The 115,201-nt window shown below is 33.5% G+C and overlaps 12 protein-coding genes, 2 long non-coding RNA genes and 1 pseudogene across 14 annotated transcripts; 10 read left to right on the top strand and 5 right to left on the bottom strand.

The window, feature by feature from the left end:
• Positions 1–3,255: 3,255 nt before the first annotated feature.
• LOC106450921 (PRA1 family protein B2) lies at positions 3,256–4,172 on the top strand. Its single transcript, XM_013892734.3, has one exon. The coding sequence runs from the start codon at positions 3,366–3,368 to the stop codon at positions 3,993–3,995; it is 630 nt and encodes a 209-aa protein (XP_013748188.2). The 5' UTR covers positions 3,256–3,365; the 3' UTR covers positions 3,996–4,172.
• Positions 4,173–14,202: 10,030 nt separating this feature from the next.
• LOC106454622 (laccase-5) lies at positions 14,203–17,019 on the top strand. Its single transcript, XM_013896734.3, has 6 exons — positions 14,203–14,546; positions 14,632–14,783; positions 14,866–15,110; positions 15,224–15,352; positions 15,633–16,604; positions 16,711–17,019. Exons 1-6 carry the CDS (start codon positions 14,451–14,453, stop codon positions 16,839–16,841), a joined length of 1,725 nt encoding a protein of 574 aa, XP_013752188.2. The 5' UTR covers positions 14,203–14,450; the 3' UTR covers positions 16,842–17,019.
• A 5,378-nt stretch (positions 17,020–22,397) lies between these two features.
• LOC106453402 lies at positions 22,398–23,351 on the top strand. Its single transcript, XM_013895652.1, has one exon. It carries the CDS (start codon positions 22,398–22,400, stop codon positions 23,349–23,351), a length of 954 nt encoding a protein of 317 aa, XP_013751106.1.
• A 982-nt stretch (positions 23,352–24,333) lies between these two features.
• LOC106453401 lies at positions 24,334–25,029 on the top strand. Its single transcript, XM_013895651.1, has one exon. It carries the CDS (start codon positions 24,334–24,336, stop codon positions 25,027–25,029), a length of 696 nt encoding a protein of 231 aa, XP_013751105.1.
• A 5,399-nt stretch (positions 25,030–30,428) lies between these two features.
• On the top strand, positions 30,429–31,645 carry LOC106450920 (abscisic acid receptor PYL6). The gene has a single exon (XM_013892733.3). It carries the CDS (start codon positions 30,710–30,712, stop codon positions 31,346–31,348), a length of 639 nt encoding a protein of 212 aa, XP_013748187.2. The 5' UTR covers positions 30,429–30,709; the 3' UTR covers positions 31,349–31,645.
• Positions 31,646–41,824: 10,179 nt separating this feature from the next.
• On the bottom strand, positions 41,825–44,003 carry LOC125585058 (protein trichome birefringence-like 33). Its single transcript, XM_048753410.1, has 5 exons — positions 43,328–44,003; positions 43,091–43,262; positions 42,809–43,008; positions 42,555–42,713; positions 41,825–42,341 (listed from the first exon to the last, which is right to left on the bottom strand). The coding sequence occupies exons 1-5, from the start codon at positions 43,741–43,743 to the stop codon at positions 42,002–42,004; spliced, it is 1,287 nt and encodes a 428-aa protein (XP_048609367.1). The 5' UTR covers positions 43,744–44,003; the 3' UTR covers positions 41,825–42,001.
• Positions 44,004–44,916: 913 nt separating this feature from the next.
• LOC106450845 lies at positions 44,917–47,626 on the bottom strand (annotated as a pseudogene).
• A 205-nt stretch (positions 47,627–47,831) lies between these two features.
• LOC106434551 lies at positions 47,832–50,265 on the bottom strand. Its single transcript, XM_013875420.3, has 11 exons — positions 49,938–50,265; positions 49,808–49,850; positions 49,565–49,618; positions 49,419–49,482; positions 49,277–49,333; positions 49,010–49,116; positions 48,873–48,911; positions 48,515–48,603; positions 48,338–48,416; positions 48,192–48,239; positions 47,832–48,101 (listed from the first exon to the last, which is right to left on the bottom strand). Exons 1-11 carry the CDS (start codon positions 50,105–50,107, stop codon positions 48,024–48,026), a joined length of 828 nt encoding a protein of 275 aa, XP_013730874.2. The 5' UTR covers positions 50,108–50,265; the 3' UTR covers positions 47,832–48,023.
• A 1,571-nt stretch (positions 50,266–51,836) lies between these two features.
• On the top strand, positions 51,837–54,229 carry LOC106450841 (eukaryotic translation initiation factor 2 subunit alpha homolog). Its single transcript, XM_013892612.2, has 7 exons — positions 51,837–52,339; positions 52,849–52,905; positions 52,983–53,069; positions 53,152–53,298; positions 53,378–53,482; positions 53,695–53,793; positions 53,903–54,229. Exons 1-7 carry the CDS (start codon positions 51,962–51,964, stop codon positions 54,056–54,058), a joined length of 1,029 nt encoding a protein of 342 aa, XP_013748066.2. The 5' UTR covers positions 51,837–51,961; the 3' UTR covers positions 54,059–54,229.
• A 10,630-nt stretch (positions 54,230–64,859) lies between these two features.
• BNAC04G04890D (uncharacterized protein At5g39865) lies at positions 64,860–66,818 on the top strand. The gene has a single exon (XM_013803454.2). The coding sequence runs from the start codon at positions 65,268–65,270 to the stop codon at positions 66,006–66,008; it is 741 nt and encodes a 246-aa protein (XP_013658908.1). The 5' UTR covers positions 64,860–65,267; the 3' UTR covers positions 66,009–66,818.
• Positions 66,819–69,709: 2,891 nt separating this feature from the next.
• LOC106452406 lies at positions 69,710–77,541 on the top strand. The gene is made up of 6 exons (XM_022703008.2): positions 69,710–71,265; positions 71,392–71,468; positions 71,548–71,584; positions 71,704–71,806; positions 71,894–72,168; positions 76,839–77,541. Exons 1-6 carry the CDS (start codon positions 70,956–70,958, stop codon positions 77,258–77,260), a joined length of 1,224 nt encoding a protein of 407 aa, XP_022558729.2. The 5' UTR covers positions 69,710–70,955; the 3' UTR covers positions 77,261–77,541.
• Positions 77,542–83,558: 6,017 nt separating this feature from the next.
• On the bottom strand, positions 83,559–84,950 carry LOC125585059. The gene is made up of 2 exons (XR_007321913.1): positions 83,938–84,950; positions 83,559–83,847 (listed from the first exon to the last, which is right to left on the bottom strand). It is a non-coding gene; the product is annotated as an uncharacterized LOC125585059 (long non-coding RNA).
• A 2,982-nt stretch (positions 84,951–87,932) lies between these two features.
• LOC106378178 lies at positions 87,933–91,733 on the top strand. Its single transcript, XM_013818351.2, has 3 exons — positions 87,933–87,992; positions 88,112–88,214; positions 88,302–91,733. The coding sequence occupies exons 1-3, from the start codon at positions 87,956–87,958 to the stop codon at positions 88,996–88,998; spliced, it is 837 nt and encodes a 278-aa protein (XP_013673805.2). The 5' UTR covers positions 87,933–87,955; the 3' UTR covers positions 88,999–91,733.
• Positions 91,734–91,890: 157 nt separating this feature from the next.
• Positions 91,891–98,364, bottom strand: LOC106363751 (GDSL esterase/lipase At2g40250). Its single transcript, XM_048753411.1, has 3 exons — positions 97,077–98,364; positions 92,270–92,543; positions 91,891–92,179 (listed from the first exon to the last, which is right to left on the bottom strand). Exons 1-3 carry the CDS (start codon positions 97,689–97,691, stop codon positions 91,992–91,994), a joined length of 1,077 nt encoding a protein of 358 aa, XP_048609368.1. The 5' UTR covers positions 97,692–98,364; the 3' UTR covers positions 91,891–91,991.
• A 13,185-nt stretch (positions 98,365–111,549) lies between these two features.
• LOC125585060 lies at positions 111,550–112,511 on the top strand. The gene is made up of 2 exons (XR_007321914.1): positions 111,550–112,383; positions 112,466–112,511. It is a non-coding gene; the product is annotated as an uncharacterized LOC125585060 (long non-coding RNA).
• Positions 112,512–115,201: the final 2,690 nt, after the last annotated feature.

Genomic DNA, 115,201 nt, shown 5'->3' on the forward strand with positions numbered 1-115,201 from the left:
ACTCTCTTTGAGGATGTGGCGCAAGGAGGAGAGAGACAAGACAACTTTATTGTATAAGATTCCAAAAAAATGAAAGGATTTTTTGTCCAAAAAGTCAGTAATAAAACAAAATTGTGGAGAATTTATATCTAATTTGTTAATTAAATATTTATCTAATTCACTATATACGTTTATTTATTGTTTTTAGTGTGTACCTATCCAAAACTAAATATATAACAACCTCCGTTTTTGCTATGGATTTTGAAGATATATGCACTGCATTATGTATATTTGACCTATAACATATACTTATAGGTCTAGGAGAAAATTGGTATTTTAAATTTAAATAAACTAAACCAAAGATGTAGCCCACAATGTTGTTAGCGGCTAAACGTACCAGGTCACTATAAGTTTGAACCCTAAATTTCTTTAGAATGTATTTCTGGTATATTTTCCTTAATTGGGAATATTTCTATCATTCAATTGATCTGAATGATATAAGGATGAGGTGTTAGTCGGTATTTCTTGAGCAAATGGATTTTCGGAGCAAATTTAGTTACATTGGTTAACAATAAAAGACATTGTTTTTTTTTTCCTTTTGTCTCTTTAATACATACACGTGAGCATGTTCTCTGTTTTGCTTTTGTCTCTTTGCTTACCCGATTTTTTTCTCTTTATGTGATCTTTGTAGTGAATAGGATCTGGAATCTCATCATTGTTTGTTAGTTAGAAGTGTAACATATCAGTAAGTCACGAGATGAATCTTGTTTACCCTAACACAGTACAGTATTTGATATAAAGTTCTTTTGGTGATAGAGATTGTATTAGAAAGAACAAAAAATTACTTCAACTACACTCTACAAACAAAAGACATACCAATCAAAAATTTGAGAGACTCGTAAAGTTTCTGAACAGTTAAACCAAGATGAAGGATCTCATTCTTGATCTCGATATGTAATTGAACTTGTGCATATCCAAATCAATCTCTAAGTAGTTTGGTCCTGTCCAAATGATCAACACACACACAACAACATTAGCACAGAGCTCTGAAAATTAAATGTGCAATTATCTATTGAAAACTAAACATAAGATTTGTAATCCAGCCCGAATTAAATATCAAAATAGCTATCGTTGTGAGTTGTGAAAAAATTATTTTTAGTAGAACTTAGCTGAAGACCCTCAATATTCACCAAGCCAGCCATGAATTTTGACTCCTCATCCACGAAGGTTGAAATTTCAAGACGGTCTCAGCTCTAAACGTTTTAAGCTCGTCATAACATCAACAACACTTGAAATTTCGTTGGAACTGTAGATTCTCTTGTGAATCATTTTACTTTCTCCATTTCATCATCCATAAATCTCTGCTAAAAAAGAATATGGCAAAAAGAATCATCTTATTCGAGTAAACGTTATGGCTCTGAAGTTCTCTTGAACTCTATTCCTCTCAACACACATCAACAAACATCCTAAGCTTGTCTCGGCCAGGTATCCGACAGCTGTGTTGTCATCAGTGGTAAGCTTGGAACTCAAATATTTACGCAGTCTCAAAATATGAAAACGCCCACACACAAAACAAATATATTAATCTCTTACGTACCAAAGCTGATGTTGCCGGGGCAAATGGGTAGTCCGCCTTGCTGTTGATCTCCTCCTATAAGAGACCCTCCAATGAATACCCCCTAACTATATAACCATCAGTAATCAAAATAGTTACTTTTAGACATTTGGTGGAAAAAATAATTTATATGTACATACTATACGAAAAGACAGGCAGACTTTTTACTTGGGATCTGGCTCGTTGAATCTCTTGTTTTAGTTGGGTTAGCGTGATACTACATGACTCAAGTTGCTGAACATAAGCACGTAATAAATTTACCAGAGTAAATCAAGTCATTTACTGAACGTTTATAGGCTAAAATCATCGAAATGCTTTGTCCTGTCAAATAGAAACAAAAAGTACATGAGGGTAGATTCGTAGATGATCCAGTATACTGTTTCTATACGGTGAAAATATCTTACCATATCCAATATGTGTATTGCAACTTGTATATCGTGCCTGTAAAGTTTTTGTTATCTCTGTATATACCTTAACACTAAAACAGATAGATAGTTTAACAACTACAAATGGATCACAAAGTAGTAACAAATACTTACAAGGGATGTGGCGGTTGGTGTTGGCATCACGATATCGTTTGGCAAGTCCCAAGTCAATTACATAAACCTGGTAACAGAGACTTATCAATGATATCATCGCCTTTTTCAAAGTTCATAAAAATAAGAGAAATGACAGAACCATACTTTGTTCGATATCCGGCCTACGCCCATGGGAAATTCATCAGATTGTATATCTCTATGAAGATGTGTACCTTACTGCGTAGTTGGATGCTTTGTTATATTGTTCTCTGCGAAACCAATCCAAGTGATTAGATTAATGACAATTTTCAGCTAGACATTGAGTACACTGCATGTAAAAAAGCACCATTTCAAAAGTTTAAAGCTTGCCTCACTGATTGATTTATAGTTAATTTATAGAACTAAACCGATGAACATGATTAAAGATTTAAAACAGAACTGGCACAAATCAAGTCTTCATAATGGATATAACAGCTACTACGGGGATAGTTTGGTTTGCAATGAATTAACGGAAATAATAGCTCCCATTTGGCTGGTCCGGGTGATACGTCGTTGAAATACACGGCGACGGGAGATTTCCGGTGGTGAGGACAGATGGCCATATAGCTTAGGTTTTTGATATTTGGTGGAACGAAACTGTGGACTCAGCTATTTATATAGGATGACCATCAGGGGGAGGTGGAACGAAACAATCAAGAAGATATTAAATATCACCACTGAATGATCAAGAGTGGCTCAAGGTAACTGAAACTTCGGAGAACGGAGATGTAAGGGAAATGGAAGAGTCGGGAAAGATCGGCTGCGAAAGCTTCGATCGAAAATAGTGTAGGAAAAATGGGCCTTCTTTGTTCTGAATAAAAGTATAAAGTCAGCCCAAATTAAAATCCAGTTCAGATAAAATAATGCTTGACATGGCGATTTAAAGATTTCTTATTGGTTGATTTTATTAATCCTACGTGGATAGCCTAGCTGATGAGTATATCCTGATTTTAGTATTGTTAGATGAGACAAGTGTCCGGTGAGTAATCATCTATTTATAACAGTTATTTATAACAGTTATTCAGATATTATAAAAATAATATATTTTGAATATAGAATAATGGGCCGATCCAACATCAAGGGCCCATAAAGTTAAGGCCTTATATGCTTAAAATATCTAACTTTCTGACGCGGTTTCGCGCAACTTCAGTCTCCACTAAAAATCAAAAACCTCCACACTCTCTCTCTCTCAACCAGATCCGCCGCACACACCAATGTCTTCTCCGGCGATTCTCCCCGTCACCAACCAGCAAGCCACTCAATCCAACACCCCCGCCTTCCGCACATTCCTCTCCCGCCTCTCCTCCTCCCTCCGCGACAGCCTCTCGCAGCGCCGCCCGTGGCTTGAACTCATAGATCGAACCTCATTCGCCAGACCCGACTCTCTAACCGACTCGATCTCCCGGATCCGCAAGAACCTCGCCTACTTCAAGGTCAACTACGCCGCGATCGTCTCCTTAGTCCTCGCCTTCTCCCTCCTCTCGCACCCCTTCTCGCTCCTCGTCCTCCTCTCTCTCCTCGGCGCGTGGATGTTCCTCTACCTCTTCAGGTCTTCGGATCAGCCGCTGGTTATCTTCGGGCGCGGCTTCTCGGATCGCGAGACTTTGCTCGGGCTCGTGGTGGCGACGGTCGTGGTTGTGTTTATGACGAGCGTTGGATCTTTGTTGACTTCTGCGTTGACCGTTGGAGTGGCGGTTGTTTGCTTGCACGGCGCGTTTAGGGTTCCGGATGATTTGTTCTTGGATGAGCAGGAGCCTGCTAATGCGGGGCTGCTCTCGTTTATTGGTAACTCCGCCGCGGCTACTTCGGCTGCTGCTGCTTCCGTTGTCGCGGGACGTGTTTGAGAGCTGAGACGTGGATTCTTCTTCATTCATAGTTGTTGTTATGTTTTTGAGTATAGATTCGATATGAAAGCTATTGTATTCTTAAGTTTGGTTACAGTTCTGAAACTTTGAGCTGATGTAAGATCAGTTTGATACTCTTGTTGTTCTCGTCATTACATGTGTTGTGTTCTTTTTGCATTTAGGAGGGCTTTTAGAGATGGAGTTTGGATTCTAGCGGAACATATATAGTTTTAATGAGAGAATGTGAGCTTGTAGATTCTAAAATTGCTTGCTGCATTGAGTGTGTACTCGTTACTCATTGTTAGGTGATCGATTGTGTGTAGATTGTCCAATACTCTCCGCTTATCAACTCTTATCACCGTCCTTAGAGTGTGGCTGAGACTTTCGGTAGTAGCCAGTCTGCACTGAATCTGATGCCATTCTAATACAGTGTCAGTAGGTATGGTGTTACGACGATCCATTTTGCTGTTAATACATATTTACGTTTAAAAGTATCAAAGGATATCCAAAATACACTCTATAACTTCAAATACAAAGTTTTGAGGAGTAGAATTCTATATTTGAACTTTCACTACTCAAAACAGTTTCATATTTTTATTTTTATTTTAGTTTCTATAATCACATATCACTTTTATGATTTATAAATATTTTTTCGTTTATTATTTTAAACCTTAAAAAAATTATATCTCATAAATATTTTAAATTTTGTTTACATAATTTATTTTTTACACAGAAAATTAAATAAAACTTTAAAATAAGATTTAAAATATTTTAAACTAGATTTAGACAACAATATTATATAAAAAAAACTTAACAAAAAAATATTTTTAAAAATTACATGAATTATAATTATTACACAAATTTAAATATTACAACAATACTAATAGTCATGTAAGTTTGATCCGGAACCTTCAAAATTTTCAAATATTGTCCCATTTTTTTGTGTAACTGAAGATGATTGTTGTTGTTGTTTTTGATGTCTTTTTCGCACAATTCTTTCTTATTCATATCGAATATATTCACGAGTATTAATATCATCGGGAAAAATTATTCTTTTAGCAATATTTTATGTTTCTCTTTTACTTTCTTGTTCTGATCTAATGTATTTACAAATATCAATATTAACAAGTTTTAGCTCGTAATCTACAAAGTAAAAATGAGGAGAGCAATTTTTACTTCAAAATGCATTAATAAATCATATATGCACTACGAAAATCATTTTATGGAATAATATTAATAAGTTATTTTGTTGATATTTAAATATTAATAAGTTATTAGTATAATATTTTGTTTGAAGTTTAATATTAATAAGTTATTTGTATTTAAATTTTATAATTTAATAGAATATTTTATTAATTAATATTGTTGTAACATGTGCTAGTTATTTACAAAAGTTTTATGAATTCAAATTAGTTATGACAAATATAAGGACCATATTATAAAATACAAATAGTTTTGAAGTTGAGTTTAAAGTTTTATTTTTAGAGAAAAACACCTTTAAACTTTAAATATAGAGTTTTGGAGATGGTCTTAGCGAATAGAGTTGCCTTTTTCGTCTGTAAAAAGTAACAATGCAGGAGTGATAGAAAAAAAAAAAGGTAACAATGTGGGAGTACAGTGCTTTTTTATAGTTCCAACTCCAGTTCAAAGATGTTAATAAGTTAAATCGCTTGATCCAGAATCTCATACTAGTGTATGGAACTAGAAATCTCAAACTCATACACCGTAGAATGTCATGCTCTAAATATGTTGAAGGCTCTTGCTCTAATACTCACTAGCATTCGATCAACATCACTATGTTACTTGATTTTGAGCGAATTTCGAAGACAAAATTCAAAACACACTCCTGTGAAAGTATTCAAATATCTATATGAATGACTAGTGACCTGACCGTAGTAAATCTTAATATTTTTACGTCAATGATTTGGGTTTGTATACATTGTAAATTTGTAACGTTATTCTCTCAAGCTAAAATCCACTATTTTATTCGTCCACAAGTTTCCTCTATCTTGACAGGATACAACGACAAATATTTTCTATGGGCTTGATCGTCATGATAGGAGTCATATCATGGTAACATGTTTTGTGAAGTAGGTTGGGTAATGACATGTATGACCGGAACAACTTAGTAGTAAATCTGGTTCATGACAAATCTTGAAATACATAAGCCTCACGTTTAGTTTGGTTCAGTCTAGAAAACTCGGTTACCAACAAACAAATTGAATATCCGAATAGTTTTTGGTCATCTGAACTGTTTTTTTTTTCTTTTTTTGGGGTCAAAGTCACTGAGCTGTTTCTTCTTTAGATATCTTATAGGTGACCTGTTTTTAATCTTTCATTACATGAGATATATTAATCGTGGAATCATTTTTGTCTTTTCAAATCTTTTTCCAAGATTCTAATTATTTGTTACTTGTGAGATATAATTAGGTGTTTACCATTAAACAGAAAATATGTTTTTCTCTTTTCTTTGTAAAGAATATTTCCCCACTTGTAACAAGAAGTTAGACCAAACATTAGAGCATCTTTATCTTTAATATCCTAATAGGTCTCTTAATTTATTTTTAATAGTATTTAAAGAGTTAATTTTGGTAAGAGAGTTGATTAAGAACCTTGAGATTTCCCCCCCTCCATTGCAAGTCTCTTATTTTAGATTTCTTAAAAAAAAATTATTAAACATTTTTTATTAATTTTATTTTTTATTATATAAAACATAATAAAAGATAGCATTTTAAACATATACTTTAAAATAAAAACATGAAAACAAAGATTATTACAATAAACGAGAATTATTTGAAAGAAGCATAGAAGATCAGTTGTCGTCTTCGTCACATCCAAATTTTTCCCAAATATGTTCAACCAAATCATCTTTCAGCTGTTGATGCATTTGTGTATCACGAATTCTTGTTCGAACACCCATCATATTAGCGATATTTGTAGGGATATCCATAGAATACGTGAGATCGACATGTGAACTTCCGTTGTCTTCTGCTTGTTGGAACTCTGAAGGATCAAATTGAGTGTATCCATCTCGTTCGTCTTCTACTATCATATTATGAAGTATGATACATGCTCGCATAATCTTCCCAATTTTGACTTTATCCCAAAAAAGTGCTGGATTTTTAACAATGGCAAAGCGAGCTTGCAAGACTCCAAAAGCACGCTCGACATCCTTTCGGACAGCTTCTTGACGTTGAGCAAATAAAACTGCTTTCGGCCCTTGTGGTATTTGAATAGATTGGATAAAAGTTGCCCATTTCGGATAAATACCATCGGTGAGATAGTAAGTCAAATGATACTTTCTTCCATTGACATAGTAAGTGACTTCTGGAGTATGACCATTTATTAAGTCATCAAAAAATAGGTGAGCGATCAAGAACATTTATATCGTTTAAGGTACCCGGAGGCCCAAAAAACGCGTGCCATATCCAAAGATCGTATGAAGCAACTGCCTCTAAAATGATTGTTGGCTTACCCGAACCATGAGAATATTGCCCTTTCCAAGCGGTGGGACAATTCTTCCACTCCCAATGCATACAATCGATGCTCCCTATCATCCCGGGAAATCCACGGTACTCTCCAACGTCAAGTAGACGTTGAAGATCAACCGGTGTTGGTCTTCTTAGGTACTCACCGCCGAACAAATATATAATTCCTTCCACGAAATTCTCCACGCATAGCCGAGTTGTTGTTTCACCGAGCCTGAGGTATTCGTCGACCGCATCAGCCGCAGAACCATATGCCAATACACGAATGACTGCCGTACACTTTTGAAGGGGAGAGAGACTAATCCTTCCGAGACCATCTTGCCTTTGCTTAAAGTATTGAACTTCGTTGGAGAGGCGATCAACAATGCGCATAAACAATGGCTTGTTCATTCTAAAACGGCGTCGGCATAAACTTTCAGGATACGTTGGAGTATCACTGAAATAATCATTCCATATACGAATATGCCCTTTCTCATGATTTCTTTCGATATACGCTCATTTTTTTCTTTTTTTTTCTTCGTTCTTCTTCATCACGATGAATGGTTAAATTCTCAAAGGCTTGATCAAAATGTTGATCAAAGAGCTCATCAAATGCATCATCAAAAGATTCATCTAAAAGATTTTGAGAAGAAGAAGCCATATATGGTGATTAAAGGATTTTTTTTTAAAAGATGGTTTTGGTGTTTGTTTTTTTTTTAAAAAAAAAGATGGTAAAGGTGTTTGGGTTTTTAAAGGATAAAAGATGGTCTGGTGTTTAAAGACGGATAATGGCACTACGAAAGAAGATGGCTTTGGTTGTTTGGCGATTAATAAGATAAAAAGAGTAGATGGTTTTGTTGTTTAATAAGATAAAGAGAGAATATGGTTTTGTTGTTTGATGGACACAAGATGAGTTTGTTGTTGTTATGTTTGAAGAGAGAATATGCGTTTGTGTTGCGATGGATATAGAGAGAAGAAGAGCTTGATGTTGTTGTTATAAATAAAGAAGATGGCATCAAGTTGATACTACAAGACACATGCTCCGTGACATACAATGCCAGCAGTCCGTGACATACAAAGCCACTACAAGACACAGACACATACAGACACATACCACTCAACTTGACACATACATACACTCAACTTGAGACTACAAAACATCTCTCTGTCGCTTCAGTCCAATCCTGCACTCTGTCACCCAAGCATCCGTGACTCGCTCCAGTCCAAGGCTGCAATCTGTCACGCAAGCATCCTGTAAAGAGACAAGAACATTAACTTCAAAGATAACTCAACAAGAAGAGGATAACTTAAAACATTTTATAAAATTAAGAAGAGGATAACTTAAGAACATCACGCAAGCATCCGATGCCAGTTTCTTGTTGACTTTGAAGAAGATCAACAAAATTAAAACTCCTATATGGATTGGAATCCATATCTGAACTTGTCTAAGAAGAGAGATGGAATAAGGAGTGTGTTTAATAGAAAGGAAAACGAGTTTGAAAGAGAAAGAGAGAAGAAGGAGTCTGTTTAGTAGAAGAGAGAAAGCGTTTAACGCTTTGATCACACCCACAACCACATGGACTTGACATTTAGCTAACTCATTTATCTAACATTCATTGCTATCTAACTCATTAATCACACTTCAGCTTTGACTTTCGGTTTGACATTCACAATCAATTCACGGTTCACAATCAATTGCTATCTACCTACTTTATATTCAAACCAGATTCACAATCAATTCACGGTTCAAAGGCTACTAACCTGAAATGCTCATTGCCTCTTCATCCGTCCAAACGACAGACATCTTCTTTGAAGAAACTTCTAGTCTCTTTATCCGTCCATCTGAAAAGGAAACGCAAGAAACATAATCAACATTAGAACGATTCCGACACAAGAAAGACTAAGAAACAAATATTGAGACGTCATCTCTTCAATCAGTATACATAAACAAACACAAGAACTGATTGACTTAAACAAAGACAGAGACATAAACTATCCAGCACACCCGATTGATATATTGAGACACAGAGACATCATCTGTTGAATCACGAGACACAAACAAGCACAAGCAACGCATGAGACGCATGAAGAAACAAATACTGATCATATAAACAAAGACATACATTTTTCTATCGCATGAATGATTAACAAACAAAGACAGAGACATAACCGAGTTGAATCAGGAGAGATAAACAAACCCAAGAGACGCATGCAAGACAACAAACGAATCAATTTAACAACGAATGATTCAGACATAAAAGGAAAACAACTTAGATTTTTCTTTCGGTTTGATTTCACTTGAGATAGGTGGAGTGATCAGCTTGAGATACGCGGAGAGCGAGAGATACGCGGAGGCGTCGAGGAGATTGAGAGATACGCGGAGGCGTCGAGGAGATCGAGAGATACGCGGAGGTGTCGAGGAGATCGAGAGGGAGGCGGAATCGTCGAAGAGAGCGCCGGAGACGCGGAATCGTCGACAAGATCGAGAGAGAGAGAGAGGCGGATTCGTCGAGGGAGACGCGGAATCGTCGACCAGAGAGAGAGAGACGACGACGATTCCACCGATAGAGACTCCGGCTGATGCCGTCGACGAGGAGATTTCATTGTCGCTGAGAGATCTCCGTTTCGCCTTCGGTGTCGCCACGAGAGAAAGATAGAAGACGAGACGGTAGTGAGAGAGAGAGATTTTGTATGAATGACACGTGCCCCTTGAAACCCCGTCTCTTCCGCTCTAGATTAAGCGATGTTTTCAACTTAATTACCTAATTTTTGTTTTTTTTAAAGCAAAAAATCTAGAGACCCGGTATAGCATACCTCGATAAAGATGGTCTCACGGTGTTAAAAAAAAAGACCAAACAGTATGAACCTAGTTAGGATCGTACCCACTTTTGACTAATGAATGAAATTATGATTTAAAGGAAACCAGTTCTTACGCCATTAATATAATATAATCAAGAATTTTCAGAGTATATGATATCATCATTTATCAAATATTCTTTAAAAAAAATCATTTATCAAATACGGTTTTCTTTCAAAGAGAAGTCAGAATGATAGTTAAAAGATTTTTTTTAACTTCTCAAATAATATAGTGAAAAAAAATTCTGGAAAGAAGAATATATTTTATATACTGATAAAACATGTTAAGAAAAAGTGATATAATAGGAGAAACACAAAATTCAGACAAGTAAAGTAAACACACTCAGGTTCAACCGACTATCAACTTCAGTAAAGATGAAACATTTCATAAACATTCACATAAAGTATTCCGGTAGCTAGGACTGGGCAAATAAACCGAACCCGAAAATCCGAACCGAACCCGATCCGATAGAAATGAATCCGAACCGATCCGAACCCGACATAAATACCGAATGGATCTTGTTTTATGGTATTTCGGGTTATGGATATTATCCGAACCGAACCCGAAATTAAATGGATATCCGATAGAACCCGAAACATTCAAAATGCCAAAAAAGAACTTGTACCAAACATGATCTTAATTCCTGATACGTAGCCAAAATACACTAAGATATTATTAAACATCTACAATAACTATCTACTACTTGAAGGTTGATGGTTGAAAGTGGCGGTTGAGGCTTGAAATTTTTAGATTTTGGTTTAATTTCATTGAATAATTTTTTTTTATTTCATGAGAACTTAATTTTTCGTTTTATGATTTCATTTATTGGTTTTCTTTCTATAGATAACAACATATACCTTTCGTTTGACTTTGAATGATCATGTTTGATGTTTTTTTCTTATTTCTGAATCGATTTTACTTATGTTTTGGTTACAAAATGGTTACAAAATAGGTACAAATCAAGTACTTAAACCCGAAGAACCGATTTTACTTATGTTTTGGCTACAAAATAGGTATAAATCAAGTACTTTAAAACCGAAGAACGGGTTGGAACCCAAAACCCGAAAGTACACCGGGTTGTACCGGTTCTTTGAAGATTTACTAACCCCGATCCGAACCCGATAAAACCCGAACCGAATTTTTATATAATCCGAATGGGGCTGATTTTGATAAACCCGAAAAACCGAGACCCGATTGGATAAAACCGAAACCCGATTGGGACCACGAATGCCCAGGCCTACCGGTAGCATAAAGTTGTTTTTAAGTATTTGGATACCGACACCAGTTAGTCCTAGATGCAATTATCCAAAGGAAACTATAAATCATATATTTGAATGTCTTTGTTGTCTTGCAGGGTTGAGCTTTATCAAACTATCCATCTTTCCGGATTTTTCCCGAATAAATCGGTTTACCAAAACATAGATATATATTCTGTTTTAGAAAAAAAAGATGTGGTCTATTCGAAACTACTTATCGACACATTCTCTTAGATCTTGTGGTATATTTAGAAAGAAAGAAATGGGAAAGCGTTTAATGGAAATATGTTTAACCTTTAGACACCTTCCATCTAGCCTCGTTCGAGGCGGAATGCTGAAAAAACTAACCTTTCAAAAGACGAAGAGGAAAATGATACACCACCAGTTTCTGCCGCTATTTTGACTCTTCTTGTGGAACTCTAAATCCTGACTTGTTAAATTTGATGTCTTTTGGATCAATTATGGTATGGTCAGTGGACTAGGATGGATCCATAGATTAGATGGGAGTTAAATTTTTTGTACTACAAAGCTTCTGCAAAAGTCTCTCGGCTCTATGGTGAGATGGAAAGAAACTTCTATTGGCAATGTCTTGTTTACGAAATTTACATATCACTACCATACAAATATAGATATATTGCTTAGACTTGGTGTACATGATTCCGAACCCAGTTAATTGACCGACGTTTACTTCTGAAATAGTCTCATTCCGCATGGTACGATTTTTTTATTGTCAAAGATATTTTACGTAAGGATAGACGGCTGTGACTATTCAGATCAATTCTTATTTAACTCTTTTTAACAAAAATGAAAATTTATTGAAAATCTGTTGAATTCCATTTTTTTTCTTTTTCTAACTAGATTTTTCTAATCGAAACCCAGACAAATAACAATTCGTGAAACTATAATGTGTGTATTTCATAAGCCAAAATCATCGAAATAATCAAACAATAATTTCAATCTAACATGACATGATGAAACTACTAAAATTATACCATTTTATTTTTTTCCGCAAGATTGGAATACTTAGCAATGTAAATATTTTAGCTTGATTGCTATTTCATTTGCGTTTGGGTTTATACATTTGATCAAATATCATATTAGTATTGCTAGGAAAGCAAAGATATTATGTTTTGTTATACATATAAATGTTAACAGGAAAAATTGCTTTTGAAAAACAATCATTTTCTAACAAGATCTCAAGTATGTTCTAATAAATCTGTCCAAATATTCATGTAGAAGATAATTCTCAGATGACATTTTATAATATAGAGAAATACGAAAAAACTGTTTAAAGGATTCTCTTTACAGCATATAGGTATCGAGGCTAGCTAGATTTTGTTAAATAAAATGTATTATTGTTACGATATAATATAGAGGTTGAAACAAATGGTGTATTAGGCAGTTAGACTAATCATCATGTTTACCTCCAAACATTTTTACCTTTTTAACATTAACAAACGATTATAATTTTTACTTAAGCTTCAAGATAGTCTGTCTGTTTTAAAATTGACAACAATTTTATTTTTAATTTTTGCTTTATAATGATATTTATACAAGTCTCCATGAAATGATGTTACGGTTTAACTCATAATAAAGGCTTTGTATTTTTATATATAATTGAGTGTATCATGATATAAATGAGAATGGTTATCAACTTTTGCCCAAACGTCAATGGACTTTTTTCCCAAATAATCTTTGAATTTAGATCTAAGATGTAAATATTTACCCTATTTAGATCAAGATGTAAATATTCCCAAATAATCTTCGAATGGTTTAATCAGCTCGAAGTTGTTTTAGTGTATTGATTTTTTTAAGTACTTAAAAAACTCGTTGATAAAAGAAATTTGAAATGATAAACAAAAAGTAAAATACAGAAGGCTTGGGCATGCGCTTAATTCGTCTCTGTTTAGGTATTATACTGATGAATGTAGGAGACCACATAACGATAAAGTAATGATATTTCTAAAATCTGTCTGAACACATGTTCCTTCTTTGATTTAACATACATATATATTTGTTTACATATGCAAGTTATATGTGAACATGAAACTGATTTTCAAATAGAGTTCATAATCTATATAATATGTACCCAATAATGTTATACGGTTTTCTTATCCCATCCCAAGACCTAACAGTCCAAACTGGATAACCAATTTATATCAAGATCCAATGATAACAATAACTGCCGTAAATATTAATTAGCCAAAATGATCCATAAGGTATCCAGTTTTGGAAAGACCACATGCAAACCCTTACTTGGTAGGAGCTAAGGATAAGGCCAATTGAAATTGTCCAGTTCTGCTGAATATATACAAATTAATTCAATGACAATAGTACTATATATTGGTGCATGCAAGTTAATTACATTAGCCAAATGAGTTTCGATCTTTAGATAGAGTTCACAACATTGCGTACTTAAATTTTGTTGGCAACCCATTGTCGACATCTCCAAATATTTTGATCCATTTAATAAGTCTCCAAACACTATGGTATGTTACATCCAAAGTCAATAAAAAAGCGTGTTAACCAAGAATTCAAGAGACGTAATCACCTTTTTCATATTTTTGTTTAACTCGGTCATTATTTTGTTCTTCTATGCCCCAGTGGGTGCGACTACTCTTTCTAGTGTTGAACCAAGTTCTGGTCTTCAATATCAAAACCTAATTTTCCAACCGCATAACAACATTTACTTTTGTTACAATTCAACTGATCTATCCAAGAAAACAATAAACTAGCTAGAGAAACTATCCACCAAGTTTAAAAACGTATTGTCTGTCTCCCTATATAACTAATTCCCACAACACATTCTCTTTTCTTCCATACTTTTCATCTCTAAAGTCTCTCGCTGTAACAGAATTTTGTAAGAATCTCAACAATGAAGATCATTAAGAGCTTCTTCTGTTTCATCTCTTTCGCTGTCCTCTTCAATCCCATGGCAGAAGCCAGTAAAGCACACCACCACGAGTTCATCGTAGGAGGATTGCAGTTCAATTATTGAAACGTTTTAATAAATGTTAATGAGATGTATGCTTACATACATAGTCATATATATGCAGATACAAGCAACGAAAGTGAAGAGACTATGTGAAACACACAACAGCATTACGGTCAACGGAATTTTCCCCGGTCCGCAACTTGTAATCAATAACGGTGACACTCTTGTTGTCAAAGTCATTAACCGGGCTCGGTACAACGTAACAATCCACTGGTATAAAAATACGAATAAATCAAACTCACGTACCGTTATGATTGCATCGTTGGTTTACTGATACTGAAACGTGTGGATACAGGCACGGTGTGAGACAAATGCGAACCGGTTGGGCTGACGGACCGGAATTTGTTACTCAATGTCCAATCAGACCGGGATCCAGCTATATATACCGGTTTACAATTCAAGGACAAGAAGGTACACTTTGGTGGCATGCTCATAGTTCGTGGCTCAGAGCTACAGTCTACGGTTCACTCCTCGTCCTTCCTTCGGCTGGTTCGTCTCACCCATTCCCAACCCCTCACCGCAACGTCCCACTCCTCCTCGGTAAATTTCAATTCATCATCATGCATAATCAATTTAATGGAGTTTGTTAATATTATTATCTGATTTTGATTCCATATAAAATGATTTTAATTTTTGTATTATGATTATTAAAGGTGAATGGTGGGACGCAAACCCGGTTGATGTGTTGGGAGAATCGATACGAACCGGAGCTGCTCCGAATATCTCCGACGCTTACACCATCGATGGTCAACCCGGCGATCTCTATAAGTGCTCTTCTCAAGGTTTTACTCTTCTTTGTTTAGCTATTTCAAATTTGATTTTACCTTTTGCACCAAATTAATTTTAGTAATGCGGATGATTAAAGAAAGGAAAAAAAAATAGTCCAAACAAATTCATACACTATTTTTTTTTAATTCTTTCCCATTTTCCCAACAGTCATAACTGAATTTTGGTGTGTACATTTTTCAAATAAATATTTTGTAGAGAAAAAACAAAAGCAACACCCCAAAAGACCCAAATAAGTAAATAATAAATCAACTTTTTATGATATTTTTCATGCAGATACGACAATAGTACCCATAAATGTTGGTGAGACCATACTACTACGTGTAATAAACTCCGCACTGAACCAACCGTTATTTTTCACGGTGGCTAACCATAAGTTCACGGTGGTCGGAGCTGACGCGTCTTACCTAAAACCCTTCACCACCAACGTCATTGTTCTCGGTCCCGGCCAAACCACCGACGCCCTCATAACCGGTGACCAACCACCCAACCGCTATTACATGGCCGCAAGAGCTTACCAAAGCGCACAAAACGTACCGTTTGGCAACACAACCACAACAGCAATCCTTCAATACAAATCCGCCCCTTGCTGCATCGGCGGAGCCAAGAAGGGTATTTCCATCAAACCAATCATGCCTCTGCTCCCTGCTTACAACGACACAAACACGGTCACACGTTTCAGCCAAAGCTTCAAATCACTAAGAAAAGCCGAGGTTCCGACAGAACTCGACGAGAATCTTTTTATAACCATCGGACTCGGTCTCAACAATTGTCCTAAGAATTTTAGGTCAAGAAGATGTCAAGGTCTTAACGGTACACGCTTCACTGCATCGATGAACAATGTTTCGTTTGCTCTTCCTAGTAACTACTCTCTCCTTCAAGCTCACCACCATAGTATTCATGGAGTGTTTACAACAGATTTTCCGGCGAAGCCTCCGGTGAAATTTGATTACACTGGTAGCAACATAAGTCGATCTCTCTACCAACCTGATAGAGGGACCAAGCTGTACAAGCTCAAGTATGGGTCAAGGGTTCAGATTGTTCTTCAAGATACTGGTATAGTAACTCCCGAGAACCATCCTATTCATCTACATGGTTACGATTTCTACATTGTTGCCGAGGGTTTTGGTAACTTCAACCCCAAGAAAGATACCGCGAAATTCAACCTTGAAGATCCGCCTCTTAGAAATACTGTTGGTGTACCTGTTAATGGTTGGGCTGTCATCAGATTTGTCGCAGATAACCCTGGTAAACAAACATTAAATTTACAAAAAAAAATAGTTTAAATTATATGTTGAGTAATTTATCAACATTATTAATGAAACTAATTGTGTGTACTTATGATTGAAAACAGGGGTTTGGATAATGCATTGTCATCTAGATGCACATATATCTTGGGGACTAGCCATGGCTTTCTTGGTTGAGAACGGGAAGGGACTATTAGAGACAATTGAGGAGCCTCCGGCTGATTTGCCCGTGTGTTAGGAGCTCAAAAGAAAAAAAACATAATAGTTTTCCTGTCATATTCAACTGTTTTTCTTTTTGGTAATAGAGGCACTTGGTTTACTCCTGAGTTAGACTTGAATTGAACCACACAGGTTTATTTTTCTCGAATGTTGATGTATTCTTTTGACATTATAGTACCAAATTAATCAGTGCTAAAGAGTATGACGAAATTTTTTTTTTTAATCTTCATGCTCGTTTGTGCCAAATGGTTGTTGAGCTAAACGTATATTAGTTTCTATAGATAAGCCTGGAAATTAAGTGATCGTTAACATAAGACTTTTTTGGCGTAATATAGGCAGAGTCAAATCGAGGTTCAACAACATGATGAATATTGATGCTCTAAACTTAGCTAGCCTAATTCTATTTTCTTTTCATATGGTGTCTTTCGACCGGATATTGAAGATGCAAGTGGAGCTTAAAGATGTCAATAGTCTTCCGTGACTAACTAGGCGACGAAGTCACTGATGCTGGATGCATTAGTCGTTACTACATAAGGCATGCGGAGTGGTGGGTTACCATGTGAATGCAAGATATGCTGAGATGGAGAAGGATAAACTGAGGGTTTATGTCTTGACGTAGTCGTTGAAGTAGTTGCTGAGGCGGTGTGTGTCAGAGAGTGAACCAGGAGGCATGCGGAGTGGTAGAGACCATGTGGACGCAAGATGCTGAGCTGGCGTGGGATAAACTTGAGGAGCAAGTTTATACCGTGGAGAAAAGGCAAGAGATAAACTTGGGGAGCAAGTTTACGCCTTAAGGAATAAGTGCATTTCAAGAAAAGGAAAGTGTACTTATTGATATGGAAGTTGTCCATATTCATGTTCCTTGGAGTCTAGGGTTTCAGGAACGTGAGATCACTATAAAAGAGCTATGGAGTCATCTGTATTCCATAAGACACTGACTATCTTTATAGAGGAAGGGTGAAAATCCCTTAGGGGTGTTATTGGGTCGTGCTGAAGCAGTTACTGAAGTACTGACGACAGAGAGACAAGTTTGGGTAGATTAGGAATCTTTCAGTAGCAGCTGTTAGGGTGTTAACAGGCTGTGTAAAGCTGATAAGCAAGTCTTGTAATAGATTGTTTAGGCGATTTCTAATAAAGCAACAGTTGGTTGCTTGTATCTATTTTGTCTCTTGATTTACCTTCTGTATTACTCATATTGTGGTGTCATCTTGCACTAACAAGTGGTATCAGAGCGGGTCATCTAAGTTACTGGTGTGATCCTGAAGGTGAAGATGGACACGATTGTTCTATGCAGAAGACAATCATGTTGAAGGATGGCCGGTATGGTCAGTGGAAGGTGCGCATGAAGATGTTGGTTCAAGGAATCAGTGATGATGCGTGGATAGCTGTGAAGACTGGGTGGGAGGAGCCTATCATATTTACAGCAGAGGGGAAGAAGCTCAAGCCTAAAGAGCCAAGACAAGGAGTGATTCGAGAGGTAGTTCGAGAAGTAGTTCAGCGGATGCGTCAGAGCCTGATGTAGTATGCATGAAGAAGCAGACGGGTGTGTCTGTGATGTTTGTATTGACATCTAAGCATCTGTGTTTTTTCTTAGTATGCAATCAAGCAGGGGGAGAAGTGATGACGTTCTGGTCCAAGGAGTGCATATCTCGTGGGGGACAAGAGCATGGTGATGGGCGTTCTGAAGTAGATGGTGCTTATCTCGTGGGGGAGAAAAGTATATCTATTATAGAAGATGAAGATAGTGCAACTCTCGTGGGGGAGAATGATATATCAAGTGTGGAAGTTTCCAGGTGAGGAAACGTGGTTGTTGAACCAAAAGGATATTGTGCTTGATCGGCACACAAAGCTAAAAGGGGGAGATTGAAGATGCAAGTGGAGCTTGTAGATGTCAATAGTCTTACGTGACTAACTAGGCGACGAAGTCACTGATGCTGGATGCATTAGTTGTTACTACATAAGGCATGCAGAGTGGTGGGTTACCATGTGGATGCAAGATATGCTGAGATGGAGAAGGATAAACTGAGGGTTTATGTCTTGACGTAGTCGTTGAAGTAGTTGCTGGGGCGGTGTGTGTCAGAGAGTGAACCAGGAGGCATGCGGAGTGGTAGAGACCATGTGGACGCAAGATGCTGAGCTGGCGTGGGATAAACTTGAGGAGCAAGTTTATACCGTGGAGAAAAGGTAAGAGATAAACTTGGGGAGCAAGTTTATGCCTTAAGGAATAAGTGCATTTCAAAAAAAGGAAAGTGTACTTATTGATATGGAAGTTGTCCATATTCATGTTCCTTGGAGGCTAGGGTTTCAGGAACGTGAGATCACTATAAAATAGCTATGAAGTCATCTGTATTCCATAAGACACTGGCTATTATTATAGAGGAAGGGTGAAAATCCCTTAGGGGTGTTCATGGGTCGTGCTGAAGCAGTTGCTGAAGTACTGACGACAGAGAGACAAGTTTGGGTAGATTAGGAATCTTTCAGTAGCAGCTGTTAGGGTGTTAACAGGCTGTGTAAATCTGATAAGCAAGTCTTGTAATAGATTGTTTAGGCAATTTCTAATAAAGCAACAGTTGGTTGCTTGTATCTATTTTGTCTCTTGATTTACCTTCTGTGTTACTCATATTGTGGTGTCATCTTGCACTAACAGATATTACATTGCTTCATTAATAACTACTATTACTCCTTCATGTAACATTGTATATTTGAAACTTGAGATGAGATATAGATTCAGTGTGTTCTATGATCAAGTTGAATCCGCTACCACCTGTCTCTATTAGACCATGAAATTAATTTGGAGAAGTTAACTGAAATAAAACGTAGAAAAAAAGAAAAAAAGCAGCATGAAATTACAAGTTGTTAGGTGAGCAGAAAAGTTAGAGGGTAAAGTGAATTCCGACGGGGATGAATCATAACTTCGACATTACCAGAAGATACAAAAGTTGTCATGACTTTTTTAATTTTTGAGTAATCAGTGGAAAAAGATTATAACACCCTAACAAATATAATCTCACACAAGTTACCACTTATGTATTTATCGGAATATTGAGTAGACATGACATTATTGTATACTCCTTAGTATATCATAAACAACATTTCAGGTTTTTATTGGAATGGCTTTTTTAAACAAACCTATTTTTGGCGCCCTTCTTGAAACCCACATAAAAGAACCACAATTATCTCATGTCATGTCCCAGATCTCTCCTGGTTGGAACTACTGTTCTAATCACCAAAGCGGTCCTGATGGAAGAATATTATTAATTTGGAAGTCACCAGCTAGTGTGCGCCTACTCAATCAATCCCGTCAGTCTCTTACCTGTGAAGTTAAAATTGCAAACAGTCAGAAGTTCTTTTTCACAGCAATATATGCCTCTAATGAGAATGAGGAAAGACAAGATTTGTGTGTGGACCTGCTAAATATCCAAGCCTCGCTGGATCTCGACTCTGGCCCATGGGTGATAGGTGGAAATTTTAATCAAATCATCCACCCTGCTGAGCATTCTTCACCGGCAGTAAACAGCCTCTCTTTGCCAATGGTCTCTCTGAAGAATGTCTTAACTCAGCTTGGACTCTTTGATCTAAGGTTCACGGGTCTGCTCTTCACCTGGTCCAACAAAAGCCCTTCAAACCCGACATCAGAAAAGCTGGACAGACTGCTTGTGAACTATCAATGGATCTCCCATTTCCCTAATAGCCAAGCAGCTTTTCTCCCTCCTAACATATCCGATCACTGCCCCTGTCTCCTAGACCTCTCCATCCCTTTACCCATAGCCGGCACCCGTCCTTTCAAATTCTTCAACTATCTCACCAAACACCACAACTTCCTAAACACCCTTGAGGTTGCTTGGAATCAGGCTGGTGGCTATGCTTGGAATCTCTCTTCTCTTTGCTACAAAATAAGAAAGATAAAAGGAGCTTTAAAACTTCTAAATAGAGAAATTTTTTCAAACATACAAGAGAGAGTGAGAGAAACTAACCTTTTGTTGCAAGCTGTGCAGGTGGAGGCATTGACCAATCCGTCGGAAGAACTGTTCCAGCAGGAGCAGGAACTGCATGATAAATGGTATTTCCTGAGACAAATAGAGGAGTCTTACTTCAAACAGAAATCAAGAGTGAACTGGCTGCGAGAGGGGGACCTAAACACCGTCTATTTTCACCGCTTAGTCCAAGTTAGAGCCTCATTTAACTCTATCAGGGGCTTCAGTCTTCCTTCGGGAGACATCATCTCTGACCCTCACGCAATGGGCCTTCACGCTATATCCCATTTTGAATCTCTCCTCAGCCCATCAATGCTCCCGTTCCAAGCTACGCCTCTGTCATGGGTCCAGAACATACTAACTTATCGCTGTCCAGAGACTGCCTCCCAAGCCATGATTAAACTTCCCCTGCCGATGAGATAACCAGAGTTCCGAGGAAGCTAAACACCAACAAAGCTCCTGGCCCCGATGGCTTTACTTCATGCTTCTTCAAATCAGCTTGGTCTCTTCTAGGTCTTGAAGTACTCAGCTCTGTCAGCCAATTTTTCACCTCAAGTTTCCTACCAGCAGCAATAAACGCCACCATACTAAGTCTGGTCCCAAAAAGACAAGGAGCATCTGCAATAACTGATTTCCGACCAATTTCATGTGGCAATACGCTCTACAAGGTGATCTCCAAGTTGCTTGTTCACCGGCTGAAGCCCATTCTTCCTGAGCTTATTCTCCCCAACCAAAAAGCTTTTGTACAAGGTAGTCTCCTCGTTGAAAACACTGTCCTAGCAGCAGAAGTTGTCAACGGTTATCACAGGAACAGAGGCCCTAAAAGGATTGCGCTGAAGGTTGACATCACCAAAGCTTTCGATACCATCAGCTGGGAATTCATCTTCTCGTGTCTAGCTGCCATCAACACTCCGACTCTCTTCATCAGATGGCTTTAAGCTTGTGTCTGCACTCCATCATTCTGCATTGGCTATAATGGGACAGTACAAGGGTATTTCAAAAGCAAGAAGGGGCTGAGACAAGGAGATCCCCTATCTCCTTATCTCTTTGTTATTGCCATGAATTGTCTCTCGATCCTCCTCAACCAAGCGGCCCAGCGTGGAGACTTCGGATATCATCCAAAATGTAATGCATCAAGGTCAACCCACTTATGCTTCGCAGATGATCTTCTCATATTCACATATGGTTCTGCCCAGTCGTTCAAATGAGTGCTTGAGGTCCTTCGAAATTTTGAAGCTAAGTGAGGTCTGGGAATCAGCCTCTCCAAAACTAGTTTCTTCACTTGTGGCCTGTCGCAGCATGAAATTGACTCCATCAAGCAAGAAACAGGCCTCTCGCACGGCTCTCTTCCCATCAGATACTTGGGAGTTCCTCTATGCACAAGGAAGCTTTCAATGGCTAATTGTGATCCGCTGATTCAAAGTGTTAAAGGCAAATTGAACTCCTGGAGCGCCCGTTGCTTGTCCTTTGCAGGGAGGCTGCTTCTGATAAACATAATGATATCTGGAATCACCAACTTTTGGTCAGCAACTTTCACGCTTCCAAAATTCTGTATTAAGTTTATAAATTCTATGTGTGGAGCTTACCTCTGGAAAGGAACAATGGAGGGTCACCACTCGGCAAGGGTATCTTGGGTTGAAATCACACGCTCCGAAGAAGAAGGAGGATTGGGGGTCCGTGATTTGGTCAGTTGGAATAAGGCATCCTCGATCAAAATGATCTGGATGCTTTTCTTCACCTCAGGTTCCATATGGGTGGCTTGGTTCGTCGATAACATTCTCTCGGGCAGTTTATCTAACTTCTGGACAATCAAAGAAAACAACAACCATTCTTGGTTAGTGAAGCGACTGCTCAGGTTACGGCATATATTATATCCTTGGTTGAGAATGGCAATAGGGAATGGACGAACCAGCAGATTCTGGAGTGACAATTGGAGCGATTTTGGATGTATATCAGATTACTTGAACCTCCCTCCTACTTCTCGTCTGGGCATATCTCGAACATCAACACTCTCTAGCCTCAATACCAATGGCAACTGGATCCTCCCACCAGCTAGATCAGAGGAACAATTACTTCTTCAGGTATACATCTCTACACTTACTCTCACTGAGGAGGAGGACAGATATGAGTGGGTAGTTAATGGCTCCAAAAACACCACTTTCTCTACCTCAACAGTATACAACGAACTGAAGCAGCATAACACCATTGTTCCATGGAGTAAGACGGTCTGGTGCTCAAGAAACACTCCTAAGCATGCCTTCCTCGCATGGTTATTTGTACTCAACCGGTGCCTAACTAGAGACAGGCTCCTGTCTTGCGGTTTAAACACGCCGCCAACATGCTTGCTATGCAACTCGGGAACTGAAAGTAGAAGCCACCTCTTCTTCCAATGCCCATTCCCCTGGCAGATTTGGAACCGACTTGGCACTCGGTGTGGCCTCATCCCTTCTCAAAACTGGGACCAAACACTCATCGACCTTCGATCTAATCCGGGACCGCGACATACAAAACTGCTTTGTCTCTTCGTCTGGCAAATCGTGATCTACTCACTGTAGACTGAACGGAATGCTCGACTTCACATAAACAACTTCCGATCGATAGACTCAATCGTCTCCTCCATTGAGTTATACATAAAGACTAAAATCGCTTCTCTCAGACCCTCCTCCCCTCGCCTCTCCGCATCAATCTTCTGTTACTGGCATCGGTGATCTTCTTCGTTACTTCCAACCTCTTCAATTGTTTCCAGCGCTTTGGGCTTCGGGGACAGATTATCAATTGTGGTTCATTTATATGGTAAATGGGCTAGTGTAATATCTTTTTGGGTTTGTATCAATGGGTGTGGCCCGAAACAATGCCTAGCTAGGCTGAATCTTTTGTAATTTTCTTTATGTCTTAAATAGAAAGCCCTTTTTCAAAAAAAAAAAAACATTTTAGGTTTTTACACATATGTTAAAGAAAGAATTTTTTTTTCATTTTTTAAATGTTAAGCCATAAACTCGATATAAACTAAATATCATGCATATAACAAGTTATATATGCATGCATGGAATAAGCAAACTTACACAAATAACAACCATGATCATAAAGAGTTGAGAGTGTCTTTTAACGGTTTAGTTTATGAAAGTGCATGTTAACGTTGTATATATTCATGAAGTGCAGAATATTAAGTTTATTTAGGACCCTCTCGTTTGCCGGAAGAACGCAACTGCTAAAACTGTTATCTTCGGAATCGAAGCATTGATAAACGCGGTATTGCAAAAATAGCTTGGTCAACAGTTTGCTTGCCTAAGCAAGAGGGAGGTTTGGGACTACGGAATTTCACTGTCTGGAACCAGCCTTCTCCCACTGATTCGTAGGCCTGGAAGAGACTTCTCGAGCTCCGCCCGCTAGCGCTTCGGTTCTTCAAAATCTCTCTAGGAAATGGGCAGACTGCTAGGTTTTGGTTCGATGTATGGTCGCCTTTGGGCCAGCTGATCGAATTTATTGGCCCCTCGGGCCCGAGAGCCCTCCGTATTAGAAGAGAAGCTATAGTTGCTGATGCCATTCAAGGTTCCTCTTGGTCTCTGCCACATCCAAGATCGGATCAGGAAGTGGAACTTCACACTCATTACAACTATTTCTCTACCTCTTAACCCTGACATTGATGATATATATGAATGGGTTGCTGGTGATACCCCTTCTCACTCTTTCAGGTCATCAACCACGTGGGAGATGCTCAGGCCAAAGCAGGAGGAAGTAGACTGGTGCGATGTGGTCTGGTTCAAAGGGGCAGTTCCCAAGCATTCCTTTACGATGTGGCTTGCAAACTATGATAGATTACCAACACGAAACAGGCTTGCTTCATGGGGAATGACGGTGACAACGGACTGCCCGTTCTGTTCAAGAGAAGTGGAGACAAGTGATCACCTGTTCCTGAGATGCGAGTACACCCAAGATGTCTGGAGTGTAGTCTTCAGCAGATGCCACCCCCCTTTGGCGAGCTTCTCGGACTGGTCCGAACTACTATCTTGGATCCGAGCAGCTGCGACACCAGAGCTAAAGCTTCTTAGGAAACTAGCTTCTCAAGCTACGATTTTCCATTTATTGAAGCAAAGAAACAACCTGATACATAATCACATCTCACTCTCTCCTGTTTCAATCTTCTACTGCATTGATAAGGAGTTGAGAAACATTATCTCAGCAAGGAAAGGCAGGAAGCACTTTAGATATCTTATGTCCATGTGGTTGAGATAAATAGGTTCTTGTAGGTTTAATTGGTGATTCATCTTGTTTTTATTTCTTTTTGCTAAGATGACTCAAACTTAAGATTGCAAAATCTTTCTTTCATTTATATGATATTTACAATTTAGCAAAAAAAAGTTTATTTAGGACAAATCTATAAGAGAATGTTTACCTAAACCTATAATGTTTTGTAAAATCTAATTAATACTATGGGACCAAAGCCCATAGCTTCCTGTTTTTTTTTAATTGACTTGAGTTTTGATGAGTCCAAAATAGCCCAAACTAAACACAAATGATAATGACTTGATGCCGAAGCAATAAGGAAGGGCTGGATCCAGCCGAAATCAGAGTTGATCGACACGTCAGCACCAAACTGGCTCTCCTTCCACTGTATGTGGCTCGGTTACTACAATGTCAGATGAATTTGAAGTTTGTGCACTTGAGAGTTGAGAATACAAATTTGAGATCTGCTCCTGGTCAGGTAAAACAAGATGATGAATAAGTTTCCCTTGAAAAGCTTCTAGTGTATTAAAGAGTAACTGGAAGTAAAAGAGGAAGTGAGGGACTTAACTAAGCTGATACTTTTGGAATTGGACTGGGCCCGGAAAAGGAGACCTTAGATGAATGGCTAACGGGAAATGGCAGTGAGCATAAGACAATATCATACATATAAGCTATACAGTATAAAGTTTAATATATTTATTTAAGAATAAAGTTTGATATTTGAACTTTGGATATAAGTGGTTGGTTTCTTCTGTAATTATGTTCTCATATCCAGTTTTTATCAAAGGGACTAATGTGACATTGCGTAGAGAATTTATTGACTTTTGCATGATTATTCAAAAAAAAAACTAGATGTCTCCGATCGATTGCTTTGCTTAATTTAATAGTTCTCATATAAATTTATATTGGATAAATCAAGAGTGGTGCATACGGTCTTCAAAATTTCCTCAGACTGTCTTAGATAGCATAAGCAATGAGGTAAGAAAACAAGTATATTAATATATTACATCTATCTGCATTTTCCACAAAAAGCAAATTGGATGTTTGAAAGCGCAAATGGGAGATTATCTCTTATTTCTATATTATTAGAATGGGTTTTATTATTCTCATTTGGTCTTCAAAATCGTTTTTCTTGCCGATTCTTGAAGATCTTAATAGCCTGTTGAATAATAAAGAAAACAAGTTGGCAAACTGTTAAATTAACTATCAAAACAATTGGTGTGTATGGGATTTAGTTATTGCTCCTCCACACTTCGTCTTTGACAATGTGTCCCTCTTCTGCATAAGAATGAGGTGCAACTCTTTTGGACAACTTCTCATTTTAATAAATTTTTCAGCTACATTACATAAATATGTATATTGTTAGCGCGAGAAATATGCTATATTAGATGTTTGATAGCGAATTCGTAAATGCTATGTATACGGCAGCAATCATAGGTATCCCCTCTACGATAACATTTTTTTAACACTATGAAATGTTCAGATATGATAGCAATACTTAGATGATATTATTAACTTAACTATTAGCACTACTTTCGTGCTATTATAAGTCCTTCGATAAACTAAAAATAATTATAATTAAAAATAAACTAATTAAAAATTAAATCAAATTTGCTTTATAATTTAAAATAAAATAAATTTTACTTATAAATTAAATTTAGTTTACAATAAATTTTGGTTTACAACACTAAACCAATAATACATAAGTATATTACTACTCTACTCTTAACTAACCAATTAATTAATGTAAACCTAACTAAATCAATTGATTAACTAAATCAATTGATTAACTAAATCTAAACCTAAATCTAAATCTAGACGCTTCAGCCGCCATCGCCACCTTCATAAAGCTTCAGCCGCCATCGCCAATCCAAACTCGCCACCATATGCTGTCCTCCTCCACCCTCGCAACCATCTGCCGTCCTCGCCACCGTCGTCACTCTCTCTCTCTCTGCCATCGTCAACAGCACTATATGGTTTGTAGGGTTTGAAGTATTGTAGGTGGTTTGAGGATAAGTTTTGGGGTTTAGGGTTTGAAGTATGATATAAGGTTTGTAGAGGAATTATATTCTATTTAAAATTTATGGTTTAAGATTTGTAGTGTATGGGGTTTGAAATGTTGTATGTGGTTTGAGGTTAAGTTTTGGAGTTTAGGGTTTGGAGTATGCTATAAGGTTTGTAGCCATTGCCTATAAGATAGACTTGGAAAGTTTTAAATATCGATTTTATGGTTTATAAAAAAAATATGATTAAGAGTTAAGTTTAGTTTTGTGATTTAAGGAAGGTTTGGATGTTGGAATATTAGATTTAAGATTAAAGTTTAGTATTTTGTATTAAAGTTGGAAAATAACAGAGACTAGATATAAGATTTGTAGTTAAATTTTAATAGTTTGATTTGAAATTTATAGGATATAGATTTTGATTAAAGATTTGTGTTTAGGAAATTATAGTTTAAGATTAAACAGATTAATTTTGAGTTTAATTTTAAGATTTGAAGTTATAATATGAAAAAGATTAAAGTTTTAAGGGTTTTCTTTAGAGTTTAGGGCTTAAAACCATGTTTAGAGTTTAGGGGTTCAAATAGCTTTTTAACGTTAGAAAAATGTTATTATATGGTTTTGATAGCATATTACTGAAGCCGCTTAAATAATGTTTTTGACGCTTAAGTCTACTTTCCAGCAAAGTATTGGTGGAATTAATAATTTTGTCTTCCCCCTCACTTAATTTTCAAAATAGCATTATTTAAGTGCTATTTATGTTATTTTCTATCATAGCGTTTATCTAACGCTATTATATAAATACGGAAATTTCTAAATCATCTACGATAACAGTTCAGTAAAACGTGTTATAACAATCTGCTATCAATGTAGACTTTTTTGTAGTGTTATTTTTGTTATCTTGTATATCCAGGCCCGGCCCGTCATGTCTGGGGGTCTAAAAAAAAAATTTTGGGGGTTTTTTTCTATGTAATTTTTTCCAAAATTTTTGGGGGCCTAAGGCCAATGTTTCGTTAGGCTTTGCCCATGACCGGCCCTGTTTGGTCCATATACACAAAACATATTAATAAAAAGGGACATAAAGGCGTCGAACCCAGGGCGAGACAGAGGTAGAATGTCGCTAACAACCACTAGACCACAGCTTGTTTTTTCAGAAACGACTGCCCCTAAATATCTATATTTTTGGTGGCGCCTAAAGCTGGTGCTTTACCAGCTTTACCCCAGGACCGGTACTGTGTATATCACGTTGTGAGGTGATTGAAATCCTCATCGAAGTTGAGTTTTTCTTTGCATTGTTGTTATCTGAACACTAGTTGAAATTTTCATCAAGTTGGAAATTATAGATGCATTTTTTTTCTAGTGGTAGTATAACTTAACTGGGGAATTATTTTCAACAATTTTTTATTACATATTTTTGACCGGGTCTTTCATTCATCATACGTACTACAATACATCGTACGTCTTTTGTAAAATAATATCAAAATGATTGAAGTATCCTTACCATAATCCTAGAGGATATTTTTTGGTTGAAAGAGGAGGCAGTTCTGTCAAATACATGAACACATATATTTACTTTGTGCTGAATATACATTGCACAAGATGTCTGTTACGTTTCTATCCAACGATGCTTTCAAGATTCGTCTGACGCATTACTTTGAGATTGATTGTCGGTACAACCCCAAACTTCATCATCGTTTATCATTCTCTGCTTTATGCCTTTATTTCTTCACTAGATCATCATTACTCCATCCCACTCTCGGTCTAAACAAAGAAACACTGATTTGTACGGTCATGTAATTTATGAAGAACAGACAAGGAAAGAGGGAAATTTTGAATTTATTTATTTTTCTTATTACCGCTAGTGTGCAAAATTGATTGTCATGGATGTAAATATAGTGGTATTATTCGGCAGAATATTCAGAAAAGGAAATACACATTTTCCACGTCATGTGATCTATGATTTATGAAGGATATGTTTTTAATGTAAGTGTTACCTAACCCGGAAGCTTATAAGATGAGCAATCTTTACATCGAGGACAGAACAAAAAACTGCAATTTGTAAACGTTTTCTTCTTATTTTATGAAATGTTAGATTCAGTTAGTAGTTCAAATTGCTCGCTTATTCGTATTTGATCTAACAACTAGGACTAGTTGGGAATTTGTATAGGTGTACTTATCCAGTTGCTGAAAATCCAGTGCATTGAATAACACTTTATTATTTTCCAAATTGTGTTTTGCTATTATGCCCACCACTCAAACTCAAGAGCAATATTTATTACATTTGATTTGAATATAATTTGTGGAAGGAAACACACCAAAAAGTATTGTCTAATTCGAAATATTTGCTGACTTTAAGTTGGTTACTTTTAACAACTGCTTAGTTGATTTCAATCTAACTCCTCAAATATTCTGTTATTTTCTTTGTTGAAAAGAAAGCTGATTACTACTATCAAATAGCTCAAGTTGATACCAAGATGAGAAAAGATCATTGTGATGGACCCAGGACATGCTACTTTTTTTTTTTTAGGACATGCTACTTTCACCAACTTGGAATATTCAAAGTGCAATAGTTATCTTTGGCCTGCAGGAAAAAAATTGCCGGTACAGTTAGAAGGTTCCATTGATATCCTAGAACCACCAAGATATCATATATTCGTACCAAAAATAAGTAGAGCTAAACCAATTCGACACATAGTGATCATGTTTTAACATCTGGATTATTAAGTTTCATCGGTTCTAATATTTCTAGACTTAGTTTGCAAGCATTACTTTTGGCTACTTGTGAAAAGCAGGCGTACAGGCTTACATGCATGCTTACATGCTTACATGCTTACATGCATTTCCCATTCCTCGTGATGACAAGTACTGTACAGTACTAAGTATTAATGAACCCGGTCAATAATAGTGTTCCAAAAAAAAAACTCGGTCAATAACCAAGTAAAAACAAAATTCAAATAACTAAATAGCACGATTAATTGGAAGTTTTTAGAATGAAATTCTTAGCGGAATATAAAAACACTATTATCGCAGATTATAAGGGAGTTTCTAATGGCGTAGATCCCATAAAAGTGGCAATAATCGGTTCCAAAAGTTACGAATGAAGAAACGATTGTGGTGGTTTTTTTCCCTGTTCGTCCCACCGACACGTGGCGGTCTGCGATTGGTTGACTTTTTAATATTTTTTTGTAATCAGAAAAAAAAAAAAAAATTTTAAGAAATCCTTATGGATTTTAGAGATAATGATGCTCTAAAAAACTATCTTAACTTTTAACTTAAAAAAAACTAAGAACCAGTCTTACCGTAAGAATTCCCTATTAATCATGCCGGTTATACTATCCATAGATTTTCGTGGGGAACTGGGTCGGTTCCGTCTATATAATGAGAGATATTTTCTTTTCTTTTTTCTGAACACCGAGAGATAATTTCTGTCTTTTGTAAAAATACAAACTCCAAACAAATCCCAAGTGGACAACCGACGAACCCACACAAGCTAACCTCTCTCTTTCTTCATCCGGCTATTGTCCACATACACTTGCATTATTTATATTTCTACACCCTCCTCCTTATATTTATATATATAGAAATATCTCATTACAACATCTCATAGAACCTCACGAAGCAAACCATTCCTCTTTCTTCTTTTAAGAGAGAGAGACAGAACCATAGAATAGTAAGAGAAGAAAATACAAAAAATGCCAACGTCGCTACAGTTTCAAAGATCTTCCTCCGCCGCAGAAACATCCAACGCCACCGTCAGCTCCTATCACCACCACCACAAACAGATTCATAAAGTGAGCCTCACGCGTGGGATGGCTGATGTGCCGGAGCACGTGGAGATATTCCACACCCACGTGGTTAGTCCCTCTCAGTGCTTCTCCGTCGTGGTGCAAGACGTGGACGCTTCGGCTTCTGCCGTCTGGTCGATCCTCAGTCGCTTTGAACACCCTCAAGCGTACAAACATTTTGTTAGGAGCTGCCATGTGGCTGTTGGAGACGGCCGAGAGGTTGGATCGGTGAGAGAGGTCCGAGTTGTCTCGGGTATCCCCGCTACGTTCAGCTTAGAGAGACTCGAGATCATGGACGACGATCGCCTTGTCATCAGCTTCAGCGTCGTGGGTGGAGACCACAGGCTTCAGAACTACAAGTCGGTGACGACGGTGCACGAGTGTTCGTCGACGGAGGACGGTAAAAAGAGGGCACGTGTTGTGGAGTCATACGTCGTTGACGTACCGGCAGGTAACGATAAGGAAGAGACTTGCAGCTTCGCAGATACTATTGTACGTTGCAACTTGCAATCGCTGGCTAAACTCGCCGAGAACAAGCGTAAATAATAGTAATCACTTTTGTTTAGTTATTTTGTTTTGTTTTCTATGATATTTAAATTTCTATATTCTCTCTTTCAAAATTTATCATCTTTCTTTTTTCTCTAGGTGGGTTTTGGCTGTAGATTAGTTAATAACTATCGTCCGGGATTTTTAGAAACTACAAAATAGTGGTTTTGGTTTTTCGAAGTTAGGGTTTCAGGGTTTGTTAAATGTTCGTTTACCCTTAAATCCATTTCTTTTTGATGAACGTTTTTGTATAGTCTATTGCAGCTTTATTATAAACGAAACACTGATTTTAGTTTATCTTTTCTTCGTAATATTCTTCATGCACGAAACAATATAATGATTCAGCTAATGAGTATTGTTTGATATTTCCGATTATATCACCAACAATTTGATTAAAGATAGTCACTGGCATAATTACTAATATACATACTGGATCAAGAGATCTGAAATTTGTGTGGGCAATCAGGAAAACCATGTGCTGTTTCATATGATCCGCTTTTCTTTTATCTTATAAGAGAGACATTAAAGTATAACTATGTAATGTAAAGTAAGTTCAAAAAAAAAAACTATGTAATGTAAAGTATGTAACCATACATAGTTTGCACTCTCTTAAAATTAATGTACAAAAATATACATCACTAGTTATCTTCGTCTTTGTAATTGAAGTACTAATCATTAGTTATACAATATCAATCCTTGAGGGGAATGACAACAATTCAGGATATACTCGAACCAATGTGTAATCTATCTTGAATTTTACTGTAGATATTTAACAAATTTTATTTATGCAAATGGCCATATGTAATACTGAAATTTGGCATTTAGCAAAGGAGATTAATTACATCATTATTATTTTCTCCTAATTTCATAACTTAAAATTTCAAATAATTTGTCATTTATCAACCAATTTCCATTAATACATAAATGGTTTTGTTTTTATCCACCAAAATTAAAATTAATCCTACTTTTATTCACTAAAGTAATAAAATTTCCTCGGGTCTTTTTATTTTTATTTTTTGGAATGCGTGAACCGTTACAATACTTCAAATGTCAAAATTATTACTCTCCTGGTGTTTTCCTTGTCCTATATATTATCTCATGAAGAACAGGGTAAGAAACATAAAAAAAAGTAACTTTATAATATAATCTCCTTGTTTGATACAAAGAATCCAATGAACAAGATGAAAAGACTCAGTCAAAAAAAAACAAGATGAAAAGACCATTCTTTCAAAGTTTCCAAAGGCAATATGAGAAGTTACTATGTAATTAACTAGTTACTATTTGTTTTTTTTTGCTTTAAAACTAGTTACGATTTTGAGGCTTGTGAAACCAAATTCAACATTGAGTACCAATATATAAATGTATGATCGCACGTAAAACGCAAGTTGGGTGTAAGAAAATCCAACTTGTTATAGGAAAAAAAAAACAAAGCCATGCAAGTTGCAAGGAAAAAAAAAGTTGTTACTATTCTTTAACACCTTTTAAATATATACCAAAAATAAAGTAATGATAAAATAAGAAACAAATTGAGTATATCTGATGATTAATTATTATAATAATGAGTACAAATATGTAAACATTGTCGTGGAAGGAAAGAATTACAAGTTGAGGCGCAAGTTGGCAAGGAGGCTATTAATGTTTTTCCTCTTTGGGTCGTTTGTAAATGACATTTAAATCCACCCACCTTTCTTATCTTGTCGATGACTTCCGTATATATATATATTTCTATCGTGCTCATATACGGATATAAATATTTCTAAAGTAAATATACTATACTAATTGATTGCTATTTACTTTTAATTTTAAACTAATTTATAATTTATATTAATAATATTATATTACTTTAATTATACATATGATTTTATATATATTATATTTAAGTGATTTTGTTGTTTTCAGTCGATTTAGTTATCATTTGGGTAAATTAGATTGCATCTCTGAATTCAACTGTAATATTTTTTGTTTTATATATTAAAATTCTGATTAATTTCTTATTTTCATTTAGGTTGTTGTTGTCTTAGATATGTAAATATATTTTATGAAGTTTCTGTATAACTTAAGATATATTGTGATTAAAATGAAAAAAAAATTAAAGTGTCTTATTCCAAATTACATAAATTAATATAACGATAATATTCTAAAGTCTCATGCATATATGTTAATTTTACTAAAGAACTAAACTGTAACAGGTGATTAATATTTTATTTCATTTTTAATATGTTCTGAGTTGTCTTATGATTTATATTTATAAAATAAATTACTATTCTTATAAAATTATACATTCTTATCGTAGTTATTTCCATGATTTTAGATATAAGTTGGATTAATCGAGTCACTCATATTATGAGTATATTGAGTTACATATATTCTTTCAAATTCAAAATCAAGTATAATTATTTTATTATAATTAAGTCAAATCAAATCAATTTTATTTATCGTTTAAATGTGCATGTATTTTCATAATATTTATCAAATTACATGTTGATGTTTTTTTTAAAAAATATTAGAAAATAAAGCGATGATCAATAGGAAGTTACATGCATAAGTAGTTGATATATTTTTGAAAGCTCATGAACACATATCAATATTTACAATAATTAAAATATTTTATAAATTCTAAATAACTTTATGCATTTGATTTGTTTAATGGAAACTGAAATTTATTTTAAATAATCTTAAAACTAAGAATTCAGATTTGCTTTGGTATTTTGATTATGGTTCTATTAAGTTCCACAAACACAAAAACATAAAATTTAAAAGTGAATTTAATATTAAGAAAACAAATAACTTTAATAATGATAAAATATAATATATCTAGCTCATTAAAAAAAATTTTGTCATCATCTACCTCATTAAACTATTTTGTAACTATTTGATCAAACAATGTTTATTTTTAAAATTTATTTTTAATTTTTTTAATATCTCTTAAAAATAAGCAGTAAACAAAATTGTGAATGTATTTGAAAATAATATTATATAAGTAAATTAGAATTTATTGATATTTTTTTCTGTAAATAAATAGAGCATTTCAATATTACTAATTATAATTTTTTTTTTGTCAATTAAACATATATCAGTTTTAATTGTTTAATGTAATCATCTACGAAAATAGATAGATCTATAAAAAAAAATTTGTATTGTTTAAAATTATGTCTTAAAAGAAATAATTTTTTTTTTCTAATATCAAATTATCTGTGTAAATTATTTTTAATGAAATCACATTATATACACATTTATATTTTTCATCTAAGAAAATATAGATATAAAGAAAGTATTTTATTAATTCAAAATTATATTTTATATTATTTAAAAATATTTTTTAAATGTAATATTACCATTTTGTGAGCTTTCCTTTTTAATGAAATCGTATTATTTGTACATATATTTTCGTTTTTCAATTTTTTTTTAACTTTATAAAAAAGTTCCTTTTTTATAATATGTGTATATTTTTTGGAAAATTTTTAAAAGGATATAATATTTCTTTTTCTAATATCAAGATTGTCTGTGTAAATTGTTTTTAATAAAATACATTATATACAAATTTATATTTAATTCAAAAGTATATTTTAATTTACTTAAAAATATTTTTTAAATGTAATATTACTATTTTGTGAAATTTCCTTTTTTATGAAATCATATTATATATACATATATTTTCGTTTTTCAATTTTTTTAACTTTATAAAAAGTTTCCTTTTTTTATTATATTTGTATATTTTTGGAAATATTTTAAAAGGAAACTAAATAAAAAAATAAATAATAGTATTTTAAATGTAAATTAATTCAGTAGGGATATCAGTGTAATCAACCGTCGTGAGAGTTAACGTGAGAGCGACACATAGGAAAGTTACTTCTCAAATAATATTATAGAGATTTGTTTGTCGGCTCACATCTTCTAATATCAAGTGGTAGGCAAATATGAGTCGTTCCGAAGAGATGTTCTGTCCGGCTGGGTCTGATCTATATGGAAAAAAGTATCGTTGATCTTTGCCTCTTTAGCGAGAGAATCTGCACACAAATTCCTAGTCTTGGATATGTAGGCGATGCTGCGTCTTTTAGAAGACGGAAAGAGACTAGCTCGGAAGCAAATGTCGGCCAATCAGCAGGGCTATCTATCATGTCCACCAAGTCGGAACAATTTGTTTCGATGTGAACCGTGGTACAATGGAACTCTCGTAGGCAAGAGATCGCCCAAACGAGTCTTTCCATCTCGGCATAGAGGGCTGATAGGTTCTTTCGACATCCTTATCGTCCAAATCTCATGACTCCCATTTGATCCTTGCCATTATCGATCCATGATGAATCGATTTGACAAGTTGGGCGTTGGGAGTCCACATGGAGAATTGAGCTAAACGGCGGGGTATGTATGATCTCTTCTTCCTCTTCGTTCTCAGGTAAGTTTTCTTTTCTCCCGCACTCGGCTTTAACGGCAGCTAGCTGAAGGGTATCCACCAGTGATATCTTATTTCCATTGAACAATTTGTCATTGCGTACCTTCCAAATGTACCATATGATCCATAGAAAGGTCTCGATAAGTTTGTCATTGCATGACTTCCATATTATGTATCATTGTTTTACTTACACTTTTGCATTTTTATAAAGCCATAAGGTTTTCTTATCTTGTTTTTTTTAAAAGATTAATTTAGGGTATTATGGACATATGAAAAGTTCTAGACTAATCTTTTTTTTTAAATATATCTTACGAATATATTTTTTCTCCAAATCAACAAATAAGATGAAAGCAATGGCTCATATCATGTAGATGTCCAAAAATAATGTTTAATTCCGATGAAATGAATCTAAAATGTGTTAGATTTTACAAACCTGTCTCTTTACCATTCGACCACAAGATCTCATACAACTTATTTTGTTAGTTAACTTAATACATTTCCATATGTATATTATAAGAATGTATAATTTACTTTTACTAAAATTAATGCTTAGTTGTATATAATTTTATTTTAAAAAAATGTTTTCGGGCTATATAGCGTTTTAGTAAATTTATTATGTATATATTATATTCTTTGACACATATGAATTTCTAGTCATTTTATTGGTGCACAAAAGAGTCATTTTATTTTAATATTATAAAATCTATATAAGATTTTTTGTAACACAAAATCTATTGCGGACTATATTCCTAACAATTTTTAATCCTAATAGTTATTTGTATATGAAAATTTATTTAATTAGATACAATTTTAAAGTAAATTCTATAAATTATAAATATTCAATATATATATTGGTAATCAAAATATTAAATTATGTTCTTTTGTTTCATAGTTTTATATATGAAATGTATATTTTGGATCAAAATCTTTTCTATAGTAGTAAATAGGAAATTTAGATTTGAAATTAAAAACTTATTGTATTTGTAGACTGAAAAAAAAATCCAGTATCAACAGTGTGACAAAATAATAAATTATATAACATTATTTCTCTATTTTATTATATTAAACTTATTTTTTGTTAAAATTTTAGTGTTATTTAATGTTTTAATCTTAGTTTTCATGCTTATATATATATTTTTTTCAATGTTTATTTAACATAATTATATAATTTATATTTACGACATATTTTCAATGATGCTTTAGCTTTAATATTGTCATAATTTATATTTGGATCAATATTTTCAATAAAAATATTACTCATTAAAATCATAAATTAATATAAGATAAGCATAATTATGAGGAAATTGCCACAAATACCACATTCATAGTACAACTTTCATGTTTACACTAACCACTTTTACCCTCACTTTTAATTAAAGGTAAAATACATTTATACCCATAGGGTTAACTAATCTACACTTAGGGTTTACAGTCGAGGGGTTTTCAGAATTTGAAATTTAGGATTCTAATAAATATATAAATAAATACTTAAAAAATATTAAAAAAAAGTTCAAACATAATTTTCGATTTCAAAAAGAAATTTTGGAAAAAAAATCAAAAAGAAATTTATAAAAAAGTTCGATTTTGAAAATTTGTAATTCGAAAACATAAAAAAATATTTTTTATATTTTTTGATATTTTTTATAATTTTTATTTATTTATATAATTATTTATTATATATATAGAGAACAAAAGTATAAGAGTCCTTTGCCATTTAAAGAAAAATATGTTTTTTAAAATGTTCTTTTTGAGGTGGTAAAGATAAATAATGAAAGTGGTAAACATAAAATTCATCGATAATTATGGTAATATCGGTAGATATTGGTAATATCAATTGTTAATATCTATTTATTAATTAAATGTTTTAAATATCATGATAATTATATATATTAAATATATATTTTTTAAAATAATATTATATGTATATCAGTAGAATATGTTAATGTTTATTAATTATCTTAAATATCATGATAAATATATATATTAAAATAAAATTTAAAATAATAATATTAATTAAACTAATGATTTATCCTAAATTTATGGAGAAGATGACAACTACGCAAATTCACTTCTCAAATAATAGCATATATATATAACTAATATATGTACTTTCTACGGAAATTATTCAAATATATATATAATTTATTTGAAAATTAATTTTCAACTAATTATCGATTAATCTTTAAATTTTTTACAAGTCACTAGGCACCAACCGTGTATAAAATTTGTGATGACGTACATAGATGTGATCTCTAATACAAATTTATTCTTTAAAAAGCTGCAACCATGCATAAAAACTGTGATGACGTACATAGCTGTGATCTCTAATACAAACTCATTCTTTTAAAAAGCAACCGAGAATGTTCATATTTTCTCATATAGTCCTAGCTGGACCACTTTATTATTATTATTATTATTTAAATACACTTTAATAAAAAATGTAACTATTTAATCTATTAAAACAAAAATACAAATATAAAATAATTTTAAAATTTACAAAATATTACAAGGGACTGCTACTGATTTAATTAGTAAACTAGATTTTGATCCGCGCTTTCAAAGCGTGAAATTATTTTTGATGATAAAATTATTAACATGTTTGTTACTTCATAATAGAGATAAAAAAAATATTTGTTCAACCCGTTTCTACTTGATAAATATTTTGTATATTCGATGAAATAAACTGAAAAACAGAAATTATAAAAATGTCAACTTATTAATCATAGGTTTTTTAGATAAATCAACTTTATTAAGTTTTTAAATATTAATTTAAAGATAATTGTAAATTGTTAATTAGGATTTATGTGAAATGCTAGTTTTGTAAGCGCATATATTTAAAAAATTTATGTAACATCAATTTAGAAAAGAATTACATTTAATTTAAAAATACATCAGATAAAACTTATTATATTATAACAACCAACGGTTAGAGTATTAAATGTTTAAATTAAATTAAAAAGTATAGATTGCATAAAAATTAAAATTATTATCATTTACAAAAATATGGAAAGATTAGTTATCATAAATATAGGATATATTCAATTGTCTATTTTGAATAAAAGATATGTATATTAGAATTAAATGCAAAGGCATACTATTGTAAATAAGTTGAAAATTAGTGGCAGAATCCTAGTAGAGATTCTGCTTTAATAGTATAAATCTATCTTTTTTTTTTCCTTTTTGACGTCAAACGGCCATTCTATTACTCAAACTCGAGGTGACCTGAGTAACCAGACCGGAATAGAACAACCAATAAAATGTAACTCCATGTGGAAGGATCTAGCAGTCGTAGCTAAAAAGTCTGAAATTTGATTGCGCGCTCGTGGAACATGATGAAATCCGGGAAGCATATCTGTACTGTCTCTATCCTCTTCAATTCCGTAGCAAAGCTTGGCCAAGCATGAAGTTCCTTTATCATTGCAATCAGCTCCTTACAGTCTGTCCCAAAGTTCTGACATGTTGAGTGTTGAAACATATTCTCCATCGCCCACCGCAGTGCTTCTACTTCCGAATGCAAGACTGATTCGCGCCGAGTAAAATTTCTTGTCTCCATGAACTGAATGTTTCCACCACTGTCCATCTAAACCTATCTACATCCACTAAAATTGGCAGAGACTGTCCAAGATCCATCTAACAAGCAAACATTATCCAAGCTTATGACTTGGGGATTCTCAATATTGTTATTTTGTACCACTGGTTGTACCACTTCGTTCGCATCAAACCGGGTTTGATGTATAGATCTATCTTTAAGTGTGTTTTTTTTATCTTTTTCCTATTTAAGAAAACCAATTTCCTAAAACAACTATAACTAAATAGGATTCGGCTACAATTATCCAATAAAATAACTTATCATTAATCCTTTACAAAATCTAACTTTCATCACGCTCGTAAAACAATTATAATTTGCTAGCTTATATTTTACCAATCTTAATTTACCACATATTTTATTTTGACATCAACATAGCTTATAATATATGTTGACTATTTTTTTTCTTTTTTTTCTTATGTAAACCAAACCATAACTATCCTATGGAGTTAATTTAATCATTTTTATTAGCTAACGCATGGTTAGTTAATTTATCAAAATATTTTGGGGATAAAAGATTGTACTCAAGATTACCTAAAAAAATATATATTTTAACAACTATGTAAATAACATATATTAAATTAGCTCTACGTTTCTAAAGATTCACAATCTTCATTATCTCCACAAAATATTCTTAAATCTATGATATTCCCACTAATTTTGGCTTAATGTTGTATGCCTAATATTTTTAGCTACCACATAAACGAAATAATATTCAAATATTTCAATTCTAATTTGTATTCTTAACTTACCATATAGTATATACATCTAATTTTAAGAAAATCGAGTATTGGAAACAAATATTCTGAACATTCCTTTTCTAATACTACCATATAAACGAAAAATGTAACAATCTTTCAATTAAATTATGTATTCTTTACAAACTATATATATTAAATTATAGGATATCAATAATGGAAATGAAAAATCTGAATATTTCTTTTCGGAAACTGCCTCATATAAATCCGAAATTATATTTTAAATTATAATTATCCTAAAATATGATTAGTTTTGATATAAACGAAAATTAAAATTATGTAAAAAATAATTAAATTCAATGATAATAACAATTTAAATTGATTATCTAAAAAATACATTTACAAAAATATTGTTAGAAAGAAATATTCATTTATCTTTCAAATATAAAATGAAAATATTATAATTAAATAATGAAAATGATAAATAAAAACCATAAATTTATCAAATGACAAATGAGTTATACTATGCTAATTTTTTTGCTTAAAATTATACTACCGACATGAGTAAATAATACCATATACAATTAAAAAAATAGACATTCTTGAATATTTTTTGAACAAATAGTTATTTTTAAATTTAATTCATCAACCGTGCGGGTCAAAATCTAGTAATCTTTTAAATCCAATCACTAAGCTTAACAAACCATATATATGATTTATTTTTAATAATATAAAATTTTATTAAATGCTATTTTCAATTTGAATATCCTGTTCTGGTAAACTACTAAATCTCGCTATTCCAAATATTCAGTTGAGATCTCCTTCTACAGCTACATAATCGCTACACACACATACACACACACCAAAAATATATACACACACATACACACACACCAAAAATATATATACACATACATGTATATATCATCTTATTAGTCTAAGAACATTCACCGAACACATAAATTTTTTGAACAAAATAATATTGACTCTTCTTAAAAATGTAAAACCATTCAAAACCTGATGGTGAATATTTTTTCACTTTTGGAATCAAAAGTACATCAGCTACGAAGAAGAGGCGATTAACTTCAACTTCTTAAATACTAAAATTTAATCACTAATCACTAATCACTAAACACTAAACTCACATATTATATAAAAATATTTTTGATATTTAACAAATGCTACTTTCTTAAAAATTTCCATTTAGTAGATTTAAAAGAAAATAGTTTTTAAACTATTCAAAGATATTTTGATTATTTATTACTCATAACCAAAAATGTAAAAGCCACATGTAAAATAGTTAATTTATATAACATATGAATTAAATATAAAATAATATTTATTTATTTTTTTGTTTTAGGCATATTTTCATATGACAAATAATCCGATGCAAATTCAATAAGATAAACATATTACAAAAAACAAATAATACAATTGATGGGTCGAAAAATAAATAGAATTACTTCATATAAAGTTATAAACTATAAAAAATTTGTGTTTCAAAATGTCATATTAAACAATAATTTAGTATATGTAATGTTAAAAATATTCACTACCAATTATATAAAACAAATACTAATTGATATAAATTAAATTAAACATCCGCGTGGGTACGCGGATCCAGCTCTACTATATTTTTATAGCCGGTATCCATATGACTGTCTGAAAAAAAAAAAAAACCAAATTAAATATGCCTACCCTCCGCTTAACTTGACCGTGGATAAACATTTTTAACGTATGTTTTTAGCTTCAAATGCAATATTGCGACTTAGGTTTTGAAGCATCTCAGTGCGAGACCGATGTAACATGGAAGAAAACAAATTTATCTTCTAATGCAAGAACGTCGAGTCAATACCCTTTTTTGTCAATACAAATTCAATGACTACATTTTACAAGTTCTCGACAAGGCCTCTTTCCACACTAAAAGACAAAAACAAAACGGTATCTTTCTTCAGACGTAGGACATTTTTACTTGCTTCTCAAGGATAGAAAAGTTTAGCAAAGAGAAGCTCATTCCAAGTATCTTGAAGGCCAGGCAAGCACCAGTGAACACAATCCGCATAGCTCCTAGGATTCTCTAGCTGCTCCGGCGTAAGTCGACTCCACTGCTTCTTGTATATCGACGTGTGCGCATCTTTCCTATAGTTCGACATCTGCGTTATGTTCAGTAACGTTATCGGTGTTTTCGATCTCTCAAACACTTCTCCAATCACTTTCATTATGCTTTTCCGACAATCTGATCCCCAGTACTTTGGATCTTCTATCAGTGTTGTCTGATTATAGCAGTTCTGTCCCGGCTCACCTCCCCAATCTATTCCCCTGAAACATCACAAAACCAAAACAAAATCAACAAAACCCTAACCAACTGGTTTCTTGCCAAGAAAGAAACAATCTTTTTTGATACTTTGGTCAGTATAATTAAGCAGATTTGTGGAGTATATGGCTGAACATATTGTAAGAAAGCTGGATAATCACTCTTTGGTATCTATTTATGATCTAAATATCTTTATTAGAACTGTCAAAGTTACTAACTTGGCATGTGTTGGAGACATGCTTGTGAAGAAAACCCTAGTTTTCTTACGATCCATATTGTTCTTCACCCATCTCAACATGCTCTTCATCCCCATCCTGTACGCATCTTCAGTAGAAACCTCTGTGATAACCTTCTCTTTATCTTCAAATGATCCTTGCCTATATATACATACACAGACCAACATCAGAAGCCATTCAAATATGATTTATATCCATATAATTAAATGAGTTATTGTGTTATTAAAAATGGTTACAGTATCTTCATCTTCAAGCCAGTCATCCACCATAGATAAGTGTTGAAGACGATTATATCAACGTTTTTCCAATGACGACCGTGTTTGTTGATTGACCCTTTCCTCACAACCCTATCTGATATTCTATGGACAATAGCATCATCTGAGTTGGATTCTAGAAGAAACGGTGCCCAGTAGAACTCTATCGTCGCGTTATACTCCTGCAGATAGAGAGAATAAACCCTTAAAACTAGGTCAAAAAATATTCCCACACATAGAATAAACCCTAGTTTTAGTATGTACCTTGGCAGTGAAGACAGTGAGGGAACCAGAAGTTTTAATGGATTTTTGATCATCAGGGATGACTCGATGAAGAAGACAGATCATTGATACAAACATTCCACGGTTTAACGAGTCTCCAACGTACATCATCCTCTTCCCTCTCAGTGTTTCCAACATCAACGTGGTGTTGAATCTTATGAAACAGAGCAACACGTCAGAAACAGAGGAAACAGAGTGATATAGAGGGAAAGAGCTTACGAGGGAAGGTCGCAGTGATTGGGTTGCCACCGCCAGAACTGGTAATCTTTGTCGGGACGGCCGCGTTCTTGACATGTAAGCTGAGGTTGAATGTACGGGCACTCCCATTCCTCGTACTGTGGTCGGGAAGCTTCATCTCTCACCCATTTGCCACTAAACACGTCACAGTTTTCCTCTGTTTTGCCAATAGCAAACGCAAGCTTCTCTGCTTTCTTGTTATTAGGTGTTGGAGAAGGTTGGAAGGCAAAAGTGGGTTCAAGCTGGCCGAATATGCACATGAAGTCTTCACCATAGAGAACACATACAAAGAGGATGAAGGCTAAGAGTGTGAAGAGGTAAGGAGAGAGACGAGTTTTGCGTGGAAGTGAAGAAGAAGAAGAAGAAGAAGTGAAGGACATTGGTGATGAAGGTTTCATGTTTTAGGATTGAGAGAGTGAGAATAATCAAGTGTGTTTAAATGTGATTTCAGTACTCAAAATGTGACAATTAGTATTATGACAAGAGAAGATAAAAAAAATTAGGAAATGAACACTTTGGGTTCTTGATGATCTCATTTTACTCAACCAGCAAATAATATGTGGAAGAATCATGCCAAAAAAAAAACTTATTGCTTCAAGAAATACTAAAGATGAGTATTGTTCAAGGATTCGGTCATATCTAATATGGTTGTGATAATATTTGGTGATGAAAATTTGTGAATTAGCAAAATAATAAATCATACTTAAGGGTGATGAGTAGGTAAATGTTGACGCAACAGAGTGGTTGCCTTGCCTCCTAACTAATGATTTGTTCATTTATCTGCTAATGATCAACAAGGTTTTTAATATATATTAATTCATACGTTTTTGTCTTTCAAGTTCATGTTTGTATCCTCAAACAAGCAAAAATGTGTCGGTTTGTTTTTTTAGTATTTGGGTTCCTATAAACAAAACTTAACAATAATATGAGATGATGATTGATAGAGGTGAGAAAAGTGTAACTTCACTTGGCTTCTAAGCTAAGTGTCCTCGAGGTGTTTGTGTAGAGAGATATGATGGACTTGTAAAGATGACATATCATTGTCTTCACTTTAGTCTTATGTTACTTAGAAAACAAACAATATAAAACAAAATTGAGTATTAAATACATATATGTAGTGGTAGAGAGTTCAATATGAAATGAAGAGTGGAGTTAGTTGAGAATTTGTTGGGATTTCAAGCTCAAGTAGCTGGCTCTCAATGTTCTTCTTTGTACACAATCTTCACCGCCAACAAACTACTAAGCCCATGTTTGTCTAAATTCTACAAAGTTTAACTGTGAGGAGACCTTAGATGATGGCAAAGGTGTTATGCCGACTGAACCGGTCCAGGCCTAGCAGAACCGACTCTAGAAAGACTAGTCCAAAACATGGTAATCTTAGCTGACCAATCTGCATCAGCCGTCTAAATCTAAAGACCAAAAATGACATGTTAGACTGGTTCGGCTCAGCTAACCATCCAAGATCCCAAAAAAAAAAACACAGATTCGATTCATTGGAACTTTGATCCATTGCAACTTCTCTACTAGTCAGTGATCGTTTATCATAATGTCAGAAAGAAAAAGAAGGTTCTGTCCCCACACGCTTTATATAGTATGCAAGAATATAATGGTTACAACATACGTTTGAAACATCAACACAACGCTTGGCATAACACTTTAAAATCAACCTCAAGAAACTGTCGCAACAATCTCTAAATGAACAAGATTCTTCTGTTTCTTTTGAGATCTATGACACGACAAAAGATAAAAAAAGAGACTTTTTTTATCTCTTTTTTTATAGCAGTTCAAGCAAGCAAGCAAGAAGAAACTACAGTAGTTCTAGACGGTTTTACAGCTAGTTAATCACAAACTTAAAACTGCAGTAAAAAAACTAGAAGATGGGTTTTGCTTTTCAGCGACACTTCATACGCAAAGAACATCGCCCACCATGAGTTTAACATTGCATCTCGATCTCGATGACTTGTTGTAAAGTTGGAACATCTCCAAGACACGTTTAGAAACTCCATGGTTTTCTTCTAGCTCTGTAGCAGGACTATCATTCTCTTCTTGAACATAGACCCTCATCTCCTCCAAACATGGCAAATAGTCCAAGAAAAGCTTTATCATTGTCATCCCTTTCACCGTTCCTTGAAACCCGTGAATCTTCATCACTTTTACTGGACAACATCCGAGTGAAGGGCCGCACATAGACGTCACATCGTGAATGAGACCCTAAAAGGGCACCAAGGAGAGAACTATAAGAGAGAGACTCAAAAGTATCAAAAGTAGGAACTGATCTATTTTTTGTTAGTTGGTTTTGTTTACCTCAATGACTAGAGTTTCTAAACGTGGACAGTTCCCTAGAAGAGCTGGCATTGCTTGCCATCCGCAACCCTTGTCACTCTTAATAGCTAACGATTTAAGGATTGAGAGGAGCACTCAAAAAGCACCTGGAAAAAACAAGACAGAATCACATGTTTCAAAACCTAATCACCATACATACATTCCAAGAGAGAGACCACTGACCTCGAGAGTAGCAGGAGACAAGACGAGATTCAGAACGTTTCGTATGCCGTGAAAGAGGTTCTGCACATTAGTATACCCAGTAGCAGCAACTTGGTGGTCGTATTCAGACTCTGGTTCCTCGACATGGCAGCGACATAAGTAGAGGAAGATGTGAGCATCAACCAAGTTTTCCATATCAACAACTACTCGAAAGTCCGGTTCAGGACTACCAGTATACTTAAACCGAACGAGACTCGGTGTATCAAATGATACGGTGCTTATAAAATCATAGCGTAACATTTTTATTGTTAGGGTCTTGAGGCTTGCACTTGACACTGTCACATCCCTATCTCTCCACCTTACATTGACCAGAACCAACTCCTCAAGAGAAGGCAGGGCATGAAGCAGAGTCTCAAACTCTTTAGGACAAACCCCAACCGAGTCAAGAGCTAGAGTTTTGAGCAACGGTAAGGAAACAACGCCACCACCAGCAACCAAAGCAATATCAATCCAACGGTTTAGTTTCAGCTTAACCAGTTTGCTGCATTTTGGAGAGAGCTGATAGCTGCCAGTGATTGTTAGGTCGAGGTCCGAGACACCACGAGCTAACGCATTGCTAATCCAACCATCAACACGAGCTGTGTTAGCCACGGTAGGGCACTTGAGGGAGAGTTTCTTTCTTTAGTGGAGAAGAGTTACTACCCTGCTGCAGCGTCAAAACTCTATCCACAAAGTTTGTGAAGCTCTGTATAATTTCTTGCCTGTACTGTTTACCATATTGGGGGTGGAGGAACACAGGGTCGTCGTAGATGGTGAGAGAAGGGACGAATGCAAGAAGGTTGCGCCACCTCTTGGCGAGGTGAGGAAAGAGAGTATGTGACAAAGAACCTCGTCTGGTAGATTGCTAACACGATCCATCTCTTCCCTGCCTTGCACACACACGAAAGAAAGTAGATAAAGCTGAAAGATTTTTAGTCGGAAGATAACAGATTATTCAAGTAAAGCATGAAAAATGTAACAGAGGGAACCAAAGGAGGAAAGTTTGAATCAACTCAATGTATGATCATATAAATGAAAAATGTGTCTTTTATTTATTTTTGTCTTCAATGAATAAGCCAACAGCAAAATCAGTTTACATAATCACAAGTTCAAACAACTAGTCAACAGACCAACTAGTCAGAGACAAGCATAAACATAAGGGCTGAACATAAACATAAGAACTACAAGAACTCAGTGAGACTACAAGCAATCAAGCATCCTCAGCTCTTTAAGTTACATGACATAAGATACAAAACAAAGAAAGGGACTAATACATTCACGAGTCAGTGACACATTCACGAGTAATTCACAAGAAGTCACTGAACAAACCCACAAACAAGCTAAAATTTTACCTGTCTTCCAGCAGCTCTACTTCCAAAAATTCTGCAGTGGTTGCCTTGTTAGATGCTTCTCTAATTTCTCCAACCTACAAAACCCATTTTCCAAATTAAACAAGTGAAGATAACAAAGCTATAAAATAAAGTTTCTAGCATAAAGACTTTACCTTCTTGATATAAGCATCAACGTTTACTCTCTGACTAAATCCGACTGTGAAGGCAATGAGATACCTAAAGAAGAACAAAACCAGTGATCAGACAAAATTCATAAAAGCTTTTTGTCCAAAACAGAGAAGTTACATTAGAATCCTTTCCCTTTTGTAAACAAAAAAAATTGAAGATAACAAAGCTAATAACTTAACAAATTTAACAACCATATTGTCGAGGAAAGAAACATAAGAACAAACCCAGAAAATGAAAGTGCTAGTAGTAGTCTAGTGTGAATAAATAATAATATCGATGGTTTTTCTTAAGTGTCCGTCCTGAGCTGAGACTTTTTATGAAACTAAATTAACGTAGTCAACAGTCGATGGTTGTACGCAAAAACAAATAAAAAAAGGTTTCTTGAATGGTTTAAATTTATTGTCCTCCGCAGTTGGTTTTGGTTTGGACCGGTTTACAACCTATAACGTTGGAAAGGTGATCAGTTACCAAATCCCAGAGACCCAGGAAGAAAATTTTACAATTTGAACAGTTACCAAATCAAAACAAACAAAAAAATTTCATTTGATCATTTGATTCAGTTAACAAATGAACAAGATTCTTCTGTTTCTTAAGAGATCAATGCAACAACTTGGACGATTTGTGTTCAGTGACAGCTAGTTGACCCGCGAATAGGAGGCTTGTTGGCCATGACTTGAACCCCTGAATCTCTGGAATAGTGAACCAAAGCAGCTCTGCAACATGAAGAGAAAGAGTAAACCTATTGAATGTAATTCTTAGATATAAACACAACAAGAAAAATATATAGAAACAGAGAACAATACCTGTATTCTATGAGGTACAGTGACCCAGAAATCAGAATTTGGGATTACCTGTATTAATAAGGTATATGCTCATTTCAGTTGTGGTGATAGAATCAGTAGTATATGAGAAAAATCTAACATATGCAAGGAAGTTAGTGAAAACATACTTCTATGCCACGGATTCCGAGGGAGAAATAACGATACAATGAACCTCCCAGCAGATAAGCTCCAAATAAACATAAGATACTGAAAAAAAGATCAGAACAATTACATTAAATTCCTATAATAGCTAAAGCAAATTCCAATAGCCAAGCCTGTATCAGAAAAAAAAAGTATGTGCTCACATGATTAGTAAGGTACTAAACCAGCCCCATCCACTACCATGGCCTGATATAGCTACTGCACAACCTGAAGGATGTCGCAACTCAGTAGCCTGCCAGTGAAACAAGATCCCCCAATTTAAGTTGTATGAATGAATGAGAGAAACAAGATAATATCTTTAATTAAACAGCTCTAGCGTGAAAAGTTAAGCCAAACAGAAACCAAAGTCTTAACTACTTGTTATGCCATTACTTTCTTAAATAATTTTTTTACTCCTACATACTCTACAGCTCACTGTCTCTGACAATGCAGATTAAGCTTCGGACGGTAATTTTACAGCTACTGGAAAAAGAGCAAATAGATGAGTCATTGGACACTCACATAATCACAGGTACCAGATTTCGTTAAAGTGAGTGGTCCCTGAGAAATAGAAAAAGGTGAATAAGGTATTACTTATAAGCTACTAGAAACTGTTAGAATCAAAGTCAAAGAAAACGTCTGATCATACAATTCCTTACATCAACTTTATTTTTCTGGCAGATAACAGAAACTGAGAGTGAGCAGTTTGGGTTACTACTTCCAGCTAACATCTTAACAATGATGCCTTTGCCAGGATCCTCTTTATCTACAGTTTTCAACATAAAATTCTCTGAGACAGTATTGGGAGAAAAAAAAAACAATAAAAAGCTTCGTCCCAACTTGGAACGCACACAATGCCATTATTCCATCAGTACTAGCGAAGCGACTAGAGAAAAAATAGTCTATAACATATATTAAAACCTTACCAATAACATCAACTTTTGAGCTTGAGGCATGCCCAAGAGAAGTGCATACATCATATCCTACAAACAATAAAGCATAGAAGCAAAAGAATCGCATTGTATGAGCCTAATAAGATTCATTAGAATCACATGCTGTAGTTTTTACCTCTTACATTCTCCGACAAGAGTGCACTACACGATGTTCCACAGTGTGATGGACCGCCGCAATCCTAAGTAAAGAAAAGGAAAGTCACAGAGACTGATAGAAACTCGGACTGATCAAAGACAATGGGAAGCGACCAAAAGTCTTACTTGGCAACCAACACATCGAGGAGGGTCGTGATTGAATATAAGCATGTCACAAAGCTGCTCCACAAGAAGGTTTACAATCATAAATCACACTAGTCTAGTGGTAAAACACAAAGGGCAGTATAACAACAACCTAAAGTCATAGACTATCCTAAAAAGAACCTATCTATTGCTTTCCCTTGTAGGAACCAGCTTACAGCATATAATGATACAGAAACAAAGTGTAAACCTGATGTAGAGGACAACCTGAAACCAAAGGACGGTACTGTTCGCTTCCACTCTATAAAACCTGATCATCCAATTACACTCGCGTTTAGTATAAGCACAAGATCGAAAAGAATGTAAAAACTGAAACTTTATGGAATTTGAAGAGTACCCATCTTCGCTGAGAGCACCGTGAGGGTGATTCTTAACCGAAGAAGCTAAATTGAATTCAAAGACCTTGTTGCGTCGATTGAATCTGAACTCGCACTGAGAGTTAACTCGGAAGGGGATAAGGACGAGAGCGATGAGAAGAAACTTCGGGATCCAGAGCGTCTCCGCCATGTCCGTGGATCTCGACGGAGAAGAAGAAGAGATGATTGCTCGTCACGGTTGCAGTCCCGGTCGCTCTTCTTCGATTTACATTCAATCAACGGAGATTTTCACTTGCACCCCTCAACTATGTACTTCTTACGAATAAGCACCGTAACTTTGGTGTCTTTCAGTTAGAGACTCTCGATTTTATTTTATTATTTGAAAGCCTGGATGGTTATAATATGGGCTTATATTGATGACAACCAGACCCTCGAACGGCCCAGTTAAAACTCAGCCGAAGAATCTGGTCCATTAGGAGTGGGCATCTCACTAAAATTCTCAAAATATTAGTATAAACTAATAAATTAGTACTTAAATATTTATAAGAAACTAATAAACATTTCAATCTCTATATATTTTTATTATATTGATCTAATGATCTTGTACTTTGTTATAAAATGTTCCTAATATCAATATATTGATTTGTCAACAAAATAAATTAGTACTTAATAGTATATGTCAAAATCATCAAATTCTTAGACTAAGTATCTTAAATGAAAATTTTGATATAATATTTTCATAACCTTAAATACCCACAGTTAAATATGAATACTTCCATTAAAATGCTTTTATGGTCTTTTTTCATTAAAACTGAATTCCAATAATATAGCAATGAATATTACATTAGCATAGCAAATCATAACTTCTTATTACACGGTTTATCAACTCCTCTTATCACCATAAAAATTCAGTTAAGAACAAACACAGCCAGAAGTACAAGTACTGTACGAGAGTGGTGAAGAAGAACAACCGCTCCTACCGTCAGCGTAGTATGATCACATAGTGGTCGGCAGCTTCCACGTGTCCAACGGATTCCGTTGAAATGCTTTCATGGTCTAACATCAGATTTGTACTGTCTTAAAAAGATTTAATTTTTTTAAATAATTTAATAGTTATATAAATTTGCGAAAGTTATCCAAACAAAACAAACCAGACTATAACCGAAATAATCTAATTGTTACCAGTTTTCATTGATTTCTTTATTATTAAACCAAACTGAAATCTATTTTAAATTCTTAATTTTTCAAAATTATATCTGAATTATGTTAAAAATAAATAAACAAGAAGAAGATTGAAGTTGCATGATGAACTTTAACTATTTATACTTTGATACAATATATTTGGTATCAAAGTATACTACTGAAATCATGTATTACATCGTGAAAGAGGTGGCAACACAAATCATAAGCCATAATCTCTTTGTTGTATAGCGATATTCTTACAAGCGATGAAAATTAGTATTTCCAATGTTTATTTCTTACGGTAAAATCAACAAATTGAATTCTGAACCAAAATAATATATTTATATTTAAAGTAGAATAAGATCAATGAGAAATCAGTGCTTCTAATGAGACAAAACTTTAATGTTCGCAAGAAGATTAATAGAGTTGATGATACTCTATTAATAAAAAAATTCTCAAAGAAAATCATCAGCTATTTCATGTGCTGTATTATATTCAAAATTATCTTATCCAAGTTATTTGTCTTATTTTCATAATTCTGTACGTATATTTGTATAATTTGATTACGATCTAATTAATAAATTGTTAAAAGAAAGAAAAAAAAAACAGAAAATCTGCACGGCTATGGATAACCAAACAAAAAGTCTGATCCAAACAAAACAACAATATGGGCCGTCAAACTTTTGGCCCAGTTAAAACCTAATTACTTTCCCTAATTCTCCAAACGGCGCCGTCTTCGAAAAATTTCCGTTTTATATTTTTTCTTCGTCGTCTCTCTGTTCCCTGAACTATATCCCAAAGAATCTGCCAGATCACTCCGTCGCTTAAAAACCCTAAAAATCTCTCCGCCGTCTCACCCATCATGGCGACACCGAATCTAGAGTGCCGCATGTACGAAGCCAAGTACCCGGAGGTAGACATGGCGGTGATGATCCAGGTCAAATCCATCGCCGACATGGGAGCCTACGTGTCGCTCCTCGAGTACAACAACACCGAAGGCATGATCCTCTTCTCCGAGCTCTCCCGCCGTCGGATCCGGAGCGTCAGCAGCTTGATCAAGGTCGGGAAAATCGAGCCCGTCATGGTCCTGCGTGTCGACAAGGAGAGGGGGTACATTGATCTGAGCAAACGCAGGGTTAGCGAGGAGGATATTCAGACTTGTGAGGAGAGGTATAATAAGAGCAAGCTCGTTCATTCTATCATGCGCCATGTTGCTGAGACTCTTTCTCTCGATTTGGAGGTACATAAAGATTGAATCTTTAGTGATAATTTGATTGTGCAAATTCTGTATATAGTGTAAAGTAGCTACCTTTGTGTGGTGATGCCTAGACTTGAAACTGTTATATTGTGTAAAGTAGTTACCTTTGTGGGCTTGAGACCGTTATAGTGTTATATAGTGTAAAGTAGCTACCTTTGTGTGGTGATGCTGAGGCTTGGAACTGTTTTATAGTAGCTACCTTTGTGTGGTGATGCCGAAACTTGAAACTGTTATAATTTACTGGAAAGTAGCTACCTTTGTGGGGTGATGCTGAGACTTGAAACTATTATATTGTGTAAAGTAGCTATGTTTGTGTGGTGATGCTGAGGTTTGAAACTGTTGTATTGATGTGTGAAGTGCTACGTTTGTGTTGTGATTCTGAGACTTGAAACTGTTATATATTAAAGTGATTAGAATCACTTCGTATGCAGCTATCATAGTTTGCTGTTGTAATGTTTGATTGTACATTGATTTGAGTTTTGCTATGTCAGGACTTGTATGTGAACATTGGTTGGCCTCTGTACCGAAAGTATGGTCATGCTTTTGAGGTAAGAACTTGTGAATTGAGCTCCATTGTGTTCCTATTGATATTTATGACTAAAGTTTGTTTTTTGTTTTTGTTCAGGCCTTCAAGGTCTTAGTGACTGATCCTGATTCTGTGTTGGGTTCCCTCACCCGTGAGATCAAAGAAGTGGGTCCTGATGGGCAGGAGGTATAGTTTGGTTCTATGGTTTTGTTTTAGCTGTTGGTACAAACTTCCTTGGGTGCTTGTCTTAGGAGACTTCTCTTTGTAGGTTACTAGAGTTGTACCTGCTGTTACGGAAGAAGTGAAAGAAGCACTTGTGAAGAACATTAGGAGGAGAATGACACCACAACCAATGAAAATCCGTGCTGATATTGAGTTGAAATGTTTTCAGTTTGACGGAGTTGTTCACATCAAGGTCGTAAAACCCGTATTGGATCATTTATAACATATCAATGATCTCATTATGGTTTTCTCACATGTACATGCTATTTCAGGAGGCCATGAGAAAGGCTGAAGCTGCTGGAAACGATGACTGTCCTGTTAAGATTAAATTGGTTGCTCCACCTCTGTATGTCCTTACTACTCATACTCTTGACAAGGTTAGTCAATCTTCTGTCTTGAACATGATTGGCCATTTATCCTCTCCTTGTTATTAAGAGGTTATCTGCTTAAGAAAACGCAGTCAGATGCTTATGCTGTCCCAGAACATGTCATTGCAACTCAATAAAGCAATTATGTCTTTGTGTAAATGCTTATGGTTTTGTCCCATTGTTCCTAATCGTTTCAGACTCTCTATAACAATAATTAACAGGACCAAGGGATTAAAATTCTAGACGAGGCCATAGTAGCTTGCACTGAGACAATTGAGGAACACAAAGGCAAACTTGTCGTTAAGGAGGCACCTAGAGCTGTGAGTATCTTCTTCTTTACTGTTGAACTATCCCAAGTTGCATGTTTACAAGAACTAGCTCTTCTTTAATTTTAGAGGTTTAATATTGTTTTAATATATGTTATGACAGGTGAGTGAAAGAGATGATAAGATGCTGACAGAACACATGGCGAAGCTAAGAATGGACAATGAAGAAATTAGCGGCGATGAAGAGAGTGGAGAAGAAGAAGAGGACACAGGGATGGGCGACGTTGATATCGACGGTGGCGCCGGAATCATTGAGTAGAATTTGCCTGGTTTTCCAACTAATTTTCTTTCGATTTGTTCTGTCAGTCTCGAGTATATTTTGCTTTAAAAGTAGAAAAAACATCCGAGAGTTACCCGTTTGAGGGGTTACATATCAATCATTACATTCATGACAATGTTATAAAGATTGATTTATTTTTGCACTAGAACATATGACTTTTGAATTGATATAATTGTGGTAGGGCTGTTCAATATGGCAAAACCGAACCGTACCGAACTGAACCGAAATAGATAATATGGTTTGGATTTGGTATATCATACAAACCGAATGGATATGATTTTAAAAAAACCGTAGGATTTGGATATGGTTCGGTATAAAACCGAATAAACCGAATAAAACTGATCAAAAAATAGAAACATGTAAATATGTATATATTTTATAACAACGTATGAAATTCATAAGTTAATTTTTTTGCTAATAACTATTACCATATTTTTTACAGTAATAAAATAGTCATGATTTGTAAAACACTTGAACTATAATTAAATAACAATTCATCGCAAACATGGTTCTTATTTTCTTAGTCTTCTTTTGATCTTTTTGCTTTAATTTAGCATTGACTAAATTAAAATAAAGATTATAAATTTGATGATAACAATTAGTGGAAATTCTTCACAATTTTTTTTATCTATAAACGAATAGAGTTTCGTCTTTAATAGAAGAAACATGACTTTAATGAACGCTAAATATGAAAGAATATAATAACTTATTTTTTGTGCTTCGTGCTTCTGTTTTATTTTTTATTTTTTTATTTTTATTATCAAAATTTTGAGCTTTGATTTTAATTATATATTTGATTATTTTATTAGATGATAGAAACATTTTTTATTTTTGTTCTTTTATTTAAACTTATAATATTTTTTAATAAATGAATGTGTTGACAAAAAGACTCTAAATTCATATAATATGATCCCAAAATAAAGAATTTTATTTTTTGGTATAAAACCGAATAAACCGAAAACCGACGGTATATAAACCGAACCGAACCGAAGTAAATATGGATTTAGAATGGTAGTTATATTTTACTAACCGAAATACCGAAAAACCGAAAAAACCGAACCGAAACCGAACCGATATCCGGATCGAACACCCCTAAATTGTGGCCTAAATTCGATTTTTCATATGCTGTAAGCAAGAGTGAAATTAAAGTGGATGGTTTAGTGTTGAAAGTAAACCATAAGGACTGTCAGTCTTGAGTATATTTTGCTTTAAAAGTAGAAAAAACATCCGAGAGTTACCAGTTTGAGGGGTTACATATCAATCATTGTTAGAAATATGAGAGAAGTGTTGTTGTGAAAGTTGTGTCTTTCTCATTAGCTCTCACTATCAATATATAGTGGAGGTTCATAAGGGTTTACACAAAGGAGATAATCTACACATTTAATACATTTGACTACAAATATCTAGACTTGGTCAAAGCTCATAAATGCTCCGGTTGAATGAGTCTTTATCTTGACTAGTCTTGGACGGATGAGACGAACCGGAGACGGGTGTAGACGGACCGGATAGTCTGGACGGATGTAAACCTCCTTGATGGTTAATGGCAATCCACATATCCATATCATGGATTTATAACACTCCCCCTTGGATGCCATAACCATATCGGGCTTGTAATGTGCTAACGTTGCCTCATTAAAACCTCTCCCGGAAAACCCAAAACCCAATGTGGTAAAAAGGGAAACCAAGGACAGGAAAAAGAGTACAACACACATTACTCCCCCTGATTTGGACATCACTGAAGGTCCTTGAGTCTCCGCATGCCAATCTGCTGCGTGAGCTTCCTGAATGTGCTGGTGGGAAGTGACTTGGTGAAGAGGTCGGCTGAGTTCTCACTTGACCGGATTTGAGTGACGCTGACCTCCTTGGCTTTCTGCAACTCATGTGTGAAGAAGAACTTGGGTAGTATATGTTTGGTTCGGTCACCTTTGATATACCCATCTTTGAGTTGAGCAATGCAGGCTGCATTATCCTCATATATGATGGTCGGACCATTGTCCTCGACCATTCCACTATCTGATCGGATGTGTTGAGTCATAGACCTCAACCATACACACTCACGACTTGCCTCATGCATGGCTAAGATTTCTGAGTGATTTGATGATGTGGCTGCTATAGTTTGTTTCATGGAACGCCATGATATTGCAGTACCACCATGAGTGAACACATATCCGGTTTGGGACCGAGCATGGTGTGGATCAGATAAGTAGCCTGCATCAGCAAAGCCTACTAAACCATCTTTGGTTTCATTGGTATAAAATAGACCCAAATCCTTAGTTCCTTGAAGGTAACGTAGGATATGTTTAATTCCATTCCAGTGCCTTTGGGTCGGACATGAACTAAAACGGGCTAGGAGACTCACGGCAAAACATATATCTGGTCTAGTGTGGCTAGCCAAATACAGTAACGCTCCTATGGCACTGAGGTAAGGCACTTCTGGACCCAGGACATTCTCATTCTCGTCCTTAGGACGGAATGGGTCAGTGTCCACTCCAAGGGACCTCACGACCATTGGGCTGGTCAATGGGTGAGCCTGGTCCATGTTAAATCTCTTGAGTACTTTTTCTGTATATGCCTTTTGATGCACAAGGATTCCTCCTTTTATGTACTCAAGTTGTAACCCCAAACAGACTTTAGTTTTACCTAGGTCTTTCATTTCAAACTCTTTCTTGAGATATTCAACTGTTTGGGCGATTTCCCCAGGGGTTCCAATGATGTTCAAATCATCAACATACACTGCTATGATAACAAATCCATTGTTTGCAAACTTCTTTATAAAGATACATGGACTGATAGGGTCGTTCTTATAGCCAACTTTGGCAAGGTATTCGCTTAAGCGATTATACCACATTCGACCACTTTGCTTAAGTCCATATAAGGATTTGTTCAGCCTTATGCAGTGTTCTTCTCGAGAACCTTTATTAGCTTTGAGCTCAACACCCTCTGGTAATCTCATATATATTTCGTTATCCAGTGGACCATAAAGGTATGCGGTTACAACATCCATTAACCGCATATCCAAATTTTCTTTGATGGCCAGACTTATTAAAAATCGAAATGTAGTTGCATCCACCACAGGGGAGTATGTCTCCTCATAATCGATGCCTGGTATTTGTGAGAATCCTTGTGCAACAAGCCGTGCTTTGTATCTTACAATTTCACCATGTTCATTTCTTTTCCTCACAAATACCCACTTATATCCCACTGGTTTAACATTATAAGGTGTCCGGATAATCGATCCAAAGACATTCCTTTTCTTAAAAGATTCTAACTCCACGTTTATGGCTTCTTTCCATTTGAGCCAATCTGATCTTTGAGTGCACTCTAGTATAGACGTGGGTTCATGATCCTCATCTAAGTCCATAACATCAAGGGCTACTTGGTATGCAAATATATCATTGATGTCGACATCATTCCGGTTCCATCTTGTCCCAGACATTAAATAATTAATTGAGATCTCATCATTAGCACCTTCAGTACCATGAGGCTCGGCGTCCCGAGTCTCATTGGTTGGTACCTTAGGCATGGCCATTTCGGCCTTGTCTGGACAATCTATGACCTCGGTTTCTTTTGCACCTTTCTTTAGTTTCCGAGGTCTTTTATCTTTGGAACCAATTGGTCTACCACGCTTAAGACGTGCTTTAGACTCTGTAGCCACTTGATTGTGTCCATCTTGGACATCAATACTTATTGGTGCATTACAAGCTGGTATATAGGACTTAGTCACTCTTTTCGGGTCAGCAAAGGAATCAGGCAATTGATTAGCTAGCTTTTGCATATGAATTATTTTCTGGACCTCTAAATCACATGATTGAGTCCGAGGATCTTGCCATGATAAGGATGTTTGATTCCATACAATTTCTTTGCCCAGCTTGTTATTTTCTCCCCCTAATGTTGGGTACTCTGATTCATCAAAATGACAATCAGCATATCTGGCCTTAAATAAATCTCCAGTAGTAGGCTCAAGATATTTAATAATGGTTGGAGAATCAAAACCAACATATATTCCCATCCTCCTTTGAGGTCCCATTTTTGTTCTCTGTGGTGGTGCAATAGGGATGTACACAGAACATCCAAATATTTTGATATGGGATACGTCTGGCTCATGACCCGAGAGTAATTGGGATGGAGAATATTTATGTTCACTGGATGGCCTTATGCGTATTAATTCAGCAGCATGTAATACCGCATGTCCCCAAGCTGATACTGGTAGCTTCGACCTCATGAGTAATGGTCGAGCAATCAACTGGATTCTTTTAATGAAGGATTCGGCCAATCCATTCTGTGTATGTACATGTGCCACGGAGTGTTCCACACTTACCCCCATGGACATACAGTAATCATTAAAAGCTTGGGAACTGAATTCACTTGCATTGTCAAGACGTATAGTCTTTAGTGGAAAATCTGGAAAATGGGCTCGCAGTCTTATGATCTGTGCCAATAGTCTTGCCAATGCTAAGTTTCTAGATGATAATAGACAAACATGCGACCATCTGGTCGATGCGTCAATGAGGACCATAAAATATCGAAATGTCCCACAAGGTGGGTGTATTGGTCCACATATATCACCATGTATTCTTTCCAGAAAGTTTAATGTTTCCTTACTCACCTTTCCAGGTGATGGCCTTATTATTAATTTTCCTTGTGAGCATGGAATACATGTAATGCTCATAGGGATAGTTATCCTATCTTTCAAGGAATGGCCAGTTGAGCTCGAGATTATTTTGCGCATCATGGATCTGCCAGGATGGCCAAGCCTTTCATGCCATTGTTTAAAGGCTTCTCTGAACTCATTAGGAATTGAAGTGTTAGCCTCACTCGATTTTATATTGGCACAATAGAGGCCTATTGATATAGCAGGGATAGTCTCTAGGACTTTCTTATGGCCTTGGGCATTTTCATAAATCAAGAGGAATTCTTTCTTTCCCTCGCCCCTAGTTTCAACATGTAGATCATTCATGCGAATGTCTTTGAAACTTAACAGATTTCTCTTTGATTTTGGAGAATATAATGCATTAGAAATTTCTAAATGCGTGCCTTTAGGCATCACTAAGTGAGCCGGGCCATGGCCTTCAATAAGGCTGGCCGTGCCTGCTATAGTATTGATATTGGCACTCTTTAAAATGAGGTTAACAAAATATCTTTTGTCTTTTAATATAGTGTGACTTGATCCACTATCCACTACTAGCTGGTTCTTGTCTTCTTTCATTTCTGAAAAATAGACAAGAGTCAACACCTTAGATATTACATAAGGTTTAAAGTATGTTTTAATGGCTTTGTTTTATGTTCTTAATAATTTCGACTTTGTATAAGGCATATATATAAAGTAAAAACTTTATTTCATAAATAGAATTGCCAAAGTCATAGAACATAAAGCCAAATCAAGAATTCAAAATGCAAAGACAAAAGCAATATGATATCGAAATCTTCATATTCAGCCACTTGTAAGGAGGTCTGAAGTCTCAAAATCCTCATGATCATCTTTGTCATGGGCTTGATCATCCTCATGATCCAGATCATTCTCATTATCATAATGGACGAAATTTGCCTCAGAGTTCTTGCCTTTTATGCTCTCCTGGTAGAGCTTAACAAGGTGTTGGGGAGTTTTGCATTTATTAGCCCAATGATTGGTCATCCCACAACGATGGCAAGCAGATTTGGTCGAGCTCGAGCCATGGGTTTTGAAGTCGGACTTATACCCACGGTTAGCTTGATGACCTCAGCTGCGACCAAGATGGTCTCGTGGTTGAAATCCACGGCCACGTGGTTGAAATCCACGGTTACGACCTTGCCATCTACCACGGCCTCTCATGCGACCATGGTATGACTCTCTTGGAGTCTCATCCTTTGGCTCTACGGCCGCATGTGCCTCAGGCAATGCTTTAGCACCAGGAGGCCTTAGCTCACTGTTCATCATGAGCAACTCATTGTTTTGCTCAGCTAGCAACAAACAAGAGATTAAGGCAGCATAAGTGGAGAAACCCTTCTCTCGGTACTGTTGCTGAAGCACAACATTGCTGGTGTGGAATGTGGAGAATGTTTTCTCCAACATATCAGCATCAGTAATAGTCTCACCACAAAGTTTCAACTTTGAGACTATTTTGAACAAAGCCGAGTTATACTCTTCCACAGACTTATAGTCTTGGATTCTCAGGTTTCTCCAATCATAAAGGGCTTTTGGCAATATCACAGTTTTCTGATGATTAAATCTGGTTTTCAACTCTGTCCAAAGTTCCAGAGGATTCTCAATTGTGAGATACTGGTCCTTGAGACCTTCAGCAAGGTGATGGCGAATGACAACAAGTGCCTTGTAATTATCCTTGTCTGATGGCTCAGTGCCTTCAGTGATAGTATCACCAAGGTTTCTGGACCTTAAGAGGATTTTGGTATCAAGCTCCCATTGGAGGTAATTATCTCCGGAGAGATTGAGGGAAGCATATTCAAGGTTGTTGATTTTCGACATCTGAATCAAATATCCATAAAGGAGTAAGGATTCATAATATAATTCAGGATTTGAATTTATATGCCAAGGAGATTGATGATTTATAATAATGATGGTTTATTATGCATTTTATTTTCAGAAAATATTTTATATGCATTAAGATAAAATTTTGTCAATCAATATGGATGGATTAAAATGCATCATGGACAAGACAAATAACTTTTATAATGTTCAAGATATTTGTAAACCAAAGTAGATTTTCAAAATCGGTTAAAACTTGGTTTATAATTTTGAATAAAGCAAATGTACTAAATTTTAAATGGAAACCGATTTTGTCTAACTATATGCAAACAGTGTGAATCATTTAGATGCAAACAACATGAACCACTTCAGACGCACTAGTATCATCATTGCTAAAGCTATGCGAACATGTATGTTTGGTTTCAATTATGTGATACCTATGTCCAGTTTTAACAATATGATAGTTGGATGCATGCAAAGGTCAGTTCATGGATGATTCAAGTTCGATCTAATGATTTACTAAATGATACTATCAGGTATGCAAATGATCAGTTCATAATTTAATCATAGAATCAGGTTCAAGGATGAAACTAGATCAAGTTTTATTTTAACTAGCAAACTATGTGATCAAAATTCAGTATGATATAAAATCAGTTCATGGTTGGTTTAATTAACAATATGATCAAATGATTTCAACCAGATTTTATTCTACCTTATGACATATCAAGACTATGGCTTATAAAACTTTAGAAATAATTTTCAGTCAAAGATATGCACTTAATAAAATCAAACAAGCATTTATAAAATCGATTATGCATTTATAAAAATCATAAAAGGTTTTTAAAACTTTGATAGTTACAAAATAAATATTAATAGTCAAGGATATGCAATGAATGATTTTAATTTCGATTTTATTGATGGGTTGACTGATTTTAGGAGATCTGGCCGAAAATGGCACAGCAAGGGATTGATGGAATTTTGTTTTGGCCAGATTATACACTTATGTTTATCACATCTGGTAAAATGGCCAAACAAAAGGATTGAATCAAAAGGTTTAAGCTTTCTCTAATAATTTTATGATTCATAAGTTTTTATAAACAAGATTCATGTAGATCTTTAGGTATTTTGATAAGTTTATAAGTTTTTAGAGAAACATAGAACCTTTAGAGAATTTTAAGTTTTATGGATTCAAGATACTTTTAGAATCAAGTTTCATATGGATCATATGGATCATAGAAACAAGATCAATATTTTAAATCCATAGATTGTTTATAAGTTATGGATTCATATAGATCCTAGATTTGTTTCAGACATAATGGTGTTCTATAGATTTCAAGGTTTTGATTTGTTTACCTTTTTCACCACAAGAATCTGAGAGGACCACCGTGAGAGTTGGCCGGAATTTGAGAGAGAGAGGAGTTTTCCGGCGGAGAGAGAGAGGTGGCCTGGTGGAGAGGAGGCTGAGCGCCGGTGGAGCAAAGGCTGAGCACCGGAGGAGCTGGCCGGAAAGAGGATCGCCGGCTGAGAGAGATTTCTCAGGTGGAGAGCACAATCGTGCGGATAACGTGTTAGAAATATGAGAGAAGTGTTGTTGTGAAAGTTGTGTCTTTCTCATTAGCTCTCACTATCAATATATAGTGGAGGTTCATAAGGGTTTACACAAAGGAGATAATCTACACATTTAATACATTTGACTACAAATATCTAGACTTGGTCAAAGCTCATAAATGCTCCGGTTGAATGAGTCTTTATCTTGACTAGTCTTGGACGGATGAGACGAACCGGAGACGGGTGTAGACGGACCGGATAGTCTGGACGGATGTAAACCTCCTTGATGGTTAATGGCAATCCACATATCCATATCATGGATTTATAACAATCATTACATTCATGACAATGTTATAAAGATTGATTTATTTTTGCACTAGAACATATGACTTTTGAATTGATATAATTGTGGCCTAAATTCGATTTTTCATATGCTGTAAGCAAGAGTGAAATTAAAGTGGATGGTTTAGTGTTGAAAGTAAACCATAAGGACTGAGATCCGTTTTCAGGGGCTGAGATTTCAAGGTTAAAGCTGACCATCTGAAGTGTATAGAAGAAGCTATATTAGTTCCATAGTTCGAGTAATTGCATGATCTTGGGCTATTGAAACATTTCTTCAATTGTGTTTGTTTTTAATGATTAGATATTGCAAAGTTCTAGCTTTTGATCTGCTTGATCTGAGATAGATGATTTAGTTTAGTCATGCATTAACCCATTTGAGTATATCTTCAGTTTAACTATGGAAGTTTAGTTTAGTCATGGATTAACCCTTTTGACTTTTGAGTGTATCTCCAGTTTGACTATGGAAGTTTCTGTGAAAGGAAATGAAAGATTTGTTTACAGTCTCATAGATTCGAAGTTTAGGACTGTAAATGGTAACCATGAAATAAAATTATTGGAATAAAATGAAATTGGTTAAAAAGAAAATATATTCAATCCATATATTCCAAATCAAAATTGTAGAGAAATATTTAAGAATGTTTTTATCTTTTAATTTTTGGAATGGTTTTGGAATCGATGAAATATGTATTTTATTCCATTCAAGGCAAATGATGAAAAAAAAATATGAAATTAATAAAGTAAACCATTCCACATCATTTCATTCTCAAATTTAACAATTATATTGATTCACATGAAATAAGTAGGATCTTATGCTATGGAACATTACTTTAGTTGATCTTTCTTTGATGTACAGATATGCTATTAAAATGTTCCTAACCCCCAAGCTTGTTGAGCAAAAAACCTCTATAAATTAATAATGTTGAGACTTTGAAATTTTATTAATTTATAGAGATATTAGTTTACAAAAGTTTCCTTATTTAAATTTTTTATTTTAAGATATATTTATTCTAAGATAAGAAAAATATTTGATTTTAGTGTACAGACATTAATCGTTATTTTTTTAAAAAATTAAAATTTATATTAATTTTATTATATTATTTGTTGTATATAATATATATTGCATAGAACTTAAATGTGGGTTTAGATATAATATTACTAAATCTCATCAAAAATATATGAAGTGTTAAGAAAATATAAAGATAATTTCATTGTGAATATAAAAAAATAATATAATAATAGATTCTTACTTATATAAAATATCTATACATATAAATTATAAGTTTATAATTTTATTGCGAATATAATTTATAATTTTATTGCGATCATATATTTACATAGAAGTTTTTAAAAAAAATATTATCTTATTATTTTATTGATTTGTGTACAATTTTGAACCGGCTCAAATTGGAACCGACAAAATTTATTAATTTATAAAAATTATTAGTTTATCAAATATTAATTTATAGAGGTTTTACTGTATAAGGGTTGTATTGGATGTTGGTTGTGGTGTTGCTAGCTTTGGCGGGTTTTTATTAGACAAAGATGTCACTATGTTGTTAAAAAAAGTGAAGCTCATATTCAATTTTTAAATATTAAATTTATGCCTCAAAAAACAAATGACCAACGAAGGATATTATACTAAGCTTACCATGACTCAGTACTAATTTTTTAAATAAAGAAATATTAATTTTGAAAAAAAAATAACTTCTAAATAGAAAAGTACACAGTTTTCCGAGAAAGATCCAAGATAGATCAAATAAAGAAAATGAAAATAACATATTTAGTTATATATTAGCTGATAAGGTTCTATCGTATTCTTTAGTAAAAGGCGAAAGAATAGTTCGCTTTGTGCTCACCACATGGCTGCGTAGGCTCATCTGGTTTGCTCAAGGGGTCCCTCGTTATGCATTTATTACTTGGTTGGCGACAAAAGACAGGTTCTCAACAGGATGTAGAATGCGTGCTTGGGGAGTAGAGCAGGGTGGTTTGTTTTGTGGGGAAAGAGATGAAGACCGAGACCACCTCTTCTTTGCCTACCCCTACACCTATACACTTTGGTTGCGGGTGTTGGGCTCACTGCTGCAGCCAGTCCCCTCTCCAGACTGGAATGAAAACTTGTGTCTTCTTACTGCTCCGGCCCCTAACCGGTTCACATCGATCCTCTCGAAGCTAGCGTTCCAGGTAACTATATATTACATCTGGAAGGAAATGAATGGAAGGCGCCATAACCAGGTGGCTCGTCCGGTTGAACAATTATCCAAGTTTATAGACAAAACTATTCGGCAGAGAGTACTCTCCACAAGATATTATGAGAAACCACATCTTCTCGGGTTGCTTCAACACTGGTTCAGCACACGTACTGGTAGAGCTTAGATGCAAACAAGATTATTACTCTAGCTATTTAACTAGTTGTATATAACCATTCTTTTTTCCCCGATGATCAATAAATTTAAAATTTCATCAAAAAAAAAAAAGGTTATATCGTATAAAATATCGTCAAATTCACTTTTTCATGTTCGTATATCTGTTTATGTAATAATTTGTTGTTGGGAAAATTTGTCTATTGACAATGTACTCTTGTTTTATTCTTAATGAAATTGTTTGCAGAATTTTTTTTATTAATTTTGAATAAAGTTGAAAATACTCATTGCCGAAAATGTTAAGTCAACTTAATATAAAAACAAACTAGGAATGTATAAGCCATTTTCGGTAAGATATATATTCTTAACTTTACTATGATGTCAATCCTTATCTCCTACTTCAATAACTCACATCCGCAGAATAACTCTTTATTTATTCACCTTCTTTGCATGCATTTGATTTGCCTTATCAACCATCATGTTGTGGAACTGGTTCCAACTACGAAAAAGGCGTCAGGAAGTCTCTCCCGACACGCCGAAATGGTCGTCGAGACGTTTCTCATGCTCATCTTTCAAAGACGTAAACAATCTTCTCTATGACGACGACGTTCCCTCGCCAGAACTTCAAGTCCTTCACCAGCCAAGGAGCCCCAAGATTGACCGTTGCACCTCAAGAACTCCCCCTCTGACGAGGGAGACGCTCTACTCCACCGACCAAGGAGGCGTGGTTCTCTACTACACCAGCCTCCGTATCGTACGCAAAACATTCGAGGAGTGCAGAGCCGTCCGAGCCATCCTCCACAGGCTCCGCATCCCTATCGACGATCGAGACTTAACGATGGACGCAAGGTTTCACGACGAGCTGCATGCGATATTCGGGACCAAGAACGTGGAGTTGCCTAAGGTTTTCATAGGTGGGAGATACATAGGAGGGGCGGACGAAATCAAGAAGTTAAATGAGAGCGGCGAGCTGAGGAAGATGGTCGGAGAACTACCACCGTCGGATGGAAGATTCAGTGAGAACTGTGAGTTATGCGGAGGATGGAGGTTCGTTGTTTGCGAGAGATGTAATGGTAGCCACAAGATCTTCTTGGAGGAAAATGGATTTGTAAATTGTACGGTTTGCAGTGTGGAAGGTCTTGTTAGGTGTTCCTCTTGTTTTCCGATACATCGGACTATCGGAGACGGAACTATGATATCTCCGGTAGATTTAAAGTAAAAGCGTTTAATTATTAAAATCAAAAATTTTATTTACCAATGTTTGATGGTAAAATAAAGAAAAAAAAAATACATGTATCTTTTCTTCCCTTAAAAGAACTAAAGGAGATATGAAATTATTTTTCTTTTCTAATTTTACTATGACATTCCTTATTTCAAATAATTTTATTTTAATCTAAAGTGGAGATTCAGACATATTATGCTTTGAATGGTGACCAAGGAACGAAAGGGAACACTGAATTCTTTAACATTCCAAAAAAAAATCACAATTCACAAGGAATAGTTTTTCCTTCTTGTTCCTCCCCATTCCTTTTTTTGTAGAGAAATATAGAACAAAAACATTCCTTGTTAAATTTGATAAGGAACAAACATTCTTATACGTTCATTTCTTATTCGTTCCTCGTGTTCCCGAAAAGGTCACCAGTCGGAGCCTTAGTCTTTAAGAAAACTGGATCATTTGTATTCATATTCGATATAATGCTTTTCGGTACACAAAATTTTGGTTTCGATTGGCGCTGACGAGTGTGAAGTCAGTGAGGGCTCACACTAACATCGATAACGATCTTAGAGTGCAATGAGGACATTTGTATTTTTTAAGAGGAGGTGAATTGTAACATCTGGATTAGTGGTATAAGGAAAGACTTAAGAGGATTGATTTGGCTACTTGTTTCACCAAAGTGCATTTATCTTTTCGGGCATACATCCGTCTAAAACTCCATAGTTAAGAGTGTTTGGGTTGGAGTCCTAGAAGGATGAGTGACTTATCGCGATGTGATTCGCGATATCGTGCGAGTGGGACCAAAACACAGGAAAATGTCATGTGGTGTGATGATTGCATGATTAATAAACAATGATTCGTGTTTTCGGAAAAATTAACGCACCGCCCATCATACATGATGAAGCTCACAGACCGAGAGAACGGGCATGGAAGGTCCATTAGCTGTAGACGGTCAAGGGATACCTATTTTTTCAAACTCAGTTAAATATATATAGACAAAGCCTAAAATCTCAAAAAGAAAAGCAAATTGTTCATGTTAACAAAAAAAAAGGGTAAGCCCTCTTTAAGCTTTTCTCATCTTTTCTATATATATGAAAACCAATATAATATTTATATTTAGTTTTTAGAAGAAGAAAAAAAAACACTCGCTGATCTCCAGATCAAGATTTTTCCACGGCGAACACTTCCGGAATAATTTCATATTTTCACTAATGAAATCAATGTTTCCTTATGAGTCATATAAATCATAAAGATTTATCACTACTTGGCTAGTATAGGCTTGGGCTTTGGCCCAAGTGTTTTACATGGTGGATCATAACAGATGATTGGTCCACACTCTGGCATTAGTCGGAATGTATTCCAAACTCGGATCAGACAGTGTAGTACGCTTTCAGACTAATCCACTTTGTAGCACTAAGTGCATTCATCCAGGAGCCGACCAGATCAGCCGATAGAGCTTATAAAAAAAAATCATAAAGATCGTTTCCATAGATAGCCTATAATCTGAATGAAAAATTAATTGATTGTAGTGGGAAAAATATAAAGACAATGTTTTCTGATAAATAAATCTCTCATACAACTTTACTATTCGGTGAATTTGAAACATCCGTCGAGAACAAAAAGAAAAAAACTAAATATATTATTAAGAAAATAACAACTTGCTCTCCATGTGTCTATTGAATTGAGTTAATACTCCCAAAAAAATTGAAATTATATTTATACGCATCGAATACATGAAATGAAATTCTCATCTTTTTAAATTCGACAAGCAACCTACATTCCACGAAATTGCCCTCTCCCGAGACGAGGTCCAAACTTTATTCGTTTCTATAATTAAATAAATTCAACACGACTTGTGTCCTCCTGCTAATATAATAATAATGCCAGACTAAAAGACGATACAATGATGACTAAGAATAAATATAATATGAAATTGTGGTTTCAATACCTAAACTATTGGGCCATACTGATTGATTACTTAGCTGCAGTGGCTGTTTCATGCAAACCCATGCATAATACGTACAAATCCCATATAGTATTATATTCCTCTCCTCCAACTTATTCTTTCCCCATAAAATATATCCCGTTCACACATCGTTTGATTATAAATAATGTATTGACACACATTATTTAAAGTAAAATGCTGTATAAACTACTGCAATTTTCTTCGGTCTAGTGTACCACAGTTTGTACAATCTCGGAAGATCTTTAGTTTAAACTATACATGGTTCAAAAGATGATTGATTCCAAAAATTGAAAAGTTGAAAGATTCCATACAAAGTCTAAAAATACATGGGCAAATTTGTGTCAAATGTCAAAATGACATTTTTTTTTGATAAACCCTATCGACTGATCCGGTCGGCTCCAGAAAGAACGCACTTGGTGCTACAAAGTAGACTAGCCGGAAAGTGTACCACACTGCCCGATCCGAGTTTTGAATATCTTCCGACTAATGTCAGGGGGTGGACCAATCATCTGTTATGTCCCACCATATAAACCACTTGAGCTTCGGCTCAAGTCCAGACTGGCCAAATAGTGATAATTTAGTTCCCAGAGAGAATCCAATCCAGGACTGATGTGGGTACACATCAAGCTCCAAGAGATTGCCACTAGGCTACCACCGCTTGGTTCAAAATGACATTCTTCATAAAAACATAGTGAATAGGTCTCAAGAATTGGAAAAGTTGAGTAAGATTCTATATACGTTTGCTACACTACACGAAGACTTTTGTCAACGCTTACATGTTTGTGTGTGTGTGTGTATATATATTGATTCATATATGTGTCGAGGAAAATGAATTAGTGTAAATCAAAGAAAAAAAGAATTAGTGGAGTAGTCAGTTTTCAACGGTTTATAACTTTATATTAAAGCCGTATCTAATATTCCTAAGCATTTTGTATTTGTTGGGCTGTATAGATTGCTCATGGGTTGTCTGAGGATGGAAGTAGCTAGGATTGTATAGGGTAGATACGAAGAGCGTCATTCTAACGTAAATAACTATTGCAAATACTATAAAACCTAAATACGACAATCTAAATTCTTAACTAACAACGACGACGAAAAATGCAATTACGGCTGGGCATCGGGCTCCCAAAAAGACTTTGAAAAAAGAAGCAAATGTCAAATACCTAATTTATTTGACAAATGACTTCGACAATATGTATATATATTTTTTTGCCATTCATGAATTTTGACACATTACTTGCATTTGATTTACAATTCTGTGATACGGGCCGGAAAATTCATGTGATTTATCAGCTTAAACTATGATGTTATATATCCTCTTTTTGTTCAAAGATGTTATATATCCTAATAATAATAAAAATGGGTTATATATGGAAAAGAGAGATGTACCTTTTGTATGTATAGAGAGAGACAGAGACGCATGTGTAGATAACTATACATAATATGAAATAGTAAGAGTAGTGGAGATGGAGACAAATCCGTGATTGTCGTTGGTGATAGAAACAAGTAGCAATATTTTCTTCTCGTGTCTCTCAGTGAAGACAGCCCAGCCCAGCCAAGCACCTTTAAACCTCTCTCTCTCTCTCTCTTCTCAGAGAGAGAGATCTCTCTGAGAGAGAGATCTCGAGAGTCTCTCTCTCTCTCTCTCTATCTCTCTCTCTCTCTCTCTCTCTCTCTCTCTCTCTCTCTCTCTCTCTCTCTCTCTCTCTCTCTCTCTCTCTCTCTCTCTCTCTCTCTCTCTCTCTCTCTCTCTCTCTCTCTCTCTCTCTCTCTCTCTCTCTCTCTCTCTCTCTCTCTAACACACAAAAAAAAAATATGCTTTTTGGTTTCTTCTTTTTCTGTTTCACAGCTTTGGCTTTGAAGTCACGAGCCCATCCCCTAACCTTTCCCTTTTATTTATTTGTTTGCTTTTCTAGTCAATTTAATTTATGAGTTGTAAGTTGTAACACGATGAAAGAAGTTTCATTTATCTAGCTAATGTGTATGCCTCATTAATGTTGCTTTCTTCCTATATTGCAAAAGCTAGTTCGAATTGAACAAGAAGACGACGTGTTAAATCAAAAGAATACATAGATCACTCGGTTATGGTAGATAGAATTCTAATAATAAAAATCATAGATCACCCAAATACTCAATGGCAATTGGTTCACTCACAGCGTACGTCATCTTAAACCACATTTGATTCACTCAAATGGGTATTACCAACAGGGTTGATATCTATTTCAGGAAAAACAATTGAATGCCATAACAATGAAAACAGTAATATATCTTTAGATAAATTCTGTCTACACCTCTTGAGCTTCTTTTCACTTCCCTATCACGAGACTTAAAAATTGAAGGAATTAAGTTAATAAGTATAATTCTTAAGTTTTATTTTTAAATATTCGTGTATATGACTGGAGTGTACAGTTACTAATCTTTTTTAGAAGTAAAAAGACCATTTGTTTTTTTTGTCTTGAGGTGTAAATCTAGATCTATATTTGCCTAAGATGTACTCCCTCCGTTTTTTAATATAAGTCGTTTTAGAGAAATTTTTATGTTCCAAATTATATGACGTTTTCGGTTTTCTATGTAAAATTTATTAACACTTAATGTTATATAACCAATGATAATATATCTTCTATTTTATTATTGGTTGATTTGTGGTTAGGTAAATATTTAATGATGTTTTTGTTTAGAAAATATAAAAATTTTAATCTGAAAATTATATGTTAAAATAGAATTTAGAATATCCGCTGCCCTCATATACATATTATTCAATATATAGTAGAGTTAGAGGACAGAGAGGGAAAAGGAATGATGGATACAAGCATCCAAAAAGTCATACATACAAACCTTCAAAAGTCTTCACCTTAAATTCCGAACACATATATGTGTTAGTGTGTGATCTTTGATTGAACTTTGTCCAGAGACTCAAAGATAGACCAAAAAGGTTCAGACCCCAAAACAAATACAAGAAAACAGCCAAAAAGCTAGAGACCAAGATGAGATCAAGCAGCCAAAGTTCTGAAAACTCCAAGACTTGTCCATCTAACAATTTCAAAGCAACTACCAAGAAAGAAGACAACAAAGATGATGAGAACAAGGATGAAGAAGCGAGATCAGTAGATCAGAGCCCATCGAACAATAGCTATGTAGAAGAGAGTGGGAGTCACCATCATAATAAAGATCAGATCAAGAAAAATGGTGGATCTGTGAGGCCGTACAACCGCTCAAAGACTCCAAGGCTGAGATGGACACCTGAGCTCCATCTCCGCTTCCTTCAAGCTGTGGAGAAATTGGGTGGACCAGATAGTTGAGTTTCTGTTATATATATGAATCAATATTCAAAATCATTACATATATGAAATCTAGAATTTATTTATAGGGTTTTCTTGTTGATATTTATTCGGTTTTCTTTGAATGATTTTGTTGTAGCAGGAGCAACACCGAAGCTTGTTCTTCAATTGATGAACGTCAAGGGGCTATGTATTGCTCATGTTAAGAGCCATCTTCAGGTTTTGCAAACATACACTATCTTTATTATTTAGATTTTTTTCCTAAAACTCATTTTCCACCTTCATTATTTGTTCTTAGATGTACAGAAGCAAGAAGACTGATGACCCAAATCAAGGTAATTACTTATTTTAGGTTATGGTTTAATTTAGGGCTTCTTGAATTTGATTCTAAACTCTTATAAATGAATTAGACAGTATGTTTATTTCTTCATATTTCATTTTCTTATTATTTCAGGAAATCAAGGATTTTCGTTTGAACACGGAGCTGGTTACACTTACAACCTTGGCCAACTTCCAATGCTACAAAGTTTTGACCAAAGGCCTTCTACTAGTTTAGGGTATTTACAAAATCTTTAGCTTATTAATTTTCTACTTGTATAAATATATTAAAATTCATTGTGTATAACTTGGCATGTCATCAATAGATACGGTGGCGGTTCATGGACGGACCATAGACGCCAGGTCTACCGTAGCCCTTGGAGAGGCTTAACAGCACGAGACAGTACAAGAACAAGACCCACACTGTTTAGCTCACAGTCTGGCGAGAGATTTCGTGAAGTTAGTAATAGTATTCTTGATGATACGAATAAAACTATTTCGTTTCGAATCAATTCTCATGAAGCTGCTAGAGCGAGCAATGGAGTAGGTGAATCAGTTCCAAGTATTCATAGAAGCTTTCTTGAAGGTATGAAAACGTTAAGTATATAGAAACACAAACACACTAACAAGAAGTCCTTCTCTTATTAATCAATCACAAACTCACAAATCACAATTTATGCTTTCTCAAATCACAAGAGATGTAATAACATATTCATCTCTATTTATAAGACTAGATAACTCCTAATCCTATTAGCATAACAATCTTTCCTTTTTTCCTAATCCTATACAAAACATATCTCAATTAGGATTAGGATAGCTTGTGTCTTAAGCTATTGTCAAGCTTAATCCAACATTCTCCCCCTTAAGCTTGATTCCATCTTCACTCACCACATGAACTCCCATAAGGCTTCTGATTTCCTTGAATCGAATTCTACTAAGAGCTTTTGTAAGTATGTCAGCTCTTTGTTCAGTTCCCGGAACATGTTCAACTTCAATCTGCTCATTCTCTACACATTCTCGGATGAAATGAAACCTCCGATGTATGTGCTTACTACGACCATGAAACACTGGATTCCTAGTAAGCGAGATAGCAGACTTGTTATCAACCCTCACGGTCACTTTCTTGCACATATCTCCCACGATTTCTCCCAAGAGTTCCTGGAGCCATATTGCTTGTTTCGCAGCCTCTGTTGCTGCCATGAATTCAGCTTCACAAGAAGATAACGCCACAATCTCTTGCTTTTGAGAGCACCAAGTAATAGGACTTTGATCAAGGTAAAACACATGCCCTGTTGTACTCTTGCCATCATCCTCATCAACATTGTGTGAGCTATCACTAAAGCCAATCAACTCACGTGTAACCGACCGTGTATACCTGAGCCCGAGGTTGGTTGTTCCGCGCAAGTATCTGAGTACTTGCTTTAAGGCAACGCCATGAGAAACCTTAGGCTCTTGCATGTATCTACTAAGAACTCCCACACTGAATGAGAGATCCGGTCGAGTATGTAATAGATACCTAAGACACCCTATGCTTCTTCTAAACTCTCTTTCATCAATCCCTTTCTCTTGCATTGATTTTGACAGCCGTATATTGACTTCCATGGGTACGTGCACGAGATTGCAGTTTGTCATACCAGTTTCTTCAAGAATTTTCCGAGCATATCTATCTTGAGACAGCACTACTCCTCCATCATACTGCAATACTTCGATGCCTAGATAATAAGTCAATCTTCCTAGATCGCTCATCTCGAACTTGCTAGCCATCTCTTTCTTGAATTCAACCGTTAATGCCAAAGAAGAGCCGGTGACAAGTAAGTCATCAACGTATACACATACCATAAGCACGCCTTTTTTATCCTCTCTTTTATACAATGAGGGTTCCTTAGAGCATCTAGTGAAACTAAACTCTTGAAGAATCCGGTTGAGTTTGATGTTCCATGCTCTAGGAGCCTGTCTAAGACCATAGAGAGCTTTCTTAAGCTTGTACACTTTATCTTCTTTTCCTTTGATCTCAAATCCTTCAGGTTGACTTACATAGACCTCTTCTTTTAGTTCTCCATGTAAGAATGCCGTTTTTACATCCAAGTGATGGATCTCCCAACCATATGAGGCTGCAAGAGCGATTACTAGTCTGATTGTTTTGATCCGAGCTACAGGTGCAAAGACCTCGTCATAATCAATACCATGCCTTTGTACGTAGCCTTTTGCTACCAACCTCGCCTTGTACTTACTGATACTACCATCTGCATTCCTCTTTATTTTGAAAACCCACTTCAAACCAATAGCCTTGAAACCCTTTGGTAGATCAACGAGTAGCCAAGTGTTGTTTTTCTCGATGGAGAATATCTCATCCCTACACGCTTCAACCCAAACTTCAAGTGTCTTTGCTTCATTAAAATCCCAAGGCTCATTATTTATGACCATTAGGAGTTTCTCACATTCTTCTTCTGCCAGAAGGATATAATCCTCTAGATACGATGGCTTAGATGTTGTTCTGCTTGATCGCCTTACCTCGGGTTGTGTTGTTTCTTCTTCCTCTTCGATTTCAATGGTATCATCTTCCTCATTCTCACTGTCATCCCTATTTTCTCCACCTGTAGCGACGTTCTCTTGACTGCTTCCAGTGTCTGTAAGCGGTAATAATTCTATCTCTAACGTGCTGGAGCTCTTTGTCTTAGCCGTGTCCCAGTTCCATTGCTTTTCTTCAGTAAACAATACGTCGCGGCTCACAATGATCTTATTGCTTGAAGCGTCTAGTAACCTGTAGGCTTTAGAGCCTGGTTCGGTTCCTAGATGTACCAAAGCTTTCGACCGGTCATCGAGTTTCTTTCGTCCAGCGGTTTCAGTTCGAGCGTAACAGACACAACCAAAGACCTTGAGATGGCTAAGATTAGGTCGTTTTCCTCTCAATGCCTCGTATGGGGTCTGTCCGACAAGAGATCTGGTTGCAATCCTATTGATCAAATAGGTTGAATGCCTTACAGCTTCTCCCCATAGCTCATTGGGCACGCTCATATGTTTCAACAAGCTTCTAGTCATCTCAAAGAGTGTACGGTTTCGACGCTCCACGACTCCATTCTGCTGTGGTGAGTATGGTGCAGTCGTGTGTCTGTTAATTCCATTCTTGTTGCAGTAGTCTTTGAATTCATGTGATGTGAACTCGCCTCCTCTGTCCGTACGAAACGTTTTCACCGTTGTTTTTGTTTCTTGTTCTGCAAGGTTCCTAAACACTTTGAACTTTTCAAACGCTTCGCTCTTTTCCTTAAGTAGAATGGTCCACATATAACGTGTATAGTCATCTATCAATACGAACACATATCTTTTCATTCCTGGCGTGGAAGGAGTGATCGGCCCACATAAGTCTCCATGAACAAGCTCAAGCGGTTGTGTTGCTCTGAACGAGGTTGCTTGGGGAAACGGTTGTCGCGTTTGTTTTCCGAGAAGACAAGAGACACACGTTTCTTTCTCAACATCTATTCGCGGAATGCCTACGACCAACTCTTTATGTATCATCATCTTCATTGTCTCAGTTGCAACATGACCTAACCGTGCATGCCACTTAGATGATTCGGTAGGTACTGATGTGAGAAGACACTGGATTGCATCGGCTTGTAAGGTTACTTTGTATAAACGGTTCCTCGATCGAGTGGTTTTGATCATTAAGGCTCCGGTTTTGTCAAAGAGCATAAGGATATCATCCTTCATCCTTACTTCACACCCAACTTCAGTGGCTTGTCCTAAGCTGACGATATTGCTTCTCAATCCTGGTATGTAGTAGACGTTATTCAAGATTTTCTTCTCACCTCCTTTCAAGACAAAGCGAATTGATCCTTTTCCCTTTATGTCAATACGAGAATCATCCCCAAACCGGACCTTTCCTGTAATGCCTTCATCAAGTTTAAAGAAGAACAAGCGATTTCCACTCATGTGATTGCTTGCCCCATTGTCAAGATACCACAGATTCTCCATTCCTTCTTCTACTGCAAAGTTAGTTAGCTTTACCTTCTCCTCATTGAGATATACCACTTCATTCATCATAAGCTCATCAGCTTCTTGTGTATCTACTTCTTTCTTCTCATCGGTTTCTTGCAGCTTGAGCAACTTGTCGGGACAATTACTTGCGTAATGTCCCTGTTTATCACACGCAAAACAAGTGATGTGGTTCATATCACGGTTTTGTCCTTGTCTATATGCCTCTCTCTGAGCGTAGAAACCTCCATTGCGACCTCGACCTCTTCCTCTCCAGGTTCCTCGTCCACCTCTTCCTCGTCCTCCTCGGCCGTACCCATCTTGTTGTGACTCATTGTTGTTAGTGTACAACAACTTGCCATGATCATCGTCTTGGTGTTCCTCTTCATCTTCACATATCCTTTCTTCATATGCCTTTAGTCTGCCCACAATGTCCTCAAAGCTGGTTGCATTAAGGTCTAGAACTTGCTCGAGGGAAGCGACAATATGAATATATTTTTTTCTTGGTAGACTTTTAAGAAACTTCTTGACGATTTTTGATTCTTCAATAATTTCTCCTAATGAGGAAGACTTTGAAGAGATCTCGGAGAGCTTTCCAACGAACACATCAATAGTATCTTCTTCTTTCATCTTAAGTCTATCAAACTCAGCCATTAAGGTTTGCAACCTTGCTTCTCTTACTCTCTCAGCTCCGACATGTCTTGCTTTGATCACGTCCCATACACCTTTTGCTGTATCAAGGTCACCTATTTGTAGTATTAAAGCTTCCGGAACAGATTGAAACAACAAGGCAATAGCCATGTTATTTTTCTCTTCATGTTTGCTTCCCGGATCAATAGTTTCCCACACTTTGTTGACCTTGAGTGCAATTTTCATACGCATTGCCCAAACAACATAGTTGGTAGAAGTCAACATCGGAAGTTTAATGGAGGAAGGTCCATTCTCTTTGGAGTTCGTCGCAGCTTCTTCTTTAACATCAGTCATGGTTGTAGTTGTTTGTAGATTCGATCGTGTGCGTTGGTTTGTTTATATGTTTGGCTCTGATACCAAGTATAGAAACACAAACACACTAACAAGAAGTCCTTCTCTTATTAATCAATCACAAACTCACAAATCACAATTTATGCTTTCTCAAATCACAAGAGATGTAATAACATATTCATCTCTATTTATAAGACTAGATAACTCCTAATCCTATTAGCATAACAATCTTTCCTTTTTTCCTAATCCTATACAAAACATATCTCAATTAGGATTAGGATAGCTTGTGTCTTAAGCTATTGTCAAGCTTAATCCAACAAAGTAAATCATGGGGACAAAGCCTCTCCTCCAATCCTAATTCTTCGACCGCATCAGGGCCACAAGATCATATTGATACCATATTAAGTTCTAATCAAAGGGAAAATCCTAGAGTGGCAGAAGAAACGGAGAATGTTTTGAAAAGGAAAAAGTTGTTACTGTCAGATGATTGCAATAAGTCGGTCCAAGATTTGGATCTAAGCTTGTCCCTTAAGGTACATCGGACTCACAACAACCTTGGAGACTGCTTGATAGAAGATGAAGAAAAAGAACTTGACGATCATGAGGATATCAAGGGTTTGTCTCTTTCATTATCTTCGTCGAGTTCATCAAAACTCGGTCGAGACATTAGGCAAGAAGTTCAAAATGATCCTAAAAAGAGAAAGATTTCGGTCTTGGTAAGTCCCCTTGATCTCACTTTATGAATATATAACAACATATATATACGTATATTCTAAGTGAGATCTTGAGGTACTTGTTGATGGAAGACGGTTCTTTGTTGTTTATCATTCGTTAAATACTTGTGACAAGACCCATAACTAAGGTAATAATAGATACATTTTTAAAACGTTGTTCTGGTCCTTTTTCCCATATAATTTTGTCGAGATGTTAAATGCTTATTTAAATATAAATGTTTGTGATCGAGTTGTGAACAGAGATTCGTTTTATCCTGAATAGTAACCAATAAAAATGATTAGTGAGTCTATATGGTTTTGAGAGTTACAAGACATTGCACGTTGTCTTGGTTGTGTCTTGTTGTGAGACGTTGCAAATGTATGCGTAGTTTCCGCTTTCACTCACTCTCACACAAGTATCCTAAGCCAATATTTTTTCCCCTAGCATGGAGATCTTGTCAGTAAATTTATGCAATAACGTTAAGCCAGTGAAGCTTATATATGCAATCGTATATGCTTGGGTTGATCTCGATAACCTTTTCCTGTCTTATTTGACACAAAAGAAAACTTTTCTTGTCTCTATCTTATCAAATGCTCACTTGCAGGTACCCATGTCAACATCAATTATGTTAAATTACATCGTGTTTTGACATCTAACGGCAAACTAACCGTTGTCAACTTTTCAAAATCAATTCTCAATTTAAGTGATCTTAATATAGTTGTAGATGATTTATCAAATCAAATTGCGCTAGGTATACTTTCAATGGAGGACGATTGTGCTTCGGTGGTGGTGCTCCGGTCATCGTCGATCCCTCCAGCGTCAGTTGCTGGTGTCGAAGACAGGTTCCCTCGTTCTCGGTTGGAGGGCACTCGTCTCTGAGATCTCTACTTTTGATTCATCACGGTTTCTCACCACCAATAAGTAACAGATACATCAAGAGTCGATTTTGGATCTCAACGAGCTCCCTGGCAGTGGTGGTTACTCCCTGCTAGTGGTTTCTCCTTGTAGGTGGGTGCAGGGCTCCTTGTGGCTAGGAGGTGTCGCTGTCAAGCTCATGAGGAGGGCTGAGTTCTTCTTCTCGCCTTAACCAGAGGTGGCGGTCTGGTGAGCTGGTTAGATTGAGCTTCTATGCTCGATTTTTGGTCAGTCTCTGGTTCTCAGAGTCAGTCACTCGTGCGGGTCAATGTGGTCTTAGATTGTTGTAGTCTACCTTCGTCCTCATTCCCGGTGACAGCGAGTGTTGCTAGCATCTCTGCAGTAAGGGTTTAGTGCTTCGGTTCTTGCCCTGTGGTGTTAGCTCCTTTTATCGTGCAGCGTCTGGTGGATGTGGCGGATTATCAACTATTAGTCTCTCCAAATAAGAGCGGTTGTGGACTTGATGTTGAGGTGTTGGTGGTTCCAGTGAGGCGCTTACAGGCTGTTGGAGTATCATGGTGCCTTTGAAATTCAGGAGGGAGGAGCAGAGGTGGCTGTTTGCGGTGATTGATGTATGGGGTTTTCGACAGGCTCTAGTTCGTTGGTTTCGCCGCTTTGGTGCGGCTCCATTGTCGTCTGCTGCAAGCTCCGAGTTCTCGCTAGTGTCTTTGCTCTTTGCAGGTGGTAGGGCTTTGTGGTGAGGTCATTTTATGGAGGCGAGTGCCTGGGCAAGCTAATATTACCGGCTCGTGACTCATGGCTTAACTGGTGCCGTACTATGGAGTTTCTGATCTTGCGTTTTGCGTGCTCTTGGCGACTCTCTCAAGTTTTCTCGAGTGCTCTCTCCTCTGCCTTTTGGTATCGGTTCTCAATCATGTTTTTCATTACTGTATTTTGTTGTTGTGTTAGTAATTTCATTTCGGTGTTTGTATTTTCTGCTACTAGCATCTCTTTGTACCGTCTGTCACAAATTCAGAAAATTGGTAATGCAATCTTAATATGTTTACCGAAAAAAAAAAAATTGCGGTAGGTATGGCTGAGACATTAGAATAATACTTATCATTTGTGATATACTTAACCCCAACTAAAACCATCAATTTTTCTTTCCATTCCACTCTTTTAGCATATTGTTCCTGACAATACCACTCCTTTTATATATTTCTTTTTTTGGTAATCCCACTCCTTTTATATTACAACGGAAGTTCTTTGAATATTTGTTTCTTCTCTCATATGACTGTTTTAAAAAAAAATAAAAGAGAAAGACAAGAAGACAGATGTACTTGCCATAGATATATATGTCTTCACTCTTGATCTCCTCGATAGACAACAAAAATATTTGTTATTCGCATTTTTCTTATCATCTAGGGTCTTGAAAACAATATTCGCGGAGTTTTACTTTTGTTAATTTCATTATGTTCAAATTATTTTTTGTGTTAAGACTTAGGTTATACAATTATTGTTACTCATTATTTATGTGAAATCTTTGTTTATATAAAATATTATGATATTCAATGTCATATTCGTTGTTGATTAAATTTTTATATACGATTGTTTGAATGAAGTAATGTAAATCTTCATTTATATAAGATATATGGAGATTAAATGTCAAAGACACCATTGACTAAATTTCTATATATGATAGTTACAATTGTTTGAATAGAGCAATGTTAGATATTATTTTTTCTAAATTAATTTTTGAAGTATACTTAAATTGATTATGTAATAATGGTTACTTGTACTTTTCTATAATTTCCACACAAAAATATGTGATTCACTCTTTTTATGCATGATTTTTGATAAAATGTGAAAATATCATAAATTATTTTTAATGAAATTTTCTATTTTTTTTTGAAACTTATATATTTTAAATTATAGTATATATTTTATAAAATTATTTATTTTGACAAAATTTTCATCAATCTTAAGTTTTGTGATGCATTGTAACTCAGTAGTTCAAAAACAGTGAGCTATACTTAGAGCATTATGTATAGTAACTCAAACTGTATTGTTTTATTATATTATATACTTTTTCAAACTATTTTTTTCACTTTTTCATTATATATTAATTTTCGGTTATAGTTTTTCATTATTATTTTATTAATTTTCTCAATTTATCTCGGTGACATTAGATAAAATAAAATTCGGTGAGTTAGTAATTTTTATTTCTATTGGCCTCATGAAACGCGAAAAATGATAATGTAAATTGATTTCTCTTTTTTTTGTTCTTATTAATTTGCTCTTTTTATTCATAAAATTTATATATTTTTGGATTATTGTATGTATTTTCAATTAATTTAGATGATGACTAAATTTTAGTTAAATTCAACTTAATTTAACTAAATTTTCATTTTTTTGTTTGTTATATTTTGCATGTTTTTGTTTTCAAATTTATTATGCTTAGGTTCTTGAGAGAAGAATACGGTGAACCTTAGGCCCTAGCAGTCAATTGTTGCTCTCTCAAAGAATAAGTCTGCCATTAACAGACTGGGTTTAGGTTTTGGAGTGGCTGAGAACAAAGAGGGATGAAACTTAAAATCAGATGGATTGAAAGGATTAGGTTTCTAGCTATCGGGCTTGGTTCATTGAACAACAAATGAAGCTCAAAAACCATACGAAGCCCAATTATATCGGAGCAGGCAATTAATGAAATGCAGCGTATTTAGGGAAGAGACACGTGTCGTCTGATAGAGAGCTGACTAATTTAGGTGTCCGCCTACGTGACTTCACCTGGAATAGACAAACTCTACTTTGTAATAATAGATTTGAGAATATTTACATTTTTGTGAGGGAATCAAAAATCTACAAAAGGTTTTTGTTGTTCTGTGTCTACTTGTGTTGTTTGTATCATTTTCTTCCCAATCCTTAATATTTTGGACAGTATATATAAGTCAAATATTTATGTAAGGTGAAAGATCCTTTTGTTGTTAATATTTGACATATCGTAGCATTTTTACAATACATACTAGGATAAGACCCACGCCTTGCGCGGGATTAAGTTATTATTTTTATTATATTTTGAAGAATGAAACAATAGTTTGGCTTCATTTGGATTAGGGGTGTTCAATCCGGATATCGGGTTGGTTTCGGTTTTTTTCGGTATTTCGGTTAGTAAAATATAACTACTATTCTAAATCCATATTTACTTTGACTTTAGTCTTTCACATACTTTTGAAAGATTTCAAGTGGACGACAAAATTGATCAGCCAATCTTGTTGCTTTAAATCATTAGTATTTATATATATATTATTTAGTTTGAATATTTATTAAATAAAAATTCATATGCGTTATATTTTATGATCATTTGTAACTTATTATAACAAAAAAAATAATCTATTGATCATAAAATTTTCAGAGTGGAAATCTTCAAATTTCTAATAATATATAGACGTTTTGAAAAATTCAAAATATAACATATAAGAAAAAATATAAATGTTTTTATTATATATTTAATGTGGTTTTTTAATATCTTTCAATAATATAAAATTAAAAAAAAAGAACTAAGATACCAAAATTGTTATCAAATATTTATTATTCATAATAATTAATTTTCATATATACGTTAATCATATTAGGTAATTTCGTAGCTTCTAATTAAGGAAAGTGCAAAAAAAATTTGGTAGATTATTTATCAATTCGATAGTTAGTTTAATAAAAATATAATGTAAGTTAAGATGAATCAACCTATTTTTCTAAGAATAGTATATTTTATATAGTCATTTATTAAATGAGAATTTATAATCATACAGTTCTATGATCATTCATATCGTTTTATAACTGAATATTTAAATCATCGATAACAAAATTTTCAATGTGAAATCTTTAATAAGTTTATAATTTATAAATGTTTTTGAAAATTCATTGAAAGTTTTAATATTAAAATATTTATGTAATCTTATGGTATATAGTTTAATCTATATATATATATATATTATATATGTTTTATTATTAAATGATATTTTTTACTCATACGGTTTTAAAATCATGTGTATCTTCTTATAATATTAAATAAAAGTTCATATTAATTCAATTTTATGATCATTTGTAACTTATTATGACAAAAAAATAATCTATTGATCACAAAATTTTCAGAGTGGGGATCTTCAAATTTCTAATAATTTATAGACGTTTTGAAAAATTCAAAATATAACATATAAGAAAAAATATAAATATTTTTATTATATATTTAATGTGATTTTTTAATATCTTTTAATAATATAAAATTAAAAAAGAACTAAGTTACAAAAATTGTTATCAATTATTTATTATTCATAATAATTAATTTTCACATATACGTTAATCATATTAGGTAATTTCGTAGCTTTTATTTAAGGAAAGTGCAAAACATTTTTGGTAAGTTATTTATCAATTCGATAGTTAATTTAATAAAAAGTGTAATATAAGTTAAGATAGACCAACCTATTTTTCTAAGAATAGTATATTTTATATAGTTATTTATTAAATAAGAATTTATAATCATACGGTTCTATGATCATTCTTATCGTTTTATAACAAAATATTTAAATCATCGATAACAAAATTTTCAATCTGAATCTTTAATAAGTTTATAATTTACCAATGTTCTTGCAAATTCATTGAAAGTTTTAATATTAAAATATTTATGTAATCTTATGGTATATAGTGTTTAATCTATATATATATTTATTTATTTTATTATTAAATTATATTTTTTACTCATATGGTTTTAAAATCATGTGTATCTTCTTATAATAAAAATGTTAAACCATTGATCATTAATTTTTAACATAATAATTTTAATAGTTTTAGTCATTTATTGTCGTTTTTAAAAATTCAAAATATAACATATACGAAAAAATCTAAATTTTACTTTTATAGCTAATTTGATTGTTTAATTTATTTTAATAATATAAAAAACAAAAAATGATGGAGGAGATATAAATTGTTATCAAATCTTTATTATTAAAATCATTAATTGTCATATATATATATTAGTCATTTATGGTAATTCCGTAGGTTTTATTTATGGAAAGCAAATAGCATATCATATCATTATATCATATAGTTTGACCAACTTATGTATCTAACAACATATAAAAATCGAATGTGGACCTACTTATTTTTCAATTGAATGTAATTGACTACCTAATTGAGTGTCACCTATGCATTGGGGCCTCTTTTAATTAATACAAAATTGAAGTTATATCTTTTCAAATGTTCCTCAATTAATATATAAGGGATTTTTCTTCATTTTCCATTACCTAAATGCCATATCGAATATGACCCCCACATATTCATTAAAATATCTTTTAATCAGAATTTATTCCCATATTATCAATGAATGCCCTCTCTAATAACGTAGTTAACATAACTCGAGACTCGAAATTTCTTCACTCTAAATTAATTGTCAGTTAGTTTGGAGAGGGAAATAAACCGTAGTAACAAAATTAAAAGTTTATATTTGTCAGTTAGCTTGCGAAAAGTGTTGTGGACGTGATAACATTCTTTTAAAAAAATTGCAGAGAACAGGATAAAAATTAGAGGAGAGGCAACAACTTTTGTAAGGCGTAAGTAGCAATGACAGAGTAAGCCTTTTGGGTAGGATGCACAGAATCGAAGAACAAATACTTGGAAACATCATCACAAGTTCCAGACAACGACTTGCATAGAGGTCCTGCTTCAAGGAACCCCGTCCCGCAACATCCTTTTAACGTTTCTTCCAATCCTGCATTTATTCATATTCCAATGTTTCAAGTCAAAAAAATTTACGCCACAGTTAACAAATTTTCTTGTGTATAAAATTCAAATTACTTACCGTATTTATGAGGATGTTTGATCATGTCCATTATTGGAGTGTAGATGTCGAGGTAAAGAATTTTGGAGCCTCGAAGCCTCTGACTGAGAAGGAAGTTTAGCTTCAGTAGCTTTTGATTGTATAGCTGAGAATCAGTGTTCTGGTTTTCCGTACAGATCCGTTTATGGAAGATCCGAGGGAGAGTGACAGTACCAAGTGTTACTTGCACCGGAAGGCATCCTATTGGTGGTAGTCCCGCTACTGTAATCCTTCGTGCTCCTGCGTCGTGTAGTCTCTGTTGACCATTTGGAGGAAAGATACGTTAGAGATTTACATTTTTTAGCTGTTATATGGAGATGAGATCTATGTATCTAGGTCAGTCTCTTCGCTATGAGTATGAGAGTATAAATTGCAGAAATAATATATGGGCCTAAATGATCAAAACAACGTACATAAAACTTTGACCAAAAAAAGAAAAAAAAACGTACATAAAACTATGGGCTAATGCCCATTTTGAGTTTTTTATTTAACCCGTAGAGAAGTCCATGACATCGTTGGTTTGTGTATTTTGCCATGACATCGTTGGTTTGTGTATTTTGATGTATCCGAGAATCTAAACTAAATCTGGTGTTGTTAGTTTTATGATTTTAAAATATGTATTGAAATCATGTGTTATTCGTTTAATGATTTATAATAACTAATTCAAATCAACTGTTATTCAATCATACGAATTTACTAATATATTTGATTTTATAATGTATTTGAATGGATTTGCATGGATTTCTTTGTTAAAAATACAAAGGCTCAAATCCGAGGAAAAACCTTCGGATTTGGTAAATACTAATCTGAGAAAATTTGAAAATTTGTATATTTTACTTGGTAGGGATTATTGGTTGTTGTATTTTAATGTATTTGACAATCTGAACTAAATCTAGTGTTATTGGTTCTATGATTTTAAAATTTGTATTAAAATCATGTGTTATTAGTTTAATGATTCATAAATTCTATATCAAATCAAGTGTTATTCAATCGTACGGATTTACTAATATATTTGATTTTATAATGGATTTAAATGGATTTGTTTGGATTTTTTAGTTAAAAATACAAAGACTCAAATCTGAGGGAAAACCTCCGGATTTGCATATTTTACTTGGATTTATAAATACTATATGGATTTCTAAATCAATCAAAATATATAAACCAATACCACCTCCTTGAATTTATAAATGCTGTATGAATTTCTAAATCAATCAAAATATATAAACCAATAACGCCAAAGGTTCGATAATAAAATTTTACTTGTTAACGACACTTTAGGCACCAATGCATCATCTAAAAGAATAATCTCTATAATATTATTTGAGAAGTCAGTTTCCTACGTGTCGTGCTCACGTTAACTCTCATGGAGGTTGATTACGATGATACCATTAATGAATCAAATATATCTAATTATCATTGTTAAATATTTATTCTATTTTTTCCTTTTTTTATTTAGGTTTACTTTTTCTTTACTTTATAAAATAACCAATATAATAAAGAAAAATTATAAATTTAAAAAACGAAAATATATTTTATATATAGTGTAATTCATAATAAGTAAAGTTCACAAAATAATCTTAATTTTAAAGTAAAGAAATATTCTTCCCTTTTAAAAGATAATCTTAAACAACATAATATATATTTTAAAAGTTTAAGCATTTTATTTAAATCAATCTATTTCTCAAATTATTACAAAATAATTTAAATAAAATAAATTAAGATATCTTTAATGAATAAAATTTGATTTAATATTTCTTTTTTTTTATCTAAGTTTCCTTTTATATTTTTCAAATAACATATAGGATAAATAAAATATTAATAAAATTTAATACGAATATCTCTTAATATTATTTGAAAAGCCATTTTCCTATGTGTCGCGCTTACGTTAATTCTTACGACGGTTAATTCCTAAAAAGATTTATAGATATTAAAAATATTTAATAAATATATAAAAATAGTTCTAATAAACAAAAAATAGTTTTAATAAATAAAAAATTTATATAATATAAATATATATATATATTTTTTAAAAAAAATCCCAAATAATAGTTTTAATCACAAAAAAAGTTTTATAGATATTAAAAATATTTTGTAAAATCCAAAAAATCGAATTTATATACAAAAAACATTTTGTAAAATCCAAAAAATCGAATTTATATACAAAAATCGTTTTGTAAAATACAAAAATCGATTTTATAAATACAAAAAAAATAAAAAAAATTATAAAAAAATTCTAAATCAATTTAACAAAACAAATTATTCAACCAAATCACAATTCTAAACCTATTATACAACCAAATCACAATCCTAACCAATCACCCTAACAAAAATTTATCAAAACTACACAAAAACCTTACAAATAGAACCTAAGAGAGTGGGATAGGGTCCTTACATGATTTGTGTAAGAGAAGGGGGAGATCGCCGGAGATATCGTCAGAATTCAGGGGGAAATCGCCGGAGAGGAGAGAGGAGTCGCGCAGAGTAAGAAGAGAGAAATGGGGAAGAAGAAGCGGCTCGTGGTTATAAAACCTAGGGTCCGACGGATACTATCCGTCGGAATTCCGTCGGAATTCGAATTTCAATTTTTGCGAAATATTTGCCCGGTAAAATGAAAATATTCCGAGGAAATACCGAGGAACTAGTGTTTGGGATTTCAAAACATCAATTTTTTTTGCCGTATTTCATTTCTTATACAATTGTAATGCATACCATTGAGGATTCTTTGTATAGATGAGCATAAACCATGAAATAACAAATTTCAAAACGAATTGAAAGTATTCCCTTTACCGTTCATTAAAGTGTATAAGTGTTTCTCTTATGTTGTGGGATTTCGTTCATACAAACGGAAAAATGTTTATTATAGGGTAAGGAACAAATTTTTGACTTCATAATGAACGTAAGACACTTAATAAGGGTTATATAGGTGTTATTCAAACCGCAAAACGTTGTTTTCGGTTTAAAAACCCCATTTCCTCGGAATTTCCTCGGAATATTCCGAGGAAATTCCGAGGAAACCATTTTCTTCCTCGGAATTCCGTCGGAATATTCCGAGGAAATACCGAGGAACTAGTGTTTGGGGTTTCAAAACATCATTTTTTTTATAAACGGATCGATCGATGTATATATGTTCAAAAACGCATCGATCGATCAAGTATATCAAATGTTCCTCGGAATTTCCTCAGAATATTCCGAGGCTTTTCCGAGGAAACAGGGTTTGGGGTAACAAAGTGATCGATCGATCCCAAAATGGATCGATCGATCACTAAGATGGACCAAAGCGTAACAATGTGATCGATCAATTAGATTATCCCATCGATCGATGTGGATATCAATGAACAAAATCTCGAACGTTTTTTTATAAACGGCTCGATCGAAGGATATATGTCCAAAAACGCATCGATCGATCACTAAGATGGACCAAAGCGTAACAATGTGATCGATCGATTAGATTATCCGATCGATCGATGTGGATATCCAATAGATCGAATGAACAAAATCTCGAACGTTTTTTTATAAACGGATCGATCAATGTATATATGTTCAAAAACACATCGATCGATCGAGTATATCAAGTGTTCCTCGGAATTTCCTCGGTATTTCTTTAAAAAAAAAAAAAATCAATTGTAGTCTGTTTCCGAGTCATCATCGTTGGAATTTCCTCGGAATTTTGTAAAATCCCCCAACGGCTCTCCAACGGCTATAATATTTCCTCGGAATTCATCGGTTTTTTCCGAGGAACACATTTTTCCTCGGTATTTCATAAGAATATTCCGACGGATTGATATTTCCTCGGAATTCCGTTGGTATATTCCGAGGATATTCCGAGGAAACCCAAAATAATTTTCCTCGGAATATCTTCGGAAATTCCTCGGGAAATTACGAGGATTTCATTTTCCGTCGGAATGTCCGTCAGAATACCGATGTTTTCTTGTAGTGACTATCTTTATTATTTAGATTTTTTTCCTAAAACTCATTTTCCACCTTCATTATTTGTTCTTAGATGTACAGAAGCAAGAAGACTGATGACCCAAATCAAGGTAATTACTTATTTTAGGTTATGGTTTAATTTAGGGCTTCTTGAATTTGATTCTAAACTCTTATAAATGAATTAGACAGTATGTTTATTTCTTCATATTTCATTTTCTTATTATTTCAGGAAATCAAGGATTTTCGTTTGAACACGGAGCTGGTTACACTTACAACCTTGGCCAACTTCCAATGCTACAAAGTTTTGACCAAAGGCCTTCTACTAGTTTAGGGTATTTACAAAATCTTTAGCTTATTAATTTTCTACCTGTATAAATATATTAAAATTCATTGTGTATAACTTGGCATGTCATCAATAGATACGGTGGCGGTTCATGGACGGACCATAGACGCCAGGTCTACCGTAGCCCTTGGAGAGGCTTAACAGCACGAGACAGTACAAGAACAAGACCCACACTGTTTAGCTCACAGTCTGGCGAGAGATTTCGTGAAGTTAGTAATAGTATTCTTGATGATACGAATAAAACTATTTCGTTTCGAATCAATTCTCATGAAGCTGCTAGAGCGAGCAATGGAGTAGGTGAATCAGTTCCAAGTATTCATAGAAGCTTTCTTGAAGGTATGAAAACGTTAAATAAATCATGGGGACAAAGCCTCTCCTCCAATCCTAATTCTTCGACCGCATCAGGGCCACAAGATCATATTGATACCATATTAAGTTCTAATCAAAGGGAAAATCCTAGAGTGGCAGAAGAAACGGAGAATGTTTTGAAAAGGAAAAAGTTGTTACTGTCAGATGATTGCAATAAGTCGGTCCAAGATTTGGATCTAAGCTTGTCCCTTAAGGTACATCGGACTCACAACAACCTTGGAGACTGCTTGTTAGAAGATGAAGAAAAAGAACTTGACGATCATGAGGATATCAAGGGTTTGTCTCTGTCATTATCTTCGTCGAGTTCATCAAAACTCGGTCGAGACTTTAGGAAAGAAGTTCAAAATGATCCTAAAAAGAGAAAGATTTCGGTCTTGGCACGTCCCCTTGATCTCACTTTATGAATATATAATAAGATATATATACGTATATTCTAAGTGAGATCTTGAGGTACTTGTTGATGGAAGACGGTTCTTTGTTGTTTATCATTCGTTGCATACTTGTGACAAGACCCATAACTAAGGTAATAATAGATACATTTTTAAAACGCTGTTCTGGTATTTTTTCCCATATAATTTTTTCGAGATGTTAAATGCTTATTTAAATATAAATGTTTGTGATCGAGTTGTGAACAGAGATTCGTTTTATCCTGAATAGTAACCAATAAAAATGATTAGTGAGTCTATATGGTTTTGAGAGTTACAAGACATTGCACGTTGTCTTGGTTGTGTCTTGTTGTGAGACGTTGCAAATGTATGCATAGTTTCCGCTTTCACTCACTCTCACACAAGTATCCTAAGCCAATATTTTTTCCCCTAGCATGGAAATCTTGTCAGTAAATTTATGCAATAACGTTAAGCCAGTGAAGGTTATATATGCAATCGTACATGCTTGGGTTGATCTCGATAACCTTTTCCTGTCTTATTTGACACAAAATAAAACTTTTCCTGTCTCTATCTTATGAAATGCTCACTTGCAGGTACCCATGTCAACATAAATTATGTTAAATTACATCGTGTTTTGACATCTAACGGCAAACTAACCGTTGTCAACTTTTCAAAATCAATTCTCAATTTAAGTGATCTTAATATAGTTGTAGATGATGTAACAAATCAAATTGCGCTAGGTATGGCTGAGACATTAGAATAATACTTATCATTTGTAATATACTTAACCCCAACTAAAACCATCAATTTTTCTTCCCATTCCACTCTTTTAGTATATTGTCCTGACAATACTCACTCCTTTTTTATATATATTTTTTTTGGTAATCCCACTCCTTTTATATTACAACGGAAGTTCTTTGAATATTTGTTTCTTCTCTCATATCACTTTGTTTAAAAAAAAATAAAAGAGAAAGACAAGAAGACAGATGTACTTGCCATAGATATATGTCTTCACTCTTGATCTCCTCGATAGACAACAGAAATGTTTGTTATTCGCATATACTAGTTTTCTTATCATCTAGGGTCTTGAAAACAATATTTGACTATATTGTATTATATACTAGGATCGGTCCGCGATACACGTGGAATTTTACTTTTGTTAGTTTCATTATGTTCAAATTATTTTTTGTGTTAAGACTTAAGTTATACAATCATTGTTACTCATTATTTATGTGAAATCTTTGTTTATATAAAATATTATGATATTCAATGTCATATTCGTTGTTGATTAAATTTTTATATACGATTTTTTGAATGAAGTAGTGTAAATCTTCATTTATTTAAGATATATGGATATTAAATGTCAAAGACACCATTGACAAAATTTCTATATATGATAGTTACAATTGTTTGAATAGAGCAATGTTACATATTAATTTTTCTAAATTAATTTTTGAAGTATACTTAAATTGATTATGTAATAATTGTTACTTGTACTTTTCTATAATTTCCACACAAAAATATGTGATTCACTCTTTTTATGCATGATTTTTAATAAAATGTGAAAATATCATAAATTATTTTTAATGAAATTTTCTATTTATTTTTGAAACTTATATATTTTAAATTATAGCATATATTTTATAAAATTATTTATTTTGACAAAATTTTCATCAATCTTAAGTTTTGTGATGCATTGTAACTCAGTAGTTCAAAAACACTGAGCTATACTTTAGAGCATTATGTATAGCAACTCAAACTGTATTGTTTTATTATATTATATATTTTTTTCAAACTATTTTTTTCACTTTTTCATTATGTATTAACTTTCGGTTATAATTTTTCATTATTATTTTATTAATTCTCTCAATTTATCTCGGTGAACATAAAATGAAATAAAATTCGGTGAGTTAGTAATTTTTATTTCTATTGGCCAGATGAAAAGAGAAAAATGATAATGTAAATTGATTTCTCTTTTTTTGTTCTTATTAATTTGCTCTTTTTATTCATAAAATTTATATATTTTTGGATTATTGTATGTATTTTCAATTAATTTAGATGCTGACTAAATTTTAGTTAAATTCAACTTAATTTAACTAAATTTTCATTTTTTGTTTGTTATGTTTTGTATGTTTTTGTTTTCAAATTTATTATGCTTAGGTTCTTGAGAGAAGAATACGGTGAACCCTAGCAGTCGATCGTTGCTCTCTGAAAGAATAAGTCTGCCATTAACAGACTGGGCTTAGATTTTGGAGTGGCGGAGAACAAAGAGGGATGAAACCTAAAATCAGATGAATTGAAAGGATTAGGTTTCTAGCTATCGGGCTTGGTTCATTGAACAACAAATGAAGCTCAAAAACCATACGAAGCCCAATTATATCGGAGCAGGCAATTAATGATATGCAGCGTATTTAGGGAAGAGACACGTGTCGTCTGATAGAGAGCTGACTTATTTAGGTGTCCGCCTACGTGACTTCACCAGGAATAGACAAACTCTACTTTGTAATAATAGATTTGAGAATATTTACATTTTTGTGAGGGAATCAAAAATCTACAAAAGGTTTTTGTTGTTCTGTGTCTACTTGTGTTGTTTGTATAATTTTCTTCCCAATCCTTAATATTTTGGACAGTATATATAAGTCAAATATTTATGTAAGGTGAAAGATCCTTTTGTTGTTAATATTTGACATATCGTAGCATTTTTACAATACATATTTTTCTTCATTTTCCATTACCTAAATGCCATATCGAATATGACCCCCACATATTCATTAAAATATCTTTTAATCAGAATTTATTCCCATATTATCAATGAATGCCCTCTCTAATAACGTAGTTAACATAACTCGAGACTCGAAATTTCTTCACTCTAAATTAATTGTCAGTTAGTTTGGAGAGGGAAATAAACCGTAGTAACAAAATTAAAAGTTTATATTTGTCAGTTAGCTTGCGAAAAGTGTTGTGGACGTGATAACATTCTTTTAAAAAAATTGCAGAGAACAGGATAAAAATTAGAGGAGAGGCAACAACTTTTGTAAGGCGTAAGTAGCAATGACAGAGTAAGCCTTTTGGGTAGGATGCACAGAATCGAAGAACAAATACTTGGAAACATCATCACAAGTTCCAGACAACGACTTGCATAGAGGTCCTGCTTCAAGGAACCCCGTCCCGCAACATCCTTTTAACGTTTCTTCCAATCCTGCATTTATTCATATTCCAATGTTTCAAGTCAAAAAAATTTACGCCACAGTTAACAAATTTTCTTGTGTATAAAATTCAAATTACTTACCGTATTTATGAGGATGTTTGATCATGTCCATTATTGGAGTGTAGATGTCGAGGTAAAGAATTTTGGAGCCTCGAAGCCTCTGACTGAGAAGGAAGTTTAGCTTCAGTAGCTTTTGATTGTATAGCTGAGAATCAGTGTTCTGGTTTTCCGTACAGATCCGTTTATGGAAGATCCGAGGGAGAGTGACAGTACCAAGTGTTACTTGCACCGGAAGGCATCCTATTGGTGGTAGTCCCGCTACTGTAATCCTTCGTGCTCCTGCGTCGTGTAGTCTCTGTTGACCATTTGGAGGAAAGATACGTTAGAGATTTACATTTTTTAGCTGTTATATGGAGATGAGATCTATGTATCTAGGTCAGTCTCTTCGCTATGAGTATGAGAGTATAAATTGCAGAAATAATATATGGGCCTAAATGATCAAAACAACGTACATAAAACTTTGACCAAAAAAAGAAAAAAAAACGTACATAAAACTATGGGCTAAGGCCCATTTTGAGTTTTTTATTTAACCCGTAGAGAAGTCCATGACATCGTTGGTTTGTGTATTTTGCCATGACATCGTTGGTTTGTGTATTTTGATGTATCCAAGAATCTAAACTAAATCTGGTGTTGTTAGTTTTATGATTTTAAAATATGTATTGAAATCATGTATTATTCGTTTAATGATTTATAATAACTAATTCAAATCAACTGTTATTCAATCATACGAATTTACTAATATATTTGATTTTATAATGTATTTGAATGGATTTGCATGGATTTCTTTGTTAAAAATACAAAGGCTCAAATCCGAGGAAAAACCTTCGGATTTGGTAAATACTAATCTGAGAAAATTTGAAAATTTGTATATTTTACTTGGTAGGGATTATTGGTTGTTGTATTTTAATGTATTTGACAATCTGAACTAAATCTAGTGTTATTGGTTCTATGATTTTAAAATTTGTATTAAAATCATGTGTTATTAGTTTAATGATTCATAAATTCTATATCAAATCAAGTGTTATTCAATCGTACGGATTTACTAATATATTTGATTTTATAATGGATTTAAATGGATTTGTTTGGATTTTTTAGTTAAAAATACAAAGACTCAAATCTGAGGGAAAACCTCCGGATTTGCATATTTTACTTGGATTTATAAATACTATATGGATTTCTAAATCAATCAAAATATATAAACCAATATCACCTCCTTGAATTTATAAATGCTGTATGAATTTCTAAATCAATCAAAATATATAAACCAATAACGCCAAAGGTTCGATAATAAAATTTTACCTATTAACGACACTTTAGGCACCAATGCATCGTCTAAAAGAATAATCTCTATAATATTATTTGAGAAGTCAGATTTCTACGTGTCGCGTTCACGTTAACTCTCACGGTAGTTGATTACGATGATACCCTTAATGAATCAAATATATCTAATTATCATTATTAAATATTTATTCTATTTTTTTCCTTTTTTTATTTAGGTTTACTTTTTCTTTACTTTATAAAATAACCAATATAATAAAGAAAAATTATAAATTTAAAAAACGAAAATATATTTTATATATAGTGTAATTCACAATAAGTAAAGTTCACAAAATAATCTTAATTTTAAAGTACAGAAATATTCTTCCCTTTTAAAAGATAATCTTAAACAACATAATATATATTTTAAAAGTTTAAGCATTTTTATTTAAATCAATCTATTTCTCAAATTATTACAAAATAATTTAAATAACATAAATTAAGATATCTTTAATGAATAAAATTTGATTTAATCTTTCATTTTTTATTTAAGTTTCCTTTTATAATTTTCAAATAACATATAGGATAAATAAAATATTAAAAAAATTTAATACGAATATCTCTGTAATATTATTTGAAAAGCTATTTTTCTATGTGTCGCGCTTACGTTAATTCTTACGACGGTTAATTCCTGAGTTATCCTTAATGAATTAAAAAATTTACAATTAAATACTATTATTGATTTTTTATATAGTTTCCTTTTAAAAAAACTTCCAAATAACATATAAAAAAGAAACATTTATAAATTTAAAAACAAAAATATATTATATATAATATGATTTCATTAAAAAAGAAAGTTCACAAAATAGTAATATTACATTTAAAAACTATTTTAAAATAACATAAATATACTTTTGAAGTAATAAAATACTTTTTTCTTCAAAAAAATTAAATTCTTTGTATCTATTTTTTTTTCTTAGCTGAAAAAAATATTTTTGTATATAATGTGATTTCAAACAACAAGTTTACATAGATAATCTTGATACTAGAAAAATAAATATTTTTTTTCTTTTAAAAATAATTTTAAACAATACAGAAAAAATTATTTGTTTTCTTAATATTTAGATTGATCTTTTATTTTATGTTTTTATGTTGGTGGAACTTAATATAACCGTAATCAAAATACACAAGCAAACTTCTATTCTCATTTTAAGTTTATTTAAAATAAATTTCATGTTGTCATTCAATAAATCTACGGCAAAACAATATTTAGAATTTATCAAATATTTTAATTATTATAAATATTTATATGTGTTCATGATCTTTCAAAAATTTATCAGTTACTTATGTAACTTCCTGTTGATCATCGTTTTATTTTCTAATATTTTTAAATATCAACATATAATTTGATAAATAATATGAAAATACATGCACATTCAAGAGATCAATAAAACTAATTTGATTTGACTTAATTATAATACAAAATAAATACATGTCAGTCTGAATTTGAAAGAATATATGTAACTTAATATACACACAACATGAGTGACTCGATTCAAGTTATATCTAAAATCATAGATTTAACTACAATAAGAATATATAATTTTATACCATAATTTATTTATTTATTTTATAAATATCGACTAATCCAACTAATATCTAAAATCATATATTCAACTACAATAAGAATATATAATTTTATAATAATAATTTATTTATTTATTTTATAAATATAAATATAGGATGACTCAAAATATATAAATAAACTAAAATAAAATATTAACCAACTGTTCCAAATTAGGTATTTTGTAAAATTTATATATATGCATGAGACTTCAGAGTGTTATCGTTATATTAATTTATGTAATTTAGAATCAAATACTTTCGTTTGTTTTTTATTTCAATCTAAGCATAATATATTTTAAGTTATACATAATCTTACTAAAATACATTTACATAAATAAAACAACAACCAACCTAATTGCAAATAAGAAAATTAATCAAAACTTTAATATATTTAAAATAAAAAAATATTATAGTTGAATTCAGATAAATAGATGCAATCCAATATGCACAAATGATAACTAAATCGAGTGTAAAAACAATAAAACCGACTAGATATAACATATCAAAAATCATGTCTAATTAAAGTAATATAATATTATTAATATAAATTATACATATAAATTATAAATTAATTTAAAATTAAAGTAAATATCAATCAATTATTATAGTATATTTATTGTATAAATATTTATACTCGTGCATGAGCACGGAAAAAATACCTAGTAACTACATATTTGACCCGCGCGACCGTGCTGGTTTTCTTTAGTACTAAAATATTTTAGGTTATGCAATAAAATATATCAATAAATTAATATAATTTGATATCATATACTTATCTAATTTTATAATAATATGTGTGTGGCGTATAATATTACTGCTATAAAATTTATAAATTTTGTATTTTTGTAACAAAATTTATTTTGAAAATATTATTATGTGACAATACTGATTTACATAAAAAAATTTATTTTTAAATTTGAAATATATGTGGAAACTAAATTAAGTTGAACCTACATAATAGAGAATTTGGTATATGATGATTAATTAAACCAATTTGGTATAGATGTTTAAATAATAAACCGAATTGGTTTTTAATTCAGGTGAATACACAAACGTTAATAACAATGGACTAAAATCTTATATATACGATATGAATAAAGATCAAATATTTCGTCTATGAAGGGAAGTGTAAATTAATTGTATTACATGGTAAATGCATTTAAAGGTATGACTTTTAGGTGTTCTAAACTTAAAAAAAAAATCACATATGAAATAAGTCATAATTTTGTGCTAAATAGATAAGATATTTTTATTTTTAAATTCGAAATAGAAGTGGATATTTCTTTTTAAAAACAACTTTTAAAATATTTATGAAATTTAATTTTGAAAATTAAATAAATTTGAAAATATTATTATCATTAAAATATTATTAAACATATTTTATATAATTATTAGTTTTTGTTTACAATCAAAACTAAAATAAAATTTAGTTTATAATTATACTTTGTGATAATTAAAATTTTAAAAAACTAATTTCGAAAATATATTTTAAAAAGATTCTAAAGATATTTAAAAGATTTTGTTAGACATTTCTTCATATATTTATTAGTATTTCAAATAAAAATAAAGATATTATAATTAAGTAATGTAAAATTTAATAAATTTTCTAGGGATGATCCAAATAAAAAAATCACACATGAAAGAAGTTATGAATTCTATTTTAATAGTATAGATACGATGAAAGCGTTATAAAATTGTCTAAAATAGTAACAAAAAAGAATTTTATCTGATTGTTAGATTAGCAGAATGCGTAGAGCCGTATATGTCTTACTCAAGTAATTTAATGGGTGGGATCCATACGACTAGGACATTTCGTTTCTTATTAACATATAGACAATTCTATAGAGATAATAGTTTATGTGGTTATTTTCCTTTGAGGTTGCCTATAATTTTAAAATAAATAAACAGAATAAATAACTTAAAAGTTGGATGTAGCTAAAGAAACCTGGACAAAAGCTTCGACGTTTCTGAGTAGATAGTCTTGGTAATCCGAAACCGAGATAAAACTCCCAAGAACATGATCATAAACGTTATAGATCATATCATTAGTCCCCGCACTAATCACAAACCAAGCATTCTTAATCACCCTATTAGTCTCCAACTCTCCAACTACACTCTTCATCTTACGTACCGCCTCCTCAAAGTAACTCCATTGCTTGTCCATGGTCAAAGTCAACGATAGCATGGCCGTGCGATCATCTAAACCACCTCCGGCCGAGGCAAAACTAACGCCAGTCAAAAGGTCAAGTGGTTTCACCGAAGGATCGAGGTAAGCTGGTATAGTGGATTTGAGTCCTAGAGAGGAGGCTAAGAAGTCGGTGGCGAGTTTTCCGTCTGAGAATCTTCCGGTGGAGAGTTTGGCCGGAAAGGATCTACCATAGGGTGAATGGTTGCTCCGGAAAAGAGTAGGGATATAGTTGTTGTTACCGGAATCAACTGTGGAGTCGCCAAAGGCGTAAAGAGCCGTTATGAGTGGGGATGGTGATGCATTAATAGGGTTTGAAAGTTGGAGAAGAGTGAATAATGTAAGTAGTATTGGTTTGTCATGACTAGGGTTCATGGTTTTGGTTAGTACTGTGAGATGTAAGATGGAAAATGAGAAACACAATCGAATGGGTATATGTTAGAATTGGAAATATATATATATAGATTTACCACATGGGTCCAAAAAAGGTGTGAAGTTGATGTAAGGAAAGACTATATATCTCACTATCATTACAATCATTTTATTATATATTTCATTTTCCTCATTAGTTGTATGATTTTGTAACTTCAGTATATATAGAGCTGTAATTCTCGTATACTATTTTTTTTTGTCCAGTTATTATGCTATTACAAATTATGAGAAACATTACATGAACGATATTATAGCCGACAATTTTACCTGCCTTATAAGGATTCACGTCTGACTGCACACTATGAGCTGCCCTGTGAAATCTATTCCTAACGGTATTTTTTGCGCCATAAAAATTTGCATTCTCCGGGAATTGAAACTCAGACCTCTTGGTGTAGAAATTGCGTCGCCTGAGATTCAAACTCCAGACTTGGATGTAGAAACTTTTAAACCTTGACCACTAGGCCACGGTAATTCCACATCTATACTATTTACAAGAGACCTTTTTTTATGCCCCCCTTGGTTTTTGTTAGTATTTATAGTATCGCCACAGTTTTTAAATTTTAATTAAACAGTAAAACAATTTCACTTAAATATATATTATCGTAATTCATTTAAAACAGTTTTACTCAATATTTTAAAATGAAACAAATCCATAACGTAAGGTATCAAACTTAATAAAACAAGATTTATATCACAGTATTTGAATCCACAAAATGTGAATGTAAACTATCTTTACATGTTTCAATTCCTTCTCATCTTTACATGTTTCAATTCCCGGAGAAAGTGGAATTATACGAATTAAAAGAGAAAAAGCTTACAAGAGATCTGTAGCATGGCACAAGGAGTACCGTCAAGCATGGATCCCATAGGGCAGCTCAGGTGATGCAGTCAGGCGTGAATCCTCATACGGCAGATAGAATTGTCGGCTGTAGAATCATCTGTAATATTTCTTATAGTTGTAATAACATAATTATCCAGCGTTAAAAAAAAACTATCTTTACATGTTATGTTCTCCGATCTCCATGAACTTAACTATATGAAAAACACGACCAACACATATCAATAGAAATATACAATTAAATTGTAATTTAATAAATCTAAACTAGATGTTTGCCTACATTTGCGGGCTTAATAATTTTACAAAAATTTGTAAATAAATATATTATCAATTAGAAACCATTAGGATAAATTATTTTTTTGCTTTTGATATATTTTATAATTAATTAAATATTAAGAAAATTATACACGATTAAGTTACTTATTAAAATATTTTTTTATTACGTAAAATAAATTTGAAAACATTCATATATACATAAAATATATACATGGATTTATATTTATTTTAAAAATATTCAAAATATTATGCTGTAAATTCTTTTTTGGATAACATAATATAGATTTTTTAGATAATGATGATTATCAAATTCATGAATTTTTATTTAATTTATGAGTAATTATATATAACAAATCTAATCTAATTATTTATTAAGTAAAATAAAAACTTTAAACGCTCTAACTTTTAACGTGAGAGTGAAAAAATCTCTTCGCAAATAATATTATAGGTATTTTGAATTCTTTGCCAAAATATTTTCAGAAATTATCACAATGAGTGATTTTGATTATCCTAAGAAATTTATCTTAAAACAATATATGATTTAATTGATATTATGTGATATATATATATATATATATATATATATATTAAAATAGAGTCGGTTTAATAGTACTAACCAAATATTATATAGACATATATATATAATATTTTAATATTAATAAAATAAGTATAATATAAATTTAACTATGATATTTTTCGTTAGATTTTTTAGTAATTCTGAAGATAATGATAAGTTATCAGCTAAATCACTAAAATTATTTATTAAAATTAACAATTAATCATAAAATATGGCTAAGCCTAAAATTATGAAGAGCATGAAAAATCATCAAATTCACTTTTCAAGTAATATTATAGATTTTCAAATCTTTTCATATAGAAAGATCTAAACTAGCAAACAAAATAAATTCAAACTTTTAATTTAAACATATTCTGTTTAGTTGGAAAATAAATGGGAGCAAATTTATATTTTGAAATTATTACAAATGGCAGATTTTGTGCCAAATTTAAACCATTCACTTATATTTTTAAGATATTTTCGAAATAAATTGGAGCAAATCTAATATTTTGGAAATAAATCGGAGAAAATCTAGATTGTGATCTTTAATATTAAAACACAAATATTGTCTTAACAGAGTTTATAGAAATTAACAAATATGTGAGAACTTTGAGAATATCCCTCCAGATTCTAACTATTTACTAAATGTTTCTGGTATATAAAAATATATTTTACATTATAATATATTGATGGTACTGATTTGTATTTTATCAATGATAATTTTAAAAATATTCATAGTTATAAACATCAAAATACTTAGAATTTTCTATAATCATAAATTGGATACTTGCAACGGTTATAAAATCAATCATTAAAAAATTTAACTCAGTTATTTATAAAATATAAAACAGATTGCACAAACAGATTTAGGCTTTGGCATATAAATCGAGAACATAAAAACAAACTGAAATATAACAAGAAAAATGAAACCAAACCGAATCAATGCTCACAAATATCAGATGGGCTCATATATCTCTGGAACAGAAAAAGAAAATCAAATCGAAACCAAATAGGAAATCCAAATATCCAAAATACAGTATATATACTTAAAAATATTAATTATATACACTTAAAATTATCAAGTATTAAAATTACCAAAATATTTAAAATTATTAAAATTTCGTGATATAACCAAATCACTAGAATGTTTTTATCTGAAATATTTAAATTTATTCTAATTATCCAATATTTTACCCAAAAATGTCATTTTAACCCAAATTATTCAAAATTATCCGAAAATAGAATGAACCAAAAGCGAATTGAACTCAAAATTGTATTGATTCATAATATTGTTATTTGAACCAAAGCAAAAACCAAAATAACCAAACCTAAACTAAACTCAATCTAATAAATAACTGAACCGTTTTTATATCTCTTGAACTAAAAAAAAACCATAAATGAAAATGAACCAAAACAAAACAAAAACTTGAATCGAACCAAGAAGCGAACAAATAATAAATTTATCAACAAAAGATAACCCATGAACAAACAGACATATTAATATCAACAAAAAATAATTTTGCACTTTGAAAGCGTTGATCAAAATCTAGCTACATATAATTATAACTAGATCTCGATCCGCGCAACCGCGCGGGTTTTTGTTTTCATTTATTTTTATATAAATATTTTATTTTCAATTCTAAATTGGTATATATTATAATATATATGTGTCTATCAATTTTTAAAACATAATAAGTTTACTGTATATTTTTTCATTGAATAGATTGTTTCAAACTTTCACATGTATCTGTATCTTCTTATATATAAATATATTAGGATTATTATTTTATTATTAAAATTGTAACTATATATATAAAGATTAATAAAATATTGTTTTATTGTCATATTCAAAGATATTGTAACATTTCACAAATTTAGAAATTTTTAAAAAATAAATTTTTCGCTTTATAGATTTATATTATCGAGTAAATAATTAAACATTTAGTTTTTGTTTAATTTTTAAAATAAACTATATAGTTTAAAATTTGTTTTCATTGGTTTAAAGTAGTAAAGATTAATAATTTTTAGATAATATGATTTTTGTTATTTAAAAAAAAAATCTTTATAATTTTAAAAATTAACATCGACAAATATTTAAATATTTAGCATATAGAGGTATAGTATTACAACATTAAATTATATATATTTAATTTATACTATCTATAGATCCAATGGATCATCTATTGTTTAAATCTAATTATTGATAGTCCAATAAAAATTTCTGGTAGGTCCAAAATTTAAATGATAAGATTAGATATTAAATGTAACATGACTTTTTAGGAATAGGTCTATTAGGTCTATTAGGTCTATTTTTAAAAAAAAAAACACATGAATCAAGATTGTGACTTCTGTCTTAATATATAAGATACAATACATATATTTAATAGTTGAATAATGCACTACTTTTTCTCTATCAGTATATAATTTATTCTAATTAAATGAGATATCTAGTAACCTTTTACAAATTTCAATTATCAAGAAAGAGGGTATTTACAAGAGTCAGAGTGAAAGGAAACAACGAATTGGAACAGTAGAGCATAAAAATCTGTAACATTCTTCCTTTAGACTTAAAATTAAGAGGAAATATGACCACTAACATTTTATTTTTTTCACTTCAGTTACTTTTATAACAATGGTTTACTTATAGTTTCCAATTTTCAACAGAAGGTTATCTTTTCCAGTCAAATATGACTATCCATTTACAAAATACCATATATATGAGTGATGCATCAAGAAAATCTTTATAATATTATTTGAAAAGTCAGTTTCCTACGTGTCGGGTTCACATTAACTCTCACGGTGGTAGATTACGGTAATACCCTGAATGAATTAAATTTATCTAATTATCATTATTAAATATTTATTTTATAATATTATATTTTCTTTTTCTTTTTTTTATTTAGGTTTCCTTTTTCTTTTTTTTTCAAATGACCTATGTAATAAATAAAATTTATAAATTTTAAAACGAAAATATTTTTTATATATAGTGTAATAATTCATAATAAGGTAAGTTCACAAAAGAATATTTATTTTAAAGTAAAGAAATAATATTCCCTTTTAAAGAATAAAATTTCATTTAATTTTATCTTTATTTTTTACTTATTTAAGTCCCTTTTCTATTTTTTAAATAACATATATGGTAAACAAAAATATTTATAAAACTAAAAACGAATTTTTTTATATATATAATGTGATGTCATAAACGGAAAGCTTAGAAACAATAATCTTGATATTAAAGTAAGGAATTAATCTTCCCTTTTAAAATTTAGGAAAAATTTTATGTTTACCACTTTCATGGTACCCCTTTTTATCTTTACCAATAACTTTTTTTTTATTTTTTCGAATTCTACTTTTTCAAATTCAAATTTTTTTTAATTTTTGTTTCAAAATTTCTTTCTGAAAATAGAAAATTATGCTTGAAACTATTTTTTTAAAAAAATTATATTTTTAAGTATTTATTTATATATTTCTTAGAATCCCAAATTTCACATTCCAAAAACCCTACCACACCCCTCAACTCTAAACTCTAAGTCTATATTAGTTAACCCTAGGGGTATAAGTGTATTTTACCCTTCATTAAAAGTGAGGTTAAAAGTGGTTAGTGTAAACATGAAAACTGGTACTATGAATGTGGTATTTGTTGCAATTTCCCTAAAATTTATCGGTTATGTTCTTATAAAATTTTGTACATATCATCAATTTATTTTATAATATTATTTTTACAAATTAACATATACCAAATTACTATGAAATCAAAAATATATTTGCAAATCTAATATGAAAACCAAACTAATGCAATGAATACAAAAAAATACAATTTGGTTGAATTAGATTAGAAATAGTTATACTTAAATTTGACGAAATATATGTAACACAATATACTCACAAAATTAGTAACTAGACCAATCCAAAACTTATATACAAAAACAAAACATTCAATAAAAATAAGATATTTTATTTATAATAATATTTTATACATATAAATATAGAACTACTCAACATATTACTAAATAAATATGAAATTCTGAAATGATATTATAAATATATTAGCTAACTATTACAATTAAGTATTTTGTATAACTTATATATATAATTTATATTTATTTATGTGACTTTGAATCGATCAATAATTTAGTGTACTTTTGCGTGTACTTTTGCTATTTGATTCTCAAAGCAATATATATTAAATTATACATAATCTTACTAAAATATATTTACAAATCTAATATAAGAATCAAATTACATGAAAATAACAAAATTAATTAAAAAAAATAATCTGTTTAACAAAAATATTTAAGTTAAATTAGAAAAGTAAATGTTATCTAATATATCCAAATAATAACCAAATAGTCGAGATTTTATATATCTAAAATTATATGTCTAATTGACTAATTAAAATAACATAAAGTTATTTAAAATAAGCCATGCATGTTGATTACAATATAAATAACAGAATAATTAAAAATTAAAAACAAAATAGTAATAAATTATTATAGTGTATTTACTTTATAAATATATATATCCGTGCATGAGCACAAAAAAATCACCTAGTAAATACTCTATCCGTTTCATAAAGTTACATATTCTAGAGAAAAAAATTGTTTCAAAACAAATCTATTTTTTTTTTGCATTTTCAATGCATGTTTTATTAACTTGTTGCAAACTTTAAAAAACTTAATTGTACTTATTGGATTTTTATTGGCTTAAAATTATAGGAAAAAGATAATCACAAAAATTATGCAAATTTAATGTGTTTTATTAAAATGTGTGAAAAAACTAAAATATGTAACATTTTGAAACGGGTGTAGTAAACTTTACATCAGTTGCATATCCTATTCCTATGTTGGGATTTTGTTAAATTCATGTCCAACTTTATATTGTTTGTTTAGTACGATATTGTCCACTTTGAGCCTTAGGCAAGCCCGCATGGATTTACTTTTGGTTTTCTTCCCAAAAGGCTTCGTAATAATTAGAGTTCAACATCTTTTTATATATTAGACACTTCTTGTCTAATTTTTCAATGTGAGACTTAGTTTAATATCTCACATTCTCCCCCTCAAACTAAGGATCACTTTTATCTCGTGTCACACAATTGACCTCCAGAATCTTCTGACTTGATCTCTGCCACACACCTCTCATTCCTAACTCGATACCATTTATCTCTCGAATGGTATTTCGGTCTTCTTGTAGATTTTTCGTCAACCGCTCTGATACCAATTGTTGGGATTTTGTTAAATTCATGTCCAACTCTATATTGTTTGATTAGTACGATATTGTCCACTTTGGGACTTAGGCAAACCCGCATGGGTTTACTTTTGGTTTCCTTCCCAAAAAGCCTCGTAATAATTAGAGTTAAACATCTTTTTATATATTAGACAATCTTTGTCTAATTCTCCGATGTGATACTTAGTTTGATATCTTACTATCCATGCGTAATTAATAAATTTAGAAGCATATCCTATGCACTAATGCACATATCATACTCGCATGTGCCGAAAGCGGGATAGGGATGGTCACATTCACATATATATAAACAAATGATTGCGTTTACTTTCTACTAGCACTATTAGTTTAAGTTTGTATAATGTATAGTATTAAAGGAAGCATATCAGAAGAGATTTTCTCATTATTATGTCTATAAAGAATAGGAAAGGACTGAATATGGCTCATAAACAGCGTGCAAAAAGCTGGCATGTACAATTGTACATGACGATGATAGCTAGCCTTTAATGTGCGCCCATTAACCATGTAACTAAGTATTTTAAAATTTTATCTGATTCATACTTGTGGCGAATTGGAAACTAGATTCCCTGCCTGTTTTTGGAATGTAAAACTCGATAAAATATATATACTCCAACATAAGCGGGAATAACATGGCGAGGTACGCGATACGCGTGCTCAGTGGTCACAATAGGTTTCCTCGTTGATCGAGTCAATCTTTTATGACGTCACGCGTCAGATGATTATTATACGATCGTATCAGTTCAAATCTCACGAAAAGTCCGCATCGTCGTCGCGTATCCCAGATGCGTATCCCAGCTTGCGAACCCAAAGCTATATACGTCGGGAGATGCATTAAACTAACAGCAAATAAGCCTATATTTTTATTTTATTGTCTTTGTTGTTGTCATGTGGAATAGAATTGTAAGAAGACAATAAAGATGTGTTTTTCCTAGTTTCCTTTAATTTCAAATTTTATTTTAATTTTTATTTGAAATATTTTATTTCAGCATTACTTTTTTTTTTTGACAAAATGTGAATTTATTTCATAGAAATGGCATTGAGATACAAGAAAAACTTGAATCTAAAGCTGCTAAGACTTAGCAATGAGCTATCTAAGAACCCCCCAAAAAAGATAAAAAAAGATTCTTAAACACAAGGTTAGGCTTAAACTAATTCATGGTGAACAATTTAAGGCTAAAATAAAAGGTAAAGAGATCAGCTATCGGCCACCCGTTAGGCAAAGCTTAGACACGGTCGAAATTGTAGACCCAAAAGGACAAGAGCAAAGACATTCATTGAAACACAAACAGTCTCTTGCAATGCAGGCGGAGGTTGATACTTTGTACTCCGGCTCCATCACGAGAAGATATGTTAAAGCAAGAGTCCAAGAGGCAGAGTACATCGACCCCAGCTTCCTTCCGGAGGCTTGAAGAACATGAATCACGAGACTCCACAGAACAAGGCAGCGACAAATTGGTGACTGAAGACTTCGAAACAACGACGCACCAGAACGGGCTAGTCCTCAAGACCCTATGTACAACGAATTACAAAACGAAGACATAAGACACACCTTGAAGCTCGCCGAGGTAAGCTGACTGCTAGACCAGGGACAGAGGTCCTCGGCGGCAACCTCCAAACACCGCTTTACTTCTGACGAAGAAGAGAAGCTCTGACAACAACCCGAAGGAAATCCAAACAAAGGGAAACGGCAGCAAGGCTCAAACTAGAGTGAGATAGGAGGCAGCGACGCTCCCCGTCACCGTCTTCACCGCCCAGCAATCGCAGATCTGACCCAGATTTAGATCTGAACCGCACCACTGTAGAAACAAACCTTAGGGGACCCTTCAGCTAACAAACGAAACCAGCTCCTCACTGCTGCTCCAGAGGTGATGAAGACACCAACAACACCTGTTTAGATCTGCCGGCGAACACGAAGAGAGCCGGTAGAGATCCAGAGAAACAAGTATATCGGACTGGTTAAGAGGGTTAGGTGAGGGGAGGAGGTGGCGAGCGAAATAGAAACGGGGGGTGGTGACCGGCGGCGGTAGAGAGCCCACCGGCCACCGAAACAAAGTAAATCTGAGATTTGCTTTTCTGTTTTGAGAGGATTTAGAGAGAGAAAAATTTAGAGAGAGGTTTTTTTTATTTCAGCATTACTTTCTGAATGTTGTTAGAGCATGATTAACCCGGATTCTTAGGATGGATTCTTAGCGGAAGTTAAGAAACAATTTCTTAACTTCTGCTAAGAACCCCACTTTAAGAACCCCGGGTTAATCATGGTCTTAGCACTGTGTTGTGCAGTAAACACACCTAAGAAATTGTACAACATGAAATAGCTAGAAAGGACGTCTGAAAGTGTAAGTATATGAGATAGTTTGATGTGTCATATTCTAACTGGTGGAGACTGAATAAACGAATAATATATGAAGAATATCGTATAGTTCAAGTAAAGAAGATTTGAAGATATCCCAGATATGAAAATTAAATATTTTGGAGTAAAATTTAAGTATTAAAGAGGCATGAATATAAAATTTAGGGTTAGCGGTCAAGCATGAATTGTGTGGAAGATGTAGTGGTCTCGGCGCAAGACCACAGGGCTACTCACATACAGACAAATGACTCAGTTTAGTATGTATGCTTACAGAAAAATAACTTAGGTTAAACCTAGAGTTCTAATTCTTGGATCTGTGTGATGTATGCATCTCATCAATATATAAATATAAATTGAAGTCGAATCAAGTAGCGTACTAGTGTCGAGTAATTTTAGGTAGTTTTTTGTTGTAAGATTGTCTAAAGAATTTCTATAGATGTGTATGGCATATTGTCATATTTGATAGAATTGTGTGTTTGCACTTTGCTCATATATGTTCCTCGTGAGCGCTACAAGATCGGGTGATACGTCGATAAATGGGGCATTTAAAAGGCCTATTTAACACACGTTTAGGTTGTTTCTAAAGGCATTGTATAATTTGTATTTCTCATGAATATGATGGGAATGCGCTTTTTTTATAGGGATTAGGTTATTTACAGATGTGAGTGAGCAATGAAAAGAAGAAATGACCAAGAGACTTGTACGGTTGTACCTAATTGATACTTTTTTTTTGCTTGAAAAAGTGTTAGAGAAAAATAGGTAACTAAGGATGATATAACCCAAATAAGAATTTTAATAGATACCTGAAAATTGATACGATCTTTTTGAGCACCTTAGCTGATTGAAGAAAAACACTTTCGTTAATGTGCCTAGACATTCTTTCTTGATGTGGCTTGTTCACCTTGATAGACTTCCTACAAGAGCTAGGCTTGCTGGTTGGGGTCTTAATACTCCAACCTCTTGCTGTCTTTGTGATGATTTTGCTGAATGCAGGGATCATCTTTTTCTAACCTGCCCTTGGAGCCAGGAACTGTGGCGCCTTACTCTCTCAAGACTAGGTGTCACGGTAGCAGGATTCTATATTTGGACAGCCTTCTCAGTTTGGCTGGATATCAAAGATGCAACTACCACAAGGTATCTGAAACGCCTTGTGGCCCTTGCAACAATCTACTGCATCTGGTTCGAAAGAAATAAAAGGCTTCATGACAACATTTCCACTTCTCCTCCAACGATCTTCAAGCAATTGGATCGCTTTATCAGGGATGCCATCCTGTCAAAGAGAAATCGAAGGCAATATAGGTCTCTGATGCAGGAGTGGCTTCGTTATGACTGAGCTGTAACCAGTTCTCTTAATAACTAGCTTAACATTATAGGCTTTACCTTGCTTTACTTTTTTCCCAAGGTAAATCCTACTTGGATCTAAATCTTTTTGTAATAAGTTACAAACCCGTTCCTATTAAATGGTAATTCACAATTTGGCAAAAAAAAAAAAATGTTTCAAAAGTTAAGAACGCGGCTACTCTCTTGAATTTTAGTATTATCTTTATAAATAAAGTAGACTTTGGTCCCTTCTTCTTGCGCCAGGGGCATTTTACGCCACCTATCATCTCAGTTTTTAATCATTTCGTGTTTATGTTTCTGTAGGTTATGTTGAATGGGCCAGGTATAGGTATTATACCTAAGAAATTAATTGGGCTCTGATACTGCTTTTCCTACAGGCCCAGATAATAGCTTTTCTCTTTTGTTGCGGACGCGGACGCTCACGGTCCAACTTCTCCTCTTCATTGATGATTCTGAGAAACGTCTGCAATTATGACATTCAATCAACTACGGCCACTTTTCGAGCTTCAATTCCTCTTCAATTCATCGATATAATGTTTTTAGACTTTCTCTTTATGCCGTCCAGTCTCCTCTGGGAGATGTCAAGTCTGTACGCTTCGTGGATTTTTTCCTTTAATTTTCGCTTGAGATTTACTGGTAAATTTTCTCATCTGGATCATTTGGTTTAAATGAATGATGAAAGAAAGAAATTTTGACTTCTTTCCCTAGACTAATAGCCTTACCAACATCAGTTTCCTTCTGACCAATATATCGAGGTCTTTGCTTAATGATCTATACCAGGTTTTGGACAAAAATAAAATTTCCTTGTTCACTTTGTCTCAGGTGATTTGGCAAGGAAGAGCCTAAGAGATTGATTCATTCCTTTTAGCTCCAGGTTTCTCCTAGATACGTCACGTTATACTTTACCGGATCTTTTGCTTCGATGTACCAATAGTAGTTGGTGGCCTTCCCAGGGTAGATATCTCTTATTATACTACTTTTTCAAAAAAAAAAATGTGTCCTTTGTTAATGTTGAGATATTACTGGTCTCAGATTTGAGTGCCTCTGATTGTTTTTCTTATTAATAGAGACGTGGTGTGGAGAAATAGGGTCTTGAAGAAAACAACACGGGCTAAAGCATATAAACAAGGGGTTATTGTATATTTCTTTAATTCTATGACTGTGTTCTTTACTGAACAATATTGGATTCAAAAGGTCTGACTTTTATGAAAAAAATGTATCTTTGCGTACTGGAACATGTGTGTTTGTACGTGCTGAGCATACTATTGACTCTTCACTTGCTAGGGTAATCTGTATAAACACAGACAATCTACTTCTATCACAGCCTAATTGGTGCGAACAAGCCCTTAGTCGTGTGGAATGGATACTTTAATCTGAAGTGGTTTGGTTGATGTTAGTGTTGCTGACAGTGTAATTAAGGTGATTCATATGAGATTAATAATGGATCGATGAGTTTGGTCGGAGCCATTTATCTCCTCATGGTTTATGTTATTTTTTTCAACAAGGACCACTTGAGGATGAGATGGGCGATGCTCATATGATTATCCAAGCCGGTAAAGTTTTATCGACACCCTAAATATTCGATCCTTTTTATTTTCAAATGCTTAGAGTATTTTGACTTCCTGTATCCAAAGACTCATCCATGACTGATCATTAGTTAAAACGTATGTGTTTCTTTGACATAAAAGCTACTTGTCTTGAACTTCAAAAGGATGGTAGTATTGAAAAGAAAAGGCTCGCCAAGGTAATAAAGAAAACAATAAAAACTCGAGGAAGAGACGTCACTAACCAATCTCAGAGCCAGTACGTTAGAGGTAATAATGCTATAAGTTCATGTCATTTTTGTTGATTTTTTGGGTAGTTAGGTTCATGAAATAACAATACACTTTTCTATACAGCAGATACCAGATCATGAAAGAGTGTTTTGTGGAGAAGATAGCAAGAGTCATCGTAGAATTTGTAATCAGCGGATGATAACACATCTTGGTCTGGTTTAAAAGAAGTTAAATGAGAAACTATCTATACCGAAGGTAAGCATCTAGAGTACTTTCACTTGCAATCATCGAATCTAAAGAACATCTTTGTTTCGTCTGTCTTTCAGTTGGTTGAATGCACCAATCTGACCAACTTTGATTCTCCACCTTACTATCTCTTGATCTTTAACTTTTCTTTTAAGGTTAAATCTCTCCTTCCACACTAATGCAGCTGAAAGCAAGTATGAATCTCTATTTACATTAGTTGAAGTTGTTGGGTAGTTAGGAAAGGAAAGATTTATTTTCTTGGAAATTATTGTGATATTATGACATTGTAGAGAAATTCTTGGGTTCACCCCCTAGGGTGAACCTTTAGGTTCACCAACCAATAGTGTTTGAGTATTTGATATTTGATATCTTTTAAAAAAGGAAATAAAATTGAATATCCAAATTAGATTATATTTTTAAAATAAAATAATAAAAATACATAAAAATAGCTACAAAAAATAAATTAATTAATATTGTTAAATCTTCAGCAAAATACTAAACCCTATACCCTAAATCCTAAACCCTAAACCCTAAACGTTAAACCTTAAACTTTGGATAAACTCTAAACCGTTGGAAAATCTTAAACCCTAAATCATACATTAAAAACTAAATTTTACTAACACTAAACCCTAAATCCTAATCACTAAACCCTAAACCCTTGGGTAAACCCTAAACCCTTGGGTAAACTCTGAACCCTTGGATAAATCATAAACTCTAGGGTTTAATTTTAAATATTTTTGATTTAGAGTTTATGATTTATCCAAGGGTTCAGGGTTTATCCAAGGGTTTAGGGTTTAGTGATTAGGGTTTAGGGTTTAGTGTTATTAAGATTTAGTTTTTAATGTATGATTTAGAATTTAAAATTTTCTAATGGTTTACGGTTTATCCAAGATTTAAGGTTTATAATTTAGAGTTTGGAGTTTAGGATTTAGGGTATAGGATTTAGTATTTTGCTAAAAGTTTATCAATATTTATTTATTTATTTTTTGTAACTATTTTTATGTATTTTTATTGTTTTATTTCAAAAATATAATCTTATTTGGAAATTCAATTTTGTTTCCTTTTTTAAAAGATATCAAATATCAAATACTCAAACACTATTGGTTGGTGAATCTAGAGGTTCACCTAGGGGGTGAACCCAAGAATTTCTCTTGTTAATATTATTTTGCAGAATTTGTCACAACTGGCTTCGTTCAGTTACGATGGGTTATTGCAAAAGGACTTAGCGAGGGGGAGGAGGAGGCTCACCTTTTAATTGCCATGGAACAGGGAGATTTACTGCAACTGTAAAAGCTGGATTTAATTCACCGGTGACCGGTTCGGCTGGTTTGCATATGCTTTGACCTTTTTAGCTGCTGCTGCAACTACTCTGCTTTTTTCAACCCCAGTTTTGTTACCTTAAAATTTTAGGATAACCATTTATGTAGTTTTGTCGTTAAATCATTTGGAATGGTTTCAAACGCAAATTTCAAAACTCAACGTGTAACAACAAAAAAAACATACATGCACACACCACACGTCAATTAGATTCGTATTATTATATTGGTGTGTATTTGAGGTTAATGAAAAGAAGACAGTTTATGTCACACTCAATGAGATAAGCATCTATATAGAAAAAAATCATAATGATGAGTTAATTTATGAGTAAAAATCTGCTAAAACGAATTGGATATAGAATGCAATTTATTATTTTAACTTAAGAAGTATGACCCAAGGAGGCCCGATAAATTATAACTTATGACACAAACTTTATCGGATACCTAGCTGAGTCTACGTCAGGGCTGTTAAACAGTCTCGCTTCCGCTTCCGCTTCCCATTCCTTCTCGCCGACGACGTAACGAGCTTAGAGTAATGATATTCAATCAACTTATCCCACTAATTCCACTATGTCGCCTTCAACGCATCTTACTTGATTCAGTATATATACATGGTCTGCGATCACTAGCCTAATCCTTCTCATCCTCCCAATTTTTAATTGTTGTTCTCTCTGGAAGGTTCTACACTCCAAGGTAACATAATTTCCGTTTGATTTCTCTCCACTAATGATTTTGAAGTCATGATTTCTTAACATATACAATGATGTATCTGCAGCTGTGAGATTTCCTTATGAACGGTGGTCGCAAATTTGATTCCGTACAGTAAGTTTTCATAGCTTCCATGAGTTTAAACGTATAGTATGTGATGATGGTCGAACCTGTAGTCATAACTTATGGGAAAGTACGGTTTTAATCAGATTTTTTGGTAATTTTATTATTTTTCCAACAATTTTTTGGGATTCGATCAGGAATCGAACCTGTAGTCATATATTAATTTTGTTACTTTCCAAAGCACATATGTATCAAGATGTGCTTATATACAAAGAGATAAATTCTAGAGGTGATGTTAGATACATATGGATGCACACTAATTATTCAAAAACAACTTCAGTTTGTTTCATGATAGTTCAACGCACTGTGCGAGATTATATGTTTTTAGATACGTTAGATTCCTACAGAAAGGAAATGGCGGAAGTGCGTTTTTGTTTTTTTTTCTCCATGCACTTGGATTAACATATTATCGTCTAGGGATGTGAATTTTTTTAGTGTCCATTTAATAGTTTTTATATGTTGGTATCTTTGATCTGTCTAGCAACAATAATCTATTTTGTTTTCTTTGTAACTTCCAGAAAAAAAAGCAGCAGCCGAAGAAAGGTTCACGAGGTAAAGGCTTAAAGAAGGTATGAAACCGAAGCTAAACTCATAGCATGTGTTCTGATTCTGTTGCCATTGATTTATTGACTTGATAGGATGGAACTGCTTTTGATTCCTTGAATGATGAGACCCCCACGTCAGGTTTTTAAAAATTGTGTAGGTTCAAAGGTTCATTGTGCAGATCATAAGATCATTTGGCTGACTCAACATTGAGAACTGAAACTTCACATAAGATCATTTTTACCTAATTAATATGTTTACATGAAGAAAAATACGCTGGTGTACAGTACAGTAAAACTTCTTATAATGAGGGTGAGCCTCTACATATATGTAACATTACCGACAAGAGGAAACGCTGAGCTTGGAGCCTCAAGGACATTGCCTTTCCTCACTCACTTCCTTCTTTCTCAATATATGTTAGTGAACAAGGTTCATGGTCTACAATGATTTTTTATGAAGCGTGGGCTATGTCGTCATTGGTTTGCAACAAATTGTGTTAGTGAGGCTTCATACTTCCTCAAGTTTGATCACGTTTTAATCTAAATGCATTTGTGTGAGACATGTTTGTTTTTGGACAACATGTTTTGTTATATGTTTTGTTGTAATCTTTGTGTACTGCCTCTCTTTTTAATGTTAAGAATGAAATATATAGTTTCTAGGATTACTTCCTTGAATATGAAGAAATACTTGGAGATAGATCTTTCAACTTGGTTACTGATCAAACTACTGCTAAAAATGTGTCAAAACAGACTATGGTGTTAGGTTTTTGTCTTCTATCTAATGACTTCATGTGGATCAGGACCCATGAGTTGAGTTTGGTTTCCAGTGAGTGTGAATATAGTAGTACACAAAACATGTCTTTTGAATTACATTAAAATAATTTCAGGCCAACAAAACTTTCCCTTAAGCATTACTAGAATCTGAAATCGAAAATCTAATAATGTTTATGTATAAATATTCCGGCACTTTATACAGAGTGTCGTATTATACTACTAAGGTATATATTTTCTCAGGTATATATTATTCTCTTTAGTTAAAAATCTATTCAAGTTTGACAAAAAGATTACATAAAGATAGAACCAGTGTACCCTTACATATATAATTATATGATCTTTACTCGGCTAATATATTCATAGATAAAAAACTGTTTTTTTTAATCATCTCCTAAAAAAATTTTAAACACACAAAACTGCTAAATACGTAATGCATACCTACTATTTTTTTAAAAGTTTTAACGCTACCAAATTCAATTCTAACGTTTCGGTTCATTAACTATTTTAGAAAAACAAATCACTACTGCTTAGGTTAGGAACTAAACTGCAACTACAAAAAAAAAACAAATGTACCCCATTATTACAATACATGCACTAAGGCAACTAAATTCGTAAACGTTCCAAATAGACCAAACAGGCTTAAACTAATTCATATATCAATAGAAAAAATGGTAAACAACTTGCCCGTAGGGCGGGAATACCACTAGTTTTTAAGAAAAAGTGGTTATCAAATTCTAATTTTATTTGGAAACCTTTTCTTTTAAAAATTCATTTAATTAAGCTTAGAACTTGAAAATTATACTAATAGAAAGTAGCTTTAGCGGCCAAAAAACTCACTTGGTCACGATAACCTTTTTGTGGTTTATGAATATGATAAACGAACACATCTTATCTTAGTTTATCGTTGAACAAAAGTAATATGCTAACAAAACCTAGATGAAGAAAACTAAACAATTAATATTTGACTTTTTCTTGGGTTCACCCCCTATGTGAACCTTTAGGTTCACCAACCAATAGAAAGTTGTCATTTTAGATCTAGTATCTTTTAATTAAGGAAACAAAATAACTTGCCAAATTATATTATGCTTTTAAAATAAAAAAATAAAAAATTAAATAAATAAAAATAACAATAGTTCTAAAAAAAGATTATTTAAAAAAAAAAATTTATTTTTAAGATTTAGAGTTTAGTGTTTAAGATTTATAATTTAGAATTTATCCAAATGTTTAGTGTTTTTCCAAGGGTTTAGAGTTTACCTAAGGGTTTAGGGTTTACCCAAGGGTTTAAGGTTTTTCCAAGGATTTAGGGTTTAGGATTAGAGTTTAGGGTTTAGTGTTTTGTTGACAACATGTTTAGTATTTTTCCA

The sequence above is a fragment of the Brassica napus genome, chromosome C4, assembly GCF_020379485.1.
Source record: "Brassica napus cultivar Da-Ae chromosome C4, Da-Ae, whole genome shotgun sequence".
NCBI classification, from domain to species: domain Eukaryota; kingdom Viridiplantae; phylum Streptophyta; class Magnoliopsida; order Brassicales; family Brassicaceae; genus Brassica; species Brassica napus.

Excerpts from the sequence above, each read along its gene's own strand:
- LOC125585058 (XM_048753410.1), bottom strand. The coding sequence starts at position 43,743 with ATGAAACCTTCATCACCAATGTCCTTCACTTCTTCTTCTTCTTCTTCT. Across the intron at positions 43,263-43,327 it reads AATCACTGCGACCTTCCCTC|ATTCAACACCACGTTGATGT; the intron begins GTAAGCTCTTTC and ends CTGTTTCATAAG. Across the intron at positions 42,342-42,554 it reads ATGTCTCCAACACATGCCAA|GGGAATAGATTGGGGAGGTG; the intron begins GTTAGTAACTTT and ends GTGATGTTTCAG.
- LOC106450841 (XM_013892612.2), top strand. The coding sequence starts at position 51,962 with ATGGCGACACCGAATCTAGAGTGCCGCATGTACGAAGCCAAGTACCCG. Across the intron at positions 52,340-52,848 it reads CTCTTTCTCTCGATTTGGAG|GACTTGTATGTGAACATTGG; the intron begins GTACATAAAGAT and ends TTGCTATGTCAG. Across the intron at positions 53,483-53,694 it reads CTACTCATACTCTTGACAAG|GACCAAGGGATTAAAATTCT; the intron begins GTTAGTCAATCT and ends AATAATTAACAG.
- LOC106453401 (XM_013895651.1), top strand. The coding sequence starts at position 24,334 with ATGCCATTCAAGGTTCCTCTTGGTCTCTGCCACATCCAAGATCGGATC.
- BNAC04G04890D (XM_013803454.2), top strand. The coding sequence starts at position 65,268 with ATGTTGTGGAACTGGTTCCAACTACGAAAAAGGCGTCAGGAAGTCTCT.
- LOC106450920 (XM_013892733.3), top strand. The coding sequence starts at position 30,710 with ATGCCAACGTCGCTACAGTTTCAAAGATCTTCCTCCGCCGCAGAAACA.
- LOC106434551 (XM_013875420.3), bottom strand. The coding sequence starts at position 50,107 with ATGGCGGAGACGCTCTGGATCCCGAAGTTTCTTCTCATCGCTCTCGTC. Across the intron at positions 49,851-49,937 it reads GGTGCTCTCAGCGAAGATGG|GTTTTATAGAGTGGAAGCGA; the intron begins GTACTCTTCAAA and ends TTGGATGATCAG. Across the intron at positions 49,334-49,418 it reads CTTGTCGGAGAATGTAAGAG|GATATGATGTATGCACTTCT; the intron begins GTAAAAACTACA and ends TATTGTTTGTAG.
- LOC106454622 (XM_013896734.3), top strand. The coding sequence starts at position 14,451 with ATGAAGATCATTAAGAGCTTCTTCTGTTTCATCTCTTTCGCTGTCCTC. Across the intron at positions 14,547-14,631 it reads CACACCACCACGAGTTCATC|ATACAAGCAACGAAAGTGAA; the intron begins GTAGGAGGATTG and ends ATATATATGCAG. Across the intron at positions 16,605-16,710 it reads ATTTGTCGCAGATAACCCTG|GGGTTTGGATAATGCATTGT; the intron begins GTAAACAAACAT and ends GATTGAAAACAG.
- LOC106378178 (XM_013818351.2), top strand. The coding sequence starts at position 87,956 with ATGTACAGAAGCAAGAAGACTGATGACCCAAATCAAG. Across the intron at positions 87,993-88,111 it reads GACTGATGACCCAAATCAAG|GAAATCAAGGATTTTCGTTT; the intron begins GTAATTACTTAT and ends TTATTATTTCAG. Across the intron at positions 88,215-88,301 it reads AGGCCTTCTACTAGTTTAGG|ATACGGTGGCGGTTCATGGA; the intron begins GTATTTACAAAA and ends TGTCATCAATAG.
- LOC106452406 (XM_022703008.2), top strand. The coding sequence starts at position 70,956 with ATGAGATCAAGCAGCCAAAGTTCTGAAAACTCCAAGACTTGTCCATCT. Across the intron at positions 71,266-71,391 it reads GAAATTGGGTGGACCAGATA|GAGCAACACCGAAGCTTGTT; the intron begins GTTGAGTTTCTG and ends TTGTTGTAGCAG. Across the intron at positions 71,469-71,547 it reads ATGTTAAGAGCCATCTTCAG|ATGTACAGAAGCAAGAAGAC; the intron begins GTTTTGCAAACA and ends ATTTGTTCTTAG.
- LOC106450921 (XM_013892734.3), top strand. The coding sequence starts at position 3,366 with ATGTCTTCTCCGGCGATTCTCCCCGTCACCAACCAGCAAGCCACTCAA.
- LOC106453402 (XM_013895652.1), top strand. The coding sequence starts at position 22,398 with ATGGAGGGTCACCACTCGGCAAGGGTATCTTGGGTTGAAATCACACGC.
- LOC106363751 (XM_048753411.1), bottom strand. The coding sequence starts at position 97,691 with ATGAACCCTAGTCATGACAAACCAATACTACTTACATTATTCACTCTT. Across the intron at positions 92,544-97,076 it reads ACGTCGAAGCTTTTGTCCAG|AGACTACACGACGCAGGAGC; the intron begins GTTTCTTTAGCT and ends AATGGTCAACAG. Across the intron at positions 92,180-92,269 it reads CAAACATCCTCATAAATACG|GATTGGAAGAAACGTTAAAA; the intron begins GTAAGTAATTTG and ends GAATAAATGCAG.